This window comes from Phocoena phocoena, chromosome 4 (genome assembly GCF_963924675.1).
Source record: "Phocoena phocoena chromosome 4, mPhoPho1.1, whole genome shotgun sequence".
Classification (NCBI taxonomy): Eukaryota; Metazoa; Chordata; class Mammalia; order Artiodactyla; family Phocoenidae; genus Phocoena; species Phocoena phocoena.
Window position 1 is genome coordinate 80,004,704 of NC_089222.1, and position 122,055 is coordinate 80,126,758.

At 41.2% G+C, this 122,055-nt stretch overlaps 1 protein-coding gene across 2 annotated transcripts; it reads left to right on the top strand.

Annotated features, from left to right (window-relative positions):
* Nucleotides 1–49,898: 49,898 nt before the first annotated feature.
* GPR156 (G protein-coupled receptor 156) lies at nucleotides 49,899–108,495 on the top strand. 2 transcript variants are annotated; one of them, XM_065876672.1, is made up of 9 exons: nucleotides 49,899–49,994; nucleotides 50,210–50,346; nucleotides 84,815–84,950; nucleotides 85,170–85,280; nucleotides 90,310–90,435; nucleotides 91,438–91,533; nucleotides 94,875–95,111; nucleotides 102,477–102,635; nucleotides 107,146–108,495. In XM_065876672.1, exons 1-9 carry the CDS (start codon nucleotides 49,899–49,901, stop codon nucleotides 108,493–108,495), a joined length of 2,448 nt encoding a protein of 815 aa, XP_065732744.1. The 2 variants fall into 2 exon arrangements, with proteins under 2 accessions (XP_065732744.1, XP_065732745.1); XM_065876673.1 differs by having other exon boundaries at nucleotides 90,310–90,423.
* The last annotated feature ends 13,560 nt before the right edge of the window (nucleotides 108,496–122,055 follow it).

Sequence of the window (122,055 nt, forward strand, 5' to 3'; positions counted from 1 at the left end):
CTCTAGTTCCTTTAGGTAAGGTTAGATTGTTTATTTGAGATTTTTCTTGTTTCTTGAGGTAAGCTTGTATATCTATAAACTTCCCTCTTAGAACTGCTTTTGCTGCATCCCATAGGTTTTGGATCATCGTGTTTTCATTGTCATTTGTCTCCAGGTATTTTTTGATTTCCTCTTTGATTTCTTCAGTGATCTCTTGATTATTTAGTAACGTATTGTTTAGCCTTCATGTGGTTATGTTTTTTACAGTTTTTTCCCTGTAATTGATTTCTAATCTCATAGTGTTGTAGTCAGAAAAGATGCTTGGTCCGATTTCAATTTTCTTAAATTTACTGAGGCTTGATTTGTGACACAAGATGTGATCTATCCTGGAGAATGTTCCATGTGCACTTGAGAAGAAAGTGTAATCTGCTGTTTTTGGATGGAATGTCCTATAAATATCACTTAAATCTGTGTGGTCTATTGTGTCATTTAAAGCTTGTGTTTCCTTATTAATTTTCTGTTTGGATGATATGTCCATTGGTGTAAGTGAGGTGTTAAAGTCACCCACTGTTACTGTGTTACTGTTGATTTCCTCTTTTATAGTTGCTAGCAGTTGCCTTATGTATTGAGGTGCTCCTATGTTGGATGCATATATATTTATAATTGTTATATCTTCTTCTTGGATTGATCCCTTGATCATTATGTAGTGTCATTCCTTGTCTCTTGTAATATTCTTTACTTTAAAGTCTACTTTATCTGATATGAGTATTGCTACTCCAGCTTTCTTTTGATTTCCATTTGCATGGAATATATTTTTCCATCCCCTCACTTTCAGTCTGTATGTGTCCCTAGATCTGAAGTGGGTCTCTTGTAGACAGCATATATATGGGTCTTGTTTTTGTATCCATTCAGCAAGCCTGTGTCTTTTGGTTGGAGCATTTAATCCATTCATGTTTAAGGTAATTATCGATATGTTCCTATTCCCATTTTCTTAATTGTTATGGGTTTGTTTTTGTAGATCCTTTTCTTCTCTTGTGTTTCCCACTTAGAGAAGTTCCTTTTAACATTTGTTGTAGAGTTGGTTTGGTGGTGCTGAATTCTCTTAGCTTTTGCTTGTCTGTAAAGCTTTTGATTTCTCCATCATATCTGAATGAGATCCTTGCTGGGTAGAGTAATCTTGGTTGTAGGTTCTTCCCTTTCATCACTTTAAGTATATCATGCCACTCCCTTCTGGCTTGTAGAGTTTCTGCTGAGAAATCAGCTGTTAACCTTATGGGAGTTCCCTTGTATGTTATTTGTCATTTTTCCCTTGTTGTTTTCAATAATTGATCTTTGTCTTTAATTTTTGCCAATTTGATTACTATGTGTCTTGGCGTGTTTCTCCTTGGGTTTGTCCTGTATGGGAGTCTCTGCACTTCCTGGACTTGGGTGGCTATTTCCTTTCCCATGTTAGGGAAATTTTGACTATAATCTCTTCAAATATTTTCTTGGGTCCTTTCTCTCTCTCTTCTCCTTCTGGGACCCCTAAATGCGAATGTTGTTGCATTTAATGTTGTCCCAGAAGTCTCTTAGGCTGTCTTCATTTCTTTTCATTCTTTTTTCTTTATTCCATTCTGCAGCAGTGAATTCCACCATTCTGTCTTCCAGGTCACTTATCTATTCTTCTGCCTCAGTTATTCTGCTATTGATTCCTTCTAGTCTATTTTTCATTTCAGTTATTGTGTTGTTCATCTCGGTTTTTTGTTCTTGAATTCTTCTAGATCTTTGTTAAACTTTGCTTGCAACTTCTCAACCTTTGCCTCCGTTCTTTTTCCAAGGTCCTGGATCATCTTCACTATCATTATTCTGAATTCTTTTTCCTGAAGGTTGCCTATCTCCACTTCATTTAGTTGTTTTTCTGGGGTTTTATCTTGTTCCTTCATCTGGTACGTAGCGCTCTGCCTTTTCATCTCGTCTATCTTTCTGTGAATGTGGTTTTTGTTCCACAGGCTGCAGGATTGTAGTTCTTCTTGCTTCTGCTGTCTGTCCTCTGGTGGATGAGGCTATCTAAGAAGCTTATGCAATTTTCCTGATGGAGGGACTGTTGGTGGGTAGAGCTGGCTGTTGCTTTGGTGGGCAGTGCTCAGTAAAACTTGAATCCACTTGTCTGCTGATGGGTGGGGCTGGGTTCCCTCCCTGTTGGTTGTTTGGCCTGAGGCGACCCAACACTGGAGCCTCCCCGGGCTCCCTGGTGGGGCTAATGGTGGACTCTCTGAGGGCTCACGCCAAGGAGTACCTCCCAGAACCTCTGCTGCCAGTGTCCTCGTCCCCACAGTGAGAGGCAGCCACCCCCTGCCTCCTCAGGAGACCCTCTAACACCAGTAGGTAGGTCTGATTCAGTCTCCTGGGTCACTGCTTCTTCCCCTGGGTCCTGATGCGCACACTACTTTGTGTGTCCCCTCCTAGAATGCAATCTCTGTTTCCCCCAGTCCTGTCGAAGTCCTGCAGTCAAGTCCCACTAGCCTTCAAAGTCTGATTCTTTAGGAATTCCTACTCCCACTGCTGGACCCCCAAATTGGGATGCCTTACGTGTGGCTCAGAACCTTCATTCCAGTGGGTGGACTTCTGTGGTATAAATGTTCTCCAGTTTGTGAGTCACCCACGCAGCAGTTATGGGATTTGATTTTCTTGTGATTGCCCCCCTCCTACCGTCTCATTGTGGCTTCTCCTTTGTCTTTGGATGTGGGGTATCTTTCTTTGGTGAGTTCCAATGTCTTCCTGTCGATGATTGTTCAGCAGTTAGTTGTGATTCTGGTGTTCTCACAAGAGGGGGTGAGAGCACATCCTTCTACTCCGCTATCTTGAACCAATCTTGGTAGGATTTTTTTTCACTAATTTATTATTTTAATGTCTGGATGTCAGAACACGAGACCAGGTTGGCAGGGCTGGAATCTCCGGGAGAGAGTCCATTTCCTTGCCTTTTCTCACTTCTAGAGGTTGCCTGTGATGCCACATCACTCTGACCTCTCCTTTCATCCTCACATTGTCTTCTCTCACCAATATCCAATTGATAGCATCATATTGTTTCTAGTTTTTTGTTGCTATTGTTTTTTTCTTTTTGTTACTGCTGTCTTTGCTATTACAAATAATGCTGCAGTAACCATCCTTGTATATATAATGTGTCATACATTAGCTACTATATCTTTAGTCTCAATTCCTAACTGTGGAATTCCAGAATCAAAGAGCATATGCATGTAACTGGTTTATTTAAAAGACTCTCTTCTTTGTAGAGTATAAACGTGAAATGGTTTTGCTTCTCAAACCATCATTTTCAACTGTTATTTTGAATACCCTTCAGGCTTTTAAGGCATCTTGAGCAGATTCCATAACTTTCCAGTCCATTTAAAACTTCAAAGTTGATTCAAAGCTCTCCGTTTTCCTTGAGATACTTGGAAGGGCTCCTTCAATGAGAGAAGCAGAGGAAGAATGGTGGTGGGAACAAAGCAAACACTTCTTGACTTTAATTGTATCTTGTTGGCTGTGCTGTTTCTCTGGCTGACCAGGCAGATAGTTGATGTTATTTGTATGGCAGGCATCAAGATTTTTGTGTGTCTTGTGTCTTGTGAGGCCTCCTTCTCTGTTGCACAGTCCCCAGTGTGGGCGACATGGCTCTAGCTCAGCTTCTTCCTGAGCTCCCACCACTGGACCACTAGGGTCCACTTCACAGCTGTTGCTCCCTGAATGGGTAACCTTCTTGGATGCAGTACTGGAAAGATATTTCAAGCCCAGAAACCTTGTATAGGGTCCTCTCCTCTCAATCCATAGAACAATAAAGTCCCCTTGCCACCTTGGGGTCCACACTCATTTGGATTCAGGGAGGGGAAAACATCCCTCCTTTCCTCTCACAAAGAAGGGAAAAGACTCTCATGGTGATTACGGTAGTCTTTTCTCACAAGACCACCACTCATCATTCATCCCACTCTTTTCCAGTCTTCTTAACTTGACTCAGCATGGTTGTTGAGGTGTGTTGATGATAGTATTGCCAGTTTTGCTTCCTTCCAGAAGCCCTAGGGAGGTATTTGACCCCATCTTAAGGTAATCAGTTGATGGCTGTCTTAAAAATGTATATATATATATAGATATAGATATATATAGATATAGTTTTTCTTATCTAGTGTCTAATAGTGTAAGCTTACAGTTTTAAATGCAATTTAGGAAGAGAAAAAGTCCCTCTCAATTTCTTGTTACATGCATTTAGCTACTTACAAATTACTCTCCAAAAAGGTTATATTGATCTACACTACAGTCAACAGCAAATGGGAATGCCTGTTTACCAAACCCTCCCTAATACTCCCTTCAACATCTTTGAAGACCAAAACTCCTGGTAGAACCAAACTTCTCAGTTTACTTTGTCTTCTGCAGGAGCAGGAAGAAAAAGAAATCGCAGTGGGAATACACAGCCCCAATTCCCCTGCTATCATATGAGTATTTGCTGTGTAGATGTTGGACTATTTTATGTGGATATACTTGACCTCTAATAATTAGCTACAGAGTAATGTCTTGCCTCTGTCAGCCCTGAGAACAGGTACTAACAGAAGGCAGTGGATCTGTTGTGAATACTGAGCCTGGAGGGTAGAGGAGAAGCTAGCACCCCTTGAGGCTAATGTTTAGTTGCCTAGGGAGAGACCCCCAAGGGGGTTGTATTTTTTAAAATTTAACTGGCCTTTTTCCCCAAGTCCTGGGAATCCACCTCCAAATCCTTGAAATTTTCAGAGTGATAAAAGTGTCTTTGTTATTTGTGGTTGGCTCCCCAGATCATACCTGATAGTTTATGCTAATGAACACCAATTTGCAGCTGGTGTTTGTAGTAAAGACAGTCTTATGGGGGACTGTACCCTTAACCTGTGAGGTTTGCACTAACTCTAGGTAGTTGGTGTCAGAACTCCGTACACCAAGGGAGAATCTCTAGGCAAAACTAGAACTGTGAGGTCTAACAACCCTCACCCTTGCGGAGAATCTACTTCCATGACAAAAAGAGTTAAGAAAATTAATTTCTATTTATGTTCATTACTAAAGAGTCAAACAGCTCTGTGGCCTAGCAAAGAGATTATCTGCCTAGAATGTCTTCTTTTATCTCTGCTCTAAACACTTGGCCCAGGGGGCTACTTCTACAGGCCAAGCAAAGAGAATAGTAGGTTCATCAGGGATCATAAGTTATTCAACTACGTGTCCCTCTCTGAGAACCTACAGTGGTGCTTCCCTATGATAGATACTTAAAATAATAATAGTGTTGGTAATAATAATTTAGTGAAACAGGAAGGTCCACCTCTGGTAGCCAGAGGGCTTGAGAATCATCCATCTAATGGGTTAAAAAGAAATAGGGGCTTCTCTGGTGGTCCACTGGCTAGACTCCACACTTGCACGGCAGATGGCATGGGTTCAATCCCTGGTCGGGGAACTAAGATACCACATGCCACACAGCTTGGCCAAAAGATAAAAAATAAATTAAAAAAAAAAAAAGGAATAGACCAGGCCAAAACAATGAAGACTGAAAGGAGATGTGATAAAATGTTTATGAAATCATGAAGGCTGTGGATGAGATAACCAAACAATGCTTACTCTCCATTATAACCAGACAATGCTTACTCTCCATTACATTTCAAAGTATTTAAAGCTTGAAGCAGAAAAATTGAAAGCATGAAGTATACACAGTGGGAAATGGAATGAGAGAATCCATTACTCAGTGAAATAGTGCAAGCTAAAAATATCTATAAGGTTTAGAGGAAACTTAAGAGGGACAAACCAAAATAGATTATTTCTTTTATTTCTTATTTTTTAACTTAATTTTTATTTTATATTGGGCTATAGTTGATTTACAATGCTGTGTTAGTTTCAGGTGTACAGCAAAGTGATTCCGTTATACATATACATATATCCATTCTTTTTCAGATTCTTTTCCCATGTAGGTTATTACAGAATACCGAATAGAGTTCCTCCCTATGCTATACAGTAGATACTTGTTGATTATCTATTTTATTTATTTTATTTTTTTTAAACATCTTTATTGGAGTATAATTGTTTTACTATGGTGTGTTAGTTTCTGCTTATATCCCCATATCTCCTCCCTCTTGCATCTCCCCCCAACCCTCCCTATCCCACCCCTCTAGGTTGTCACAAAGCACGGAGCTGATCTCCCTGTGCTATGTGGCTGCTTCCCACTAGCTGTTTTACATTTGGTAGTGTATATATGTCCTTGCCACTCTCTCACTTCGTCCCAGCTTACCCTTCCCCCTCCCCATGTCCTCAAGTCCATTCTCTATGTCTGTGTCTTTATTCCTGTCCTGCCCCTACGTTCTTCTTAAGAAAAATTAAAATTTAGGAAATTTATCATAACTTTCTAAGGTCACAGAGCAGAGCCAAGCATTCACACAACATGTGCTTAGAATTCACTCCAAAAGTAGAGCCCTCTGCTGAGTGGACAATGGAGATGACTCAGTCTCATCTCCCAAAAGGAGTGGACCCATTACATCAGATCCTGGTTCAGCCTGCTTAGGATTCTTGGCCTCATTCCATTGCCCAGTCATGCTGGAACTCTTTGTCCTGCCCTCAGATGTCAGTTTATATACCCCAAAAGAAATCATTTCAGTCTTCTCTACTGGGTCCCTGACAAACTACCATTTCTACTGGCACTCTCGCATACTCTGGTGGGAAGGAATACTGGACAAGTTTCGGCAGTTTGTCATTATTTATTGAAGAGTCCAGCTCCAGGCCAAAATCGTATGTGTGATAGTTTAGAACTGATCATTGAAAATTACAGGGCTTTACCTGGCAGGCCTCACGGGGCGAAGCTGCCCTCCCCACACCAGACTTGATGCACTGCCAATCCATTGCAATTTTCTGGAGGGGTTGTGGTCAAGGACTCAGCCTTCCTTCTGCCTAATCCAACCAGCCATGGTCATACACATATCTACATTCCTAACCCAGATGTCTCCATTCAGAGTCCTCCTTGTTGGGGGCCTTGGCTGAAGCACTTTTCTCTACTTCGAGTCAGTACCTTTGCACTACTAGCCCTTCTCTCTCTCTCCTTCCCCCTGGCTCACAGATCCACAAAAAGGCAGGGACATTTTGTTCAGAGCTTCTTGACAGTGAGATGATTGCCCCTGTGTGTACTGCATTCACCTGAAAAGTTTTAAAAATATGTACATTAAGAGCCTAAATGCCCAGCAGTAAGGACTGTGCAAATACATTTTGGCCCATTTATAAGCTAGAACACTGTGCAGATGTTAAAAGTGGTAATGGAGATAAATGAAAGCATGCTTATCATAGGTAGTTCAAAGCAGCATATACTCTCTATTTGCATTTGTGTAAAGAAAAAGTATGCAGACAAAACAGTTACCAATGGTTACCTCCACATCGTTACCAATGGTTACCTCTGGGTGATGAGGTTATGCATGTTTGATTTTCTTGCCTATCTATATTTTTCTAATCTAGAATGACTATGTATTATTTCTGTAGTGTACATACTCCTTGAATGAGCAATTCTATACCTAAGAATTCATCTTAAGAGTATAATTTTAAGCTGCGTGCAAAGATTTAGCTAGAGTAATGTTTAAAGCAAAGCTGGGTTTTTTTTGTTTTTTTGTTTTGTTTTTTTTGGTACGCGGGCCTCTCCCTGTTGTGGCCTCTCCCATTGCGGAGCACAGGCTCCAGACGCGCAGGCTCAGCGGCCATGGCTCACGGGCCCAGCCGCTCCGTGGCATGTGGGATCTTCCCGGACCGGGGCACGAACCTGTGTTCCCTGCATCGGCAGGCAGACTCTCAACCACTGCGCCACCAGGGAAGCCCCGTGTAAATGTCTTGATTGGGTCATTTCAGCGAAAAAGTAGAAGCTACACAAATTTTATCAATGGAGAATGCTAAAACAAATAATGGCACATTCATATAATGGACTACAGTACTGAGCAACTGTTAAAAACAATGAAATAAATTCTTGTGAGCTAACATGAAAAATGTCATGATATATTCTTAAGTGAAGATATATCTGTATGGAGGAATTATGAAATACATTCTAAATTTTATATTTCCATACTGTTTCTGTAACCTTACCACAAGCACCTATCATCATTCTACTTCTGTCTCTATGAACTTGACTATGCTAGATCCTGCATATAAGTAAAATCACACAATATTTGTCATTTTGTAACTGGCTTATTTCCCTTAGCATAATATTTTCATCCATGTTGTAGCGTGTATCAGACTTTTATTCTTTTATAAGGCTGAATAATATTCTGTTGTATGTGTATACAATATTTTGTTTATCCATTCATCTGCTGATGGACATTTAGGTTGCTTCCACATTTTGCCTCATGTGAATAATGCTAGTATGAACACAAATATACAAATATCTGTTCGAGTTCCTGATTTCAATTCATTTGGAAATATACACAGAATTGCAATTGCTGGATCATATAGTAATTCTACATTTCATTCTCATCATCTAGGGTTTCTTTCTGAGGTAATAAAATTATTCTAAAATTGACTATGATGATATGATGGTTGTACAGATCTGTGGATATACTAAAAACTACCGAACTGTAAAGCTTGAATGGGTAAATTGTATGTTATGTGAATTAATAAATTTGTTTTTTAAAAAAGCAAAACAGACATTTGCCTAAGAGCACTAAGGATGAGCCCTTCTCAACTTCTATCCCCAAGAAGTGCTGGACAACCAGAAAGCTTCTCAGCCTCAAAGGACTGGCAGCTTGCGTCAACTCTGTTGGATTCTGGACATCTAGTTTCAAGGAGTCTTATTATGCTCATTAAAACTCTCCCTCTGGCTATGTGGGGCCACAGTGCATTAAACATTTGGTGACAAAAGTAGTTTGCAGAATGTCCATTTTATTAATTTAATTATTCTTAATATAATTTAATTATTCTTAATATAATTAAGATTCTTAATATTCTTAATTAAATATTCTTAATATATATTCTTAAATAATTCTAAATATTCTTAATATAACACTATATTAAGAATAATTATATTAACACTATATTAAGAATATTAATATATTCTTAATATATAATATATATTATATATATTATATATAATATATAAGAATATTAAGAATATATTAAGAATATAGTGTTATATATATATATATATAACACTATATATATATAGTGTTATATAATATAGTCACTATATTAAGAATATAGTGACTATATATTAACACTATATTAAGAATAATTAATATAGTAGTTAATTATAGTAGTAGTAGTTAACTACACCTGTAGTTCCCACAGGTGTTCCTCTCTGTATCTTGTTCCTGCCTGTTCCACAGAACTGACTGTTTGACAAGTAACGCCTAGGAGACAGGTTCCCTGCTAAGACTCATAATGGCAACCCTTTCCAATGGCCACCCATCATCCCAGCAAGCACCAACAAAAGATGTCTATTACCTTTTAAAGGCTTACTGGAGATTGAAAAGTTAACCTAAGAGTCATTTAGGGGCATGACTATAACATGAAAAAAAAAAACTAAAAATAATCTACTAATTACTGTGACTCAGTCCCTCTGGTTCACACAAGACCAGTATCCACAAATATAAGGACCAGAAATCTTCCCACTTGCTTTATAGGAAATCATTCAAGTTGTGTTCCTGAAACAGTTCTTACCTGTTGTGTTATTGGAATTCTGGAGAGCATCTGCCCTTCTTTTTCAATAATGATGCTGTTGCTGGTTTTATTTCTTGGGATAGATTTCTGACATCAGCATCATCTTTAAGTTTTTTAGGTATGAATATTTACTTCAGCTCTCTGAGCCTCTTTATTCATTTTAAAAATGAGAATGTTGAACTAGCACATTTCTAAAGTCATTGCCAGTTTTGATATTCTATAACTGTGTACCAAGTAAATTGTAGAGGAAAGTATTTATTTGGGGGACATCTTCCTCCTCTTAAGACATTTAGAGCCTCTATTGGAAACTTTTCTTTCTACCTGGAGCCACTGACACTTAACCATTAGGCTCTAATGCCTCTGATTAGGCCAGAAATCAAGAAACCACACAATCTAGTTCCAATTACCTGTCTAGTTATCTTCCATTGCTTTGCTCAAATATCCCTCCAGTTTTAACAAAAATGGACTGCTTGCCTTGATTCCTGCCTCTGAGTTCGTGCTCATGTTATTTCCTCTACCTGGCATATCTTCTCCCATCTCTGCTCTTTGAAATCTTATCCTTCTTAAATGAGGTCAAATTCCCTTTTCTCTGTGAAGATTGCTCTGTGTGGTCTTTGAAAGCAGAAACCATAACATATCTGTATCCTTAGTACCTATCACAAAACCTTAAACCAGAAAATGATTCCAAAATATTTTATGATGATATTCTCATTTGAATTGTTATTATTTGTTTATGTCTTAGATCTACAGTACTACAAAACTACAAATTTCTTAAAGGGCAGGGACCATGTACATAATCCTTTGAATTCCTCATAGCTCCTAGCAATATATTGTACAAAATGAACACCAATAATTGGAGTGCTAGAAGGAGAATCATACCCCTTTTGCCTCTGAGTTCTGAAAAATAGAAATATAAATCCAGGAACCAGACTATAATTCAAATATCAGCTTTTTTTTTTTTTTTTTTTTGGCTGTGCTGTGCAGCTTGTGGGATCTTAGTTTCCCAACCAGAGATTGAACCCAGGCCCTCGGCAGTGAACATGTGGAGCCCTAACCACTGGACCGCCAGGAAATTCCCCAAATATCAGCTTTTTATGGTAATGTTAGATTGGAGAACACAGCCTGGATTAGAAATCAAAATGTGTTTCACACTCCTTCCTCCCAAACTGAACTGAACCACCCAAGCACAGGCAGAACTTGTACAAACACAGGCCATCTAAAGAAGCAGGGTCTGTTCTAGTTAGTCTACCATATGAAGAAGAACGTATACCTCCTGTGAGCAGGATCATTCCACAGAAAGTCAAAGAAGGACTTGGCTATGTAAATGCAAAGATCCTTTTACTAAAATAACAATCACACAAATCATCGTATTTCCCGTAAGAAACAAGTGGGAGGTGAAAGAACAAAGGATTGACACTTTCTCCTTAACACTTCTGAGAGAGCAGAACTATGTTTTGGACCAAGGCAAGAAGTTACAGAAAGGGAGAGGCTGTTATCTCCTACACTTGATAGGTAGTTGTTGAAAAAATAATAACAAAAGTATGCATGGGGCTTCCCTGGTGGCGCAGTGGTTGAGAGTCCGCCTGCCGATGCAGAGGACATGGGTTCGTGCCCCAGTCCGCGAAGATCCCACATACCGCAGAGTGGCTGGGCCCATGAGCCATGGCTGCTAAGCCTGCGCGTCCGGAGCCTGTGCTCTGCAACGGGAGAGGCCACAAGAGCGAGAGGCCTGCGTATCGCAAAAAAAAAAAGTATGCGTGCCATTCTGATAATAATCCATTTTTAGAATGTACCATTCACAAACCAGCCACAGCCCTCTACATGGTAGTGCAAATTGGAGCCAACCCTTGGAGGTCAATTTGAGGTCAGGCAGGGAGCATCTTAGGGAACTGAGCTGGATGCTGAGTCTTAAGTCTTTTTTTTTTTTCTGAGTCATGATTCTTGATGCTACTAGTTGGTTAAAGTGTGGGAAGCCTGGAAATTCTGGTGGCTTTCAAGTCAATTTCAAGGTAAAAATTCTGGGACCTTATTTTAAATTCCTTGTGGAACAAAATTAAAAGGGAGTCAAGATGAGGAGCTGAGAGGGTGAAGTATGGAGGGTATCTTTTTCTTAAGAAGGATTAGCATGAACAACAGGAAGGGGAACCTTTAGGGGCTTAACTTGGTCAGAGTTCCAGTGCTAACTTTAATCCATTTTGGATTTACTAGACAAAGTTTTCAAGTCAGCTATTATAAATATGTTCAAAGAATTAAAAGAAATCACACATAAAGATTTAAAAAAAAGAATGAGGATGATGTCTCACAAAACCTAGAATATCAATAAGGAGACAGAAGTTATTAAAATAAAAGAACCAAGTTAAAATTCTGAAGTTGAAAATTACAAATGAAATAACAAATTAGAGGGGCTTAACAGCAGATTTAATAGGTAGAAGAAAGAGTCAGCACGCTTGAAGATAAGTCACTTGAGATAATGCAATCTGAAGAACAGAAAGAAGAGAAGAGAAAAATGAAGAAAGCCTCAAAGACTTGTGTGACACCATCAAGTGTACCAACATAAGCATAATGGGAGTTCCAGAAGGAGAGGAGAGGGAGAAAAAGGGCAAAAACAATATTTGAAGAAATGATGGCTTAAAACTTCCCAAATCTGATGAAAAGAATTAACCTACACATCCAAGAGGATCAACACACTGTAAGTAGGATAAACACAAAAAGATCCATACCTGGACACATCATAGTCAAACTTTAGAAAACCAAAGATAGAATCTTTAAAGCAGAAAGAGAAAAATGGCTCTTCACATCCAAGGGATCCTCAATAAAAATTAACAGCTGACTTTTCATCAGAAACTATGGAGACCAGAAGGAAGTGGGATAACATATTCAAAGTAATAAAAGGAAAAAACTGTCAACCAAAAATTCTATATCCAGCAAAACTGTCCTTAAAAGTGAAGGAGAAATTCAATCATTCCAAGAAAACAAAAACTGAAAGAGTTTGTGGTTAGCAGATCTGACCTCAACAAATGCTAAAAGAAGTCCTTCAAGCTATAATAAAAGGACACTAGACAGTAGCTCAAATCCACACGGAGAAATAAAGAGCACTGGTAAACATACTACACAAATAAATACAAAAGACAGTATAAATATATTTTTGTTTGTAACTCTCTTTTCCTATTTGATTTTTAAATAAACTGCATGAAAAAAGTAATTAATTTTAAAACTGTGTTGATGAGCTTATAGTACAAAAAGGATACAAATAACTTGTGTGAAAATAATATCACAAAAGTGGGAATGGAGCTATACTGGAGCAAAACTTTGTATGCTATTGAAATTAAGTTGGTCTTACTCCAAATTAGATTATTTTAAGCACAGATGTTAACTACAATGCCAGGGCACCCACTAAGAAAATTACTGAATACATACAATTGAAAGAAGCAAGGCAAATCTGAGGATTTTAGTGGCTGGGATTAAGGACAGTTATTTTAAGAGAGTGTCAATCTAAAATTCAAGATTCAAAAAATAAATAAAATAAAAAATAAAATTCAAGATTCAAATTCCTGGGACATAGAGTCTATCTGTTCTAGTGTGGGTCATGCCCACTATTATGTTCAAAAGAGTGGGGTTGCAAGATTGGCAGACCTCTAGAATTACATGGGAGGCATTTCCCCACATAAGTAGGTTTGGGCAAAAATAAATAAATAAGTGGTGACCACTAAATGAGTTAACATTTTGTTAACCATAATTTTAGTGAATCAAAATGGTCTATTTAATGTGACTCTGCCAGATAATAATATATAGCAAATTTATATTATACTATAAACAGAAGTATATTTGTGAATGGGGCAATGTGATTAATAGTGACTGAGTATGGGATTACAGAGTAGGATGGTATGTCAAATTTTTTAAATACTGAAATAGAAGATTGGTTTCCCAAGGAAGTTTGAAACAGCAAAATCTATTTTAGTTTCCTAAGTGCTATGTTGACTTGTTATAAGACGTGTGATATTAACTTGACACCAACTGGAATTAGTTGTAGTTGGTTTTTAAATTCCAAACAAAGTTAAAAGATAAATGAGAGATTGGGGAAAGTACAATACTTGCAAAACATACAACATATTAACATACAACATATATAGGATTACTATCTATAATATACAAGAAATTCTTACACTTTGAAAAGACCAGTAACTCAAAAAGAAAAGTGAACTAAGTATATGATTAAGCAATTTACAGAACAGAAAATCCAAAAGGGGAAAGAAAGAGAAAACATGAACAGCTTCACTAGTGGTCAGTAAAATAAAAATTAAAGGAACAACAAATTATCACTATTCACTTACCAGAATGGCTAAATTACGCAAACTACATTGTTACAGTCTTTAAGAAGGCAATCTATTAACATTTTAAATAGACCAATCTCATACCTGGGAATCAGTCCCTCAGAAATTAAAGTACCAGGGCATTTGGATATACACAGAAGGATGTTTATTGAAATGTTGGTGGCAGTGACAATTTTTTTAAAAAGAATTTGAATGTCATGAATAGGGAAACTTGAATAAATTTTGGTACATCCATACTGTGGAACATTATGCAGTCTCTAAAATAAAAGAACGAATCAGAGCTATACCAGTTGAACTGGAAGGATTTATATAACATTGTTTAATGAGAAAAGCAAGAAGCAGAGAAATGTTTACAGTATAATTACTCACTTTGTAAAATATATAGATAGATATCAATATATATGGTTATATTAGCATGCTTAACTTTTTAAATAGTTGAGAATAAGGGAGAGTAGTGAGGGGAGAAAACTAAAACAGAGGGTGTCCTAAACATAGCATACATGAAATCATTCCATTTGTGCATATATGGTGGAGGGACATATGCATAAAGATATTCATGAAAATACGATCATCAAAACATTAACAGTGGTTATTTCAGTGTGTTGCGGGTTAACTTCCTTCCTTATACATTTAAGTATTTGAATTTTTACAACAAGCACAGTTTATATACAACCAAAGAATGGTTATTTATTTTAAAACGTGTGTGGCCAATCGCCATGGGGGATGAAGTTGAGTCAGAAACACCTCCTGCCTTGCAAGCTCTGACAGTGGGGAGACAAGAAGACAACGGCCAGCTGTAGCATACAGACCAACTTAGTGAGTGCTGTAACAGAAGCACAGAGTGCTGGGAAAGGGAATTATTTGATCTCCCAGATCTGACTGGGAAGATCTGGAAGAACTTCGTTAAAGGAGAAGGCAGTCGGGTCTTGAAGGCTTGGGAGCAATTCAGCAGGTAAAGAAGGGGATAATGAGAAATCCAGGATAAGGGAACAGAGTGACCAAAACACACAGGGGCATTAAACAACCAGGGTATATTCAAAGAATGGCAATTGGTGCAACTCAGTATAACTGGAACACAGGTGTTGAGTGGACCGAAGGTTGGAAAGGTAAGCTGGTTTCCAATTGGGAAAGTAGTTTGGACTGTATTCCAATTGCAGAGGGGGTTTACTGCAGGTCTGTGGCAGAGGAGGGGAGGTATGTTTTGCTTATTTTGTCAGGAGAGCAACATTCTTAGTTCTGTTTTGGGAGTGGGGAGAGACAGGAGGCAAGGAAACTTAAAATGATTCGGGCCAAGGTAATCAAAGTCTAACAGGAGCAGCAATATGGGAATGCAGAGGAGGGGAAAGGTTCCAGAAACATTTCTGAGGTAAATAGGGCAGGCCTTGGTGGAAGATGGAAAACCTTCTGCACCTGGCCAACTGAGGGCTTGGGGATACTTCAATTTGAGAAAAAGAACACTGGGACTGAAGGTGGGGACCACGTTGGAAGAAAAATTCCAATATCTTGCAGAATATGGTGAGAATAATGGGCTAAAAAGCAAGGAGAAATTCTGAGGAAAAATAAAAGCCCCACAGAGATGGGAAGGACAAATCCTCAATCTGAACCACGGAAGTGAAGCCCTGGTTCTGGTCTCTTAAGTCAGCTGTCCTAAGGAGAAGATAAACCCACGTGCCTTCTTAACTAAAGCAGCCCCCAAGGAGGAGGATCAAATTGGTTCCGCTCACTGTCCGCATGTTCCAAATGAAAGGGCCTGGCCGTATCGAATGAGAGATCTGGGAAGAGTCCTGGATAAAATCTCGGACATAATTCCTGCTCCTGGGAAATAGAGCCTAAGCGTCCTCCTCCCCGCTCCGCCGCGGAGTCCCCAGGGGAAGCCCCGCTCACGCGCAGCCCGGCGCGGCGCACGAGTCCGCGCGGCCCCGAGCCGTACGGGGCCGTACGGGGCCGTACGGGGCCGACCCGCCCTCCCGGCCACAGCGCCGGGTCCGGCGAGGCGCGCGGGGCGGTGCCAGGGGAGGGGCAGGAGGCCCGGCCCCGCCCTAGCCGGCCAGGGGCGGCCCCGAAGGCACTGTGCACCCAGTGCGGATCTCAGGCCCCGGCGCCGCCGTCCCACCGCCTCAGCGCCCGCCTCCCGGCTCCTGGCTCGGAGATGGGCGCGGCGCCCTTTGGTGCTGCCCCCGCCCCTCCCCGTCCCTTCCGGCCCCGCGAACCCGCGAGAGACCCGGGCACCCCGGGCGTCCCGCCGCCGGCCGCGGGCTTGGCGCTCCTCGGCGGTCCGGGACCTGGTGAGGTGAGCAGCGCGCCCTGGAGGATCCCAAATTAGGGAGTTTGCAGGACCTCTCTGTGGACACGATATATCCACAAAACATTAAACACTTAAATTCTAAAGTGGAAAGGGGGAAAGGGCGTTCTCTCCTCTCCAGAATCTGGGCAGCTTCTTTGGAAACGGTAAAGAAACTATCTTAGAAATTGGAGGCGAGCCGGGGTCCCTGACCAGGGATGCCCGTGGCAGCTTCCTGAGAAGAGAAGGGTTACTGGTATTTGTCGGGAAGAGGGGCTACGGCTGTTTGTTTTGTTAAACGAACGACAGTCTGCTGAATCGGAGGGATCCGGGAACAGCGTGTAGACCTCCCAGAGCCTCCTCACCGAGCTTGTCCCCAAACCTGCCTGGTGGCGGAGGGCGGGGGCACGTGCACCCCAGGGTGCCGGGTGGCGGATAGGGTGGACTCCCTCACGGGCACTGTGAGGTCCTGAACAGAGAAAGTTTTATTGTACTGCGGTCTGTCGAGCTGCCTTGTTCTGGGCAGAGGAGAGTCGCCCGGGAGCTGCCGCATCCTTGTAGCTGTCTCCGAAACTAGAGGCCACTTGTTAGAACTTGGATGGTGTATGTCTAGTTATACGTGCTACACTGCGGAATATGAACCGTGAGGTTTTTCTTTAAAATTGAGATTTGTTGTTAACATTTTCGAATAGGAATCTGTGGGGGAGAGACGTCATTACTTGCTCTCTTACTCTTCCCTTTGTTGGTTTCCCAGGTACATGCGTGCATGAATAATAGGCAAATTATGTCCTAGCCTATAATGAAATGTCTTTGGTGTAGTCCTTTAACCAGGATATGGAGGGCAACATTAAATTATTGCACCCCTAAGTGAAAGATTTTCAGGTGGGGATTAAAAGCTGGGAAATTTGTTGATATAATTGTATGAGGCAGCAAGGCCTGCAAAGGAAAACTAATTTTTCTCCACCAATGGCTAAATGCAGCATAGAAGGCCTCCCTGCAGGCTGGGTAGCAGCCAGCCTTGCAAAACAGTAGCTTCTTCCCCTGCTGCAGTTGTAGCAAATGTGTAAATGGCTAAATAAATGGAGATAAATGGCTGAGGAAGTGGTTGTACATAGTGTAAGGCAGTTTGAGTCTGGAGAAGAAAATGCCTTGGCAGCCTTTGCTTGAGTTAGGGATCTCTTGGGAGGGGACTGGTGCCTCTCTGGTCCCCATTTTGCCAATCTAATTCCACTTCAGGGCCACCACTGTCTCTGGAGTGCTCCCTGTATTCCCCTTTCTCTTACCCCTCCAGCTTTTAGCTTTTCCCTGTTCCCCCGTAAAGGCTAGTAATGAGCTTGGCAGAGGCAGAGTTATGGTGACCTGGGGATAGAGAACTTCCAAGTCTGGTGAAAGCAGAGTTGTGGCCTAGGGGAGACTCGGGGTGGGTGGGGTGAAGCAACTTCCAGCCTAGACTTGCAGCCTAGAAGGCTCTCAAAAGAGTGGGAGGGTAATGATGGAGGGAAAGAGATTCTCTGGGGAGGACAGTAGGTGCTAGACAGTTTGTTTCCTGCTGAGGGTTTTACTATTTCCTTTTTGTTGTTTGACCATAAGGGCATTTCCAGATGGAGTTGGGAGAGTATAGAACTTCTCTGAAAAGTCCCTCCTTTTCCCAAATTTGTATTTCTTTCAACTCCTTTGTAGGTTTTCAGAGAGTAAGTGAGGGCAGGGAGAGAGAGAAGAAAGAAGCACTGAGGCTCTGCCTTTCCACAGAGACAATGGAACGTGGACTGACTTGGGCCCAGAAGGTGGATTTGAAAGTTGAAACGAATGTTCCACATTTAGTTAAAAATCAGAGCCTTTATTTTGCAGAAAGGCATTGAGAACCATAACACTTACCTTTAGTTACTGATGAGCTTTGCCTGATAAAGGATCCAAGTTCCTACCTCTCTTTTTTTTCTCCAGCATTTTATTGTGAAAAATTTCAGACGTACAGAACTCGAATCAGAAGGTGGTTAAGAAATAGATGAGTGAAAGATATTGACATTTCGGGGTGGGGGGAGGATCTTATTCTTCTGACTCTTCCCTAAGAATCCTAGGCACATCTCTTCATTGCTTCCTTTTTCCCATTCTTCAAACATCAGTTGGATGATCTCACTCCCCTGCTTAACACCCTCCAATGGAATAAAATCCCTCACACTTGGAAGAAAATCCAACTCTCTACCAGGACTTAGCAAAGCCCTATGTGATCTGGCCTCTTTGCCCTTCTATTCTGTCACTCTCCCCTCACTTTACTGTCTTCCTTGCTTTTCTTTGCCTGAACACTCTTCCCTCAAATACTGGCAGTGCTTCTTTCCTCAGTTCATTTAGGGTTCTTTTCAAATGTGACCTCCTGCATCAGGTCTTCCTTGACCACCTGATCCCAAACTTCACTTTGTCACTCCCTGTCCTCTGACCCTGCTTTAGCTTTCTTCACTGTACTTACCATTACCCAGCATTAAATAGTATATCTGTTTCTTTATTAATCATCCATATAGCCCCCACTCAAATGTAAGCTTCAGTAAGGACACGAAATTTTTTGTTTTATTCATGGCTATGTTCCTGTTTGGCATATTGTAGGCAATTAATAAATAATTGTTGAACTAATTAGATAATTAAATGACACAGACAAGACATTGCCTCCCATAAGGGTTACAGAACCCTTGGTAAAATATTAGAAGTCCTTGTAAGTAATTCAGGTTAATCAATATTTTATAGGTAGATGGTGATCCTAGAGATCAGTGGCCACTCTTATCTCCACAGTGCTTTGAAGCTGAATCCTGTGTTAGAAGCTGGGCTAGTTTTGACAAACCCTTATCCCAAACAAGATATAAAAAATTTCAATCCTAGAAATTTACCCCTTGCCCCTTTCTAGTTACTCCCAATCCCCAGAAGCAACTTTTGTTATGATTTCTTTTATCATAGATTAGTCTTGCTGGTTCCTGAACATATAAACGCATTCACACAGTATGTACTTTTGTGTCTGGCTTCTTTTTGCTTGGCACAATGTCTGTGAGATTCAGCCATGTGGTTGAGTATAAAAGTTGTTTATTTTTATTTCAAGATAGTATTCCACAATATGAGTATCTACCTTCTATTTATCCTTTCTCTTATTGATGGACACTTGGGTTGTTTCCAGTTTGGAGCTATTTTGAATAAAGCTGCCATGAACATTCTTATAGAGTCTGCCTCATTTTGGCTTCTATGTACTTCTTTGAAAATCTTTGTGCCACCGGTGCTGAGAGAAGTATGGCAAGGTTATGGTGGCTATGACCGATGTGGCAGCCTGCCTGCAGCCCAACAGTGCCCTTCCTAGACAGCCCCACTGGGTGCTGACTTCCACTGCAGAGGGAAAGCACTTGGAAAAGGAGTGCGCAGGCAAACTGGGGAGCCCTCCGGTGCACTTTCAGTGTTTCTAGATCCTTAAAAGAGACTGTAGAACGCCTGCCGCTATTGCTGTTGTATTCACCTCCTCCTCTCAGCTCCCCATCCCAGTACAAGTTGACTCTAATTAGCCATCGAGCATTCTGTTCTCGAGGGGTTTAAATATTTATGAGTAAGAGTCTTGTTCAGAGCCTGATAAAATATTTATGTGTTTCCATGGGGCATTGGTTTCCATCTAGACTTCTCAAGGTGTTTTTTTGGAGACACTTGTCATAATCATGAGCTGCTCAGACAGAGACAGATGATACAGCCAGAGAACATTGGTAATACTGAACCCACCTTGCTTTCTAGGGATGGGGACAAATGAGGCTTCAGAAGAATGAGCATTAATAATATCTGGATCGGGAGAAAGACTGACAACAATGACTTGGGAAAAGCAGGGCCTGTTAATGGAGTGCCCCTGAGGGTGTGAGTCCAGAGGCGATGGTGGAAAAGAGCTTGTCAGCGTGAGGAGGGATTAATTAAGATGGAATGCATTCGTTCCAAATAGAAGAATAAAGAAATCAGCCTTTAAAGGGCACAGTTCCTTTGACAGCAATGTAGACAAGGCCTGTATAAGGCAGCTGTGCTGAGTGCTATAATTATCACACCTGCTATGAAAATATGGGAGAAGGAGTGGAGACTAGCCAGCGTTTCCAGGGGTGGGGGGGCCGGGGGAGAAAACTAGCTATTTCAGGAGGAGTTGTTATTTTCATCCAAGGAAGAAGTGCATTTTGAGTCAAGTTTTGAAGGAGGTGTGGCTCTCTGACTGGCAGCTGTGGTGTGGAAGGGCATTTCCAGACAGACAGAGTAACTTAAGCAGACATTTGAGTCAGGGCCAAAGTGCTGGTGTGGCTTTGAGTGAGGTGAAGACGGGGGTCAGGGAGGGGTAGGGCAGGTTGCAGTAAGAGGTAGAGAAGGAGAGCTAAAGGCCAATGGTAAAGGACACAGGGGCCTGGACTTTAGTCTGTTCGTTGTAGGGAGCCATGTAACTTTTGATTGGGTCGGATTTTGAGCAATTCTTGGGCAGTGCCTCCAGCCCAAGCAAGGCCTTGAGGTCTGTTTATGTCCAAGGCATTTCCAGAATATTCTCCTGTGTCCAATCCAGTCTAGAGACTTTGTACAATCTACTCTAAGGGATGTAAACAAGAGAAGGTCAGATTCATTCAGTATACTCCTGGGATTAACCAGAGACAGATCTCACCCATCACACAAATACTCAGAATGCTCCAAGTCAAACTGAATTCATGGGCTGTATGCTGCATCCTCTGATCTCTTTCATGGCCACTTTGCCTCAATGGGAGGGAATTGAGAGGGTCTAAGTACCCCTTTAACACCTGAACCTATATCTGGGTCAGTATACTTCAGGCTGGGTTGCCAAGCAACAGAGGACCAAGCGATGAGGCCGGCAGACCATCTCTGCAAGATTAAGGCCTACTTCAACCCGGTTCCTGGGCTGTGACTAGAGAGGCAACTGGCAGTAGAGGGTTGAGGCCATGCAGATTGACAAACCATAGACAGGACTGCTCGGCCACCTTCCACATGTGTTCTCCCGTCAGATCACAGATTCCTATTCAAAAGTGCCTCAGGATGTTTATTTTTAATCTGTAATAAAAATAAGGAGGTCAGGAGGGGTGTGAAACCTCTCGGTCATCTCCACTTTATGGTGTTTGTGATAAGGAAGGGAGAATTGTAGACGTGATAGTCTGGGGATAGTCAGTCTTCAGTGCTGTGGTGAGGAACTTTGCATATGTGTAGATTAGCTGGAGAGCTCTGGAGTTCTGATGGGGAGAAGCGATTTCTTGGTGTGAGGACAGAATAAGGCATGGGAGGACCTCTTAGAGAAACTTCATGATTCTACCCAGGACCTTGCTATTTGGAACTGCTCTCTTGCTGCTGTGGGTACCTGTTCTAGAGTGACATTGGGAACACCCAAGAAAGAATTCTCTGAGCCTTCCCACTGCCGTCTGTCTATGCTGCAATGTCAGACTATCGATCAGCACTGTCAGCTCATCATCCTGATTTTCCAAGGGTGATTGGGGAGACCTTGGGAGAGGAGGCAGAAGCGAAAGTCTTAACTAGGGAAATGGCAAGACTCCGGACCAACAACGTCCTTCTTGGTTCTTATTTAAGACATTCCTGATTTTGTGCATGAAGTGGAATCTTCCAAGGGCCACATTAGCTGTAGTATTTCCTCTGAACAGGTGAACAATGTACATCCTTAATTGAGTGCCTTTTCCAAATGGACATTTCAGTGATTCTGTGTTGTGCCCTGGCTGGTGATGGTTGCCTGCTTTTGGATGCTGTTTAGATAAACCCAGGAGATTGGAGTGAAGAGGAAGCAAGAAAGATGATGGCAGGAGACAGCAAAGGGAAGAGAGTAGTGACCTGCTGGGGTCCTAGGCAGCCAGTTATCTGCAAATGAAAGACTGGGATGAAAGAATATCAAATAACCACCCATGGGAATCTTTATGTGCAAATATTGCTGCCTTCCAAGGCAGCTGTGAGGAGAAAAGAAGGGTGGAGACATGAGGCTGCTTTCAGTCAGTTTGAGGAATATTAATACAGGCTTGACACACCAGAACACATAGCCACACCACAACCGTGCAGATCCCAGCAGTAATACAGTGTCCAAACCCCCTTCGTGCTTCCATCACATTCTCTCATATTCATTCATAATATTAGTTATGTATGTGAGACATTTCAGCTGTACTTGCAAAGATACACAAATGCAGACTGACTTTATAAAGTAAGTATAAAGATAAAAAGAAACTATTCTAAAATATTACCAGCAGTGGGATTATAAATGATTCCTTTTCTTTTTTTAAAACTTATCCCTATTTTCCATGATTGCTGTTATAAGTATGGATTTCTATGATAATCAGCAAAACATTAAGTAAAAATATCTTTTAAGGGTCTAAGTAGGGAGAAAGAAGAAGAGGCATAGATGGAGGACAGTAGGATTGTACAAGAATAGAAAAAAAAATGTTGGAAGATGAATGAACAAAACAGTTAATTCTTTTCAGGCTGCTAACTTCTGCATATTTTTTTGTTCATTATTGAATATCATATCTCCTGCCCCCTGCCCCAAGGATCTGGAAGCTTCTATTAGCATGAAACCAAATTGCAAATACTAAGCCAAGTGTCGTACCTCCAAGGCCTTAATGCAATCCTGTGGGTGACAATTGGAAGTCCCACAACTGGCTTACAGATGTCGACCAAGGTGCTAACATAGAACACTTCAACCTGGGTGGCAGCATCTTTTCCACAGAGTTTAATATTTATTCCTGCAATGGCCGGGCCAGCCTTGTGCATCTCATCTCTGGAATATGGAACAGGGACCAACAAAAGCTGTCTGTAGTTGGAGTAATGGGATTTTCTTCCCAGACAAAACCCTGTTCTATTCTCATCCATGCCTCTGCCTGCTGCTCAGTGGCTCAGGCAACCCCTTGGGAAGGTCTGCAGCTGAGCCTTTGGAGAGGTAGATGTAGTTTTCATTTCACAACCACTGGCCTTTTCTAGAGGCACTGTTGAGTCTGTGCTTTAATTGGCTTCTACTAAGGGACACGTGGTGAGGCCTCTGTCCAGGAGCAGAAGTTGCTGTCTACCTTTACCCACCAGGATCAATTTAAAGCAAATGCCAGAGAACTATATACCCCACTGAACTCTGGGGTCTGGCATTACTTGTAATATTACAGTCTCAATAAATCCTTTTTATATTTTTAATTTATTACTTTTTTAAATTATAAAAGTAATACACACTCATTATAACAAGTCTAGTAAATAGCAGTATAGAAAGAAAATGTTACTAATCTCCACCTACTTTCCTTTCCGTCTTCCTGACAAAACCACTTCTTCACCCCTTTTCTATTTTCAAACAAACATAGGTAGAGTCATTTTCTATTTCATATGTAAATGGGATCATATAATACAAATTATTCTGTTTCATTTTATTATATTCCTTTATTCATTTATAATATTCCTTTGCAGAAAAGTTCCGTAATTTTTCCCATTATTTTTGTATTGATATTCTGCATTTTCCTCCAGTGTTTTTTTGTTTTGTTTTTTTACACAACAAACTATGCCACAGTAAACATTCTACATATATCCTTACATTTTGGTTTTTATTTCCATAGGAAAATCCCCCAAATTGGCATTTCTGGGTCAAAGGGAACATACCCAATTTTACTGCTCACTGTGGGTTTCCCCTACAGCAGTTGTTTCCCTCCCTCCTTCTGTCTTGCTCTCCCCTCTCCCACCGCCTTTCTCCAGGGGAGCCTGTGTATTTAGGCAGGAGGGCCCTGCAGTGAGACCTCATCCTTGCCAAGTGTGGATTATATCAGCTCAGTGGGGAGCAGGGTCTGTAGTGTCTTGGTTGCATTGTGTCTCTATTGCTTCTGGTTGGCCAGACTGTTTACAATTCCCCTCGCTCATTTATTCCATGCTGAGGAATTATACATGGTCTTCATCTGTGGCAGGAGCAGCATGATCAGTGGGGAGGGGGCCGCTTTCAGAGAGAATAAGCTGTTACAATGCTTTCTCACAACGCGATATCTGCTAATGTTTTTGTTATGTCCTTCCCTTAATAGTTGGATTGAGAAAAGTTCTTTGATTCCATCCCGGTCTTCTCCCTCTATTTTGAGGGATTTGGGATCTGGGGATTTTTATGAGTATATAGTCAATCAACTACAATTGATTACTTGACATGAGGATAATTAGTTGAAAAGGTAGGGGTCTCGGAGCTTAAGGATCAGTGCCAAGCAACAGATGCGAACATTTTTAAACAAATGATTTTACTCAACCTGGTATTAGTAGTGAGCTTCCCAGGACTAGTTGGCTTTCATTTTTATTTTTGCTCTTGTTTGCATGTAAAAATTCAGTCTAGCCCATAAGACTGGAGAGGAGTGGGATTCCTCACCATACCAGGGCTGGAGAAAATATCAGAGAAGCATTAAGGGAAGCTGGTGAGTATGAACAAGTGAAATATAAATGGTGAACTGACAAAGTAGCAAGAAGTATGAGATTTTTAAATCCTCAGCTGAAGGCTGCTGTGTAGGCCTGTGAGTTCATGGACACCCTATGGAAATCTGTGATCTCTAATCTATATTACAAACCCAGTTGTGATTCTGTGTTCAGAATGCAAACATAAGCTAAGTGGAGGGAATAAAATCATGAAGTCCTGTGGCAGACATTTTGCTGTTGGCTTCTATAACACATGCTGCAGTTTTTGCTCAGTAGCTTTGAAATGGATTTTTATGTCCTAGATTGAAAACTAAAGAAAGAAATGAAAACCAGAATAGAAGTTATTGTGATTAATTTCTAAGGAGAAATTTTAACTTTAGGTTGGACATATATAAACCTGAAGCATAAGCATCATCTTTTGTGTTAATACTTTTAACATCAGCTTTTATTTTCAAGTATGCACTGATGGAGTAAAATAATGATAGTTAAACCAATCCCTATTATAGGTTTGTCTCTTATAACTTAGGGATTCTATAATGTATCTTAACTGGTCTCACAGGTAATAGTAAGGATAGTTATGTCTTATACTGTTTGCACTGTGATTTGCATCTGTAAAGATTATCTTTAAACAGTTTGGTCTTGACAGTAAAAATAATTTAAGGTTAAACATATTACAAGACATTAAGCATCTGCTTCTGGCCATAATGGTCCACCTGGTAAGTAGACAATTGCTCCCAGAGGGGACATCTAGAAAAGCTGGATTTCAAAAATCTATTTGAAGGCGTAAAAGACCTACCAAGGCAGCCAGTGCTCGAGAGCTAAGACCTTAGAAAGAAGAGAAATTCATTGAGTGCCCTACATTCTAGGTTGCATTTTTCCTTGAGACATTTACCATTTAGTAAGTAGCATGTGTGGAGAAGCTAAGAACCCAAGCAAAAAGCAGCTGCTAAGACTCAGAGAAGCTGAGCAGAACATTCTGCAGCCTGATAGGGCTGGGGAAGGAAAAAAGGGGGAATTCAAGGATACTAAGTGAGCCGGGACGTAAGAGGCCATGCTCATGGAAAGAAAAGAGGCACAGAGGAATCAGCCCGATAAGTTTGAACCATTTTCCTTATAAGTCATTCACCAATGTATAAGTAGCACAGACCAAGAGGTAAGAAAGCCAAACAGAAAGCAGGTGCTGAAAAGCTAAGGTAACCAGAGCTATTACAGTCTTACTGTGCTGGGGAGATTAAAATGGTAGTGTTAGGCCCACCAAAGTGGAAGGGCCTGAAAAACACTGCAACAATTAATTTTATGTGTCTATTTGTGTCGGCCACAGGATGACCAGATACCTGGTTAAACATTATTTTGGGGTGTATCTGTGGGGTGTTTCTGGAAGAGATTAGCATTTGAATTAGGGAACTAAGTAAAGCAGTTGGCCTTCCTCAATGTGGATGGACATCACCCAGTCTGTTGAAGGCCTGCATAGAGCAAAATGGCTGAGGAAGGTTGAAATTTCTCTGCCTGACTACTGAGCTGGGACATCGATCTTCTCTTGCCCTTGGCACTCCTGGTTTTCAGGCTTTCGGACACAGACTGGCACCTACACCATCAGCTCTCTGGCTCTCAGGCCTTTGAACTATACCACTGGCTTTCCTGTGTCTCCAGCTTATGGATGACAGATCATGGGACTTCTCAGCCTTCATAATTAATTGTGTGAGACAGAACCTTGTAATAAATCTTTTTAATTTATATATAAAATATTACTTCTGTTTCTCTGGAGGACCCTGACTAGTACAAATACCCTAAGCTTTTGGTTGGGACTCCTGAAGGACTGTGCCTGAGGAGTTAGCCCAGAAATAGACCTGATCTTATAAACAATTGAAATCCAGTCCCCAATCAGATTAGCCACTGACTGGATTAACATGATCAGTTTTGGCTCCAGCTGGAGTAGGTGCAGGAGCGTGGGGGCCGCGGTGGGTGGCCCGGTGGCCTTCTTGCACAACCCCCAACCCCCTCGCCCGGCCCCTCGGCCAGAGCCCTCCAGGAAACCTGTTTATTGCTCTGAAGGCCTTCAACTGATTGGATGTGGCCCACCCACATTGTGGAAGGCAAACCCTATCAAACCGTGTGTCCTTGCACTGCACTCATTTAATGACCTTGCCCTTTGTTGCAGCGTGCAGGATCTAGTTCCCAGACCAGGGATCGAACCCCGGCCCCCTGAATTGGGAGCACGGAGTCTTAACCACTGGACCACCCTATTCTTGTTTTTAAATACGGTCCCCTCCCTCTCTCAATTGAAGATAAGCTTGGAGCAAAGGTGTCCAGTAGAAATGTTCTCAAAAATCCTGGGCATGTTCTCAAAACACTTTTTTTTTAACAGCTATTTAATTGCCACTGTACTGCCAAGGATTAAATCAGTTTTTTACTTTGCTTCTTCACAATGTTTTCCTTATAAAAAATTAAAGTAAGTAAATGACTGCCAGGTGGAGAAAACTGTCTGCTAAAGAATTGTATAAAGGCATCATAATGGCAGTATAAAAGAGTTGATCTTGGAATCAAGGCCTTGGGTTCATGTTATAGCATCTGCTACTTTCTAGCCATATGACAGTGATTTTATCTCTCTGGTTTTACAAAGTGGCCATACTTCATGTTACTTCTTGTAATGGCAAGAAAAATAGACCACAGGGTGTGAAGGGTTACAGTTAGTCCTCTGGTAGTTCTCTGGTTTCACAAGTCTTTTCTAAAGTTCTTAGAATGATTAGTAGGAGGTAATATTCATGTAATACCACCAGCACTGTGCCTGCTTAATAGAAGACACTCAATTATTTCTTGAGTAGAGTTAGTTTCAGTTGACACTATGCCCTTTAAATTTGAAAAAAGCCAACTTATTTTACCATATACACAATTGTTTACTGTTAAAAGTGTTTAAATTAATTGTACCTTTGGTTACATGTTGAAAAACAGAACTGAAATGTTAAGTGGTGACCAAGTAATTATACTTCCATCATGCTAATGTTGTAGGAAAGAATAAAGAAAAATCAAACAGCAAAGGCATACCCAATAATTAAGTTGCACAATTAAAGGTTAATATTTTCTCAACACAAAAATGCAAGTTTCTACTTCATCCTACTCTCTTACAGTTAATCTTTGATAACTCGAGACACACTGAAAATATTAAAGCCAACTAGGTCTTAACTGATTACATTTTCCTTAGTAAAGGTGGAAGTGTAGAGAATTGTTCTTAGTACCACTGATACAAATAAAATTGGCTGGTTATTAGATGCCTTTCAGTGTAGTGGTTATGGTATATGAAGCTCTCTTGCCAGTGAAAGTTTTGTCCAAATCACTTCCTAGTTGCCTCAAAATCCCCCACTTGTTAAGTTCTCCTTTCCCTATTCTCACTGGTTTTCTACCTTCATACCTTTTTACGAAATAAACATTTTCTTCCAACTAAAAAAAAAAAAAGATAGGGGCTTCCCTTGTGGCGCAGTGGTTGAGAGTCCGCCTGCCAATGCAGGGGACACGGGTTCATGCCCCGGTCTGGGAAGATCCCACATGCCGCAGAGCGGCTAGGCCCGTGAGCCATGGCCGCTGAGCCTGCGCATCTGGAGCCTGTGCTCCGCAACGGGAGAGACCACAACAGTGAGAGGCCTGCATACCGCAAAAAAAAAAGATAATCAGTTTTATTCTAACACCCTAACAGAAGCTAAAAACATATCCTTTGGAAAAGAGATAATGATCCAGAGCTTCTGTATTCTTAACATATGGTCTCTGATATTAAGTGAAATAAAACAAAACAAAACAAAAGGGGGCATACCAAAATATTCTTTCCAGAATACGGTGCAGAAAGGGAGAATGTAGAGTCCCTGAGCTGAGAAGACAGTTTCAAGTCTAGGGAGACCAAAGGCAGCTGGAGTTTGCAAAACGGAGTATTGAAGAGGAGAAAGCTGCTCAGAGAGAACTCCAGAGATTCTCACAGAGTATACCTCAAGTACAAAGCTGAGTACTAATGAGCACATGAGTGTGAGGAAGCTACCTAGGGAGGGAAGAAGAACCACTCAAAAGGATTAGAGGAACCAGTACTTGCCAGTCACACAGGGCTGGGAATAGAGATTTCATCAGGAAAAAGTGCAAGCAAAAAGACAATGGAACAACATCTTTAAAGTACTGGAAAGACAAAAAACAAAAAAAACCCTTCAACCTAGAATTCTATGCTGAGTGAAAATATCTTTCAAAACAAAGGCAAAAGACTTTTTCAGATATATAAAAGCTGAAAGAATTCTTTACTGGCAGATGTTCACTACAAGAAATGTTAAAGGAAGTGCTTTCAGCAGAAGGAAAATGATACAAGGAGGGAATATGGGTATATACAAAAAAGTGAAGAGCACCAGACATGGTAACTACATGGGAAAATATGTAAGATTTTTATTATTTAAACTTCTTTTAGGTAAAATTGACAGTTTAAAGAAAAATAAAAACAATGTATTGTGGGGTTTATAACATATTTAAAAGGAAATGTATGACAATGACTGTACAGAGGCTGTTAGTGGAAACATGGAAATATATTCTTGGTCACATTCTTATACTACATGTGAAGTCATGTGATATCACTTGAAGGTAGACTGCAATAGGTTAAAGATGTATCTATAAACACAAAAACAGTCACAAAAAAGAAGTATAACTAATAAGCCAAAAGAGAGATAAAATGGAATCATAAAAAATACTCAATTCAGGGCTTCCCTGGTGGCGCAGTGTTTGAGAGTCCGCCTGCTGTTGCAGGGAACATGGGTTCGTGCCCCGGTCCGGGAAGATCCCACATGCCGCGGAGCGGCTGGGCCCGTGAGCCATGGCCGCTGAGCCTGCATGTCTGGAGCCTGTGCTCTGCAACAGGAGAGGCCACAACAGTGAGAGGCCTGCGTACCGCAAAAAAAAAAATAAAAAATAATTCACTTTAAAAAAGGCAAAAGAGGAAAAGGGAAAGAAGAATAAAAAACAATACAATATGATACATTTAAACCTAAAAATACCAATATACCAATAACTACTTTAGATATAAAGGATCTCAACACCTCAACTAAAAGGCAGGAATTTCCAGATAGGATAAAAAAGCAAAGCTAATTATATACTGTGTATGAGAAACAGACTTTACATATCAAGACAAAAATAAATTAAAAGGGTGGAAACGTTTAACCGTGTTAACACCAATCAAAATATAGATGAGTAGCAATATTAGTATCAGATAAAGTAGATCGCAGAGCAAAGAATATTATACACCTAATCACAGAGCTCCAAAATACATGAAGTAGAGATGATATGACTTCAAGGAGAAGTAGACAAATCCATAATTGTGGTCCAAAATTTCGTTAGCTTTCTTTAACGCATGTAGCAAGAAGACAAAATAATTAAGGATATAGAAGAAGGAAACAACATAATCAGCTCGACCTCATTGATCTAGATATAGAACTCTAGATATTGATATAGAGCATTTTACCTATTGACAGCAAAATATTCATTCATTTCAAGTACACATGGAACATTTATCAAGAGAGACCGTATTCTGGGCTGTAGGACAAGTCTCGATACAGTTAAAAGGATTCTAGTCATACAAAGTATGTTCTTGACCACAGTAGAATTAATTAAGAAATCAATAATAACAATCTTCAAATATTTGAAAACAGTAATGCATTTCAAAATAGCTCTTAAGGCAAAGAAGAAATCAAAAGGGAAATGAGAAACTAGTTTGGACTGAATGAAAAGTTACATGTAAAAAGCAGTATAGGTATACCTCATTTTATTGCATTTGGCAGATATTGAGTTTTTTACAAATTGAAGGTTTGTGGCAACCTCTCCTTGAGCAAGTCCATTGGTGCTATTTTTCCAATGGCATTTGCTCACTTAGTGTCTCTGTGTCACATTTTGGTAATTCTTGCAATATTTCAAACTTTTTCATTATTAGTATATTTGTTATGGTGATCTGTGATCAGTGGTGTTTGATGTTACAATTGCAAAAAGAGTACATCTTGCTGAAGGTTCAGATGATGGTTAACATTTTTTAGCAATAAAGTATTTTTAAATTAAGGTATATATGTTGGTTTTTTAAGACATAATGCTATTGCACACTCAGTTGACTATAGTATAATGTAAACATAACTTTTATATGTGCTGGGAAATCAAAAAATTCATTTGACTCACTTTGTTGTAATATTCACTTTATTGTCATAGTCTGGAACTGAACTCTCAGTATCTCTGAGGTATGCCTGTACTTAGGTGGAAATTTATAGTGCTGAGGACTTACAAGAAGAAAAGTCTCAATGTCCTCAACTTCCATCCCAAGCAACTAGAACAAAAAAGAGTAAATGAGACCCAAAGTAAGCAGAAGAAAGGAAATAATAAATATCAGAGCAGAAATCAATAAAATAGATACACAAAAAAGTAGAAAAAATCAAAGTGAATGCTGATTTATTGAGAATATCAATAAAATCAGTAAGCCTCTAGTGAGCCTGATCAAGATAAAAAGAGAACAGATACAATTTACTAACACCATGAATTAAAGAGGTGACAACACTACAAATTCTATAAACATTATAAACAGCTTTCTTCTAATAATTCCATCAACTTAGATGAAAAGAACAAATACCTTGAAAGACACAAACTACCAAAGTTTATTAAATATGTCTTAGAGTTCGTGAAAGCCCACATCTATTAAAGAAAAAGTCTTAGCAAACTAGAAGAGAATTTCCTTAACCTGATAAAGGGAATCTATGGAAAACCTACATGTAACATCATATTTAATAGTAAAAGACCTCGCTCCTAAGATCAAGAACGAGACAAAGATGTCCACTGTCACCAATTCTATTCAACACTGTTCTGGAGGTCCTAGCCAGTGCAGTAAAGTAAGAAAAAGAAATGAAAGGCATCCAGTTTGGAAAGGAAGAAGTAAAACTGTCTTTATTTGCACAAGACCTGATCATCTATTTAGAGTATTAAATGGAATCTACAGAAGAGCCACTAGAACTAATGAAGAGTTGAGCATAAAAATACAGTATCAATATACAGACATCATTTGTGCATATAAATACCAATGTTGAACAATCAAATTTGGAAGTTAAAAAAATAATAGCATCAAAAATATGAAATACTCAGGGATAAATCTGATAAAAATTGTGCAAGACCTATATACTGAGAATTACAAAACCTTATTGAGAGAAATTTAAGAAGACCTAAATAAATGGAGAGATATACCTTGTTCATGGGTGCAATTGATTGAATGTTTATGTCCTCCCCAAAATTTATATGTTGAAATCTTGTCCTCAGTGTAATGGTATTTGGAGACAGGGCCTTTGGGAGATGATTAGGTCATGAGGGGGAAGCCTTCATGAATGAGATTAGTGCCCTTATAAAAAGAGGCCAGAGAGCTAGGTAGCTCTCTTTCCATCATGTTAGGATATAACAAGAAGTCAGCCATCTGCAGACTGGAAGAGGACTGTCACCAGACCATGATCATGCTGGCACCATTATCTTGAACTTCTAGTCTTCAGAACTGTGAGGAATAAATTTATGTTGTTTATAAGCCACTTAGTCTATGGTATTTTGTTATAGCAGGTGAGCTGAAAGACAATGGGTTAGAAGGTTCAATATTGTTAAGATGTTAATTCTCTCCTAATTGATTCAATACAATCCCAATCAGAATCCCAGATGACCTTCTTGTAAAAATGATAACCTCACTTTAAAATTCATGGGAAAATGTGCAGTATCTAGAATAGCCAAAACAGCTTTCAAAAAAGGAACAAAGTTGGAGGATTATTGCTCTCTGTTCGTTATTTTGAATGCAAGAGTGTTTTCAGAGGTTTATGCATATGTCAAAACTTATCAAATTGACACTTTAAATATGTGCAGTCTATGGTGTATAATTTATACCTCGATAGAGCCGTTTATTTAAAAGCCTACTAGGAAAATGGGATAAAATACAAATGCAAAATATTCTAAAATACCCCAAAAAACCCATAGGACAGATTGAGAAAGTAAAACAAATAGTAACATAATAGATTTTAACTCATTTATGTCAGTAATTATCTTAAGAATAAATAGAATACTCCAGAACACATATACACTACCAAATATAAAATCGATAGCTAGTGGGAAACAGCCACATAGCACAGGGAGATCAGCTCGGTGCTTTGTGATCACCTAGAGGGGTGGGATAGGGAGGGTGGGAGGGAGACGCAAGAGGGAGGAGATATGGGGATATACATATATGTATGGCTAATTCACTTTGTTATAAAGCAGAAACTAACACACCATTGTAGAGCAATTATACTCCAATAAAGATGTTTAAAAAAAAGAACGAATAGAATACTCCAATTAAAAGACAAAGATTATTGTACTAGATAAAGAACAGACATATTAAAAAGGATTATTAAAATGTTATAATTGGTGACAGAGTTTTTCATAGCCTTCATCATTTTTTTTTTTTTTTTTTTGTGGTACGCGGGCCTCTCACTGTTGTGGCCTCTCCCGTTGCAGAGCACAGGCTCCGGACGCGCAGGCTCAGCGGCCGTGGCTCACGGGCCTAGCCGCTCCGCGGCATGTGGGATCCTCCTGGACCGGGGCACAAACCCGTGTCCCCTGCATTGGCAGGCGGACTCTCAACCACTGCGCCACCACGGAAGCCCAGCCTTCATCATTTTAATGCACCATGCTTTACTTGTGGGTAGCCACAAAGAAATGTTTGATTTATGAGACCAATATAAAGAGAAACCTTAATTAAAAAAAATTCTATCCCTAGCTTCACCTGAGTTGTGGTTTGAAATGAGCCTCTTCACTTGACATGAGTGGGGTTTGTAGGAGGGGTTAATGGGTGGGCTATGATTCCCCCCTCCTGATTCCGTATGTAAAGTATTACATATTTATATATGTTTTTCAGGAGAGGATCAGTAGTTTTCATCAGTATTTCATGTCCAAAAAACTATTTCAGAATCGTGGTTTGAAGAATGAATAAATTGGGTGCTGCACTAGCTGTCTAATTTCTTTTCTTTTTTTTTATACAGCAGGTTTTTATTGGTTATCTATTTTATACATAGTAGTATATATATGTCAATCCCCATCTCCCAGTTTATCCCCCCAACCCGCCTTCCCCCCTTGGTGTCCATATGTTTGTTCTCTATATCTGTCTCTATTTCTGCCTTGCAAACTGGTTCATCTGTACCATTTTTCTAGATTCCACATATATGCGTTAATATACAATATTTGTTTTTCTCCTTCTGACTTACTTCACTCTTTATGACAGTCTCTAGGTTCATCCACGTCTCTACAAATGACCCAATTTCGTTCCTTTTTATGGCTGAGTAATATTACATTATATATATGTACCACATCTTCTTTATACATTCGTCTGTCAATGGACATTGAGGTTGCTTCCATGACCTGTCTACTGTAAATAGTGCTGCAATGAACATTGGGGTGCATGTGTCTTTTTGAATTATGGTTTTCTCTGGGTATATGCCCAGTAGTGGGATTGCTGGGTCATATGGTAATTCTGTTTTTAGTTTTTTAAGGAACCTCCATACTGTTATCCATAGTGGCTGTATCAATTTACATTCCCACCAACAGTGTAAGAGGGTTCCCTTTTCTCCACACCCTCTCCAGCATGTGTTGTTTGTAGATTTTCTGATGATGCCCATTCTAACTGGTGTGAGGTGATACCTCATTGTAGTTTTGATTTGCATTTCTCTAATAATTAGTGATGTTGAGCAGCTTTTCATGTGCTTCTTGGCCATCTGTATGTCTTCTTTGGAGAAATGTTTATTTAGGTCTTCTGCCCATTTTTTAATTGGGTTGTTCGGTTTTCTGATATTGCGCTGCATAAGCTGTTGATATATTTTGGAGATTAATCCTTTGTCCATTGATTTGTTTGCCAATAGTTTCTCCCATTGTGAGGGTTGTCTTAATGTCTTGTTTATAGTTTCCTTTGCTGTGCAAAAGCTTTTAAGTTTCATTTGGTCCCATTTGTTTATTTTTGTTTTTATTTCCATTACTCTAGGAGGTGGATCACAAAAGATCTTGCTGTGATTTATGTCAAAGAGTGTTCTTCCTATGTTTTCCTCTAAGAGTTTTACTGTGTCCGGTCTTACATTTAGGTCTTTATTCCATTTTGAGTTTATTTTTGTGTATGGTGTTAAGGAGTGTTCTATTTTCATTCTTTTACATGTAGCTGTCCAGTTTTCCCAGCACCACTTATTGAAGAGACTGTCTTTCTTCCATTGTATATTCTAGGTGTCTAATTTCTTAGTACTTCTCTGAAATTAATTTCTAGTGAATGATTCAAGTGATGTGATCTGTATGTATGTACATGAGCCTCATCACAGTAGCTTGGAGTAGCAAGTTAAAGGTTATTCCAAGGATTGTGTGGTTCCACACAATCTGATGAAAGCCTTATGTTTCCTTAAGTAGACTCAGGTTCTCATGGAATGATTCTCAGATCAACAGGTGCAGCATCACCTGGGAACTTACTAGAAATGGACTTTCTCAGACCCTACTGAATCAGAAACTCTGGCAGTAAAGGGCCTGCAATCAGTATTTTTTAAGGCATTCTCCAGGTGAGTTTGATGTGCACTAAAGTTTGGAAACCACTGGGTGAAACTATTCTTAGAAAAGTCTATTTCGTACCCCCTGCTTTCAGGCCAAGTTTAGGACATTTTGATAAGGAAGTGGCTGCAGAATGAACAGTCCAGTGTCAATAGCTTATATTTTCCATCTCTTTATCCTCAAAGAGCCTGAATCACTGTCACACAGTGTCTTGGGTTGCACAGCAACACTGAGCAACAGTTCACAGAAATCCAATGTCCAGATAAAACTGGAATTTGCAGACACAGCGTGTGAGTTCACTCATAAAAATTCGAACCAGAAGGCTTTTCGGGAATGAGTCCCATTAATTCCAAGGGCCTTGGATCACTGCTGCTTTCGAGGAGTAGAACATTGTTTCCTCAACAGACTGAACCTCAGGAACGAAGTGTTATTTACCTTTTTCTAGCTGTACGGCATCCTCACAAGCATCCTTTAAAGAAGTACTCAGTATCACCATGGCTCCGTTGGCAAAGGTAGATTAATGAATTCACTCAGCCTATGTTCTGGGTATCCAACAGGACTGAGGTCTCAGCTATAGCAGCCTAAAACCTGAGCTGTCCAAAAGCAGCCTCTGAAACCTTCAAATAATCATTCTCTCTGGTCCTTCTGTTGCCTGAAGCTTGATTTGTCGTGACACCTTACTGTTTCGCTGATGAGAAATAGCACAGAGCACTTCACAGCAGTTCTCATTAAAGGAGGGCAGCCAAGTGGAATTCATTCTTGGCCCTTCATAATTTTCAAGTGAGAATTTTACTGCATATTAATGAACACTAATTGACATTTGTGACTGGTTTTTATGGAAATCATGCATATATAATTTGCATGATAGTACCTAAGTGCAACTCTGAGAAGTTGGTGAGGGTTTTTGTATGTTGCTGGAGTTTTTTGTTTTTTTGTGTGTTTAATTCCCAACTCCAATCCCTGGCAGTAGTGTGGAATATTCACATGTCTCTAGGATCCGTCTATAAGGCAGTAGTGGCTCACAGCCCAGTTCGTGTGGTTGTGCCAGTTTATACCTGAGAGTACAGAGGGTCACAAAACACATCAGGGCAGGTCTCTGAAAGTAGGAGATGCTCCCACAGTAGTCAGGGGGATTTTCCAGCCCTCCTTTATAAATCAAATCTCCTGTTTCTGCTGAGTTATAGGAGTATCTCACTGTCCTGAGGATTGTTCCCAGGAGTATAGGACTCCTAGCCTATATAATGTTTTCTAAACATCTCTGGGTTCACTTCACCAAATATGTACTGATCACCAGGCCCTGTGCTAGGTGGTAGAGCAAGACCACGTTGTCTTGTTCCCTGCTGCATCCCTAGGTCTTAGTGACCAGCCCATAATAGTTGGTCAGTCAACATTTATTGAATTAACGATCATGGTCTCTACCACTGGGGATCTATAATTCAGTATCCTTACAAAATCTGATTTTAAATACAATATAAAGACCGTTACTCTTCATGTTAGAAGAAACAATGATTTAGAACTTGGGATTCTGTTAGAAACTTTAGAGAAACAAGATAGATAACCTTGGCTATATGATCCAAGTCTTTTGTATAGACGACCCTTCTCTATTGTGGAAATGAAAGAAGCCAATATTTATTGACGATCTAGTATATCAGTTCCATGTGCATGCATCCTGGACATCATATGATTTAATCATAACAAAACCTGTGAGGTGTAGATAGTATTATCCTCATTTCACTGAGGAGGCAGCTAAGAATTGGAGAAGTTAAGGGACTAACCTAAGACACCACAGATATAAAATGATGGAGCTGAGAGTTAAATTCAGCCTGGGCTTTGTCCATTGCAGTATCACTCATTATACCCAATGGTCCTAGGATGTGTGAAATGAAGCCAAACTCCATGTACTGGGATGGAGGCTGAATTGACCCCGGGACCCTGAGGTGTGCCCTGCGTTCAGTTGATCTACTGTTTACAGTAAACCTACTGCTTACAACACTGTTGTTCAGATCCTGTGGGGGACCAAGTGACAGTCTGATTCACTTTAATTCTACCAAGCAGCCAGAAATATTTAAACACTGTAAGCAGAGGGAGAAGTCAGATTTCATAGAAGAAAATTTACAAGTAATATCAAATTAAAAGGTTGAGTATGGCCTTCTGTAATGTTGAACAAAAATGTCCTACAGATTGCAGAAAAAATCACTGACTGTGCGCTGGGAAGCTCTGGAGAGGAGAGGCTTTAGAACACAGGGATTAGGAAAGAATGGTGGGATAATCCAAGAATTCATACAGAGCCCAAGGATCCGAAAGGTTCGTTTTCTCTAAGACTCACATTAAAGTGGTGAATCAAGTCCACTCTCCTTCACCCTACCCTGTCCTCTTCCCAACCCTGTCAAGGGACAGTGATTCCCTTCTGCTTCTAAACTCCCCTAAGAGGGATGTATTTGGAGCAGCTGTCTCTCCTCCCCTTGATCTTCCCTCCGGTGAATCAAGATTCCCTGCACGAGCCCTGCTCCAGGGTCCTGGGGATGATTATTCAGAAACCATGAAAGTATGTGGAAAACTTAACTGGAGGCACTTCAGAGGCTTTAAAAGAGAACTTTTATCATTTCTCCCTCTTTTATAAGGCAAATCTGAGGTTCTGAGAAGCAGATTAATTCAGTACACTTTACATTGTTGGGGAGAAAATGTACAAGTTCCAAAACTTATACTCTTCCAAGAGAATATTCTTTCCCCTTCCACAGTGTTCCTTTTTTCTCTCGGACCTCCTCCACAAACTTCTAACTACAGCCTTAGAGCTGTTACCCCTATGGCCCTGCTCTCTCCAGTTGCCTCCACTGGCCCTGCACACATTCTGTGTATTCACATCAAACTTGCCTTCCTGCTGGTCACTATTCCCATCCGGCACTCCCCTGTATACACACACCGTCTCCATCTTCCCTTCCCCAAGCCCAGGCCTTTGCCCCAGATGTTTCAAGTGCGTGAAAGGCCAATCATAACTTCCTTTAAAGGACCTTTAAAGTAGTATAGAAAGACCACTGAACTTGGGACACCAAGATTCTCTTCCTAGGCTCACCATGTGATCCCTGAACCTCCCAACCTCTGTGGGGCAGTTTTCTGACCCATAAAATGGAGACTGGACTTGATTATATCTGAGGTTGCTTCCATCTCCAATATTCTGTGACTTCACGTACTTTCCTGACTGAACTGTCTTGTTCATAGACACGCAGTACTTTTCCACCCTAATCTCATGCTCATCCTCTCTTAGAAAGAATTTACAACTGTAAGCCATCTTCTGTGTTGAGGATCTCTGTGGTGGGCGGTTGTTAGGGGAGGTTTAATCCCCTCCGCCCTGTGTGTACTTGTCTGCTGCCTCCACAAAGAGCAGTGTATGCTTAGGCAAGAGACATGAATTTTACTGTTAGTATAAGTGACCCATATGCAGCATGTTTGGAAATCTGCTACCAGAACATAACACAGTGCATTCAAAAACAATTAAAATGCATTTTACATTCCCTGCTGTTTATAATTATCCATGTATCTGCTGCCTATATTAACATAGGTAATGTGGAGGTAACACTTGAGACAATACTAATGCCAGAAGGAACGTTAGTATCTAGTCAATGCTATTGGTGGTGGTTTGAATAGATATATTTTTTATTAATTTGCACGTGGTTCTGACTTACCTCTTCTTCATGGATAACCTGAGGCTGAGATACTTCAAACAATGTATCTATTTGCTCACATTGGGTAGAAACATTGGTATTACTTCAGCTGTCCCTTCTGCTTTTAATATAAAGCATGTATTGGGTTGAAAAATGAAGGAATAAGGAAATCCAGAAAAAAGGAAAATAGTCATAGGATAATAAAACGAGCCAGAAATACCTAACACTGCACAGTTGCTATAAGTGAACCACATATTTGATTCCAAGCTTCCCAGCAGCCAAAAGAGAAAGAAATGTACTACTCATGACATGAAAATGTTCCAGAAAAAGACAACTTTTCCTGGTATTTGAAAGGAAGAGAAATTTCCACCATCTGTCCTCATGGAGGAGCCACTAAGTCAGTGTTGTAGACCACACCTTCGACAATATTTTACTAATACCTACAATGCTAATTTTGTTCATTTATTCAATAATCATTTATTGCATGCCTACTACGTGCCATATATGTTTCAGTGCGTTACAGTTATTGTTCTTTTTGATGCTCAAATTATCCTGTCATTGACCAGTGGAAGCCTGTTGACTCCTGCATCCCTTTGACATGATTCTGTACTCTCTGTAGTCTGATAATTTTTCATGCTCTAGTATGACAAAATGTCCCAGTTTCATCTCATATATTTCCAGCTCCATAACTTAAATTGACTATTTCACTAAAGAAACCTGATTCCTTTTAGTGAAAAATGGTTTTAGACACTACAATCTGGGCACTTGGAGTGCTTATTGTTGTTGTGTTGTACTTACTTCCAAACTTCAGTTAACAGACTAGGAAATATGAATATTTTAGGAAAAGAAAAATTTTGAGTCCATACTGATATTTCCCATTTAAATAAAATATTGAGAGATTTTTAACTTATTTTATTTTATATGCATATTTTTTTCTCTTACTTTGAAATTCTTAGTTCCCATTGACATGAACATAATTACTTATTTGCTTTATCTAATAGGTAGATGTGTGTATGTGTATATGTATTTATATCCATCTATATAAAATAAGGACAATACCCACTTAATGCCATTTAAGATTTCTTTGTGGTTATTTTTTGTCTTTCGGGTATATAATCAAATTACTTAAAATAATAATTCTCTATGTGGTTATGTCATTAACTTGATGATAATAATTTGTTTCAGCTTGCTTTCTAATTTTTAGACATTTATTTTCTCTTTGATTTAATTTTGTTTTTTTTGAAGTTTTGAATTTTATTTTATTTATTTTTTATATAGCAGGTTCTTATTAGTTATCCATTTTATACATATTAGTGTATACATGTCAATCCCCATCTCCCAATTCATCACACCACCACCACCACCCCTGCCACTATCCCCCCTTGGTGTCCATACTTTTTTCTCTATATCTGTGTCTCTGTTTCTGCCCTGCAAACCAGTTCATCTGTACCATTTTTCTAGGTTCCACATATATGCGTTAATATACGATGTTTGCTTTTCTTTTTCTGACTTCACTCTGTATGACAGTCTCTAGATCCATCCACGTCTCTACAAATGACCCAATTTTGTTCCCTTTTATGGCTGAGTAATATTCCATTGTATATACGTACCACATTTTCTTTATCCATTTGGCTGTCGATGGGCATTTATGTTGCCTCCATGACCTGGCTATTGCAAATAGTGCTGCAATGAACATTGGGGTGCATGTGTCTTTTTGAATTATGGTTTTCTCTGGGTATATGCCCAGTAGTGGGATTGCTGGGTCATATGGTAATTCTATTTTTAGTTTTATAAAGACCTTCCATACTGTTCTCCATAGTGGCTGTATCAATTTACATTCCCACCAACAATGTAAGAGGGTTCCATTTTCTCCACACCCTCTCCAGCATTTGTTGTTTGTAGACTTTCCGTTGATGCCCATTCTAACTGGTGTGAGGTGATATCTCATTGTAGTTTTGATATGCATTTCTTTAATAATTAGTGATGTTGAGCAGCTTTTCATGTGCCTCTTGGCCATCTGTATGTCTTCTCTGGAGAAATGTTTGTTTAGGTCTTCTGCCCATTTTTTGGTGGGGTTGGTTTTTTTTTTAATATTGAGCTGTATGAGCTGTTTATATATTTTGGAGATTAATCCTTTGTCCATTGATTCGTTTGCAAATATTTTCTCCCATTCTGAAGGTTGTCTTTTCATCTTGTTTGTAGTTTCCTTTGCTTTGCAAAAGCTTTTAAGTTTCATTAGGTCCCATTTGTTTATTTTTGTTTTTATTTCCATTACTCTAGGAGGTGGATCAAAAAAGATCTTGCTGTGATTTATGTCAAAGAGTGTTCTTCCTATGTTTTCCTCTAAGAGTTTTACTGTGTCTGGTGTTACATTTAGGTCTTTAATCCATTTTGAGTTTATTTTTGTGTATGGTGTTAAGGAGTGTTCTAATTTCATTCTTTTACATGTAGCTGTCCAGTTTTCCCAGCACCACTTATTGAAGAGACTGTCTTTTCTCCATTGTATATCGTTGCCTCCTTTGTCATAGATTGGTTGACCATAGGTGCGTGGGTTTATCTCCGGGCTTTCTATCCTGTTCCATTGATCTATAGTTCTGTTTTTGTGCCAGTACCATACTGTCTTGATTACTGTAGCTTTGTAGTATAGTCTGAAGTCAGGGAGCCTGATTCCTCCAGCTCCGTTTTTTTCCCTCAAGACTGCTTTGGCTATTCGGGGTCTTTTGTGTCTCCATACAGATTTTAAGATTTTTATTCTTATTCTGTAAAAAATGCCATTAGTAATTTCATGGGGATTGCATTGAATCTGTAGACTGCTTTGGGTAGTATAGTCATTTTCACAATATTGATACTTCCAATCCAACAACATGGTATATCTCTCCATCTGTTTGTATCATCTTTAATTTCTTTCGTCAGTGTCTTAATAGTTTTCTGCATACAGGTCTTTTGTCTCCCTAGGTAGTTTTATTCCTAGGTATTTTATTCTTTTTGTTGCAGTGGTAAATGGGAGTGTTTCCTTAATTTCTCTTTCAGATTTTTCATCATTAGTGTATAGGAATGCAAGAGATTTCTGTGCATTAATTTTGTATCCTGCAGCTTTACCAAATTCATTGATTAACTCTAGTAGTTTTCTGGTGTCATCTTTAGGATTCTCTATGTATAGCATCATGTCATCTGCAAACAGTGACAGTTTTACTTCTTCTTTTCCAATGTGTATTCCTTTTATTTCCTTTTCTTCTCTGATTGCCATGGCTATGACTTCCAGAATATGTTGAATAATAGTGGCGAGAGTGGACATCCTTGTCTTGTTTCTGGTCTTAGAGGAAATGCTTTCAGTTTTTCAGCATTGAGAATGATGTTTGCTGTGTGTTTGTCATATATGACCTTTATTATGTTGAGGTAGGTTCCCTCTATGCCCATTTTCTGGAGAGTTTTTATCATAAATGGTGTTGAATTTTGTCAAAAGCTTTTTCTGCATCTATTGATATGATCATATGGTTTTTATTCTTCAATTTGTTAGTATGGTGTATCACATTGATAGATTTGCATATATTAAATAATCCTTGCATCGTTGGGATAAATCCCACTTGATCATGGTGTATGATTCTTTTAATGTGTTGTTGGATTCTGTTTGCTAGTATTTCGTTGAGGATTTTTGCATCTATATTCATCAGTGATATTGGTCTGTAGTTTTCTTTTTTTGTAGCATCTTTGTCTGGTTTTGGTATCAGGGTGATGGTGGCCTCATAGAATGAGTTTGGAGGTTCCTTCTTCTGCAAGTTTTGGAAGAGTTTGAGAAGGATGGGTGTTAGCTCTTCTCTATATGTTTGATAGAATTCACCTGTGAAGCCATCTGGTCCTGGACTTCTGTTTGTTGGAAGTGTGATTTTTAATCACACTTTCAATTTCATTACTTGTGATTTGTCTGTTCATATTTTCTATTTCTTCCTGATTCAGTCTTGGAAGGTTATACCTTTCTAAGAATTTGTCCATTTCTTCCAGGTTGTCCATTTTATTGGCATAGGTTTGCTTGTAGTACTCTCTTAGGATGTTTTGTATTTCTGCAGTGTCTGTTGTAACGTCTCATTTTTCATTTCTAATTTTATTGATTTGAGTCCTCTCCTCTTTTTCTTGATCAGTCTGGCTAATGGTTTATCAATTTTGTTTATCTTCTCAAAGAACCAACTTTTGGTTTTATTGATCTTTGCTATTTTCTTTGTTTCTATTTCGTTTATTTCTGCTCTGATCTTTATGATTTCTTTCCTTCTACTAACTTTGGGTTTTGTTTGTTCTTTCTCTAGTTCCTTTAGGTGTAAAGTTAGATAGTTTATTTGAGATTTTTCTTGTTTGTTGAGATAGGCTTGTATAGCTATAAACTTCCCTCTTAGAACTGCTTTTGCTGCATCCCATAGGTTTTGGATCATCATGTTTTCATGGTAATTTGTCTCTAGGTATTTTTTGACTTCCTCTTTGATTTCTTCAGTGATCTCTTGGTTATTTACTAATGTATTGTTTAACCTCCATGTGTTTGTGTTCTTTACGTTTTTTTCCCCTGTAATTGATTTCTAATCTCATAGCATTGTGGTCAGAAAGATGCTTTATATGATTTCAATTTTCTTAAATTTACTGAGGCTTGATTTGTGACACAAGATGTGATCTATCCTGGAGAATGTTCCGTGTGCACTTGAGAAGAAAGTGTAATCTGCTGTTTTGGGATGGAATATCCTATAAGTATCAATTAAATCTGTGTGGTCTATTGTGTCATTTAAAGCTTGTGTTTCCTTATTAATTTTCTGTTTGGATGATATGTCCATTGGTGTAAGTGAGGTGTTAAAAGTTCCCCACTATTTTTGTGTTACTGTCGGTTTCCTCTTTTATAGCTGTTAGCAGTTGCCTTATGTATTGAGGTGCTCCTATGTTGGATGCATATATATTTATAATTGTTATATCTTCTTCTTGGATTGATTCCTTGGTCATTACGTAGTGTCCTTTCTTGTCTCTTGTAACATTCTTTATTTTAAAGTCTATTTTATCTGATATGAATATTGCTACTGCAGCTTTCTTTTGATTTACATTTGCATGGAATAGCTTTTTCCACCCCCTCACTTTCAGTCTGTATGTGTCCCTAGGTCTGAAGTGGGTCTCTTGTAGACAGCATATATATGGGTCTTGTTTTTGTATCCATTCAGCAAGCCTGTGTCTTTTGGTTGGAGCATTTAATCCATTCACGTTTAAGGTAATTATCGATATGTATGTTCCTGTTACCATTTTCTTAATTGTTATGGTTTGTTTTTGTAGGTCCTTTTCTTCTCCTGTGTTTCTCACGTAGAAAAGTTCCTTTAGCATTAGTTGTAGAGCTGGTTTGATGGTACTGAATTCTCTTAGCTTTTGCTTGTCTGTAAAGCTTTTGATTTCTCCATCATATCTGAATGAGATCCTTGCTGGGTTGAGTAATCTTGGTTGTAGGTTCTTCCCTTTCATCACTTTAAATATATCATGCCACTCCCTTCTGGCTTGTAGAGTTCTGCTGAGAAATATATATAAGGAGTTCCCTTATATGTTATTTGTTGATTTTCCCTTGCTGCTTTCAGTAATTTTTCTTTGTCTTTAATTTTTGCCAGTTTGATTACTATGCGTCTTTGTGTGTTTCTCCTTGGGTTTATCCTGCCTGGGACTCTCTGCACTTCCTGGATTTGGGTGGCTATTTCCTTTCCCACATTAGGGAAGTTTTTGACTATAATCTCTTCAAATATTTTCTCGGGTCCTTTCTCTCTCTCTTCTCCTTCTGGGACCCCTATAATGAGAATATTGTTGCGTTTAATGTTGTCCCAGAGGTTGCTTAGGCTGTCTTCATTTCTTTTCATTCTTATTTTCTTTATTCTGTTCCATGGCTGTGAATTCCACCATTCTGTCTTCCAGGTCACTTATCTGTTCTTTTTTTTTTTATTTTTTAAAATCTTTTCTTCTGCCTCAGTTATTCTTCTATTGATTCCTTCTAGTATATTTTTCATTTCAGTTATTGTATTGTTCATCTCTGTTTGTTTGTTCTTTAATTCTTCTAGGTGTTTGTGTTTTAATTCTTCTAGGTCTTTGTTAAACATTTCTTGCATCTTCTTGATCTTTGCCTCCATTCTTTTTCTGAGGTCCTGGATCATCTTCACTATCGTTATTCTGAATTCTTTTTCTGGAAGGTTGCCTATCTCCACTGCATTTAGGTGTTTTTCTGGGGTTTTATCTTGTTCCTTCATCTGGCATATAGCCCTCTGCCTTTTCATCTTGTCTGTCTTTCTGTGAATGTGGTTTTTGTTCCACAGGCTGCAGGATTGTAGTTCTTCTTGCTTCTGCTGTCTCCCCTCTGGTGGATCACCAGTATTTTATTTTTGGAGTATCTAATCTACTATATTTTTAATTTTGTTATTGCATTTTAATCTCTAGAATTCTGTTTGGGTTTTTAAAATATATTCTCCATTTCTCCTTTCATTTTGTTTATGTTCTGTTTTATATCTTTGAGCATATTTATAGTAGTTGTTTTAAAGTCCTTATGTGGGCTTCCCTGGTGGCGCTGCTGGTTGAGAGTCTGCCTGCCGATGCAGGGGACGTGGGTTCATGCCCTGGTCCAGGAAGATCCCACATGCCGTGGAGCGGCTGGGCTGGTGAGCCATGGCCGCTGAGCCTGCACGTCCGGAGCCTGTGCTCCACAACAGGAGAGGCCACAACAGTGAGAGGCCCGCATACTGAAAAAAATAAATAAATAAATAAAAAGAAGGCCTCATGTGCCAATTATATTATTTCTGTATTTTTTTTCTATTTTTTGGCTGCTCTGCACAGGATGCAGGATCCTAATTCCCTGACCAGGGATCAAATATATGCCCTCTGCCGTGGAAGTGCGGTGTCCTAACCTCTGGATTGTCAGGGAAGTCCCTCTGTATGTTTTTATTGAATTTTTAAAGTGTATTGTTATTTCTTGCTTCTTTGCATGCCTGGTAATTTTTTATTGATGATGGACATTTTGAATTTTATGTTGTTGAGTGCTGGCTCTTGTATTCCTTGAACCAACATTGTATTTTGTTCTGGAATGCAGTTAAGCTTTTTGTGGATCAATCTGATCCTTTTAAGGCTTACTTTTGAGCATTATTAGGGAAGGTCCAGAGTAGTTTCTAGTCTAGGGTTTATTTAGTCCCATTTTTTTCTGAGAATTGTGTCCAATGTCCTGTATATTATCAGGTCTCTCCACTCTGGCTGGTGGGAACACAAAGTATTCCCAACCCTGTGTGAACTCCAGGAAATGTTCAGCTACTGCCTACCAGTGGTTATTTCTTTCACTTCAAGTAGTTTCCTCTCACTCATGCCTAGATCAATACTCAGAAAAAGACTGAGAGGATCCCCTGCAGGTTTCCAAAGCACTCTCTTTCTTGGTATCTCCATCTTCTTCATTACTCTGCCTCACAGATTTGTTTGCCTGATGTCCCTAAACTGCAATCTATTCTCCTTACCTCAGCAAGACTTCTGGGCTCTCTTTGGGTTTCCCTCCTTGTGCTGTGACCTGGGAACTGCCTTCAGGCAGTAACTGGGGATCAATTATTGTCACTGGAAGGATATATTTATTTATTTATATTTCACTCTATATCTGTCAGTCAACTGTAGGTTCACCTCATTTGTTTTCCAAAGTCCTGTGAAATCTGTTATCCAATATCTGGTAAGAGTTGCTTTGTATATTTTGTGTGGTTTTCGAGGTGTTTACAGCAGGACGGCAATTCCAGTAGCAGTTACTTCTTCATGAACAGAAGCAGAAGTTGTACCAACTACAAAACAAATTTTTAAAAGACAGTAATTGTAGGACTAGCTTTTCAATAGCCAGAAATAATGTGTAGAAGAATAGGGTAGATTTTTGTGGAAAGATATGGGGGCTGTTGAGAGTTGTGAACCTGTAAAGGACCATCTTGCTCTTTGGAACAGTGTAGTTGATGCAGTATCTGTTTTGCTGATCCTAATCACCGGGCAGGATTCTGTCAAATAAAATGTAAACCCTACCATTTCATCTTCTTGGGCCTGCTACTGTCTGTGGACTAGACAGTTGACCTCTATAGACTTTGGTGGGGGCAGGAATTGCTCTTGGAGGAGCCTGGCAGGCCTTTCTCTTCGTGCCTTGGATTCTGTATCTATCTTATGGTCAAATGCCTCACTATTATCCCCTCTGACACACTACTTCCCACCCACTTTCCCAATCATTCAATACTTTTTGAAATCATTCAACTCTGTCCTCTCAATAACTAAGCCATTCACTTGTTTCACCACTTCTTCATGTGTGAATCTCTGTAAATGTGTGCTAATGTTATAATTGAATGCCTGCCCCGTGGAAGAGCCTAGAATCATGGTTTATAAAGTTCCTACACTGGATATCCATGGACTGGAGGGGTGCCTAAGCGTTCAAAGTTCCATGCCAGTGAGTTCAGTCTGTCCAAGGTGACCTTTAGAATGTGCTCAGAAATTTATGTTCAGCTGGACAATCCTATCATGTTCACAGAATCTCCCAAAGATGATTTGGGCTTAAGGTTGTTAGCCCTTCTGAAATCCACAGTGTTGACCAGGGTTTCTCTACCTTAGCATTACTGACATTTGGGGCTGGGTAAGTCTTTGTTATTTGGACCATTCTGTGAATTGCAGGATGTTTAACAGCATCCCTGGCTTCTACCTACCACATGTCAGTAGCACCTTCCTCTCAGTTTTGACAACCACAATGTGTCCAGACACTGCCAAATGTCCTCTGGATGTGCAAAACTGCCCCAGTTGAGAGTTACTGATATAGACATACTGTTGTGGGCCACACTCCAGAGATCCCATAGATGTGAAGCTCTGGGAACTAAGCATGAAGAAACCTAACAGGCCATTGGTGTCTTCTTGGGGTGAGGTCAGTCCAGGGTGTCTACCCCATGCAGGGTATTAACTGGGAGGACATTGACCTTTCAGTTAAACTCCTGGATTTGAGTCCCGCCTCTGCAGATTTGGAGCAAGATTCTTCACTTTTCTGCTCTTCAGTTTTCTTATGTGAAAATGAGGAGATGTCTTGTTTACCTCACATGACACAGTTGTGAGAACAAAATGAGGTTTTACACATATACACACACACATCTATATGATGTAAGGATACACAGACAGGGACTTAATAATGGTTTAAATGTAAGTGTACTTATTTGCCAGTATGATTAAAAGGGCAATATAGGAAAAATATATTTTTCAATCCATCATATAGTCCTCCCTGTGGCTTCCAGTATTGCTGTATGCTAGAAAGCACAATAGGGGATGTCTAACTTTTAAGAAAAAAAAATTATCTTTTTAGCAATTAAATTTTCAACTAAATTAAGATGCAAATAGTCAGATTTTTATATTTACTCCTTAATTTTGCATTCAGTAATCTGATCAGACTTCACAAGAATTTAAATGTCTTGACAGGAGGTAGTGGCTTTTAGTTCTCTTGGGATTTCATTGTAATGAGCCTGGTAAATAATTCAGGAAGATATGAGAGGCCAATATATGGGCAGCACCTGGTGCTATATTGTTCCTGTCTAAGCATGCAGAATCCAAAGATGGCATTCTACACCAGTCACTATTGTTCTGACTTAAACACAAGTCCTGTATTCAGCGGCCATTGGAATAATAATAATTGATTTTTTTCCTCTTCCAAGTTTCCTCCACAATAAAAGAAAACTGTGCTAAGCTGTTTCAGAAACACAAAGCAGAAGTGGCATCCTTTTTTAAATTCCCACTGGTAAAATTTCAAATCTGTTTCTCTGTTACGGGGTAGATTGCTTCAAAGTATTGGGGACATGTCTGCCTTTTCTGCTGGAGTTAATTTAAGCCTCTCTACTTTTGAGCATTTCTACTTTTGTTCTGCAAGGTAGAGCTTTTTTTTAGATCACAGTATTCATATTGCAATCATCTTCTGAGAGAAATAACACCATCCTCTGGCCACTTGCTCACTCTGTGGGAATTCTTAGAACCCTCAGTTTCTCTCCCTGTTACCTGAGTAGCCTACCCCACTTCTAGTAGTCTGACAGTTAAAAAATAAACAAACAGAAAACTCTTGGCAAAGGGCTTGCATATCCTTTTGAGATCCCAGCTGACTGGGCATAGAATGTTCCTCCCTTCACTGAGCTAACAGGAGTGAACAGGACCAACCGACAGACAATGTATGCAGACAGTATGGGACACCTGAGCCTACCACCACCCAGGATCAGACAGAGCTTAATCCCTAAGTTGCATAGAAAGATCTTTGAAGGGCGGGGGGCGGTTTCCACTAGGGAAAAAAAGAAGATGTGTTCACATATTGAAACTAAAATTCTTGTAGTGCTGGACCATAAAAGGGATCAGAAGAGGGACTGTAGAGCTGTATATCTATAAATTGTTAGGTGTGCTTTGTCTTTGTTTTTAAAGTATTGTTTATTAAAGAGGTTTTGAAATATATTTATTTAAATATATACTGTATTTTAAACCTTTGTTATATATAATGTATATAACTACATATAATAAAAATATATAGTTAAAATGTGTAAAATATTTTAAACCTCTGTAATAAGCCATTTACATATATGTGTGTGTTTGGGTTTATTTGTGTGTGTTATATATAAATAACATTTGTTTTTTAACAGGCTTAATTGCTTTCTTCTCCTTTGAGACCTGTGTGAGAGTACTTGGAGCAGCGACTGCCATCTGGTGGCAAGCCAGAATCATCGCCGTGTGTGACTTCATGGTTACTAAGATGCCCACTCTTGACTCACATGGTCTGCACTGGCAGCAGGGGACGAGGAGAGCCTGGAGGGTGTCTGATGAAGGAGCTTAGTGAAATAACTCTCCACTTCCACCTGAATGGATTGTTCGTCCCAGATTCCGCACCAGGAGCCAGCTTCAAAATGGCACCTCTGAAGAAAAGATTTGAGTTGCTCTTCTGTTTTACTCAAAGATCTTCTGGTTATCTACTGGTGGGTAACCAAGACTGTGAATAAGCACATACCAAGAGGGGCATATGATGACATGGAGCCTGAAATAAACTGCTCTGAATTGTGTGATGGTTTTCCTGGCCAGGAGCTGGAGCGGAGACCCCTTCATGATCTCTGCAGGACAACAATCGTAAGTGAGCAGCCATGGGGTGTCAGGGCTGCTTAGATGTACACGTTGTTGTTATTATTGTTGATGATGGTAGTAGTGGTGGAGGGGGGAGAAGTACGAGGAGGAAATGCTTATGCAGGACATTATGTCCCAGCTCTGGGGGTGATGGGGGCAGTTCATGTTTGATCTATAGAAGAGCCTTCGTTCCTAACAGCTTCTCTTCATTCTGTTCTCAGACCTCTTCCCACCACAGCAGTAAGACCATTTCTTCATTATCTCCTGTCCTCTTGGGTGTTGTTTGGACTTTCCTCAGCTGTGGACTTCTGCTGATAGCCTTCTTTCTTGGCTTCACAATTCGCTGCAGGAAGAACAGGTAAGCAGCCCCATGCCTAGTTTCTCATATCTCGTTGCCTGAAACATGAAACCCAGAGTGTTAGTGTCATTTTGGCAGCATGAGCTGCTGGCTGGTATCAGCAAAGCTTGTGTTCTACTGTGGCATTAAACTATGTGAGAAGCTGTCCCTGAAGGAGGCCTGGCCTTGCAGTACAATTCCCTCTTGAGAACGAGAAAGGTCTGGCCCACTCTTGTGCTAACTACTACAAGGATATCCAAAGAAGAGAATGAAGAGTCTCTCCTCATAAAGGATGGTGAGATCTTTCCGAGACGATGAGGTATTTGTATTAAAAATAGAGAGCACGCAGAGAAATATTCCAAGGCAACATTAAAGTTTATGGCAGCACAATTGGAACCAGTCTGGGTAAGCTAAGGTTTCCGTAAAGATAGTGAAGCCCCACTACCTGGCTATTCTGCTAGGCAATTGTGACTGGTTGGAAAGTCGCTGGCTCATCCAGGTAAGGGCGTATGGCACCCAGGACTGACAAAAGAAACAAAGTGATGGCTTTTTTTCTGAAGGGACTTGCAGAATCTTTCCTTCACTGGTATCCAGTCCTTCCCTCAAGGCCCACCCCATCTCTCCCACTCTGTGCCATCCTCCTGCCCCGGCTATCCCAGGCTCCCTCCTGAGAAGCCCTGCTCCAGCCTTCTCTCCCTGGTCTACAGGTGATTTCTGGATGCAGCCCATGTCAGATTTCAACAACCCCCTCAGAGATGCCAAACTCGCCTGTCCCCACAGCAGCCTGAAACTTTGTGGCGATCAAGTGTATTACGCTCCGTTGCCTGGGTTTGGCACTCAGATGAGGGTCAGTCAGTTGGATTTGTCTGCAGGCATTTTGGGGTGCCACTGGCCATCTGAGGCTTGGAGGACATGGAACTGTTAGGCAGCAGTGGCTTGATCTGCTGGGTCAACCTCAGCATGGCAGTGAGGAGTGGCACTTGGCCCTGGGTGCACCCTGAAGCTTCCCCAGCCACTTTTCATTCTGTTCCTCAAATACACTAAGCCCACTCCCATCTTAAGGCCTTTGATTTACTGTCACTTTACTGTTCCCACTGCCTGACAGTCTTCTCCAGATCGTCCCATGACTAGTTCCTTCTCATCTGATAGGTCTTGTCTCAATTGTCATCTCTTCAGGGAGGATTTCCCTGATCATCCTATCTAAGGTAGCATCTCTACAGAATGGCCACCCAACCCCCTACGTCTCATGCCATATCCCATCACCCTGTTTTATTTTCTTCATAGCAAGTATCACTCTCTGATAATACCATATTTATTGATTTACCTGTTTATTGTCTGCATCCCCCACCAGAATGTAAAGTCTGTGAACACAAGGACCTTGTCTGTCATGTTCACCACTGTTTCCAGCATTTAGAACAGACTGGAACGTAGTAAGTGCTCAGTAAATATGTTTTCAGTGATCCTGGGAGTAAGGAGATTTAAATCCCAGCAGTAGCTGCTGCCAAGAAAATGACTAGGAAAATCACACATTCCAAGGTTAGAAAACTATGGAGTATACTATTTTCAGTTACAACACATTTCTATAATGCAAGTTAGTACCCAATTGGCAAATAAGAAAATAACATCATTGGTTCATATGTAATTTTTTCCCCAGCTAATCAATAGTTTAAAGCATCCAGGGGCAAGCTTTCTTACAGTTAAAGAAGGAAGCCTTAAGCTAAGAATACTGTGATAGCAGTGCAAGCAGTAGCTGGTTTAATGGCTTCAAGAACTGGTATTCTACCTACGATGTGACGCTATCTGATGAAGTTGCAGGAGTAGATGAAGACATGAAGACATTTCCCTCGTATTTAAAAACAATTGATTGCTGAAGAAAACAGAGATCCAAATTAGATTTTGATGACAATGTTATCTATTGGAGGTGAATGCCCTTAAGGACCTATGTCTTGCAGCTTTAAGGCTGTAAAAATCAGCTGTGATCCTGGGTACAAGTGGTAGTGGACATTTACTGAGTACTAGTATTTTAATTGAGATAATTATTATTTTTTATTAGTATTCTGGTTACAAAGTTAAATGTGTTTCATATGTTATGGCCCTACATTATTTTTCCCATAAGCCATTACTTTTATCCACAATTTTGTAGAATGCGAGGTTTTTTTAAAAGCATTTATATGTCTGAACACTTGTAAACAGTATTATAGTAGAAGCACCTATATTTGTTTCATTCTACTAAAGACTTTGTTCCTTGTCTTGCTTGCAGCGGGAGCATGACTTGGCATAAAAAATAACATATTAAGAGGCACTGTGAGTAAAAACACATTTTGCAGTTAAGTAGCTTACAAGGTCAGACAAGGAAACATAAAATAACCCAGTTTCAAAAGTGCTTTCTTAAATAGTAAAATTTGTTCAAAGGTGCAGCATCACAGTTAGATGCCTCATTTCACTCCAGTTCTGTGGTCTCTAAATTTGTGAATGTGACTCTGTGTGTGCATACACATGCATGTGTGTGCCAGAGTAAGAAAAACATTTTAATAAAATAAAAATAATGTAGCAATGTTCAAGTTCAGTCACCAATACTGCATTTTTGATAACATTTTAAAATGTAGTCTACAAGGGAAAATCAGTAAAGATACAGAAGACGTGAACAACTCCATCAACCAACTTGACCTAATTGACATTTGTATAATCCTACACCCAACAGCAGCAGAATACACATTCTTTTCAAGTACACACAGAACATTTACCAAGATAGATCATCTTCTGGGCCATAGAGAAGATCTTATTAAATTTAAAAGGATTCAAATTATACAAAGTATGTTCTCTGACCAGAATGGAATTAAATTAGAAATCCATAACAGAGAGATCTCTGGAAAATTCTGAAATATTTGGAAACTAAATAGAACACTTTAAAATAACCCATGGTCAAAGAAGAAATCAGAAGGGAAACTAGGAAGTATTTTCAACTGAATGAAGGTGAAAACACAATATATCAAAAAAATTTGGATGCCATTGAAGCAGTACTTCAGGGGAAATTAGAGCACTAAACTCCATATTATAAAGAAGAAAGATCCACATTACAAAACAGGAAACAAGAGCAGATGAGTCCCCAAATAAACAGAAGAAAGGAATAATAAAAATCAAAGTGGAAACTTATAAAATGAAAAACAGAAAAGCAACAGATAAAAACAGCAAAACCAGGCTTCCCTGGTGGCGCAGTGGTTGAGAGTCCGCCTGCCGGTGCAGGGGACATGGGTTCGTGCCCCGGTCTGGGAGGATCCCACATGTCGTGGAGTGGCTGGGCCTGTGAGCCGTGGCTGCTGGGCTTGCGCGTCCGGAGCCTGTGCTTCGCAACGGGAGAGGCCACAACAGTGAGAGGCCCACAAAAAAAACAAACAAACAAAAAAAAACAGCAAAACCAAAATCTTTATGAAGATCAATAAGTTTGACCAACTTCTAGACCAAGTGACCAGGAAAAAAAAAGAGAATATATAACTACCCAAGTAAGGGAGAGAGAGCTGTCATCACTAAAGATTCTATAAATATTAGAAGGAAAATAAGTTAATATCATGAACAACTTTGGTAGGCAGTCTCTAAAATTGTTCTCCAATAAGTCCTACCTCCTGGTAGTCACAATATTGTGAAATCTCTTCTCCTTGAGTATGGGCTAGACTGACTGATTTGCTTATTAGTCACTTGGGATAAGGTTACAAAAAGACTATGGCTTCCAACTTGGATCCCTCTCACTCTTTCACTCACTCACTCTGAGGGATGCCACCATCCACTTTGTGAGCTGCCCTGCAGCGAGGTCCACATGGCCAGGAGCTGATGTTTCTAGTCTGTGGCCATCAAGGACCTGAGGCTTATTAACAGCCATGTCAGTGAGCTTCAAAATAGATCTTCTGAGTCCTGCTAAGAGCAGTGTGAGTAAGCCTGGAAGCAGATTTTCCCCCAGTCGAGCCTTGGAGGACTGCAGCCGTGGCTCACCAAGGGGTATACTTGTGAGAGACCCTGAGCTAGAGGCACCCTGCTAAACTGTGCCTGTATTGTAGAAATGTTACTAGTTCTACACAAAGTCTTCTAAGAAACTGAAAATAAGGAAGCATTTCCTAACTTACTCTAATAAGTTAGGAAACAAAGAATTTAGAAGAGAAAAAAACTATAGGCTCATGAACATAGATCCAAAATTCTATACAAAATTTTAACAAATTGGGTACAACCAATATCAAAAGGATAATTCATCATGACAACGTGAAGTTTATTCCAGGAATGCAAAGTTGTTTTAACATCCATATATCAATCAACATAATACACCATGTTTACCAACTAAAAAAGAAAACCATATGATCATCTTAATAGGCATAGAAAGAGCATTTGACAAGGTTCAACATCCATTCCTGATAAAATCTCAACAAAGTAAAATAGAAAAGAACTCCCTACTATTTTTTTTAACATCTTTATTGGAGTATAATTGCTTTACAATGGTGTGTTAGTTTCTGCTTTATAACAAAGTGAGTCAGTTATACATATACATATGTTCCCCTCTCTCTTCCCTCTTGCGTCTCCCTCCCTCCCACCCTCCCTATCCCACACCTCTAAGTGGTCACAAAGCACCAAGCTGATCTCCCTGTGCTATGCGGCTAGCTACCTATTTTATGTTTGGTGTGCATTGGTGGTATAGTGGTGAGCATAGCTGCCTTCCCTACCTTTATTTATTTATTTATTTATTTTGCGGTACGCGGGCCTCTCACCGTTGTGGCCTCTCCCGTTGTGGAACACAGGCTCCAGACGCGCAGGCTCAGTGGCCATGGCTCACGGGCCTAGCCGCTCCGCGGCATGTGGGATCTTCCCGGACCGGGGCATGAACCCGTGTCCCCTGCATCAGCAGGCGGACTCTCAACCACTGCGCCACCAGGGAAGCCCCTTCCCTACCATTTTTAATGGTAGAAGACTAAATGCTTTCCCATTGTGACCAGAAGTAAGATGTCTGCTCTCACCAGTTCTATTCAACAGTGAAGGTTTTAGCCAATGCAAAGAGAAATAAAAGTCACCTGACTTAGAAAGGAAGAACTAAAATGGCTTACCTTCAGGTCACCTGATCTATATAGAAAATTCAATGGAATCTATTTTTTAAAAAAAAACAATTAGAACTAATAAATTAGTTTAACAAGTTTGCAGGGTACAAGATCAATGTACAAAACTCAACTGTATTTCTATATAGTAAAAACAATTGAAAAGTGAAATTAAAAGTAATGCCATTTACAGTAGCATAAAAAATATGAAATATTTAGGGATAAATCTAACCAACAATGTGAAATACTTGTGCACTGAAAACTGCAAAACATTGCTGAGAGATATTAAAGAAACTCTAAATAAATGGAGACATATTGTGTTCATGGGTTAGAAGACTCAATATTGTTAATTCTCCCCTTAATGATCTGATTGATTTAGACTAAACCCAATCACAATCACAGTTCAGCTGACCTTTTTTTGTATAAATTGACGAGCTGGTTCTATGATTCACATGGAAATATGAAGCACCTAGGAGAGCCAAAACAACTTTAAAGAAGAATAAAGTTGGAGGACTAGGACCACCTGATTTCAAGATGTTAACAAAGCTACAGTAATGAAGACAGTTTGGTATTGGGTAAAGATAGACATGTACATCAACAGAACAGATAGAATCCAGAAATAAACCTATGCATATATGGGAAACTGCTTTTCAACAAAGGTGCAAAGGCAATTCAGTGGAGAAGGGACAGTCAGTCTTTTCAACAAATGGTGCTGGAACAATTGGATACCCATATGCAGAAATGAACTTTGATCTACATCTTGTGCCATGTTTAGAAATTAACTGAAAATGGATCATAGACCTATCTATTAAATCTAAAAAAATCTAAAACTGTAAAACTTCTCAAAGAAAGCATAGTATAACAATTTTGTGACCTTATAATAAGCAAAGATTTATTAGGTACAACAATAAAAGTAAAATCCATAAAACAAAGCATTGATGATTTGAACTTCATCAAAATTAGAAGCATCTTCTCTTCTAAAGAGAAACTTAAGAAAATGAAAAGAAAGCCACATACTGGAAGAAAATATCTGCAAGTCATGTATCTGATGAACAACTTGTATCCAGAATATATAAATAATACTAAAAATTGATAATAAAAGAAGCAATCCAACAACAACAAAAAAATGAGTGAAAGGTTTGAACAGACACTTCACCACAGAAGATATATGGATGGCAAATAAACATGTGAAAAGATAGTCAACACCATTCGTCATAGGGAAATGCATATTAAAACCACAATGAAATACCACTACACACCTATTAGAATAGTTGAAATTTTAAAAGACTAGCTAAATTGGCATATACTGCTGGTGGGAATGTAATATGGTACAACCACTTTGGAAAACCGCCTGAATGTTTCTTTAAAAGTTCAACATATGGCTACCATATGATCCAGTCATTCTGCTCTCAGGTTTTTACCCAGAGAAATTAAGCTATACGTATACCATACTTGTATACCATGTTCATAACAGTTTTATTTGTAATAGCCAAAAACTGCAAATAAAAAATATCCATCAACAAGTGAATGGATAAACAAATTTTGGTATATCCGTACAATGAAATACTACTCAACATTAAAATAATTATTAATATTTGGAACAACATGGATGGATATCAAAATAATTATGCTGAGTGAAGGAAGACAGGCAAAAAAAGATTGTATACTATATAATACCAATTATACAAATTCTAGAAAATTAATCTATTGTTAACTAATCTGTAGTGATGGAGATCAGATGAGTGGTTGCCTGCAGGTTGGGGGTAACACAGAAGAGCAGGAAGGAGGGATGACCAAGGGGCATGTGGAAACTTTTGGGGGTGATGGTTCATTACCTTCATTGTGGCGAATATTTCACAGGTATATACATATATCAAAACTTAATCATATAATCCTCAAAAATCATACAGTTTATTGTATGTCAGTTACACTCATTAAAACTATTAAAAATGTAGTCCATAAACATTCTTATTTTTTTGAGAAGGTTCTCATGAGTGAAAAAGTATACCATATTTGGTGTCCTGTTCCAAAGGGCCCTGCTAGGTGACCTAAAACCCATCTGTGAAGTGTGCTAGGTATTAATGACTGATATGGGAGAATGCACTCTTTTTTCCTAGATTCCTCATGCAGTTTAATAAGGACCAAATTAACTCTTGGAGCAAAGTAGACCTTTCATGTCAAAAGGGAGGCTCTCCTGGTGCCTCCTCTGAAATGCACAAAACAAGGGCAATGTCATAAGTTTTGCATGAAGATAAACTTGTTCAATTAAAGGACTATCTTTTATTCTAAGACCTTATCTCACTGCCATTTGTGATAATGATTTAGATGGTAGTTATTTACATATTGTTACTTCTCAGAATTGAAAGTAGCATTCCCACAATAATCCCCAGTAGCTGGGGTTTTACTACCTGGGAAATCAAAAAGTTTGAGTAATAAGAATTGTGTAGGGGGGCTTCCCTAGTGGCGCGGTGGTTAAGAATCTGCCTGCCAATGCAGGGGACACGGGTTCGAGCCCTGGTCCGGGAAGATCCCACATGCTGCGGAGCAACTAAGCCTGTGTGCCACAACTACTGAGCCTGTGCTCTAGAGCCCATGAGCCACAACTGCCAAGCCTGCGTGCCGCAACTACTGAAGCCCGTGCACCTAGAGCCTGTGCTCTGCAGCAAGAGAAGCCACGACAATGAGAAGCCCGCACACCGCAACGAAGAGTAGCCCCCACTCACCACCACAGAGAAAGCCTGCACGCAGCAATGAAGACCCAATGCAGCCAAAAATAAATAAATTAATTAATTTAAAAAAAAGAATTTTGTAGGGTATGAGGTTTTGCCCTACTTATAAGTTAACAACTTAGCCTGTTACTGTTTTATGCTAGCAAAAGACACAAGACTCTTGGGTCAGAAACAAAGTACTTCATTACTCATGGTAGAAAGCAGTAGTCAGAGCTTCGTGTTGGGTTTGTACTGGTTCCCATGCCATCAGTCCCATGGGGATGATGCAGGGCCCATGATGGATGATACTTGCACACACAGGGGGCTACCATTAAAGGAAAGGAACCTAAGCCTGGGGAATTCATCACTTTTATAGTGAATCGTAACAAGCCTATTCTTTGTCTGGGGGGTGGGGTATGTTACCTCATCTCTCAAGGTTGCTCACTGCAAACACAGCCCTGAGAAATGGTCTAGTTAAGGAGCAGTCAGGGCCTTGCCTGTGGCCATACCCAGCAAGAATGTATTTCTGTGGTGCCAGTTGTAACTTCTCATTTTTCATTTCTGATTTTATTGATTTGGGCCCTCTCTCCTTTTTTCTTGATGAGTCTGGCTGAATGTTTATCACTTTTGTTTGTCTTTTCAAAGAACAAGCTGTTAGTTTCATTGATCTTTTCTGTTGTTTTTCAGTCCATATTTCATTTATTTCTGCTATGATCTTTATGATTTTTTTCCTTCTACTAACTTTGGGTTTTGTTTGTTCTTCTTTAGGTATGAGGTTAGGTTGTTTATTGGAGATTTTTTGCTGTTTCCTAAAGTAGCTTGTATCGCTATAAACTTCCCTCTTAGAACTGCTTTTTCTGCATCCTATAGTTTTTGGATTGTTGTGCTTTTATTTTCTTTTGTCTTCAGATTTTTAAAAAATTTCTTCTTTGATTTCTTCAGTGATCCATTGGTTGTTTAGTAGCATATTGTCTAGATTCCACATGTTTATGTTTTTTTGCAGTTATTTTCTTGTAATTGATTTCTAGTCTCATAGTATTGTGGTCAGAAAAGATGCTTGATATGATTTCAGTTTTCTTAAATTTCCCGAGACTTGTTTTGTGGCCTAGCAAATGATCTATCCTGGAGAATATTCCATGTGCACTTGAAAAGAATGTGTATTCTGCTGCTTTGGGATGGAATGTTTTATTATATATATAAATATAAAGTTTTTTATATGTGCTCCTATGTTGAGCACATATGTATTTATAATTGCTGTATCTTCTTGTATCAATCCCTTGATTATTATGTAATGACCTCCTTTGTTTCTTGCTACAGTTTTTGCTTTAACATCTATTACGTCTCATATAAGTATTGCTGCCCCAGCTTTTGTTTGATTTCCATTTACATGGAGTGTTCTTTTTTCCACCCCCTTGCTTTTAGTTTTGTGTGTCTTTAGATCTGAAGTGAGTCTCTTGTAGGCAGCATATATATGGGTGGTGTTTTTGTATCCATTCAGCCAGTCTATGTCTTTTGATTGGATCATTTTTTTTAACATCTTTATTGGAGTATAATTGCTTTACAATGGTGTGTTAGTTTCTGCTTTATAACAAAGTGAATCAGCTACACATATACATATATCCCCATATCTCCTCCCTCTTGCATCTCCCTCCCACCCTCCCTATCCCACCCCTCTAGGTAGACACAAAGCACCAAGCTGATCTCCCTGTGCTGTGCGGCTTGATTGGATCATTTAGTCCATGTTCCTTTAAAGTATTGATAGGTATGTACTTATTGCCATTTTGTTAACTGTTTTGTGTTTTTTTTAGTTCTTTTTTGTTCCTTTTTTCTTTTGTTCTCTTCCCTTTTGATTTGAAGACTATCTTTAGTGTTATGTTTGGGTTTCTTTCCCTTTTTGAGAAGAAGACCATATATTTTATGATTCCATTTATTAAAATGCTTAGAATAGACAAATCTATAAAGACAGAAAGTAGGTTAGTGGTTACCTATAGCTAGGGAAAAGCAAATTAATACTATGAGATATACACCAAATGACTTAAATTTTTAAAGATAAAGATGCAAAACTGTGAAATTCTTGTCTGCTCATGGTGAGAGTGCAAATTGGTACAACCACTTTGGAAAGTGATTTGGTATATCTTCTTTTTTTTTCCTGTGAAAATTTTTTTTCTCCCAGGTTTATTGAGATATAATTGACATATAACACTATATAAGTTGAAGGTGTACAGCATTATGATTTGTTACATACATCGTGAAATGATTATCACAGTAAGTTTAGTGACCATCCATCATCTTGTATAGAAACAAAATTAAAGAAATAGAAGAAAACTTTTTCCTTGTGATGAGAACTCTTAGGAGTCACTCTAGGCTTTCATATGTAACCTACAGCAGTGTTAATTATATTTACCATGTTGTACATTACATCCCTAGTAGTTATTTTTCTTATATGGCATATTTTCTAAAATTAATAATTCATATACCTTGTGATCCAGCAAATCCACTTCTAAATTATTCCCATGAGAAATGTATGCACATTTATACCAAAAGTTGTATAAAGAATATTCACACTAGCATTATTTGTAGTCACCCCAACTGTCCTTTAACAGTAGAAGGAATAAATGTTATGGTACATTCTTGCAATGAAATACTATTCAGCAATGAAAATGAACAAGTTATTAAAACCCAGAAACATGACCAAATCTCATAAACAAATTTTAAAAGCTAGCCACAAAAGAACATGTACTATATGCTTCCCCTTAAATACATTTTAAAAGCAGGCATAACTAAAGTATAGTGTTAAAAGTCAAGCTAGTGGGAAAAAAAAAGTCAAGATAGTGGTGTACCTTTAGGGAGGAAGGAAAGGGTAATAATTATGAGTGGAGGTTTTGAGGTATTGAAATGTTCTTTTTCTTGACTTGGATGATAGTTACATAGATGTTTTCTTGGTAATAATTCACTGAGCTAAACATTTATAATTTGTGCACTTAAAAAATACCTTTCCTGGTCCAAGATTCTTTTTTTAAAAAGTCAACCTCTCAGGTATCTATAAGTGTAGAAGTCATGAACAGGAAGTGGCAATGTCTTCAGGAGACTGCTGAACATGAGGACAAAGAGTCAGCTTCTAAATACCTTCCTCACATAATGCCAGATGTCCACGTGTTCAGCTGCTTCACCATAATAGCCTTTCTTACTTTGATCAGATTCCTGCATCAGGATTTGTTCTTAAATTTCCTGTTCCCTTGGCTTTCGTAAATGTAGCTGAGCATCAGATTTTCACTTAATTTGGATGTTAACAAGGTTAGACAGTAATCTGACATTAATCAGTCGCTGATCCTATTCTATTCCTTCTTCCATCTCTGTCCCACTAAAGAGCTTGCTTTCTGGGGGGAGGGAAGTTTTCAGACAGTAGACATATTTCAGCTCATATTCTGAACTTTGCCGTGATCAATGGAGGAAGATGCTATTCCTGTGTGCGTGCATGCACGCGCACCCGTGTGTGTGTGTGTGTGTGTGTGTGTGTGTGTGTGTGTGTTAGGAGGAGGTGGTGATCAGGATGCTAATCTATGCACAGTGACCTTTGCTTCTATCTGACTGAGCAGATGTAGGAATTAATCATTGTCACTCCTGGATGCTGTGGCTGCAGCTGTCCCCCACTGCCTTTCTGTCCCTGATAGATTTATTAGTGCATTTTGTTTGCTGGAAAACATGCCTCAGCAGAGTAGAACTGGCAAATTAGAGAAGCTTATCTGTGAATATAATTTTCTAGAAACATGTTTTTCCTGCACATCGTACTTATGTACTCTAAACTCTTTAAAAGAAGAAGAAAGAGAGAAAAGAAAAACAAACTGGTAATATTGTTTATGTAATATCTGAACAGTTATGTCTCATCCTGAGAAATTTCACAGTGGACCAGTAACATTACTGTATAGCCTAGGATTGCAAAGAACTGATTGTCTTCTAACCTCTATACCCTTCTTCTTTTTGTATCTGCCCCCCCACCCATTAACTTTCAACTATCAGTTTGGTCCCACCCCTGGAATCTGGGCATAGTTTGGCTGTAGGCACAAGAAAATAAGTGGTGTAAATGAGCACTAAATTCATATTATAGCAGGCCCCACTAACAACTTTCAGACTGTAACTAACACTCTCTGGACCCCAGGCATCCCCGCTGTGTAGATATCCCTGCAGCCTCACCAAATCCAACCCATGCCAATATTGACACTAGTCTGGATGGAAATCAAAGTAGCCACACCATTTTGGATGTTGAGAGTCAGCTCCAGAATGCAGTATAAATTTCCTAGATCTGGCCTATCTATTTACTTAAAAAAATTTTTTTATTGGGGTATAATTGATTTACAATGTTGTGTTAGTTTCAGGTTACAGCAAAGTGAATCTGTTATACAAATACATATATACACTCTTTTTTAGATTCTTTTCCCATATAGGCCATTACAGAGTATTGAGTAGAGTTCCTTGTGCTATACAGTAGGTCCTTATTAGTTATCTATTTTATATATGGTAGTGTGTATGCGTCAATCCCAGTCTTCCAATTTATCCCTCCCCTTCCCACTCCCTGGTAACCATAAGTTTCTTTTCTTTTTTTTTTTAAATAAATTTATTTATTTTATTTTTGGCTGCGTTGGGTCTTCATTGTTGCTCGCGGGCTTTCTCTAGTTGCAGAGAGCAGGGGCTACTCTTGTTGCGGTGCACAGGCTTCTCATGGTGGTGGCTTCTCTTGTTGCGGAGCAAGGGCTCTAGGCACGTGGGCTAGTTGTGGCACGCAGGCTCAGTAGTTGTGGCTTGCGGGCTCTAGAGCACGGCTCAGTAGTTGTGGCATGTGGGCTTAGTTGCTCCACGGCATGTGGGATCTTCCCGGTCCAGGGCTTGAACCTGTGTCCCTTGCACTGGCAGGCGGATTCTTAACCACTGTGCCACCAGGGAAGCTCCCATAAGTTTATTTTCTATATCTGTAAATCTATTTCGGTTTTGTAGATAAGTTCATTTGTAGTCTTTTTTTAGATTCCACATATAAGCGCTATCTTATATTTGTCTTTCTCTGTCGACTTACTTCACTCAGTATGAGAATCTCTGGGTCCATCCATGTTGCTGCAAATGGCATTATTTTGTTCTTTTTGTGGCTGAGTAATATTCCATTGTGTATATGTACCATAACTTCTTTATCTATTCCTCTGTTGATGGACATTTAGGTTGCTTCCATGTCCTGGCTATTGTGAATAGCACTGCAGTGAACATTGGGGTGCGTGTATCTTTTTGAATTACAGTTTTCTCTGGATGGCCTATCTATTTTCATTTTCCCCCTCTCTCTTATCAAATCAACATGCCCTAGGGCAGAGGCCAGAGTGGAGCAGCCAGTGTCTATTTAGAGTCTGTTCTTTCCTTTCCTGGTGGCATACTGCCTGCTAGAATCCTAGACCTCTCCCTTAGATACCTACACTAGCCTGTAGTATATCCTCCCTTTCTGGTACAACCCCTCACTCACTGGGTCCTCTGCTAATTTTCTGTACTTCCTGACCCTGCTTGGCGGACTTTGATTCTCACTCATACTTCACTATTTTGTTGACTCTTTCTTTTTTTTTTAATTTTTTTTGAAGTCTTTATTGAATTTGTTACAATATTGCTTCTGTTTTATATTTTGGTTTTTTGTCCATGAGGCATGTGGGATCTTAGCTCCCCGACCAGGGATTGAACCCACACCCCCTGCATTGGAAGGCAAAGTCTTAACCACTGGACTGCCAGGGAAGTCCCTTGTTGACTCTTTCTTCTGTATTTCTCTTCCTCAAAGTGATGTCCTGGTTTTACTTTTTTAAAACATTTTTTTAATTGAAATATAGTTGATTCACAATGTTGTACCAAGATCTCCTGGTTTTAGACATCCTTGCATGTTCAATCCCTAAATTACCACTGCTTCTTCTTCCTTTCATGCTCCCAGTATCTGGTTTGTGTGTCTTAATCCTATGAGTCGGCCTAGACTCCTGAATTCTGGTCTAACCTCTTTGGCCACCATTTGAGCCCCAATTCTTACCAGCTTTCTGTCTCTGATAGTGATACCAAGCACCTTATTAGGAGAAGACAGGTTAATCCTCTGGATATCAACCTTAGTATTTGGTCCCATCTTCCCCCCTGCCCCCAAAAAACAAGCTATCCAAGTGTCCATTGACAGATGAATGGATAAACAAAATGTGAGATGTACATGCAATGGAATATTATTCAGCCTTAAAAGGGAAGGAAATTGACATATGTTACAACATGGACGTATCTTGAGGACATTAAGTGAAATAAGCCACTCACAAAAAGACAAATACTGTATGCATCTATTTATACGAGATATCAAGGGTAGTCAAACTCATAGAAATAGAAAATAAAATGGTTGTTGCTAGGGGCTGAGGGGAGGGAGGGAGAAATGGGAAATTATTGTTTAATGGGTATAGAGTTTCAGTTTTGCAAGTTGAAAAAGTTCTGGAGATTGGTTACACAACAATGTCAATATAATTAATACTACTGAACTGTACACTTAAACAGGGTTAAGATGGTAAATTTTATGTTGTTTTATTGTATGTAATTTTATTTTTATTTTACCACAATTAAAATCGTTTTAAATTTTAAAGAGAAAAATTAAAACTCCTATTAGTAGTAACTTATTTTGATAAAATACTCTACTATAGGGCCATTTCCTTAAAACTGTATTTTATTGCCTGTACTATCTTTCAGGGGAATAATGATAATGATCATCCTTAGATCATTACCTGTTTTGTGAAGTTGTTACTTTATTTTTTATGTCCTAACTTTACATTTCTGAACCTTTAAATGGTATCACCTCTTTCAAGTATTCCAGGATTTCCTTCTAGTATACACAAGATCTCTTTGTGATTTAATAGGTTTCTATGACATCCCCATTGGGCTTCTCCTTTCCAGGCTGCAGAGTGGTTTGTCCTCATTCTTTAGAGACCCTGCCACTCAGCTTTTCTTCTCCAGAATTTATTTATTTTCCTCATATCCTTCTTTAGTAAAGGTGACGAAAGCCAGATGTTTCCTTCTGGCACATTGTGATACTTTACCCTGGGCTTTAGATTCTTACCAGAAAGGGAAGGAGGTGGCCTAGTTTTGTGTGAGATATACAGCAAACAGTAGTAAAATAGAAAAGTTATTGGCAAGGAGAGTCTTTCTCAAATCTCCACGGGTAAGAATTCCTCAGACACATAAGTTAACAATAAGAATATACTTATTCTTTTGAGATATAATTCACACACCATGAAATTCATCTTTTTTAAATTAATTAATTAATTTTTGGCTGCATTGGGTGTTCGTTGCTGCTTGCGGGCTTTCTCTAGTTGTGGCGAGCGGGGACTACGCTTCGTTGCGGTGCACGGACTTCTCATTGTGGTGGCTTCTTTTGCTGTGGAGCACGGGCTCTAGGCATATAGACTACAGTAGTTGTGGCACATGGGCTCAGTAGTTGTGGCTTGCGGGCTCTAGAGCGCAGGCTTAGTAGTTGTGTCTCATGGGCTTAGTTGCTCTGAGGCATGTGGGATCTTCCCGGACCAGGGCTCGAACCCGTGTCCCCTGCATTGGCAGGCAGATTCTTAACCACTGCGCCACCAGAGAACCCGGAAATTCATCTTTTTAAAGTGTACAATTCAGAAGATTGGACAGTTATCATCACTATCTAATTCCAGAATAATTTCATTACTCTGAAAAGAAACCTCATACCTGTTAGCAGTCCCTCCCTATTTCTTCCCTCCCCCAGCCTCTAGCAACTACTAGTCTAACATCTCTATAAATTTGCCTTATCTGGACAATATGTATAAAGTCATACAACATGTGGCCCTTTGTATCTGGCTTCTTTCACTTAGCATAATCTTAGCATAATGATTACAGGGTTCATCCATGTTGTAGTATGAAGCAGCACTTCATTCCTTTTTATGGCTGAATCATGTTCTGTTGCATGAATATTCCACATTTTGTTTATCCAATTATCAGCTGAGAGATATTTGGTTATTTCCCCTTTTTTGTCTATTATGAATAATATGCTGCTATGAACATTCATGTATAAGTTTTTGTTGTACATTATGTTTTCCTTTATCTTGGGTGTATGTCTAGGAGTGGAATTTCTGAGTCATGTGGTGGCTCTGTGTTTACATAAATGCTGAGCTCTTTTCCAAAATAGCTCTAGCATTTTACAGTCTCACTAGCAATGTTTGAGGGTTCCGGTTCCCTCCACATAATTGCCGACACTTGTTATTATCTGTCTTCTTTATTCTAGCCATCCTAGTGTGTATAAAGTGGTTTTGTGGTTTTGATTTGCACTTCTCTGATGGCTGATAATGTTGAGCATTTTTTCACATACTTATGGATCATTTGTGCATCTTCTTTGGAGAAATGTCTATTCAAATCCTTTCACAATTTTAAAAATTAGATTATTTATCTTAGGAATATAAACCAGTGATATCTCAAACTTGGTTTATATTAGAATCTCCTAGGGAGCTTTTAAAAATCCTGATATCCAGGCTTCACCCTAGACCAGTTAAATCAGAATGTCTGGGAGTGGGACAATAGCAGCAGTTTTTTCCAACTTTCCAGGTGATTCCAGTGTTTGAGAACCAGTGCCTTAGACTAGATGACCAAGCTGATGATACCAATATACAAATGTTAAAGATTTAGAAACTTAGAAATTATGCCAGGTATTAAAACTTGCACTAAATGTGAATTGTAAAAAGTCTAATCAGGTCAAGAGGTAGAGGTGAGCTTTTTAACAGAGATTTTTGATAGAATGAACTTTCCTATAACAGGAGGTTTCAAACCACCTACAGTTAGAAAAATGTCCTGGCTGTGGTTCTTGCCTTGTGACTAGGCATTGGTCTTAGGAGGTAACCATGGGTGAGCCAATTAAGGTGAGTTATCATGACACATTCAATCCATAAGCCCAGAAAATTTATCTCAGTCATTCAGTGTTCAAAGGGAAACTATGACAAAATATGAGTATTAGCTAGGAGAAAATTGAAACATAGGCTTTGAAAGTCATAAGGAGATTGGAGACTGTTTTAAGAGATTCTATTGAAAATAACTGAGTACTTCCAGTTAAAAGAGTAACTGAGAATTTTAAAAAAAGAAAAAAATCCAAGCACTTAAAAATGTGATAGTCACAATGGTTATTGTGGTGGGAAAAAGACATCTCTCAAAGACTGTAAAAAGCTACCCAGAAGAGATCAGGGAGTCCACAGAGTATGTCAGGTTAGGTACAAAATAGGAAAAAAGACTTTGAGAAGCACCTTTGAAGAGAGTCCAAAACACATAAAGGGATTATTTAAATCTATTAAAAGGAAGAAGCTTAGAATAACAGTGGGATCTTTTGCTGTTAATAGTGGGGCACAGGGAGTGCTCAGAGACCAAAAGACAATAGTCTAAACTAATTATGTGCCTCTGAATTTCTTGAGAAAGATACCAGAGTGATTACTACATTCAAATTGCCTCCTATGAATGAATCAGTAGTAGTTGATCAAATAGTTTTCTCTGTTTTGCATATTTCAAGTCAGGTAGACAAATATTGATTAGCCACTGGAAACTGTTGACATTCATCTTGAGACTTTTGAAGGCCTCCAGAAGAAATTTTTCTCTTAGTCATGCCTTTCTCTGAAGCTATTGCCCTGGCCCTCTGCTTCCTGTTACCACCAAGCTTCTTAGAAGAGTGGTATTCAGCCACCTCCACTTCCTCATCTCCAGTGCATTCTTCAACCCATGCCCTGATTCCAGTGAAATGGCCTTTGACAACGTCGTTAAATCAACTCATCTCTTTTTAGATGCCATCCTGTTTAGCCTCAAGCCACGTTAACACTTAACCATCTCCTCTGTTCCTCCTTTCTGAAAACTTCTCTGTTCTTCACTTTACCATACATGATTGTCCTGGTTTTAGCTCTTTGCTTCTTACCAGCTGCTTTCACTGGCTCCTGTATTCCACCTACCCGTTTCATGTTGATATCATCTTCGGTTCCAGTCTTAATTCACTTCTTAGACTATACCCATCACCTGGTCTTAATCCCTCCTGTGACATATCCCGAAGCCCTGCCTTTTTCAAATCCCACATTCTAACTTCATAGTTGATATTGTTAGATGGATGTTCCTCAGTCAGTTCAGATTTGGTGACCAAAAAACAGACTCATACCTTACCACTAATCTTTCTCTACATCTGTGTATTTCCTGTCTCCATTAATAGCACTACCATCCACATTTCTCATTCTGGATTTCCTTGTCTCCCTACACATCCAGTTAGTCACCAAGTCTTAGACATTTAATCTCTGAAATGTCTCTAAAATTGTTCTCCTATTATCCACCTCTGTTGCCCAAGTGTAGTACTGATCTACTCTTCATCTGAATTCTTGCAGGAGCCCCCTAACTGGTCTTGTCCATTTCCAGTTCAGCCTTTGCCCTCTTGCCAGCATTTTTTTCTTCAAACATAGACTTCTATTGCCTACCCAACTCCTAAGGTAAGCACTTAAGATCTTTTGTAGTCTGGCCTTAATCTACAATTTCTGTTTATTCCCTTTAAATTAAGTTGTACTTGCATCATACAAGATAATGGCCAATCCTAGAGCATACCATGCACTTTTCATCGCCCAGCTTTTGCTCATGCTCTTCCTTGTTTCATGACTCTTCTCATTTTTCACCTGATAAACTCCTATTCATCCTTTAAGACAAACTCTTGTCCATCAAAATGTGGGCCCTGGACCAGCAGCATCAGTAGCATCTGGGAACTTGTTAGAAATACAAATTCTTGGCGCCCTACAGTAGACCCTACTGAATCTGACACTTTGGAGGATGATGACCAGATCTGTACTTTAACAGGCTCTTCAGGTGATTCTTACCAATTCTAAAATTTAAGAACCACTGTTCTAAGGCACAATTCCTTTATCAGTATCCACAGCACTTTGCATATACCATGGTAGTTGCTCCATTGTTTCATAATCATATTTACCCATCCACTTATCTATTTCCTCTGCCTCATATTGAGTCCTCAAATTCAAATACAGTATTTTTGTTTATTTCCTAGCACCTGCCAGTGTCTGGCATACAGGAGACGCTTGATAAGAATTTGGAACCTTAAGCACACTCTACTCCCCTCCAGGATTCGGTCCTGTCAGAGTGCATACAAACACACAGTGCTGATAATCAGAAGGTGTCCAAGGTTTCTACTCTTAAAAGCTGACATGTGCCACACTAGCCAAAAGCACACATACTGACAAGACCAAGTGTCAGCAAGGATACAAAGAAGCTGGATCTCTCATACATTGCTGGTGGGTAAAATGGTACCACTACTCTGGAAAACAGTTTGGCAGATTTGTACGAAGTCGAACATACACTCACTGTGTAATTCAGCAATCACACTCCTGGGTATTTACCCTAGAGAAATCAAAACTTATCTTCACCAAAAAAAAAAAAAACTGTACACAGATGTTTATAGAAGCTTTATTTGTAATAATCAAAACCTAGAAACAATCCAAACATCCTTCAACAGGTGAATGGATAAACAAACTGTGGTACATCTATATAGTGGAACACTGCCCAGCAATAAAAGGGAACAAGCTGGGGCACTATGCCGAGGGAAGAAAGCCAGTCTCAAGAGGTTACATACTGTAGGATTCTATTTATATGGCATTCTCAGGAGATGAATTTATAGTGATGAAGAACAGATCAGAGGTTGCCAGGGGTTATGGTTGGAGGGAAGGGTGTGACTTGGAGCGGGTAGTTGGAGGGAGGTTTTGTTTTGTTTGCATAATGGAAGAGTTTTGTATCCTGATTATGGTGGTAGTTATCAATGCATTAATCTATACATGTGGTAAATTTCATAGATCTACACACACAAAGAGTGCATGTAAAAACTGGTGAGATTCGAATAGGGTCTATAGTTTAGTTGATAGTATTGCACCAGTGTTGATTTCCTGGTTTTGATAGTGTACTCTAGTTATGTAACATGTTATCTTTGGAGAAAGCTGGGCGAAGGGTACAGGGAAACTCTCAGTTCTGTTTTGCAATTCCCTGTGAGTCAAATAATTTCAAAAGAAAAAGTCTTTTGAGAAAAAGAAAGCACAGGGATTTCTGGTGAAAGCTAAATTAGAAAGCGCTGCTTGACACAACTCTAAAATGGGCCCCAGGAAGGGAGACGAGTTCGTTGCCCAGTGGAGATGGGAAAGGAGGGAAGTGGAGTGGAAATTCCTGTCTTGGAGACTGTTTGGTAGGACGTGGCCCAGGCCTGTTACCTCTCTCCAGTGTGACTGCAGGCTCCTGCTCGCTCGGGGAAGAGTGAGTACTGGGGTGGAGAGGGAGGTGAAAGCTTCCTCCTCAGCAGTTTCCCACTTGGGGAGAGTGGGAGGAAAACCTTTCCTCAATAGGCCTAGGTGGGAAAATGGAAAGAGGGGTTAAGAAATGTTGCCATCCTGGACTTCCCTGGTGGTCCAGTGGTTAAGACATTCTGCTTCCACTGCAGGGGACATGGGTTCCAGCCCTGGTCAGGGAAGTTCTGCATGCCGTGTGGTCCGGCCAAAAAAAAAAAAAAGTTAACATCCCTTAACAAGGTTAAAGGTGTGCCCAGTGAAAGATTAAATGGCATAAGAACTCAAGCTCTGGAATCAAACTCCACCTCAGATCCCAGCTCCATCACTTATTAGGCATGTGACTTGATCACTTTAATGAACTCTGCTAAATCCCACTTCTCTATTTAAAAATAGGAGTAATGGGACTTCGCTGGCAGTCCAGTGGTTAAGACTTTGCACTTCCACTGCAGGGGACATAGGTTCGATCCCTCGTTGGGGAACTAAGATCCCGCATGCCGGGTGATGCAGCCAAAAAATAAAACTAAAAATAAGTTAAAAAAAAATTTTTTTAATAGGAGTAATGATACTGTGTATCTCAGAAGGCTATGAAGATTGCATTAGGTAGTTTATGTAGAGCACAGCCTAGCACATATTAAATATATAATTGATGTTGCCTACTCTTTTTAATATTATTCTGTATAATTATCAATATTCTAAGTAGTATAGAAAACATGTATTCATATGATTCTGACTATAATGTAATTTTTGATGATCCAGAGGCACTTCAGGATCCTTCACTACTTCAAACATCATGAAATGAGCACTTAGTCCCTGTATGTGTACACACAGACAATTTAACTTAAAGGTGCTAGTTGTTACTTTCTATCACAGGCTTCTTATCTGCTTTTTACTTTAGGTACATTATCTCTAACCCATATAGCACTCAGGAGGATAAACTGAGATGAAGAAACCGCCTTGGCATGGTGAGACAGATCACCCATCACACACAGCTAGTCAATCTAGTCAGTCCAATTTCAAAGCCACGCCTTTTCCACAACTTTATGTTACCTCAGTATTAACCTCAGTGTTAATCCATGAAAGCTGCTTAAACATACACACAGACTAACACTTGTTCCTTTCACATCAGATTACAGGACAGAATATGCAACTCCTGTCAGCCTAAGGCAGATACTTCCAGGCCATTGCTGGGGCCAAGACTTGAACACTAGACAATGATGGAAACCAAGAGCCCAAAGCCAGCTGTAGCAAGAATTCAGTCTGGGGTTGCAGCCAGTAGGTCGAGCCAGGAGTCGTAGGGAACCCTGCCAAGGTCTGAGGTCCAGGCCGGCAATCAGAATTGGAAGAGGCAGGCAATGCCCAGCAGAAGGCACTCCAGGGAACTCAGACTACCTCTCTATCTCCTCTTGATGGTAAATTCCAGCTAAAGGTGAGAAGGCAGAGGTGAAAACCCTGAGCCTGGAATTTCCCTGGTGGTCCAGTGGTTAAGACTCTGCGCTCCCAATGCAGGGGACCCGGGTTCGATCCCTGGTCAGGGAACTAGATTCTGCATGTGGCAATGAAGAGCCCACATGCCGCAACTAAGACCCAGCACAGCCAAATATATAAACCAATAAATATTTTAAAAAAGAAAGAAAGAAAGAAAAGAAAACCCTGGGCCTGCCAGAGCTAGTGCAGGACGTTAGAAACCAGGGTCGGGAAGGCCCTAGCAGAAGTTCGTTGATCAGTTGGATGGACACAGATCCCAGGTGGCTGGGGTAGACTGGAGGGAAGTGAGAGAACACCAGAAGGAACCAGGAGTCAGGACATCTACATTAGCTGTCCCCACGTGGTCCCTGTCTGGCTGTAAAACTGCATACTGGTCCCTTCATCTTAAAATAAGGGAATCAGGTTCACTCAGTGGTTTAAGCCATGTTCCTTAGAACCCTAAGACTCAAAGCCTGTCCTAGGTAATTTGTGGGGGGCAGAGTGGTGGGGAGCAAGCAGGTCCTGCCTTTCTAGAAGTCTCCCTTTTTCTCTTTGGAGTACTCTTCCAAGACTCATGATTTATCCAGGATAAGAGACATTTAATAGGTTTCCACCAGGTTCAGGGCCCTGTAGATGGTGCTGATAGAGACAAAGCTGAGTAAAACCCAGTCCCAACATCATGAATTCCCAGATTGTGGCCCAGTGGGGAATGATTCCAGCAGTTGTAGCTGTTGGGGATTTCACTCAGATTCACTAAGGCCCAAAGTTCTAACACCACAAACCTGAGGATGAGAAAGAAGGGAAAGAGGGAAAGGAAACCTCCCCAAGATGGCAGGCCAGTCTTTGGTGCCTCAGAGAGATCAATTTACATGTCACCTGGTAAATGATAATATTCTGGTTCACAGCAGACGCCCTGTGATGGGGTGTTTCACGTGGCCAATTGTGCTGTGCTTTATGCTCTACTTAAAATCAGGGCATCTGCTCTGTCCTTTGGGAAGTGCTACAAGTCTCCTGCTAGGAATTGCTCAAGGCCTTTCCCACAGCTAAGGGGAGAAAGGAAGTTGAAATCACTGCTTCATAAATTATAGCACATGCCTACCCTCTAGGGTCTGAGGTTATATGACAGAAGAGGACATTTTGTGTTTCTAGTGTTTCCCCCTCACCAGCATTTAAAAACACATTTAAAATATATTACAAGTGCATGAGACATAGAAACTAATTTTTTAAAAATCTGTGTGGAATGTGGCCATAATACTCCTAATTAAAACCATACAAGCTCCTTTCTAGTAAGGGTACCCTTTGGTACTCTTTTTTCCCTCTCATCACCAGCTTATCTTGAATCTATCAGTATGCTTTTTCACCACTGTCCTAAACTTGAGCTGGTATAATGAAGTAATTAATGGGCATTGGGTCTTATATCTAAATATTGACATTTCAGCTTTAAAAATATTTGCAAGGCTGCATTTTAAAATTGATCCTTAGGCCTTTTTATATTCCGTGAGAGCTGTGCCTTTTGAAATTTGTATACTAGAAATTTATATTCATAGTCACATAAAAATATCCATATTAAACATACATTCATATACATAGATTTTGTTAAAGTGCTCAGTGTATACTGAGAAAATAACTGGTAATATTAAATTAAATTTTTATTCTATTTTAAAAGGTGACAGAATAAGCAAATTGTCTTTGCCATGAAAACATTAGAAACCAGAGAGGTAGAATCCTAATGAGCTGAGGACAGAAATTAGATCTCATTTGCTTTCCTGTCTCCAGTTCTTCTTAATACCTTGACAAGTAGATATTTAAGAATTGTTGAATTAATGTCTGATGCAGAAAGTTTATTAAAAAGATAATAATGAATAAAACATGGAGACAAGAAGATCATCTGTTAAAGGGAAATTTAGGGGCAGGATGTATACCAAGTTTTCTTTTGCACTTAATCGCTAAATATTTTGATGCATTGATTGAGACATAAATTCGAATGCATCTCTGGTAACCAGGTCAGCCTATTGTTCCTGCTTAAGTTAGAGAAGCAGAAATGCAAAGGGTCCAAGGGGGGCAAGCGGGGGGTGGTGGTGAGATGAAATGGGAGACTGGAAGCGACATATATACACTAATATGTATAAAGTAGACGACTAATAAGAACCTGCTCTATAGCACAGGGACTGCACAGTAGAAACTAACACAACATTGTAAAACAACCATACACCCCCCCCAAAAAAAATCTTTTGAAAAAAAGAAATGCAAAGTGTGACTGGCTTATTAATAAACCAGAGCAGGGAAAAGAAATTTGCTTCTGGAATAAGTTGAGAAGGGAAGAGCTGGAAGGGGCCCTAGATTTCATCAAGTCAAACTACTGCTAACCATTTGGCTCTTCTGCAGGCAGAATGTCCCTATTCATCTAGTTCCTCCCCAGCTTCAGGGCTATAGGCCTGAATTGACAGAATAGTTGGTAGGGACCTTGGTCTCTCCATGTAAAACAAGGCTCTGCAAGCGCTTAATGGCTACAGGAAAGCAGGCACATTTAGAGAGGCCAGGCCCACTCAGGACAAGAAGCAGGGCTTAGTGTTTTAGTTCATGACAAAACATCATTTACTGCCTGCAAGGATGTAAAGAGAAGGCATGCATTGCAGCCTAGCTGCAAGCAGCAAATCAGGATCAGCGGATTTTCTGAAGTCAGAATGGGATGCGTGTTGTTAACCTCTGAGCAGATGTCACCTGAGACCCTGTAGCCTATGTGGTCATGAAGATGAGGTTTCATCCATCAACAGTCATGTCACTGGGCCTACATGGCCCTCGACACATGATGTAAGAGACATATTCGACAAAGGCATTTCCCGGGGGGATTCTCCAAGATGAATTCAGCCAATGGAAAGGAATCTTTCAAGTGGCCTGATTTCACTGGAGACAAGTGAACACATATGCATGTGTGCCTGTGTGAGTATACACATCCCCAAGATGCTGCGCTTTCCTAGAAACAAAGAATGGGAGAGCGAAAAGCTTCACAAGCATCCCATTAGGATCCTTTCTCTCATTTATTTTTAGACTCCCTAGGCACCATGCTGAGAGAGGAAGCAGAGGAGGGGGTCACCCAGATGACGCGGCTTTTCAGTGAGGGTTTGGGGGCTGGGGATTTGCCAGGTGGTTAAAACCCTATGTCTGTGGAAGTCCACGGCACGTAAAATATCTTGGCCCTTTTGTGTTCAGTAATGCCAGGGAGTTTCCAGCCGTTCTAAGAGGGACCAAGGGGATCCTCCTAAAGCTCCTACCATTACCCAGAATGTACCCCTCTTGCCTTAGCACCCATTGAACCGGCTCTTGACTCTCCCTCTGACTGTCAAGGATCTCTGCCACTTTATGGCCAATTGGCACACTTTGGGAGGGATGAGAGCCTCCTTCCTCCACCTAACAGAGGAGAGCATTGCCAGGGAAAAATGAGATTAGGGAAGACAACAAAGAAAGGAAGAAACAATGGGCCTTCCATGTCCATTAATGAGTTCATTCATTCATTCATTCATCCATCTAACAAATGATTATGGAACACTTGCCATTTTCCAAAGCCTGTGCTAGGGGCTGAAATACAGACAAATAAGAAACATCCTGGCTTTTGAGGAGTATAAATTGTCTAGTGGGACAACAAAATCAATACAACTGTCGTGTAATATAACACAATTGTATTGATGCACATATACCCTGGGGTAGTATAAGGACGTGGAGGAGGGCACCAAGCCTAGACTGAGGGCATCATCCAGACAGACACGTGCTCCTATTTCTTTGAATCCAATGAAGTGAGTCACTCAAAGGAAATATGAAGAAATAACTCATAGAACAAATAAAAAGATTGACTGGTAGTACAGTAAGCTTGACTGATTGATTTTGGTGGCAACGGTCTACAAGGTTTTACAATCTTCCCCCACAGCAGTCAGCAGCCTGGATGTAAAAGCAGACAGTGAACTGTAATTTTTTTTTTATTTACTGTAGTTGATTTACAGTTTATGATAGTTTCCAGTGTACAGATTCTTCTGCATTACAGGTTATTACAAGATACTGAATACAGTTCCCTATGCTGTACAGTAAATCCTTGTTTATCTGTTTTGTATATAGTGGCGTGTATCTGTTAATCCCATACTCCTAATTTATCCCTCCCCCGCTTCCCCTTTGGTAACCATAAGTTTTCTATGTCTGTGAGTCTGTTTTGTAAATATGTTGATTTGTATTATTATTTTTTGCGGTACGCGGGCCTCTCACTGTTGTGGCCTCTCCCGTTGCGGAGCACAGGCTCCCGACGCGCAGGCTCAGCAGCCATGGCTCACGGGCCCAGCCGCTCCACGGCATGTGGGATCTTCCTGGACCGGGGCAGGAACCCATATCCCCTGCATCGGCAGGCGGACTCTCAACCACTGCGCCACCAGGGAAGCCCTGATTTGTACTATTTTTTTGGATTCCACATATAAGTGTTATATGATATTTGTCTTTCTGACTTACTTCACTTAGTATGATAATCTCTAGGTCCACCCACGTTGCTGCAAACGGCAATACTTCATTCTTTTTATGGCTGAGTAACATCAATGGATTGAACTTTTGATGCGAGTTTTGTCGAGCAGGTGCAACAAAAGGGCCTGTTTGGAAAGGGAATTGGGTGTTGTTGAGAGAACAGTCCCAATAACCAACCAGAGGTTTGAAATTGAGTAGAGGAAGGAAGAGAGACTGTGAGAAAGCTAAAGAACCAAGGAACTGAAGGTCTGGAGGTTGTCAGTGGGCAAGTGTATTAGATGTAAGCCTATGAGAGTAGAGGGCTGAGGATAGGAGACTCATTCATTCATCAAGTATTTATTGGGTGATTTTAAAAATTAATTTTTATTGGAGTATAGTTGCTTTACAATGTTGTGTTAGTTTCTGCTGTACAGCAAAATTTATTGAGTGATTTTAATATGTGAGGTGGTGTTATAGTGCTGGGAGTACATCATGAACAATTCTAATTGGCAGGAGAAGACAATAAACAACAAGAATAATAAATATGTAAATTATGTAACATGTTAGAGGTAATAAGTACTATGGTGGGATGGGGATGGAGAGAATAGTGTGGGGTAATAAGGATTTAGTATCTAGTGGAAGAGTGTGATTTTAAGTGGGATTGTCATCATAGCCCTGGTTGAGAGGGTAACATTTGAATAAAGATACGAAGGGAGAGAGGGAATGAACCATGCACATATGTGAATTAAAATATTCCAGGCAGGGAGCACAGCCACTTTAAAGCCTTGAAGTGTGAGAGCACCTGGTGTTTTCATGAAATAGCAAGGAGGTGTGTGGAGTGGAGTGGGCAAGGGAAAGAAGTAGGAAATGAGGTAGAGAGATAACGGGGACCAAATGTGTAAGCACTGTAGACCCTGGTAAAGACTTTGGCTTTTTTCGAGTGAGATAGAAAGCCATTGCAGGGTTCTGAGCAGAGAAGTGACATGATCACTGTGGCTGCTATGTTGAAAATAGAAGTCGGGAGGGTCCAGAGTAGAAGCAGGGAGACCAGTTAGGAGGCTAGTGTAATAATCCAAATGAGAAATGCAAAGTCAGACTTTGATCAGGGTGATGGCAGCAGAGGTGGTGAGAAGTAGTTGGATTCTGGATGTGTTTTAAGGTTAGAGCCAATAGGATTTCATGACAGATTGGATGTGGGAGGTGAGCTAGAGTCAAGTATGACTTCACGATTTTTGGTCCAAGCAAATATAAAGATGAAGTTGCCATTATCTGAACTGAGGAAGGATGTAAGAACAGGTTGAGGGGGGAGACCAGGAGTTAAATTTTGGATGCATTGAAATCAGAGATATTGGCGTTTCAATTTTCTGAAGTGGAACCATTCTGAATGATCATAAGACCCAGGGTGTGATCCAGGGTGTCTGAAAGTGGAATAAAGTGAAGTTGTTATGATTAAAGCCTTTAAACTCTGGAAGTTGAAAGGTTAATGAAATCTCCTAGGACGGTCTCCTAGGATGGTGGCCCAGGCAGGAGAGGAAGAAGCAGCGCCAGGCTGCTCTCACCCTTAAAATACAAAGTTTGAATATAAATAGCTACAGGTCACACAAATATTAGTTTGAGGTGTTCAGAATTTGAATTGAACTTAATACATTAGAAATAAGCAAAATGATAAGTGATCACATTTGCTGAAACACACCAGACAAAATTATGGTAAAACCGTTTGGAACATATCCAGATGAATTAGATTTATAATCCCATTGTAGCGTGGATCAAAAACAGTGGACTGAAAAAGAAATTCAATAAATTTCACAATTTAATCTTAATTGTTTTATTAAAAAGCTTTTTGGGTATGTTTTTAGATATGTTTAAAGCTCAATGATACTATTTATATCGACTCATGTAGCATTTTAGAAAGCATGGCCCTGTGACATTTTAGGAAAGTTTTCTAATAGTACCAGCAAGCCAAGAAGTACCCTCAGCCCCATTCACAGGCTATGTTTCCAAACTCTGTCCTTAACATCATTAAGAAGAAACAACAGGATACCAGTGTCTCTATAACTCCAAGTATAATGAAAGACCAAGTTCAGAAACTGATATTTGATAAAGATTTTTAGAACATCATACTGGTAGATGTCATTTATGCATCTGAATTCATTAAAGACTTTGAAATGATAATACAGGTTTATATAGGTTCTGCAGATATAAATGGATATTTATCTCTATGTGTTGAAACCTTACTTGAGAAGAGAGAAATCAAGAAAACTCTTGCCTTATATTGCCAATCAGTAAAGGAAGTAAAAAAGATAATGAGGTAGCTATAAAATCCTTTTTTTAAAAAAAATGCCACCTTGTTTCTGACTGTCAGTAACCCAGTCTGGGCTTTTTGTCTCTTCATAAATGAAACACAAGTAATCTAGATGGGCCTAGCTATTTATAAGTAGATAATATTTAAATCTTCTTCCCTTGTAGAAATTATGTTTGTGGTTATTAAAATATTCATTATATGCAGTCTTCATCTTTTAGTTCAATAGAAAAATATAAATGATATAGGTGGTTGAATTCCTATCAAAGTAGCAAAGACATTCTCCAGACTTGCATAATTCACCTGCTGAATTGGAGATGATTCACCTTTCAGTGACTTCACAGGTGTTAACTTGGCCAAACACAATAGGTAAATCATCTTCTATTCATTTTTTTTTCTGAGGCAGGTTTTCAGTATCATTGTTTAGGAAAAATATCAAAACATACATATATAAGTCCATAACATGTCCATTTGAAAATTAATTTGCATCAACTTCTGAGATGTGAAGACTATGTAATGTATATTTTGTTTTTTAAAAAAACTAAATTGAGTTCCTCCTAACTAAATCAGGAGGGGGAGGAATTCTAAATCAGGATTCATGCAGTACTGAATTACACAAAGGAGACCTGATTGTACAGTGGTGTTCAAATAAAATGGTCCAGAGAGGAGTTGAGAAAGAAACCTACCGTACATCAGTGATCTAGACAACACAGACGTGTGGCTGTGAAACCTGGGCATTTGCTTGGTGAGAACCTCATCAGATATTCATAGCTGATGCCTAGGAGTTTGTGAGAGGCCATGGGGAAGAACAGCCTCAGTTCTTGGTCCTGCAGGATCCCACCCAGTGGTTTTACCACCGCCCAAGCTTCTGGCTGCACTGAGTGGCCAGTCCCGGTCAGCGGTGCCCTCTTTTCTAAATCAGTGTCAGCACTGGTCTCTCTAATGTATACTTTTCTTAACAAATGCTTTGCAAAGCTGCTGATAATCATTGTTATTTTGGTATACAATATTCAGCACATATTCCCCCTTCTTATGGGAAGAGACAAAGAAACTAGGGAAGATTACTCTAAGCCCACAGTTTGAAGACATGATGACTGAGGAAGCAATCCTGAAGGAAGAAGTGGATAGGTAGGATAGGGCTAAATCTTAAATGGGGATACAGGAGACTTAAGGTAAACAATAGAAAATTGTTCTTTATACATGTAGTTCTCTTGGTAAGTGATGAAGGTGGTATTTTAAGAAAATAAGTGTGAAAGCAATACGCAAGATGTATTAGGACAGGGAAAAACTGGTGTTACAGAGAGCTGAAGCTTACACCTAAAAATCTAAAGATTAACATTTTGGCATCGCCTTAGAGTATTCAAAGAGTTTTAGCACACACCTCATTTGATCCTCACAGTACCCTGTGGGTGGATACAAAAGAAGATATTATCTTCATTTCACAAATGAGGAAGCAGGAACCTAGACTAGTTAAATGAGGCTATGAAAGTCACACAGCTGTGACTGGCTGAGCCAGGATTCCCATCTCATACCGACTCCAGTTCCATTTCTCCTAACACGACTGTATCCTGGATAAATGTGGTAGCAGGAATGGAGAGTGAGGGATAGCTCAGAGAGCTTTTGAAATAACAAGTGAAAGAAATTGGCAATTGATTGGGTAGAGGTGGAGAAGGAAAAGGAAGAGGGAAAAGGTGATTCCCAGGTTTCTAAAGCCTGGAAGATGATGAGGTTAACAGTATCATCAGCTGTGTTGGCAACATGCTTGCAACATGCTTGCTACATGCTGGGCCCTGTGCCACACACTTGGCTACATTGCCCCTTTGAATCCTCACAACTCTTTGGTTTGGGCAGGAGGGGAGCGTGTATTATTATTATCCCCATTTTACAAGGCAGTTGTTCTCACTTTTAGAGGAAGAGAAAAAAGTCAAGATTTTTGCTCCAAGACTGGGTAAGGCTCAGCTGGACTCATTGGCTTACGGTGACCGTACTTGGGGCCTGAGTCGCAGACAGAGGTTTGGTGTTCTTGTATGTGTGGACGTAATTATGTTGCCGGCTATGAAGTAATCAAGCTGGGCCGATGGTGGTTGTGATGGTTCTAAGTACAGCATTGCCAAACTGTTTGTTTAATGCCTCCTATGTACGTTGCCTGTCTTTAAAGTAGGCTGTACTAAGTAGCTGGTTTTGCCTTCGCTCTGGCCTTTAAGGTGGTCAGCCAGGTAATCCAGGTACATAGATAAGAATGCTTTTCCCCTTTGTTACTATTTAAAAATAAACATATAGGGAACTTCCCTGGTGACGCAGTGGTTAAGAATCCGCCTGCCAGTGCAGGGGACACAGGTTCGAGCCCTGGTCCAGGAAGATCCCACATCTTCCCTTAGATCTTGTGGAGCAACTAAGCTTATGCGCCACAACTACTGAGCTCGTGTGCCACAACTACTGAAGCCCGCACGCCTAGAGCCCGTGCTCTGCAACAAGAGAAGCCACCGCGATGAGAAGCCCACACACCGCAATGGAGAGTAGCCCCCGTTTGCCGCAGCTAGAGAAAGCCCGCGTGTAGCAACAAAGACCCAATGCAGCCATAATTAATTAATTAAAGAAAATGTAGGTGAGTTTAAGAAAAAAATAATGTATAATTACCAAATGACTAGTTGTATAAATATTGCATTTATGCAGAATACACTATTTAGACTAAAACTCTTAAGTACAGTTACATTACTTCTTAACTGTTACTAGTTATTTTTATTTCTTAATTGTTATCAATCACAGTCCAATGTAAACCTGCTTTTCTCCTTAGGTTAACCAATTCACACATTTCTGTCTTGTCCCAGGTCTCTACTGGTGCCCAGGATTTGTGTCAGACCATGATTGTCCACATTTCCCTATAATCTTCAAAGTGCTCTATAACCTCATTTAAAAATCACTTAAGAAACAACCCTTCCCAAATTTCCTGCTTTCAATCCCTGCTTTCTCTTCCTCTCTTGGTCAAACAGAGAGAGGAAAACAATTTACACGTCAAATAAAGTAAATAGTGGATGAAAATTTCCCCAAAGTTTTGTCAAAAAGTAGTTTACCTTACAGCTCATTTTATTTTATTTTTTAATTTTATTTTTTTATTGAAGTATAGTTGATTTACAATGTTGTGTTAGTTTCAGGTATACAGCAAAGTGATTCAGTTATACATACATGTATATATTAATATATGTATTATATATATTATTTTTCAGATTCTTTTCCTTTATAGGTTATCACAAAATATTGAGTATAGATCTCTATGCTATACAGTAGGTCCTTGTTGGTTATCTGTTTTATATATAGTAGTGTGTATATGCTAATCCCAAACTCCTAATTCGTCCCTCCTCACCTTTCCCTTTTGGTAGCCATAAATTTGTTTTCTATGTTTGTGGGTCTATTTCTGTTTTGTGTATAAGTTTGTTTGCATCATTTTTAATTGGATTCCATATATAAGTGATATCATATGATATTTGTCTTTCTCTGTCTGGTTTACTTCACTTAGTATGATCATCTAGGTCCAGCCATGTTGCTGCAAATGGCATTATTTCATTCTTTTTTATGGCTGACTAACATTCCTTCGTATATACATACCACATCTTCTTTATCCAATCATCTGCCAATGGAAATTTAGGTTGCTTCCGTGTCATGGCTATTGTAAATAGTGCTGCAGTGAGCACTGGGGTGCATGTATCTTCTCAAATTATGGTTTTCTCCAGGTATATGCCCAGGAGTGGTATTGCAGGATCTTATGGTAGCTCTATTTTTAGTTTTTTAAGGAACCTCCATACTGTTCTCCATAGTGGCTGTATCAATTTACATTCTCAACAACTGTAGGAGGGTTTCTTTTTCTCCATACCCTCTCCAGCATTTATTATTTGTAGACTTTTTGATGATAGCCGTTCTGACTGGTGTGAGGTGATAACTTCATTGTAGTTTGATTTGCATTTCTCTAATAATTAGCGATGTTGAGCATCTTTTCATGTGCCTTTTGGCCATCTGTATGTCTTCTGTAGAGAAATGTCTATTTAGATCTTCTGCCCATTTTTTGATTATGTTGTTTGGTTTTTGTTGTTGTTGTTGTTGTTATTGATCTGTATGAGGTATTTGTATAGTTTGGAGATTAATCCCTTGTTGGTTGTATCATGTGCAAATATTTCCTCCCATTCTGTAGGTTTGTCTTTTTGTTTTGTTTATGGTTTCCTTTGTTGTGAAAAACCATTTAAGTTTAATTTGATCCCATTTGTTTCTTTTTCTTTTTCTTTCCATTACTCTAGGAGACGGATGGAAAAAGATATTGCTGTGATTTAAGTCAAAGGGTGTTCTATGTTTTCCTTGAGGAGTTTTATGATATTCGGTTTTACATTTAGGTCTTTAATCCATTTTGAGTTTATTTTTGTGTATCGTGTTAGAGAATGTTCTAATTTCATTCTTTTACATGTAGCTGTACAGTTTTCCTAGCATCACCCATTGAAGAGGGTGTATATCCATTGTATATTCTTGCCTCCTCTGTCATGTCATTAATTGACCATATGTGTGTGGGTTTATTTCTGAGCTTTCTATCCTGTCCCATTGATCTATATTTCTGTTTTTGTGCCAGTATCATACTGTTTTGAGGACCATAGCTTTGTAGTATGGTCTAAAGTCAGGGATCCTGATTCTTGCAGCTCCATTTTTCTTTCTCGAGATTGCTTTGGCTATTCAGGGTCTTTCATGTTTCCATACAAATTAAAAAAAATTTTTTCTAGTTCTGTGAAAAATGCCATTGGTGATTTGATAGGGATTGCATTAAATCTGTAGATTGCCTTGGGTAGTATAGTCATTTTGACAATATTGATTCTGCCAGTCCAAGAACACAGTACATCTTTCTATCTGTTTGTGTCATCTTTGATTTCTTTCATCAGTGTCTTATAGTTTTTGGAGTACATGTCTTTTGCCTCCTTAGGTAGGCTTATTCCTAGATATTTTATTCTTTTTGATGCAATGGTAAATGGGATTGTTTCCTTAATTTTTCTTTCTTATCTTTCGTTGTTCGTGTATAGAAATGTAATAGATTTCTGTGTATTAATTCTGTATCCTGCAACTTTACCAAAATCATTGATGAGCTCTAGTAGTTTTCTGGTAGTATCTTTAGGATTTTCTATGTAGAGTAACATGTCATCTGCAAATAGTGACAGTTTTATTTCTTCTTTTCCAACTTGGATTCCTTTTATTTGTTCTTCTTCTCTGATTGCTGAGGCTAGGACTTCCAAAAGTATGTTGAATAAAAGTGGTGAGAGTGGCCATTCTTGTCTGATCTTAGAGGAAATGCTTTCAGCTTTTCACCCTTGAGTATGATGTTAGCTGTGGGTTTGTCATATATGGCCTTTATTATGTTGAGGTAGGTTCCCTCTATACCCACTTTCTGGAGAGTTTTTATCATAAATGGCTGTTGAATTTTATCAAAAGCTTCTTCTGCATCTATTAAGATGATCATATGGTTTTTATTCTTCAGTTTGTTGGTGTGGTGTATCACACTGATGGATTTGCGGATATTGAAAAATCCCTGGGATAAATCCCCCTTGATCATGGTGTATGATCCTTTTAAAGTATTGATGGATTCGATTTGCTAATGTTTTGTTGAATTTTTGCGTCTATGTTTATTAGTGATATTGGCCTGTAATTTTCTTTTTTGGTGGTATCTTTGTCTGTTTTTTTTAATTAGTAGTTTACCTTACAGTGCATTTTTAAAGGCTCCAAACTGTATCTCTTTAGGTATCTACCTGCTAGTTATTTATTCACTAGACTGCATAGAGCAGTCCCTTAGCAACCATAAACTTCATGGAAAAATGCTAACTCTTCTCTGATACCACCTGTTTTTAGGAAGTGACCTTCTTTTAAAAGACTTGGAGTTATACAAGCAAGAAATACCAGAATTTAGTTCTTTTTGAAAATAAATTTAAATAAGTCATATTTATTTAATTTTTTTAAAGTTTTATTTTATTTTATTTATTTTATTTACAGATTTGTAAAGTGGTTTCTCCCCTATGGCCTTTTACTCTGAGGCTGCATTGGAGATTATTCTGGCCCACTCCCAGGGCAAATGACATGACTGTAGGTGTCTTTCTTCCTGGTTTCCTGTAGGATTGTGAAGATGTCCAGTCCCAATCTGAACATTGTGACCTTATTGGGCAGTTGTCTGACTTACAGTAGCGCTTACCTCTTTGGGATTCACCATCAAGGTGCTTTAGCAGGAAGGTCAATGGAAACTCTCATTCAGGTAGGTGAAGTCTTCAATTTTGTTTTGAATATGATGTGGGTGGTGGTTACATTTATCCTTGCTGTGGACACTTTCAGAGGCAATCCCTGGAACGTTGAGTCAGTGAGGTCCACTTTCTGCCCCAGGTCCTCTGTGGACTGAGGCTTTACAGATCAGAATGTATGGAGAACCACAAAGGATTCTCTCCTGCCTCTTGCTTCTGTCCCTTTCCGCCTATAGGTAAGACTGTCCATGTTGTGCATTGGGACCTCCCTTGTGTTTGGCCCCATTCTGGGAAAGAGCTGGCGACTCTACAAGGTGTTTACCCAGAGGGTTCCAGACAAGAGAGTGGTGAGTAGGCAACAAGTACACAGTGCTTGATCACAGACAGCAGCTCTACTACTGATTAAAAGCTAGAGAAACTTGTGCCAGATTACTGGGTCTGGCCCTTTTATGATGATCTGAAGTTCCTGCTCCTTACTTCAAACCTTGGAGTCACATGGCCGGTGTCAGTGCTATTGGGATATAGGTCTTTAAACAAAGGTTCTGCTTCATATGCACCCCAGGCCCTGGTACTGCTCTGGGGGATGTGTGAGCTGGCCCATATCTGGCACCAGTTTGAGGGAGAGCAAGATGCCCAGAGAGGCTGTTGCTTGGCACAGGTGTGAGCTGAAAGTGGACAGAGGGAGAGTGATTACAGAGAAGCTATAGCAGATAAGCAGTTATTTCCCTCTCTGGAGCCTGATTCTTTTCCATTTAAGAAGGCCATTCTCTGCACTAAGAAGGATGAGCCTGGAGCAGTGAGCAAGGAAGAGCATACCCATTTCAGTAGATAGAATCAACCCTAGAAGCTATGTGGCAGCCAGACCACCTACATTTGCCTGACATCAGGTGTCATCCTAACCACATTCCCCCATTTTATCAGGTTTCCTGATAGAGCTGCCCACACCTCAAAGCCAGATCATCAAACCCTTTGTCTATGTAGGCACTGCCCAGACCTAACATATTACTCAGTTGGAGTTTACTTCTCTGGACTGACAAGACTTTTTTTTTAGCAAACATTGTTAAATTATGGTGAATCAAAAGCTCCACTGTGAGTAACCATACATATGAAAAAGTTTGCCTAAAGGACAGTAAGTTCATTCATCCCTCTAGAACACTAATTCCTTTTTAAAAAAATAGCTTTATTGAGGTATAATTGACCTCCAATGAACCGCACATATTTACTGTTTGATATGTTTTGACATATGTATACACTGTGAAATGTGGGATATAATTTACAAGTTTCCTCATGCACCCTTGTCATCTCCCTCTCCTGTCCAATTCTTACATCCCCTGTCCCTGTCCCCAGGCAACCATTGACCTGCTTTCTGTTACTATAGATTAGTTTGCATTTTCCAGAATTTTATATAAATGGAATTATATAGTATGTATTTTTTTTATCTTTCTTTTACTTGGCATAATTATTTTGAGATTCATCTATGTTGTTACTTGCACCAGTGGTTCTTTTCTTTTTATTGCTAAGTAATTTTCCAATGTGTAGATGTAACTACAGTTGGTTTATACATTCACCTATTGATGGTTGTTTGGGGCTATTAAAAATAAAACTGCTATGAATGTTTGTGTACAAGTCTTTGTGTAGACATATGCTTTCATTTCTCTTGGTTAAAAACCTAAGCGTAGGGGCTTCCCTGGCGGTGCAGTGGTTGAGAGTCCGCCTGCCGATGCAGGGAACACGGGTTTGTGCCCTGGTCTGGGAAGATCCCACATGCCGCGGAGCGGCTGGGCCCGTGAGCCATGGCCGCTGAGCCTGCACGTCCGGAGCCTGTGCTCCGCAACGGGAGAGGCCACAACAGTGAGAGGCCCGCATACCGCAAAACAAACAAACAAAAAAACAAAACCTAAGCATAGAATGATTGGATCATACGGTAGGTATATGTTTACCTTTTAAAGAAATTGCATGTCTGTTTTCCAAAGTGGTTGCACCATTTTACATTCCCACCCACAGTGTATGAGTCAGTCCCTTTCCTCCACATCCTTCCCAACATTAGACTTTGTTGGTCATTTTCACATTGGTCATTCTAATAGGTATGTATGGTAGATTCTCATTATGTTTTAATTTGCATTTCCCTGATTCAGTGTTGAGCATCTTTTTATATGCTTATTTGCCATCCATATACCTTCTTTGATGAAGTATCTGTTCAAATCTCTCACCTATTTTTTAACTTAGTTGTTTGTTTTCTTATTATTGCGTTTTGAGGGTTCTTTTTATATTCCAGATACAGTCCTTTATCAAAGATTTTCTTCCAGTTTGTGACTTTTCATTCACTTAAGAATGTCTTTCACAAAGAAGATGTTTCTAATTCTGATGAAGTCCAGTTTACTACTTTGTTCTTTAATGGATCATGTTTGGTATCAGATCTAAGAAACTTTTGCCTAACCCAAGGCGCCAAGTTTTTCTCCTATGTTTACTTCTAGACGTTTTAAGAGTTTTTGTTTTTACATTTAGGTCTATGATTTATTTTGAGTTAATTTTGAAATATGATGTGATCTGTGGATTGAAGTTCATTTTTAATATATGGATATCCAATTGTTCTGGCACCATTTGTTGAAAAGAGTGTCCCTTCTTCACTGAATTACCTTTGCACCTTTGTTGAATCTGTTTCATTGATGTCATTGTTTATTTTGACACCAATACCATATTACTGTAGCTTTATGTTAAATCTTTTTTTTTTTTTTTTTTGGCTGTGTTGGGTCTTCATTGCTACGCACGGGCTTTCTGTAGCTGTGGCAAGCGGGGGCTACTCTTCATTGTGGTGCGTAGGCTTCTCATTGTGGTGGCTTCTCTTGTTGCGGAGCATGGGCTCTAGGTGCATGGGCTTCAGTAGTTGTGGCATGTGGGCTCAGTAGTTGTGGAGCACGGGCTTAGTTGCTCTGTGGCATGTGGGACCTTCCTAGACCAGGGCTCAAACCTGTGTCCCCTGCGTTGGCAGGCGAATTCTTAACCACTGTGCCACCAGGGAAGTCCTATGTTAAATCTTGAGTCAAGGAGTATTAGTTCTTCTCTTTCAGTGTTGTTTTGGCTAATCTAGGTCCTTTGAATTTCCATATGAATTTTTAAATCAGTTTGCCAATTTCTGCGAATTTTTTGCTGAGATTTTGATTGAGGTTGTGTTGAATCTGTAGATCAAATTGTGGAGAACTGATTTCTTAACAATGTTGTGTCTTTTAACCCATGAACACAGTATTATTCTTCATATATTTAGGTCTTTTCTAATTTCTCTCAGCAATTTTTTTGTAGTTTTCAGTGGAGGTCTTTCATATCTTTTATCAAATTTATTCCTAAGTACTTTATTTTTTATGCTGTTATACATGTTACTGTTTTTTATTTCACTTTCCAATTTTTTGTTGCTAATATATAAAAATACAATTGATTTTTGTAAGCTGATCTTACATGCTGCAATCTTGCAAAACTACTTATTAGTTCTAGTAGCTTTTGTGCAGATTCCATCAGATTTTCTATATAGATTCATATCTTCTGTAAAAGAAATTTTCTTTTCAATCTTGTATGATGTCACTGGCTAGAAACACCAGTACAGTGTTCAATGGAAGTGCTGAGAGCAGACATCCTTGAGTTGTTCTTGATCATATGGGGAAAACATCCTATCTTAGTCAAAACTAAGAATGATGTTAGCTGTAGTTTTATCATAGATGCCCTTTATCTAATTGTGGAAGTTCCCTTCTATTCGTATTTTACTGAGTTTCTATAAAGAATTAATGTTGGGTTTTATCAAATGTGTTTTCTGTATCTGTTAATCGTATGATTTTTCATTTTTAGCTTGCTCATATGGTGAATTACATTAAATGATTTTAGGATCTCAAACCAACCTTGCATTCCTGAAACAAACTCCATTTGGTCATTATGTATTACCCTCTTATATTGTTGGATTCATTTTCATAAAATTTTGTTTATAATGTTTGTGCTCATGTTCTTAAGGTATGTTGCTCTGCAGCTTTCTTTTCCTATAAAATCTTTTTCTGGTTTTCTAACAGGGTAATGGCAGCCTTGTAGAATGAATTGGGAAGTATTCCCTCCAATTCAATTTCTGGAAGAGTCTGTGTATAATTATATAATTGTCATTTACTTATGGCATAAGTATTTCATTTACAATAGTGTGCTTCCAGTTCCCCACTCTCCAATCTTTGTGTTGTTTTTACTTTTACATATGTTATAAGCCCCACACAATTGTTATTAATTTTTGTTTAAACAATCAGTTATATTTTAAAGATATTTAAATAGTAAATATCAATCATATATTTTTCTATGAAGTTAACATTTCCAGAGCCCTTAATTTCCTCGTATATATCCCTATATTCATCTGGTATTATTTTCCTTTTACTTCAAGGATATCTAACATTCTCATGCAAGTGTGCTAATGCTGAATTCTTTTGGCTTTTGTTTATCTGAAAAAGTCCTTATTTCACCTTTATTTTTGAAAGATATTTTCTCTGGATATAAGATTCTAGGTTGATATTTTCTTTAGCTGAAGATTTCCCTCTACTGTTTTCTCACTTGTCCTTGTATCTCATGAGAAATCTGATGTCCTCCTTATCTTTGTTCCGCTATACGTACTGTGTCATTTTTTGCTAGTTGATTTGAAGATTTTCTCCTTATCACTGGTTTGGAGCATTTTGGTTCAGCAACTGATTTGTTTTTATCTTACAAACACCATGAATCATGTAATTAGTTGTGCTTCCTTCTTTTCTTTGGTTGTCAAAAATGCAGACCCATGTTTCTGCCCCAATTCTTGAATGGTATGTGCTCTCCTCACCTGAGCATTCATCATAATTCTCCTTATTGTCTCTTTCCTTAATATTTTTCATCCTGTTGCTGCATACATTTTTTTAAATCTTATTTTTGTAACCACAAAAATAACACATTCTTTTTGTATTAAGTCAAATGCTTCACATATGTTTAAAGAAAATGCTAGTAATCTCTCCTCCACCACCATCATCTCTCAGTCTGACCCTCCAGGTTAATGGTTGTTAATAGTTTTATGTAAAATTTTCCACATCTATCTATGTGCTATATAAATATATAGAAATAATAGTGTATTTATTTTATAATATCCCTTGAATTCCTTTGTGGGAAAAGGCAGGATATGGAAGGGACAAACAAATGAAAATGTTTAATGTGCTAATCTATGCACATAGAAATCACTGCATGTGTTTAGTGTCTGTTTCATCTCTGATGGCTGGATTTGAAGCCCCTTTGAAAGGTTAACCCTGGAGCCTCTATCTCAGAGCACAGAGGACTCTCTAGCCCCTGTGTTGTATAGCCAGTGAGCAAAGGAAAGTTATGACCTTGACTCTTTTGCAGATAATCAAAGACCTGCAGCTCCTGGGGTTGGTGGCAGCCCTGGTGGTAGCAGATGTGGTCCTGCTTATGACGTGGGTGCTGACTGATCCCATCCAGTGCCTCCAGATTCTCAGTGTCAGTATGACGGTGAGGGGCCCAATCCCTGGAGAATCTAGTTCCTGAACTGGAGGGACTGGCTTCTGTGGGTACACGGGGGTCATTCTCCCAGTAGCATTCACTGTGTGGACATCCTCCCAACGAGAAGATAAATGACCCAAAGAGGCTGGCGAGTCAGGAGCTGTGGCCACCATGAACACCTGCCTCTTGTCTGCAGGGTCTGCTCCGCTCCCACTGCTCCTCCCGCCCCAAGTGTTTTCCAGCAGCAACCGCTGAGATGTCAGCAAACAGAGATCTGCCTGGCAGTTATCTCTGCTTCTACCTTATCAGTAATGAGAGTTTTCAGCTACAGAGAGCTTCTTTACCCTAACTGTTGAAAGGTAAAGGTAGTATTTTGAGGTGTTCTTTGGAGTCAGTCAACCCCAATTCAAATCCAAGCTCTACCACTTACCAGCCTTGGGAAAGTTATTTAACCTGTCTAAGTCTCTATTTCCTCATAGGTAAAATGGAGATAATAATACTACCTATTTCATAGGGCTGTGGTGAAGATTAAGGGAAACAATGCAGGTAAAGGACTCAACTGTGCCCAGTATATAGTGTTCAGTTAATAGGAAGCATTATATCTCCAGCCTAACAAAGGAGCTGAGGAATACAGGGGAATCTTGACAGTGCAGATTCAATATTGAAGGTTTTAACTGTTAACAAATAGCAGAAAGAGGATGTGAAATAATTTGTAACTTTGCTGATGCACTAATTTGAATCACTGTGGTAGCAAAGCACATAACAGGGGTAAGCCCTGCTGGCACCAAGAATCCACATGTCAGCCCAACTTTGTCATCTTTTCCTCCAACTCATGGTTACTCTCATTTAGATTCTAATGGAGTCACCTAAATGTTATAGTTTTTACATATTAAGGGAGAAATTATATGCTATAGAGGATTTCACAAACTAGAATGTTTACAAAGATCTGCTGTGTATGTGTGTTCCTGGTAACTGTGGGTGCCCTCATTCCTGACTCTGTGTCCCTTCTAGGTGACAGGTAGAGACGTGTCCTGCTCTCTGACTAGCACACACTTCTGTGCTTCCCGGTACTCTGATGTTTGGATTGCTCTCGTTTTGGGATGCAAGGTTGGTAACTTCATCTCCTGGGGATACTATCTCTCTGTTACCAACAAAATGGTTATAAAGAGGAATTATAGGAATTAATGAGGTGATTTCTGCAAAGAGTACTGAAATCAGAAGAGACCTCTATTGATGCATACATCTCAAAGCCATGACCCTTATTATTTCTGTACTCTGTTTTGAGGGTCACGTTTCGAAATCTTTGGACTCCTTCATTGAGTCCTCCCCCAAATCATGTGGAATTCACCCACTGTTTCTCCCATTTCTTGGTCTGTTTTTTTCATTGATTTGTCAATACCAGTTTTCTCCCCAACTACCTGCAAGGGGAATTATAAGGAGACATTCTAGCCAGCTTAACCTATTCTCTTAAGTGCCCTTATCACTCCTCTTGGGTCCTTCTTCAAGATTTGTGTCAAGGTAACCTGCTGCCTTCCACTTGCCTAACTTTCTTGCTCTGATTGGAAGCATGGTTGGCCCTAAGACAAATGGCAACATCCATGGTGTCCTTTGAGTGGTTCCAGCTGCCTCAAAGTGTCTCCTGTACGGCCCTGAATCTCCCATCATTCGACTCATTTATCTCTGTTAGATGGCAAAAGGAGGATATTGTTTCCAGAGGGTACAGGATACTATACAGGGCACTAAAGGAGAACCAACTATCCTGTTAGCTGGTTTTCAGCTTGGAGGGACAGAGAATCTGGCTTGGGGCGGGGGAGGGGGGGAGTGGCATAGGGCAGGTCTGTTTCAATGAACAGGCGAGCCCTGCATGGCAGGAGGCTGCCTGCTGAGTATTAGGAGAGAGGGGCCTGGTTGATTGATTGCTGGCAGAGGAAAAGGAGGTCTTGTAGAAATAGATGGCCTCTAAAGGTAAACTTTACTCACTTCACCACTAGGAAAGTGTTCAAGTGGTTGCTTCTGAGAAATAGGCCTGAGGATGGGCAGGGCTGGGACAGGGAAATGTTGCTTTTTAACCATGTGCATGTATTACTTTGATAGAAATATTTTTAAGAGAAAATGGTAGGAAGTGAATAGCTTTTGATCTCTAGTTTCTTACTAGTGGTTAAGAAAATGAGTTTCAAAATATGACAGAACAGGGTTTGAATAATGACTCAGCCCCTTCCTAGCTGACCCTGAACCTCATTTGACCTCCCTGAGCTTCGATTCCTTCATACGTGAAATGGGGATGATGATAACATCCTCTCAGAAGGGGTCTGAGTTTTGAAAGGATTAATGCATGTTGAGTTTTCGTTCACTCCTGGCCCATAGTAAGAGCTAAATACATGTTAGATGCTTTTATTATTAATCTTCCACTGCCCACCCCTGCCCCCAGACAGTTTTGAAAGCACCGTGCCTTTCCCATTCTTCGAGCCCCTGTAGAAGAGCACGTCCTTCCCGGCACAGAAACTCAGCACTTCCCCCATAGCAACTCCCTCTGCAAGTCAACTTGATTTATTTTCTCCATTGCCTTTTATATAATCCCATTTCCATTTTATTTCACTGCAATATCTTTCTATAGGACAAAGAAAGAAAAAGGGGAAAGAGTGCTGAGCCATCAGGAAGGTGACTGAGCCAGGCCCCCATGGGCTCCCTGTTCGGGCAGCTCCTGAGGAGGACCCCAAATCTGCACATTAAGTCCCTGGACCGCCACCCCACGCTTCTTAGCAGTGAGGGCGAATGACACACAAATATCAGATGTGATTCACTCAGACACGAGTCATGCATGTATAGATGCTTTACTCATACCTGATTCACTTTTGGAAAGAATTTTAATGGAGTTAAAGCATTTTAATAGAATCAGATTTAAGCATTTCGGAATCATAGAATTAATTTTATTTGCCTTTGATTAAATTACTAATGATCTAACGCTGCCAAATGCCGCCTGATGGCGTCAGTTATCCAAAAGTCAGGCCCCACTGGCCTGCTGACTTGTATGTCCTCTAGTCATTGAAGATCTCAGGGCGGCCACATTTGGCCCCCTTTGGGACACTGAGCATTCGGGGCACCCAGACAGCATCTCTGCTGTGCTTACTCCTTCACTGTAGGCACAGCCAGTCCTCCAAACAGTTGTCTTAAGGGCCATCCCTGCAGATGGAGTTGGTCAGATCGTGTGATTTCAGGGCCACTGGCAGGTACCCTGCTGATACCTGCCCTTACTTTTATTATTAGTTCTCCCTCTGAGTCCCTGTAGTTCCCACCCCACCTCATCCCCCGTGGCAGCTTCATATCCTGTGTCATAAAACATTGATATTTGGGTGCTTGCCTTAAATTTCCCAACCAGACTGAGCTTCTTAAAAGCCAGAACCATGACTTCCACTTGGCAACACTGCTTCCTGCCCTACACCTACCCCAGCACAGAGCTTTGCCCCGAATCAGGCGAACATATGTTGAATCTATATATTATGTATTATTGATTAAAGCTTTGATTTCTGTTTAAATGTAGCTCCTTCTAGGAGAGGCAGCACTTTAAGAAGCTGTGAGCCATTTTCTGTGTAGTACAAATGAGAAATCTGAGAGCGGGTTTACATTCATGACAAAGAGGAAAGAATAGGGCCCTGGGTTCTGGGGGGGCGGGGCAGGGAATGTCACAAAGAGGGTGAAGGGTATAGATGAGGCCTTTGCTGCCTGTGCCTGTCCCACGGTCCTGTCCAGGTCCCAGCCTGCCTTTGTTCTCTTCTTTTTTCACTCTTCGTCTCCCATAAACACCCACTGGCACAGAGCTGCTGCTAGCCTATAGAGATCCTTTGTGTGAATTAGAAAAAGGCATCCCTTCTGGGCAGATGCAGTCTTGCAGGTGCAGGGCTTGGCAAGCAGATGGTGCCTTTGGGAACATTAGAAAAAAGAGCCCCTTCCTCCAGTGCTTCCCCTGCCGTGGCACATGGCTTGACAAGGGGACCACAGGGCTATTTCAGCTTCTGCATGCCCCTCAGCTCCATGCAGTGCAGAAGCACACAGTGGATGCGGAAGCCCTCACCACCAGCAGCATGGTGCACCCCTTGCCCTCCCAGTGCCTGGCAGTCCTTTCTGTAGGGCTCCGACCTGCATGTACCATCCTATCCTGTACCTCATCCTGGCAGAGTCCTCTCTGATGGCTGACTTGCTGACCTCTGATAAACTAATTCTCAGAGGAGAGGAAAATGAAATTTATCACGCATACATGAGGTGTAAGGGGACGACCCTAAGGGTAGTCCCAAGTGCTTATCTTAGTAAATCCTCCTCATAGCAACCCTTTAAGGTAGGTATTATTATCCCTATTTTACAGGTAAGGAAAGTGGTCCCAGCCCTACTGCTCTTGGACCCCAAGCCTGATATTTCACTTCTCTGAGCCTCTGGTTCTTCTCCTCTTTGTCCAGGGCCTGCTGCTGCTCTATGGGGCCTACCTGGCTGGCTTGACTGACCATGTCAGCTCTCCTCCTGTGAATCAGTCTTTAACCATCATGGTTGGGGTCAACCTCGTGGTGCTGGCTGCGGGGCTTCTTTTTGTGGTCACCAGATACTTGCACTCCTGGCCCAACCTGGTTTATGGACTCACATCTGGAAGTATCTTTGTTTGCACAACCACAATCAACTGCTTCATCTTCATTCCCCAGGTATGCTCTAGGGAGAACTTGGAGGACCAGTCCACCCCATCATTCCACAGACTTTGCTGGGTGTGATAAATTGTTCACTTTGTTTCCTACTGAGACTTTTGGGTGCCATTGATGAGAGAGTCAGAAGGAAGGTGGGGTTCCTAGTGAGCTGGCTCCCTCTGTTCTTCCCTCCTCGCTGTCCTGAAGGAGCCACTCTGCTCCCGGTCGGTAAGGAGGGCTGACCAGAGTAGCCAAGTAGTGGCACCGCTTCTGCCCAGGTGGGTGCCTCACAGACCTGCTTTTCTACCCACCCTCCAGTCTGCTGCATGCATCCCCAGTTCCCCCTTCATCCTGATAATGTCATTTCTTGTACTAGCCTGGCAGTGAGGAACCTTTCCTTCTTTCCTGTTTGCAATTGCACATTCAGAGAAAAGTGCATTTGGGTCTTTATGAAATTTAAAATGCCTTTTCTTTCTTTTTAATAAAAAGAGGAAAATGTAGAACCTTCCTTTTCTTTTTACAATAAGGAAAAAGTAAAAACTAAATTTAAAATGTATTTCTTAACCATAATTCAAAAAGAGGCATGTACCACAATGTTCATTGCAGCACTGTTTACAATAGCCAGGACATGGAAGCAACCTAAGTGTCCATCAACAGATGAATGGATAAAGAAGATGTGGTACATATATATAATGTAATATTACTCAGCCATAAAAAGGAACGAAATTGGGTCATTTGTAGTGAGGTGGTTGGACCTAGAGTCTGTCATACAGAGTGAAGTAAGTCAGAAAGAGAAAAACAAATACTGTATGCTAACACACATATATGGAATCTAAAAAAAAAAAAGGTTCTGAAGAACCTAGGGGCAGGACAGGAATAAAGACGCCGACGTAGAGAATGGATTTGAGGATATGGGGAGGGGGAAGGGTAAGCTGAGACAAAGTGAGAGAGTGGCGTGGACATACATATACTACCAAATGTAAAATAGATAGCTAGTGGGAAGCAGCTGCATAGCACAGGGAGATCAGCTCCGTGCTTTGTGACCACCTAGAGGGGTGGGATAGGAAGGGTGGGAGGGAGACTCAAGAAGGAGGGGATGTGGGGATATATGTATATGTATAGCTGATTCACTTTGTTATAAAGCAGAAACTAACACACCATTGTAAAGCAATTATACTCCAATAAAGATGTTAAAAAAATAAAATAAAATGTATTTCTTATTATGAGGATTAAGAAAAAATCAAACAAGGGAGGAAGATAGAAGGAGAAATATCCAGACAGCAAACAGAAAGAAAGGGAGTCAGAGAGAAAGGTGAAGGAATCCATAAGCTCTGAAAGGAAAGAGATGTTAAATTATTCACGTTATGCCCCAGGGTACCACTGAGCCACATACATCCAAGTTAATGAGCTTGGCATTAAGCAGTGTTTTGTGTCCCTTCTAGTTCTCTTTTTCTTCCTCCCGAGGCTTCCCTCATCCCACGACACCCTCACTACCCTTTCCTTGTTCCCAGTGCAGTTACCAGTTGACCATGTATGACTTCTCCATGAGGGAGCTAGCCGGTAATTAAAGTGTTGCCTGATGGAGGGTGGCAGTGTATTTATAAAAGTGAAGAGTGCACTTTGAGGCACGATAGTATGGCACAGGCAGAGGCCCTTTACTCTTTTTCCCTTGCATAAATTCTCATTAAAATACTCAAGAGGATGAACAGATATGGAAAAATCTGTAGCAGCAGCACTAAAAATCAAGGATGGGGGCTTCCCTGGTGGCGCAGTGGTTGAGAGTCCGCCTGCCGATGCAGGGGACACGGGTTCCTGCCCCGGTCCGGGAAGATCCCACGTGCCGCGGAGCGGCTGGGCCCGTGAGCCATGGCCGCTGAGCCTGCGTGTCCGGAGCCTGTGCTCTGCAATGGGAGAGGCCACAGCAGTGAGAGGCCCGCGTACCGCAAAAAAAAAAAAAAAAAAAAAAAAAAAAAAAAATCAAGGATGAGCATTGCCTCTGAGCCAGAAACTAGAGGAATTTTTGTTGAATCTTAATGTTATAAGAACTGGATTGAAGGAAGCCTTTGAGAGCTGAGTCTTATTTGTCTAGGATGTAGCAGAAAAGGGCTATGAAATGCCAGGGCTGTTCCTCCCTGGGAGATGGGTAAAAGAGAGTGGAGAGGAGACTTTTGGGAAGCCCACTCCTTAGGCCCTGGGGCCAACATTGTTGATTGGTAACCCATCCACCCATTGCCAAACCCTTTGTTCCTCGATTCATCTCTACTATATAGTCTGAAAGAGCTAAACACTTGCTTTGCCAGCCTTCCTTATAGCTAGGTGTACCCATGTAACACAGTTTTGAACACCAAAGGTTTTCTGGGAGGCTTCTGAGAAAGCTTTTGCTTTCCTAAAAAGAAGCTATGGGGGTGGCTGGCATCGCCTCTTCTACTTTCTTCCTACCTTGAATGTTTTTGATGCTTGAAGTTATGGCAGCCGTCTTGTGATGATGAGGGAAAAGCCAAGAGAATGTATTTATTATATACCAGGAAACTATAGCTTTTCCCACGTAAGACTATAAATTCAGGGGGAAAGGATCTTTGAAGAGATTCTGCAGTTCACAATAAAAGGACCACAAATTTCTGAAGATTTAGAGAAGCTACCTTCCTCTGAAGTAAAATAGAATGTTTTTAGAAGGTATCTGATTAGTCTTATCAATAGGATTCAAAGGTTATTGCCCCTCTTTGACTAAAGCAAACCATTATGAAAATGACATAATCTTAGATCATGAAATATTGAATAAGGATGAAAAAGATTGTGTTAAATTTAAAACGCCAATAGAAGCATTGAATAGGCAGCTGGACATGGCAAAATACTGAATTAGTGGGTTAATTTAAGGAAACAGAAAACAAGGACACAGGAAAAAAAATGAGAGACTAGAAAATATGGAGAGCAGGTCTAAGGATATGATTTAAAGCTAATAGGAGTCTCTGAAAGAGAACAAGATAATTTAGAGCAGAAGTAATCACCAAGGAGCTATTTATTAGAAGAAAGCTTTCCTGATCTAACACAAGACCTCCATCTGAAAATTGAGTGAATCAGTAAACTCCCTGATGTGGCCCTACTTGGGTTTCCTCTCTCCCCCCACACTCGCCTCTGTCCCTCTTGTATCCTAAGCCTCACACACAAGATTTCCACTTTCCTCCGTGTTTAAATCCTCAGGACCTGGGACCATAGTGATATTCAGGGGCACTTCCATCTTATACACAGACATAAAAATACAAGATGAAGTTGATCTTGGAATCGGTCTTCCGGGTTTGAACTAAGGACAGGCACTTGGTTTGTTGAAGTGGGAGTGGAAATGGAATTATTGGGGCTGGGGTACCGGAACCGGGCAGATGGACTGTGTTGGCCTTTCTCTTTCCTTCTCTCTATCTCAGTTCTCCTAGCTGTCTTGAGCTTCCTTTCTCATACTGTATCTTTTCTATTTTCTCTCTCGTGCTTTTCCTCCTCTTGAACTGACCATGATCTGAAACAAAAAAATATATTTTATAGTCAATTGTATTTTAGGTGTAGGAGGTAAATTGTTTTTCAAAATATAAAAGTAACTGAGGTTTTTCAGGTTTTCTGTGTGCCCCTGAATTGATTTTCCCCTCTGACTCTGTGGCCTTTGGTTGAAGAAATATTCTCCCTGTGAGACCAGAGACTGGATATTCCCAGGACAGTAGGACAGCTGAGCAGATTTGGAGAAGTGTGTGAGGAGAGCCACAAGGAGAGGGAAGGGAGCAGGGAGGCAGGCTTCTTTCTTGCTACTGAGCCTTCAAACTGGACTGTGATGGGAGGGATTTATGAAAGCAAAGGCACAGACACCTCAAGGGCAGGTAGGCAGTGCCAGAAAGCTGAGTGAAATGGACGATGTGACTGAAGAGCTAAGTGGACTAAGTAGCCTTCTCCACAGGCCCTCAGGAAATGCCTAAGTGTTTACGCCAAACGCTGAGGTCATCACCAGTAGTGAGCCAGCCTCTGCTTTTGTGACTTAGATGTGACCCATCCTCCCCCACACACACCCCCCTCCCTCCACCTCTGAGAGGCAGGTGGGTCCTGAGGTAGGACATTATTTTATCCTCTAAACCTGCAAAGTGTTTCATCTGCTCCTCCAGGAAGGTACTCATGACTTTCTACTCTGCCTTATAGTCCTCTGTAAATGTCTCAGCACCTTACCAGACAGATGAGCTTTCTAAAGGAAAGCTTCCTTCATTTGTCCATGTATCTGTCCATCCAAATATTAACTGTTGGGAACAGGCAGTTAAACACACGGCCTCACTCTAGGTCTAGTTGGGAGCTGACGTGAAAGGATTTATAACCCTTGTGTTATAGTGTTTGAGGATGTTACACGATGTCAAGGAAGGGGTACCCCAGCCTGTCTGGGAACTCGGTAACCGTCTCAGAAAACGAGGTGCTTGGGCCCACCTTGAATGAGGAGTAAGAAATGTTCACAGCTCAGACTGGGGAAGAGCTGTGGGTGGCATTTCCGACGGGGGAAACCCTCTGACAGAGGCAGAGAGGTATAAGAGAGAAGAAGAGGTGTTTGGAACACCATGAGCCTTTGCTCTTTTCGAAGCACAAATTGAAACAAGGGGAGAGTGGCAGGAGGTGAGAGAGGCACATGGGGTGAACTTCTGAATGCCCCGGTGCACCCCATTAAAGACCCGAGACTTAATCCCACTGCTTGGTTTCCTATTGCTGCTATAACAAATTCCCACAAACAGAGTGCCTTAAAACAATACACATTTAATGCCTTATAGTTCTGGAGGTCAGAGATCTAACATGGGTCTTATTTGGCTGAAATCAAGTTGTTAGTAGGTCCGCGTTGCTTCCGGAGACTTTGGGGCAGAATCTGTTTCCGTGCATTTTCCTGCATTTTCTTCGATCCACGGCTCCTTCTTCCATGTTCAGGGCCAGCAGCACAGCATCTTCAAGTCTCTCTTTCTGACCTCTCTTTCCATTGTCACATCTCCCGTCCTGCCTCCCTCTTATAGGGGCTCTTGTGATGACACTGGGCCCACCTGGATGATCCAGAATAATCTCCCCATCTCACAGTTTTAAACTCAATAACGTATGCAGAATTCCTTCTGCCATGTAAGGTAACATATTTACAAGTTCCTGGATTGGGAGGGAAGCGTCTTTGGGGGGCCATTTTCTGCCTGCTACACACACATACCCAGATGCCGAGAAAATAAGACGCCCTGTCCTTCTGAAGGAAGGGCCGTGGGGAGGTCCTGAAATTATGACCTAAGGGTCATTTCTAGCCATATTCCAGAAATCCTGAAGATTCAAGTCTTAAGGACCAGGACCTTCACAAATGGGGAATTAAGGGGGAGGGGGTTGGAGGGCCAGGGGGCTTTAGTCAGGGGCCACCCTGGCTCCACCCAGCCAGCTTAGGGTGAGACAGACGAAAAGCCTTGGAAGTGCCCTTACACCAATGTTGAGCAGTTCCTCCAGCAGCTCTGCAGGGAGGGCTTGGTCTGGAGGTGGTGGGGGGAGAGAAAGGAAAAGCTATGCTGCTAGGGAAATGAGGGGGCCCTGAGGAGACATAGAGATAGTGCAACACTGCTAGGGCCAGTGCTAGGAGAGCAGCGCTGGCGGTCAGCGCCATCCACCCATGGCTGTACAGTGACCCTGTAGTGCTGGGCTCCAGTAGCTCCTGAGCAGGGTGTTGAGAGGACAGCACCCTGGGGAGGGGGCCTTCAAGAAGGGCATCTGACAGGGCGGTTCCTGGCCCGACCCAGCACAGGTCACACAGACTCCTGGTACCATGAAGGACTCATGCTGAGTTAACAGAGGACCCAAGAGGACTTGGGCAGAATGTGGTGTTGAAATTGATGGCAGAATTTAGAATCCTATCTGAGATTTACCAAATTTAGGTTACTTTCCATAGTCAGAGCTCAGTAAATGTTTGATGAGCGAACAAAGACATCCCAGGATCCCTGTGAGGTTCCCCACAGGTATCTCAGCATCATTTCTAGAGCTAAGGTCCCAGAGTGCCCAGCGTCCATCACTAGGGCTCTTAATTATGAGAATCCCTAAGGGAAAAGATGCCTTCAGCACTGTGGCCTCCCCTGGCATCACGTCCCTAGCATTCGCCAGGAGGAGACAGTACCCCACGGGCTCAGGAGCGTGTCCCTGTTTGTGAATGTTCTCTGTTCAGTCCCATCCCTGTTAAACGAAACCAGCCTGTGCATCCATAGACTGGTTCTCAAAACCAGTATCTCCCGAAAACCGTTCCCTAGGACCCTCACAGTTGACAGTCTCTCTCGTCAGCTGTGTTGAGGACGTGCAGTGTGGCACAGTGCCCTCGTTACAGCTGTGACTCTGATGCTAAGTAGCCATGTGGACCTAGACAAATCATCCTGCTTCTGAGTCTTTCCTCATTTGTCAAGGAAAGAAGACAGATCGCAGACCTGATGTTCTATCGTTTTTATTCATTTTTGCTGACATTTGTGGTTTTCTGTTTCTCTGAGCCTTGGGTTAGAAGTCCTCTAGAGGGAACAAACGTGTGGACACAAGCAAGGAAGGCAGGGGTGGGGGTGGGATGAACTGGGAGATTGGGATTGACAGGTATACACTAATTTGTATAAAATAGATAACTAATAGGACCCTGCTGTATAAAAAAATAAATTAAATTAAATGTAAAAAAAAAAAAAGAGTCCTCTAGAAGGAACTGGGTTTTCTTTTTCTTTTTTTTGCGGTACACGGGCCTCTCCCTGTCGTGGCCTGTCCCGTTGCGGAGCGCAGGCTCCGGACACGCAGGCTCAGCGGCCAGGGCTCACGGGCCCAGCCGCTCCGCGGCACGTGGGATCTTCCCAGACAGGGGCACGAACCCGTGTCCCCTGCATCGGCAGGCGGACTCTCAACCACTGCGCCGCCAGGGAAGCCCGGGCCTGGGTTTTCAATAGCAGTAAGCACACCATCGCTCAACACATGAGAATAATTAAGAACAGCTGCATACAACTAAAACCAGCGTCATCTGAAGTACAGTGTTTAGATCGCTTAACCCTGTTACAGCTCCTAAACTCTGGCTTGAGAATGTGCCTCTAGAAGTCCACCTCAGCTCTGGTTTTCTTTGCCCAGTCCAGCAGTGGGTTGGTAGATGGGTCCAGCCGATGGTTCTGTTTCATCAACCTGTCATCTTCTTCCTTTGGCATTTTTTAAATGATATGACCTTTACATTCTCTAAACCTTCTGTCATTGCTGTCTGTGAACTTTCCAGAGTAAAGTACATTTTGAGGAGAGAATAGTTTGTGCATTTATCTGTGATACTGTCATTCCTTGGTGTTTTTGAGGAAGAGTGAGAGAATGTGTTTCTGGGTGTGTAATTAAATAAATAACATGTGTTCTTTTATCCAACAGCTGAAGCAATGGAAGGCATTTGAAGAGGAAAACCAAACAATCAGACGCATGGCCAAATATTTCAGCACTCCCAGCAAAAGCTTGCACACCCAGTATGGTGAGGAGCAGAGTTGCCACGTTAGAGGAGAGAAAAACTCCATGGAGAGACTCCTCACAGAAGTAAGCGAGACCCTGCCTGCTGGATTCTCTATAAAGAACTCCAGTCATGCATTGGTGGGCCCCATATGCCTCATTGCTAACATTCTTTCTCCTCCTCCCATTTCCCCAATTCCTAGCCATTCTGGTCTCCCTTAGCAGCAAGCAAAACCTCAACATTTCCCCAGTGCCCCTCCCATTGCTGACCCTCACCCACTTCATTCATTCATTGGACAGATGTGTGCCAGGCATTGTGCTAAGTGCTGATGAACAAAACAAACAGAGTCCCTACCTTCATGGAGCTCACAGTGTAGTGGAGGAAATAGATACGGATCAAGTAGCCATATAGTTACAAATGGTGATAAGAATTATGAAGGGAAAAATCAGAGTGGGAAGAAAGAGTGGTGAGGACAAGGGAACCTAATTTAGAGGGGTCGGAAAAGACTCTCTGAGCTGAGAGCTGAAGGTTAACTACAAATTATCCAGGCAAAGAGTGCAGGGAAAAGCATTCCAAGTGTGGGGAACAGCATTGTAAAGGCCCTGAGGAGTAGTGGATGCTAGCTTCTGCTGTGTGATACATTCTTTCTTTACATAGAGTAGTGCCCTTGTTTCCAAGATCCTATGGGGCTCCTTACTGTCTTTTCCAGGTGCTAACTAGAAATCTCAGTCATCCTACCAGCCCAGAAAATTAAGAGGTGTCTAAAGATGGGGAGGAAGGATGAATAGAGCTTCTGAATATCGCAGTAGCACCAAGGCAGAGACAAGGGAGCCCCCAGTCCTCTTTCTTCTCTGTTCTTCAGCCAGATTTGGCACCTCTCCCAGAACTGGACAGAGTGATGTGGGCTTGAAGAAAGCACATGGGAAAGCTTGAGGCTGCACTGCCTCAGAGAGGAGGCATGGGGCCCAGAGGAATTAGCCAGTTTTTTCATACTAACTAAATTATATTCCATATTTTTGTTTTAGTAGAGAACATACCTGAGTAGGTGCTATATGGGAAATTATGCTTTTTCATATTGGACTGACACTGGGTGCCAATAGTCCCTATGTGAAAGGATGGTGTGATGGGGACCTAAGGAACGTAACCAATGAAGGGATTCAGCTCCCCAAGCACCCTCAGTCCCTCGCACCATTCCCTTGGTCTGGACCTTTTTTTCCATCAGAGTAATACTTGTCCTTTCTTTACTATTTCTTTACTATTTATCAAGCATTCAGGACCTTTTTTCAGAGCCAGATTTCTTCCCACCTGGCAAGGGAGTAGCATTGCCATTGATACTCTCTGAAGTCTTCAAAGAAACATTTTTTTTTTCAGCTAAACAGAAGGCCAGAAACTTGGCGAGAACACCCAGGATGGTTTTCATTCACAATCAGCTAATGTTGGAACAGCCAAGTGGCCTGACTCTTTAGCCTTATGGTAATTTGTGACGTTCTTTTTGTACTCCTGCCATGCTACCCTGTTTCCCATGCAGTGACTGAATCCGCTCTACCAAAAAGATGCCTTGAGTCTGCAGAGGCAGGGCCCTAATAGGGAGCAGAAGCTTAGGTAGTAAAATGCTGGACTCCTGTCCCCGACACCCCACACCTGAACACCTTTCCCAGAGCAGCCCATCCCAGAGCCCTGCGGCAGGCCTAGAGAGTTTCTGGTATCTGAATCCCCAGCTCCAGCACTGCCCAGTGGATGAGCACAAGGATCTCTCCTGCCTCCGTAACCCCAGCTTCTCGGCTGCATTTCCCTCCTCTGCAGCCCCTCTGCTGCCCCAGTGTCCTCCTCCTACTTTCGCACCATCTGGGCAGTCCATCTTCTCATTCTTGCCTCCCTTTCCCCATGGCAATGGTCCCCAAAGGCTGTTTGGGGCAGCATCCATCCCTGACATCCCAGCTGTGTGGAGGCCAGCTTCCCAGAGCTTGAAGAACCTCCCTTCTACGCTCTGCAGCAGAGGAAACTCGCCTTTACTTTTCTTCCTTGAAACACAGAAAGAGGGGGAGATTCCATTTCTCCCTGTGGCCTGCACCTTAGGAAACATGCCTGTGGATGTTTTGCTTCCCTGGGTGTGCCCAAAGTGATCATCAATAAGCTCGTTTCAGTGCAGCTGCCATGGTCAGTCGGATTTTGGTCTCACCGTGGCCAACCACGCTGATTACTATGCGGCCATGGTGAAAACAGAGTCCCACTTCCTCTTCTGTAAGAAGGGAGATTTACTGCTTAGGCTGACGTTTCTAAATCTGTCACCAGCCAGCTTCAGGTGTTTGGTTTGCTAGAGAAGAGTAGTATTCCCAACTCAAGGTTTATACTGTTTTCCTATACTCTAAGGAATTTGTGGATAAGGCACAAAAAGGCAGCACTCATATGGTAGTTCTATCTGTAGTTTTTTAAGGAACCTCCATACTGTTCTCCATAGTGGGGGTACAGGGAGATCAGCTCGGTGCTTTGTGACCGCCTGGAGGGGTGGGATAGGGAGGGTGGGAGGGAGGGAGACACAAGAGGGAAGAGATATGGGAACATATGTATATGTATAACTGATTCACTTTGTTATAAAGCAGAAACTAACACACCATTGTAAAGCAATTATACCCCAATAAAGATGTTTAAAAAAGAAAAAAAGGCAGCACTCAGAGTTCACTTGCTGGGGTAGCTGTCATCAGCTGACGGTCCCCTCCCAGCTCTGTGAGGCGGTAGGGCCTCCTGAAGCCAGCGTGAGAATGTACCAGGTGGGCTTCACGAGGAAGGGCGGTGAGGAGGAAGAGAGGTGGGGTCCCTCCAGCGCAGCCAGCGCAGTCACCCCCGTGAGATGCTCAGAGAGATACCTGGCGCCACCCAGATATCATGAAGAGCCTGAGTGAATGTCTTCCTGTTACTCACCCACTCTGCTCCTGGCGAGTCCTTGAGTCACCTACACTTCCGCGGCAACGCCCAGCCCTTACCGCCCTGTGGCTGAGGAAAAGGGAGAATGAGCGGGCAGGTGCTCAGCTGCAAGTCCTTCCGCTTATTCACCAGTGGCTCGCTGGTTCGGAACTCTCTCCTGAGGATAAGAGAAGTCTAAACCGGGATGAAACTGGGAGTACCAATAATCAGAAAGATCACCTTCCTGCTTATAAGTAGGGAGCAGTAGGTTTGCCTTGGAGTTGCTGCCAGAAGACTCTTGCTGGACTAGTTTACCTAGTTTACTGTTCCCTCAAAGGTTCACTTCTGGGCAACTCTTCCATATCTACTTGAGAAGAAACCACAAATTCAATTCATAGGCAAGTTGCGTCAGGAATCCGAAAGGAGGGAAACATCCTTTTACTTCTAGGGCATAATAAATGGACACCCAAATGCTCATCCTCAGCTTCGAAAGAGGATGACAGCAGAGAGGCAGCATTTTGGTATTTGGACAAGCACTTCTTACTATCTTCTCCAAACTCTCGACCCCGTGTCATCTGCCCCAAGACCCATCAGCTCCCCACGATGATCTCTCTCCTGCTCCACTACTTTTGAACATCAGAAATTCCAGAAGGTGGACATCAGGTCTAAACCAGACGAAGGATGCTCAGGGCACACCCACTGCTGTTACTCTTCCTCCTACTTTATGCCCCATGGTCCTGCAGTTAGAACAGGCACATCTCTGCAGCTGTCACCTGCCAGCCTCCCGGGCGCTGCCTGTTTATCAACTGACAGCCATGCAGCAGGTAGGCAGCTCACTAGCAGAACTGCCCAACTTCATTTATCTTCTGGGCTCCCTTCTAGTTCTACTGAATCAAGCTATCAGGGACTTAGGCCCAATAATCCTTTTTTTTTTTTTTTTGAGCTTCTCCGGTAATTCTGATGCCTGCACTCCTTTGGGAGATACCGACAGCTGATAGTGCCACATTGGTAGCTTTGGCCTCCTACCCACAAGTTCCAGCCAAGGGAGGTGATAACACCAACCTGAGATTCTCATTCCCCACTAAACCGCACCCCCCACCCCTGGCTCCAGTCTTTTCACTTTGGCCCAGGAATCTCCATCCTTCTTGTTCTTCCCATTTTCTAGGCTGTTTATTTAGCAAGTGGCAAAATGCTTGTTTCCCTGTTCCGTCATCCCCTTCAGAGATGCCTCAGGGTCATCTGTATTTTGCAGAAGTGTGATATACCCAGAGTTGGGCCATCCCCAACATTGCTCTGACTGGTGTCCTGCAGGGTGACCGGAGCCCCTGTGTTCTGAGCAGAGTTGAGCGGGTGCTGCAGCAGCCAGCAGGCAGCTGGACTGTGCCTCCCCTGACCGCCCTTCTCGCAGACAGTGCCACAGTCTGGGGATGAATGGGGAGACTAAGATCACACAACAGTGAATCATAGTAAACCGTTACTGAGCACACATGGCAGCTATTGTGCCAAATGCTTCGTATGCATCATCTCATTTCACCTCAAGGAGGGACCTCCTCAGAGCCTAAGATCACCAGCTAATACGTGGAGAAACTGGGATTTAAACCAACGTCTTCTGATGCCACCCTTTCTCCACCATGGGAGACAGTGTGAAAGCCCTCAGCAGCATCTTTTGTTGATGGTTTTGCTTTTGTTTTACAGAAAAATGCCGTGATTGAAAGCCTGCAAGAACAAGTAAACAACGCCAAAGAGAAGCTGGTGAGGCTGATGTCAGCTGAGTGCACCTATGACCCCCGCGAAGGGGCTGTCCCGTCTGCCTCTTCCCACAGCAAGGACATCCTGGCTGCAGCCCCTCCCCATAGCCTAGCAGCTCAAGGGTCTTTGAAATGTCTCCCTGACTCTCTGAGTGATACCAGCCCGGCCACCCAGGACCCCCAGAGTACCTCAGCACCCGCCTCAGGTGTACAAGGCGTCAAGGGGCCTGTGGAGGACACCAGCCCCTCCCCGGAGCAGAAGGAGAAAATTGCTGCCTCCCAAGACTTTCCTGACCATTTAAATTTGGGCTGCAGCCAGAAGCCGCGGGCTGAGCAAAGCCAGGGTGTGGAGAGAAGAGACCAGGTACCCATGGCCCTCCAGCAGGGTCTCACGCCAGGTGGAGAAGGCTCTGTTCCCCAGAGACAGGGGCAGCTGGAGAACTCAGAGGCGCCCCAAGCGCGACCGTCAAGGGTGAATTCAGTGATCAGGGAGAAGCTTCAGGAAGTCCTCCAAGATCTGGGCCTGAGCCCTGAGGCTCCCGTCCCCTGTCCCCCATCCTGTCCCCAGCAGCCCTGGAAGAGCAGTGCCTGCCGCAGCCCCCAGAAGATGCCCCTCTCCAAGGAGCTGGGCTTCAGCCCGTACATGGTGAGGAGAAGGGGCGCGGCACAGCGGGCTCGCTCGCACTTGCCAGGTTCTGTGCCCTCCTCTGTGGGGCGTCGGGTAAACAGGGCTGATTCTGGGGCACGCACTGGGCGAAATGTGCAGGACAGGGACGGCCCCTGCCTGGACCCCCAAACTGCAGATTCCAGAGTAGCAAGACCCTCTTCTGGGAAGCCTTTACTGCTCCCAGCTCCTCAAGGCAAGGCAGACTCCCCGGAGGGCAGCAAACAGTGCCAGACAGAGCCCCAGGGAGCCGAAGGGAGCCGCGCAGCCCTTTCTCACCAGCCTTCTGGTCCTGGCCGGGTGCTGTGCCCAGCTGCCCCACGCCAAGCCAGAGCCTCGCCGGACCTGCCTGAGCAGCGGCTGCAGCGGTCCCCAGCGCCCCCAGGCTGCCCTTCCCTGTCTCCTCCACACAGCTACCTCGACACAGAATCCAGCAGCTCGGATGAGTTCTTCTGCCGCTGCCACAGGCCCTACTGTGAAATCTGCTTCCAGAGCTCCTCTGATTCCAGTGACAGTGGCTCGTCAGACAGCGACCCTGAGCCTGCTGGGAGGCTGGCTTCCTGGGAAAAGCTGTGGGCCCGCTCGAAGCCTGTCGTGAACTTCAAAGATGACTTGAAACCCACACTGGTGTGAACAGCAGAGCAAGTCTGGACATAGAGCTCTGTCCGGGACAAGCCATACCATGGCCTGTTGTGGCCTTCGGGGAATAGACCAGTGCCTTGCATTGGACCGGCCCTTACCATGTTTCAGCTATGCTCACTTGAGCACTGTGGTACCTGGAGCACTTCTCGATCTATACAAAGAGGGGTATTGCCTGTCTTGTTCCTACCTCACCGCATTCCTGTAAAAGACTCCAGCCGAGTGCCCATAAAGGATACCCTTGGATAAAAGGTGCTAAATGAGCACGGAGGGTCTTCTGTCCTGGTCAGCCTATAATGTACAGAACTCTTCATATATACCAGATGGATGGCTGGGTGGACAGACAGATGGAGAAATGGAAGGAAAATTTCTGCAGAACCAGAGTTGTGAACTGTGATCCATCAGACTGGCTTTTTGGTGGCAGACCTGCTAGGAAGACATCTCCTGCGTCTTTGGGTGGCCCACTCTTGGCAGGGGGTTGTTTTGTTTCTGCTCAGCTTTGTGAACAGCACCACCCCTAGGTCCCAGCTTCCAGCCAGACTCAGCTCAGAGCCAACTGTACACCTCTATTTGGTGTTCATGTCTTTATACCATTGTGGCACCTCAGCATCATCCCTGAGACAGTCAGGTGTCCATGGGGCCACAGGTGACGCAGATCTCTCTCCTGGGCTCAGATGGCACCGGAGGCCCACCACGTTGACTTTGTCAGTGGTGCAGTTTTGCAATAGCAGGAAGCACGCGCTGACAATCTCTGTTGAGGTTGGGGAGGCCCTATTGGTCAAGAGGAGGCCAACTAGGGCTACATGACCACTGATGGCTACATAAACCTAAAAGCAGAAAATGGAAAATAGAAAGGAAGAAATGGGGGAGAAGGTAGGAAAGAAAACAGGTTTTGAACATTTACCTTGAGTCTAGCATGGTACTTGGAAATATCAAGTACTGGTAATTCCTTATGATGACCCCATGAAGTAGATACTCTCGTTCCCACTTTTATAGATGGAGATGATGAGGCTTAGAGAACTGAGGTAGCTTCCCCAGCGTCACATTGCTGGAGAGGGGCCCATGGAGAGGCCCATGTGAGACTTGGCCACAGCTCACAGGACTCCAAGTGGATAGACTTCCCTGGGGCACATCTCTTCCCTTGTTCTTCTGGGAGTGGCGGGCAGAGCATGGCAGGCCAGACAGCAAAGCAGGGGTAGTGTAGGAAGCTGCAGTGCACTCACCCTGCAGTCCAGGATGACAAAACTGGGCCCCTCACCTCGGGAAGCAGCCCTCCACTGCCTCACTGCCTCGGGCCCACTCACGCCTCCCACGGCAGCCGGGGAGTTGGTGAAAGATAAGTGCCAGGATCTCATCTGCTGCCGGAGCCACACGGAGAACACAGCTGGGTCCACTTCACTTGTTGCTGAGCTAGTTGTTGTTTACAGGCTGTTCCCTGCCCGTTCACTTGTGCCTGCATCTGTGTGTGTACTCATGCTTGTGTGCAGGAGTTTGGGCCTCATTAGGTATGTCTGGAGGGGAGCACATGGCTTTAAATGTCTCACAGAAGATGTATCACAGACTCTTGGTGGCTGCTGACACCTTGTAAATCTCCAGACACTGGACCAAGAGGCCCTCCTGGTAACACAGCTTCTTCTGTTGTCTACTTTTAAATACAAATATCATAATTTATTCTGCGTGTGGGCTTGTAGTTTCTGCTTGTGCCGTTTGTATGCTGTCCAAGTGAGACCTTAATAAAAGAAATGGCTCTCAAGGCAAGTCTCTAGAGAAATTGTAGTTTGGGGCTGGGGAGGAGGGGCACAGACAAGACTGAACCACCCAAAGGAGTGGAAATGCAGCAGCCATTAGAGTTGCTGCTGGCTTACCCTGGGTTCCAGGTGTATCTTCTACCACACCTCCATTTGTAACAGATTCTTCTGTGGTCTCCCCGTGCAGCTTCCTATCCCAGAAACACCTGCCCCAGTGGGTAGAGGAAACTCTGGAGACCCTCAATTCTTCCCACCCACTGGGGATCCTGTGGTCGGGCTTCACCTCCTTCAGCTCCTTTCCTCCCAGTATGTCACCGCTAGCAGCCTACTGTTCAGTAGTGTGGAATATGCAGGCTCTAAACCTGGCAGTGCTTCTCTCACTCCCTCTGCTCCTACACCCTCAGTTCCCTCATCCCAGCCCTTCCACATCTCCATCTCTCTTCTATCTAGACTTTCTTTCCCCTCTTTGTGCATCTTGTGAATGACTCATCCCTCAAGGCTCAGGTAGAGCATTCCCAGGTAAAAATGACATCCCCTAGTTAAATGAAGAAAGATGTTTTGGGGACCATGCTTCACACTTAGTTGTATAGAAGCTTCTAGCATCCATTTTTCCTAGAATAACTTTGTAACACTTGCTAGACTTTGTTGAAAAGATGGAGAATCTACCCTATATTTTCCTTATTTATCATTTGGTTTGAAAACTGTATGCCAAGCACCACAACTTCCTGCCCCAGAAAACTGTCTCCAAATCTATTGCTGTGTACTACCTCCGCACCCACTCCTCACCAGCTTCTTCCCTAGATCTTTTACTCAAGACCAGCTAATCCAGTGATGAAATTCTTGGAAGGATGAGTATGCCATGACTTCTGGCCTGCTCTTGATTGTTACGCTCTTGAAGAAAGGGCAGAAACTTGGTGCAAAGAAATCCTAGAGAAGTAAACATTGCCTCTGCTGTTGTCATCGGGGCTATGCCTGTCTTTGTTGGTCGTAAGGTCTGGCATGAAGCCCAGCCTGCTTCTTACCCAAGTATATATTGCTTTGCTGATTGAAATCTTAGGGTTGGAGGTGTCCATCCTGATCCCAAAGTCTGCCCCTGTCTCTGGCCCGGGTCAAACTCTCTTTCCTTAAAGGATCAACTTGGCCTCCCCGGAGCTCAGGAGAAAAGAGCATCAGATGTAGGAGGCATGTTTTTAACGAACCATTTCACTTTGAAAACGGTAAAGAGAAAAGTCAATGCACATTCCACAAAAATCTCTTCTGTGTCTATATTTATTTTATTATATTTAGATGTGTCTCCTTCACAGATTGCAAGTTCCTGAAAGCACTGAGTGTGTCTTCTGCATCTTTGTATCCTCAAGAGTAGCCATCAGAGAGCTTTGCACAGAGTATGAGCCCAGTAAATGTTTGATGGATGGATTTCTGGGCAGATAAGTGGGTGAAACAGAGGAAGACAAACAAAGGAAGGCAGAGAACCTGTAATGCAGCAAAAAGGGAGGCAGAGCCATCTGGCTTCACTGCCTTTCGATGAGGTAAGAGCAAGAAACAACATCACTGAAGAACCCAGAAGTAACTGAATTCTGAAAAAGACAGTACTTTACGTCTCTTAGAGGGAGGTGAGGTAGAGTGACAGAGTTACTGGAAGAGAAACAAAGTTACTGTGTTAAAGGTGTTCTCTTAAAGATGCTTTCCTCACAGGCTTGTAACTAAGTAGCCAGCAGTACTAGCAGGAGGACAGTCTGTTCATCTTTCTCACCATCATCTTCCTGAGTCCCCTTTCCCAGAGCCCCAAACAAAACAGTTGTCTCTGTTCCCTCTGGCTGCTGCATGTCTCCCAGTGACAGCCTCTGGGCTTTGTTAAGGGAGGTCTTAATGCAGAGATGGCAGCTTTGGGACTGAAAGCAGGAGAGAGGTTACTTGTCCTCAAGCTTTGCTCTTCCTCACATCTGGTACCCACTCTGATCTCTTCCTCTGTGAATTGTTTCTGATGTTAGCATCCCCAGCCGAACTGCATTTGAATAAGGAAACATCTTAGAATGTTCGGTTCACTATCAAGGTCACAAAGAGAAAAGAAATGCCAGTGTCATGAGGCAAAATAACCTGTTACGAGTTTGACAAGATCTGGGGTCAATGCTTCCCAACCCTTTTCATTCTTTGACTTACCTTTGGATGTCTAAATATACTAGCAAGACACGTAGGTTCAGAGAATAAGTGCTTGGGAAGGGCCCTGGAAAGGTCTGTGGGTGACTAAGAGAAAAGCAAGAGGGCATGGAAAAAGGAGGGAAGGAAGGCAAGAAGTGCAGAAAACCGAGAGAGAGATGAGGGAGATGGGGTGAAGGAGGAAGACAGAGAACCAAAGGCACCCTGCTTAGCTTTGTCCGTGGACATTGCCTCTCTTGTAAATGAATGTGCTGGTTCCGGTCCGAGCTGAGAGAAAGTGGGGCTCACTTCTATGAAGAAGGGCAGGGAAACCCTTGCAGAGCCCTTTCTTTAGTGTATATGTAACCATTGGTTCATTTCTCTACTTTGCCGCTAGACCGTGAGCTTCTTGAGCCTGCAACTTGTTATAATTATCTGGGTGTCCCCAGCACCCAGCACTGTGCCTGGTGCATGGGTTGATGCTCAGCAGATGTTTGTCAAAAGAAATCAAGAAAAGAGTGGCCTCGCCAGAACTGTCTCAAGGGGGACCCCAGGGAGGCCACTCATAAGAGCTGAGGTCACCTGGGAAGCAGAGCTTAGATGTCTCATCGCGGACTGAACTACAGTGCTGTTGATTCACTGAAGTTTAAATGCTCTGTGATAGTGCCCAGACCCTTTCTCAAAAGAAGGCATTTCAGATGGGCTCTCTTCTCCACTAAATTTTGTACAGTAATTTTCCCCATGAACTGCCAGGGCTTAGAGTCACTCATGTGACTGTGTGACTTTCAGCAAGTTGCATAACCTCTTTGTAGCTCAGTTTCCCCAACTGTAAACTGGGATAATAACACCTACCTCATACAGATATGAGGGTTAAATAAGTTAATATTAATTATTGATTTGAACTCTGCCTGGCACATAGTAAACAGTATATAAGTGTTTGTCTCAGAAAGTTGTTTGGGAAACACAGCTTTATATTTTAAAAGCCTCTTTATGTTTTCTTGCTTTATTCCAAGTTTCCCATTCCTGTGTTCAATTTGTTCCTGATGGAAGGGTCTTCTAAACAGATCTGGTAACGTGAGGATGGCCCACTTGTAGTACAGCAGAAATTTCTCCCTGAACCCCTTCAGCCCATTTCTAGGACAGCAGAAATTTCTCCCTGAACCCCTTCTAGGTCAGGTTCACTTACTGTGGGGTGAACATCCACCTGTAGGACTCAAATATTAGGGCAGGCCTAGGGAAAAGTACAGTTGAAAGTCAGGAAATCTGATTTTTTAGGGTGGAGCCAAAGACAACTATTTTCCTTTACAGAAATATTATGCACTTTATAATAGACAAAAATATATAGGGTACCTACTATGTGCCACTTAATACTTGTCTTATTCGAGACTTAAAACAACCCCACAAGGTAGTTATTTCTGTTTTACAGATGAGGAAACTGGAACTGGGAGAGGTTGGGTAACTGGCCCAAAGTCACACAACTCGTTAGAGGCAGAGCCAAAGTTTAACTGAAATCTGACTTGATTCCAAAGCCCTTTTAGGACACCCCAACGCTGGTTCCAGAGCATGTGCTACAGGCGTGCTACCAGAAGACAGAAGGAATTTCAACCTGGCAGGGCAGGGACCCAGACTGAGGTTTTCTCAGGACACCAAGGTTTCCTTAGGAAAAGCAAGCCGGTCCGGTTCTGTAAGCCTATTGCAAAACCCTCCATTGCTGAGTCACTGAACAGCATGTTCACGGCTGGAAGGGAGCTTTCTTTTTTTTCACATCTTTATTGGAGTAAAATTGCTTTACAATGGTGTGTTAGTTTCTGCTTTATAACAGAGTGAATCAGCTATACGTATACATATATCCCCATATCTCCTCCCTCTTGCGTCTCCCTCCCACCTTCCCTATCCCACCCCTCTAGGTGGTCACACAGCACCGAGCTGATCTCCCTGTGCTATGCGGCTGCTTTCCACTAGCTATCTGTTCTACATTTGGTAGTGTATATGTGTCCATGCCACTCTCTCACTTCATCCCAGCTTACCGTTCCCGCTCCCCATGTCCTCAAGTCCATTCTCTACGTTGGCGTCTTTATTCCTGTCCTGCCTCTAGGTTCTTCAGAACCTTTTTTTTTTTAGATTCCATATATATGTGTTAGCATACGGTATTTGTCTTTCTCTTTCTGACTGACTTCACTCTGTATGACAGACTCTGGGTCCATCCACCACACTACAAAAAACTCAATTTCGTTTCTTTTTATGACTAATATTCCATTGTATATATGTGCCACATCTTCTTTATCCATTCATCTGTCAGTGGACGCCCAGGTTGCTTCCATGTCCTGGCTATTGTAAATAGTGCTGCAATGACCGTTGTGTACATGAATCTTTTTGAATTATGGTTTTCTCAAGGTATATGCCCAGTAGTGGGATTGCTGGCTCGTATGGTAGTTCTATTTTTAGTTTTTTAAGGAACCTCCATACTGTTCTCCATGGTAGCTGTATCAATTTACATTCCCACCAACAGTGCAAAAGGGCTCTCTTTTCTTGACACCCTCTCCAGCATTTATTGTCTGTAGATTTTTTGATATGGCCATTCTGACTGGTGTGAGGTGATACCTCATTGTACTTTTGATTTGCATTTCTCTAATGATTAGTGATGTTGAGCATCCTTTCATGTGTTTGTTGGCAATCTGTATATCTTCTTTGGAGAAATGTCTGTTTAGGTCTTCTGTGCATTTTTGGATTGGGTTGTTTGTTTCTTTGATATTGAGCTGCATGAGCTGCTTGTAAATTTTGGAGATTAATCCTTTGTCACTTGCTTCATTTGCACATATTTTCTCCCATTCTGAGGGCTGTCTTTTCGTCTTGTTTATGGTTCCCTTTGCTGTGCAGAAGGTTTGAAGTTTCATTAGGTCCCATTTGTTTATTTTTGTTTTTATTTTTATTTCTCTAGGAGGTGGGTCAAAAAGGATCTTGCTGTGATTTATGTCGTAGAGTGTTCTGCTTATGTTTTCCTCTAAGAGTTTTATAGTGTCTGGCCTTACCTTTAGGTCTTTAACCCATTTTGAGTTTATTTTTGTGCATGGTATTAGGGAGTGTCCTAATTTCATTCTTTTACATGTAGCTGTCCAGTTTTCCCAGCACCACTTATTGAAGAGGCTGTCTTTTCTCCATTGTATATTCTTGCCTCCTTTATCAAAAATAAGGTGACCATAGGTGCGTGGGTTTATCTCTGGGCTTTCTATCCTGTCCCACTGATCTATATTTCTGTTTTTGTGCCAGTACCATACTGTCTTGATTACTGTAGCTTTGTAATATAATCTGAAGTCCAGGAGTCTGATTCCTCCAGCTCCATTTTTCTTTCTCAAGATTGCTTTGGCTATTTGGCATCTTTTGTGTTTCCATACAAATTGTGATATATTTTTTTCTAATTCTGTGAAAAATGCCATCAGTAGTTTGATAGGGATTACACTGAATCTGTAGATTGCTTTGGGTAGCATAGTCATTTTCAGAATGTTGATTCTTCCAATCCAAGAACATGATATATCTCTCCATCTGTTTGTATCATCTTTACTTTCTTTCATCAGTGTCTTATAGTTTTCTGCATACAGGTCTTTTGTCTCCTTAGGTAGGTTTATTCCTAGGTATTTTATACTTTTTGTTGCAGTGGTAAATGGGAGTGTTTCCTTAATTTTTCTTTCAGATTTTTCATCATTAGTGTATAGGAATGCAAGAGATTTCTGTGCATTGATTTTGTATCCTGCTACTTCATGAAATTCATTGATTAGCTCCAGTAGTTTTCTGGTAGCATCTTTAGGATTCTCTGTGTATAGTATCATGTCATTTGCAAACAGTGACAGCTTTACTTCTTCTTTTCCAATTTGGATTCCTTTTATTTCTTTTTCTTCTCTGATTGCTGTGGCTAAAACTTCCAAAACTATGTTGAATAATAGTGGTGAGGGGCTTCCCTGGTGGTGCAGTGGTTGAGAGTCCGCCTGCCGATTCAGGGGACACAGGTTCGCACCCTGGTCCGGGAAGATCCCACATGCCGCGGAGCGACTGCGCCCGTGAGCCATGGCCGCTGAGCCTGCGCATCCGGAGCCTGCGCTCCACAGCGGGAGAGGCCACAACAGTGAGAGGCCGTGTACCGCAAAAAAAAAAAAAAAAAAAAAAAAAAATAGTGGTGAGAGTGGACAACCTTGTCTTGTTCCTGATCTTAGAGGAAGTGGTTTCAGTTTTTCACCATTGAGAATGATATTGGCTGTGGGTTTGTCATATATGGCCTTTATTATGTTGAGGTAAGTTCCCTCTATGCCTACTCTCTGGAGGGTTTTTATCATAAATGGGTGTTGAATTTTGTCAAAAGCTTTTTCTGCATCTATTGAGTTGATCATATGGTTTTTCTCCTTCAATTTGTTAAAATGGTTTATCACATTGATTGATTTGCATATATTGAAGAATCCTTTCATTCCTGGGATAAACCCCATTTAATCATGGTGTATGATCCTTTTAATGTGCTGTTGGATTCTGTTTGCTAGTATTTTGTTGAGGATTTTTAATCTATGTTCATCAGTGATACTGGCCTGCAGTTTTTTTGTGTTTTTTTTGTGGTACGCAGGCCTCTCACTGTTGTGGCCTCTCCCGTTGTGGAGCACAGGCTCCAGACGTGCAGGCTCAGCAGCCATGGCTCACGGGCCCAGCCACTCCGCGGCATGTGGGATCTTCCCAGACCGGGGCACAAACCTGTGACCCCTGCATCGGCAGGCGGACTCTCAACCACTGCGCCGCCAGGGAAGCCCTGGCCTGTAGTTTTCTTTCTTTGTGACATCTTTGTCTGGTTTTGGTATCAGGGTGATGGTGGCCTCGTAGAATGAGTTTGGGAGTGTTCCTCCCTCTGCTGTATTTTGGAAGGGTTTGAGAAGGATAGGTGTTAGCTCTTCTCTAAATTTTGGTAGAATTCTCCTGTGAAGCCATCTGGTCCTGGGCTTTTGTTTGTTGGAAGATTTATTTTTAATCACAGTCTCAATTTCAGTGCTTGTGATTGGTCTGTTTCTATATTCTATTTCTTCCTGTTTCAGTCTTGGAAGGTTGTGCTTTTTTAAGAATTTGTCTATTTCTTCTAGGTATCCATTTTATTGGCATATAGTTGCTTGTAGTAATCTCTCATGATCCTTTTTATTTCTGCAGTGTCAGTTGTTGCTTCTCCTTTTTCATTTGTAATTCTATTGATTTGAGTCTTCTCCCTTTTTTTCTTGATGAGTCTGGCTAGTGGTTTATCAATTTGTTTATCTTCTCAAAGAACCAGCTTTTAGTTTTATTGATCTTTGTTATCATTTCCTTCATTTCTTTTTCATTTATTTCTGATCTAATGTTTATGATTTCTTTCCTTCTGCTAACTTTGGGGGTTTTTTGTTCTTCTTTCTCTCATTGCTTTAGGTATAAGGTTAGGTTGTTTATTTGAGATGTTTCGTGTTTCTTGAGGTAGGATTGTATTGCTATCAACTTCCCTCTTAGAACTGCTTTTGCTGCATCCCATAGGTTTTGGGTTGTCATGTTTTCATTGTCATTTGTTTCTAGGTATTTTTGATTTCCTCTTTGATTTCTTCAGTGGTCTCTTGGTTATTTAGTACTGTATTGTTTAGCCTCCATGTGTTTGTATTTTTTACAGATTTTTTTCCTGTAATTGATATCTAGTCTCATAGCATTGTGGTCGGAAAAGATACTTGATACGATTTCAATTTTCTTAAATTTACCAAGGCTTGATTTGTGACCCAAGATGTGATCTGTCCTGGAGAATGTTCCATGTGCAGTTGAGAAGAAAGTGTATTCTGCCACTTTTGGGTGAAATGTTCTATAAATATCAATTAGATCTATCTGGTCTATTGTGTCATTTAAAGCTTGTGTTTCCTTATTTATTTCCTGTTTGGATGATCTGTCCATGGGTGTAAGTGGGGTGTTAAATTCTCCTACTATTATTGTGTTACTGTCGATTTCTCCTTTCATGGTTGTTAGCATTTGCCTTATGTATTGAGGTGCTCCTATGTTGGGTGCATAAACATTCATAATTGTTATATCTTTTTCTTGGATTGACCCTTTGATCATTATGTAGTGTCCCTCCTTATCTCTTGTAACAGTCTTTATTTTAAAGTCCATTTTGTCTGATATGAGAATGGCTACTCCAGCTTTCTTTTGATTTCCATTTGCATGGAATACCTTTTTCCATCCCCTCACTTTCAGTCTGTATGTGTCCCTAGGTCTGAAGTGGGTCTTGTAGACAGCATATATATGCATCTGTTTTTGTATCCATTCAGCCAGTCTATGTCTTTTGGTTGGAGCATTTAATCCATTTACATTTACATTAGTTATCAATATGTATGTTCTTATTACCATTTCTTAATTGTTTTGGGTTTGTTACTGTAGTTCTTTTCCTTTTCTCGTGTTTCCTGCCTAGAGTAGTTCCTTTAGCATTTGTTGTAAAGCTGGTTTGGTGGTGCTGAATTCTCTTGGCTTTTGCTTGTCTGTAAAAGTTTTAATTTCTCTGTCGAATCTGAATGTGATCCTTGCTGGGTAGAGTAATCTTGGTTGTAGGTTTTTCCCTTTTATCACTTTAAATACGTCCTGCCACTCCCTGGAAGGGAACTTTCTAAAGCTACCCAGTCACTCCTGCCCCCTTCAGGAAGTTAATGCCAAACACACGGGATATTGAAAACAAGCAAGTCCCTTGTTTAAAAAGACAAAACCAAGTCCTCCAAGCTGAAAGTGTTTTCTCAAGTGTCATGCCCTTTAAGTGGGAGAAAAAGATGATGCTAGGCAAGGGTCCCAGAAGACCCCATGATGACTAGAAGTGATGCAGACCACAGGGCTTCTGCAGAGACTGGGGGAGGGCCATAGAATCTCTTCCACCCAAGTCTCTACATTGCTGAAAAACTTTCATTGTTCCCACTTCCTGCAGGATGAACTGTCACCTTGGTTTCGGATTCGAGGCCCTCGCTTATGGATCTCAACCCTCCCCCATTCTCAACTTGCCTAAAACTCCCCTCCTGGTTCCTGCCAAATGGGTTTACAGTACGTATGCAGAGCATGCCAGCACCCACCTCAGGCTCTCACTTTTGTTCACACCAGCCCCTCCCTCCCTCTAACCACCCCAGCCTAAAGTGACCTTGTGTTCCTCTGACCAGTTTCAACTGGTCTCGGAATTTATTATCTTGAGCTGTTATATAAGTCCTTCATTGTTAACTTTTCACATGTTCATTTCTTGCTTCTCCTACTAGATTATTAGGGACTGGAGGTCAAAAGCCATGTCCAATTTATCATTGCACGTCCACAATATCTTGCGCAGTGCCTGATGCCTCATAGATCTCAATCAACATTTCTAGGTTTATTTTGAAGACTGACCAACTCTCTCTTTGTTCCCACCTTTCTGTTTGTACCAAGTGGGTCTTGAGCAAACAAACAGGAGTTTGCAGTGTTTTTCTCTCAGACTGTACTTGAAGTATAGCATTTCAGAGGATCTCTTCTGTCTCATTAGTTGAGAGTCCATTACATGCCAAGCGTTATGATAGAGGCTTGCAGATAATGCCGGAAGAAATCAAGCTAACAGGACCCAAGTAGTAAGATCCCTAAAACTCTGGACCCAATTTCCCCAACATCCTCAAAACAAACAAATAAAAATCAGCAGCGGTGAAAGCCACTCCTCTGGATTGTTCCCATCTATGAACACCTACAGAAAGCTGAAGGATCCTTAAAAAAAGGGACACCAGGTTGTTTCTGCTGTTGTTGCAACTGCTCCCACCATAAAATATAATGGAGAGTCGGACACAGGATACCGATCTGTCAACACATTCTTCTGATGTCACAAGCAGGCACTTTTACGCTCAGGAAAAGGAGGCCGGGCCGTACCAGTGGAATGCAGCCAGATGTCTTATTTCCAACAGTTATCCCTGTCACTCTGGAACTACAGGAGTCTCACGACTAGCCCAGAGTGGCCTGAGTCTTGCATACAGAAGCCACTGCTCTCAAGCCACATGCTAAAAACTTTCTTCCATCTGAAGTCCTGCCTATAATTTCCAGGACATCCCAGATCAAGGTAGGGTCTTTACATTAGTATTTTAAGTTCCCAAAGTGATTTTCATGTGCAGCCAGAGTTGAGAGCCCCTGGGCTTTGGCTCTGATCTCCCGGGACACCAGAATGAAGCTTCTGGGTCCTGCCACCATCTCCATCCCTACGCTTTGCCCAACTCCTGGCCTGGAGCAATCCTACCCCTTCCTAAGCATAGACCGCAGGGGTTAGGAAGGTAGATGGATTATAAACATTCTATTCTCCCCTTACTCTCTTCACTTCTCTCCCTTCATCTCAGGTGTAGGTCCCTCTTCCTCCGTGACCCTTTCCCGCACACCTCAGCCCACTTCGCCCTCCCTCTGCAACAGTAATGATCCAACAGCTGCCCAGCACACACTCACTCATGTGAGGCGTGCAGCCCCTCGCATGGATATTCATCCCTCTCCCGAAATGACAAACTCCTCGGAGACATTCTTTTTTTTTAGTTTAGTGGTTTGAGAGATGGCCATTTTAAAAAATTAATTAATTAATTTATTTTTGGCTGCTTTGGGTCTTCGTTGCTGCACGTGGGCTTTCTCTAGTTGTGGTGAGTGGGGGCTACTCTTCATTGCAGTGCACGGGCTTCTCATTGCTGTGGCTTCTCTTGTTGCAAAGCATGGGCTCTAGGCGTGAGGGCTTCAGTAGTTGTGGCATGGAGGCTCAGTAGCTGTGGCTCTTGGGCTCAGTAGTTGTGGTGCACGGGCTTAGTTGCTCTGTGGCATGTGGGATCTTCCCCGACCAGGGATCGAAACTGTGTCCCCTGCATTGGCAGGCAGATTCTTAACCACTGCGCCACCAGGGAAGTCTAAGAGCCATTCTTTGAATGTCTTTATGCTCTGACAGGGATAAGCATGGAATGCTGTGTACACAATAGACATAAGAGGTGCTTAAATATTAATAGAGAGAGAGAGGGAAGGGAATGAGAGAGGATAAATTCTTATACAACAAATATTTATTGCACTTCTATCATAAAGCAGGTGGAGAAACAGTGAACAAGTAAGTAAAAGATAAAATTTCCCAGATAGTGGTAAGTGTAATAAAAAATAATTAAACCAGGGTAAAGAGATAGGAAATGGATGAATAAATAAATCAATGAGTGAATTTATCAAATGTCTAGTAAATGCAAATTCCACAAACATTTAATTTACATCCACCCAGGGTTTTCCTCACCAGCTTGTACAAAAGCAGAAGGGGGCCACTGAGTGTCTATATTATTTTGCTAGGGCTGTGGTAACACCATATACTGGGTGACTTAAACAACAGAAATTTATTATCTCAGTTCTAGAGACTAGAAGTCTAAATCAAGATGTCAGCAAGATTCCTTCTGAGAGTTGTGAGGGACCTGTTCCAGGCCTCTCTCCCTAGTGTGTACCCTAATGACCTCCCTGTAACTTAATTCCCTCTGTAAAGACCCTATCTCCAGTTAAGGTCACATTTGAGGTACGGGGGTTAGGGCTTCAACATACAAATTTTGGAGGAACACAATTCAACCCATTACAGTGTCCAAACAAAGATTTCACCTTTCTATCAGGATCCACAGAGTTTACCACTTAAAGATTATTTTGTTCAGTTGTAAGCTCCTTGAGG

What these genes read in the sequence shown, in the direction of transcription:
- GPR156 (XM_065876672.1), top strand. Translation starts at nt 49,899, where the DNA reads ATGGAGCCTGAAATAAACTGCTCTGAATTGTGTGATGGTTTTCCTGGC. An exon ending in ATCTCTGCAGGACAACAATC is followed by an intron (nt 49,995 to 50,209) that starts GTAAGTGAGCAG and finishes TTCTGTTCTCAG; the next exon opens with ACCTCTTCCCACCACAGCAG. An exon ending in CTCTCGTTTTGGGATGCAAG is followed by an intron (nt 91,534 to 94,874) that starts GTTGGTAACTTC and finishes CTCTTTGTCCAG; the next exon opens with GGCCTGCTGCTGCTCTATGG.